The sequence below is a fragment of the Camelus ferus genome, chromosome 16 (genome assembly GCF_009834535.1).
Source record: "Camelus ferus isolate YT-003-E chromosome 16, BCGSAC_Cfer_1.0, whole genome shotgun sequence".
In the NCBI taxonomy this organism is placed as follows: domain Eukaryota; kingdom Metazoa; phylum Chordata; class Mammalia; order Artiodactyla; family Camelidae; genus Camelus; species Camelus ferus.
Genome location: NC_045711.1, coordinates 37,069,053 through 37,177,093, shown reverse-complemented (window position 1 = coordinate 37,177,093; position 108,041 = coordinate 37,069,053). Strand labels below are relative to the sequence as shown.

The window sequence follows — 108,041 nt, the reverse complement described above, 5'->3', positions numbered from 1 at the left end:
TCACTGCTCTGGGTGGAGGGGCGCGGCGGCCTCCCCCTCTACTTGGGGCGCCCTCCCCACTCAGTTCCTCCACATCCTTTTGGAGGAGCAGAGAGGAGACCGCTGCGTTTTCATCAGCTGCAGGCATCTCACGAAACTCCACGACCTTATGCAGCATAATGAGGAAATAGACAAAGGTTAACCAAACATGCCTGGAGTTAGACGGTAAGTAGCAGCACCAGGATTCAGACGAGGGTCTGGATCTGTGCATGACACCAACCTGCTTCCCGTTAGAATTGAGCAGACATCATTTCTTTCTGAGGGCCCTCCTTTCCAATTAGTCTTAATGAGTTTTTTTCCCCTGTGTACCACGATTCCCACAGAAGCAGTCACAGCCTCACATCTGTAGCCCCCAGCGGCCTGGTGTGGTGCCTTGACCTCAGGAGGCCTCACTGAGTACTGGTTGGACTCAAATTGAATAACTTCCCCATTTCCTAGGGCCTTCACATATATTATCTCATTTGATCGTCACCATCACCCCTGCAAGTACAGAGGCAGCAGGAGATGGGCAAGGCGGCTGGTAACCAGGGCCAGGAGGGCAAGTTTCGCACCACAGGCTCCACTGCATGAGGCAGAATCCGCTTGGGCTGGGGGCAGCTCGCAAGGGGAGGTTACTCTTGACAAGGATGTTCTGCAGTCGGCCATCCGCTCAGCAAACATTTGTGGCTTCGTGGTGCAAAATGTGCTCTCCAGTGACCCATTAAATGCACAAAGACTCTGCCGATGAAGTTAAGCACGTGTGGCTCCTGCCCTCAATCACGGGAGGTCGGGCTGAGGGGAGGAAGCCTGGCTGGTCCGGGGAGCTGGCAGGGGCTGAGGGGGGCAGCGAGCTGACAGCCAAGCTCCCAGCTGACCTCCGTGGGCAGCGATGAGGCTCTGAGATTGGATTGTTCTCACATAGAGTCATCCGTGAGAGGCGGCAATCAATGGTTCCCCCATCCACTGTGGGTCCGCCTGCTCCAAGGCCCCCTTCCGTTTCAGCCTGCTTCTTCCACCTTGGGGCCCTGGGCAGAGCCCCTCTCTCCACTTCTGGGACTTTAGAAGTTCTCTCTTCCAGGTTCTTTGCACCAACACCAGGCCCCATAGCTCATGTCTGGACTCCACCCTGGGGCCCAAATTCCTGCCCAGTTCAGAGAATCAGGCTCAGTGCCAGGAGCTGCAGACACAGAACAAGACATGGTCCCATCACACAGAGACTCAGGATGGAGTCCTTGTCACCTGAGTGTAAACCCAGACCTCCGTCAGTGTTGGAATCTGTCAAGAGGAGAGGACTGGGCTTTTTCCACTGGGTCCTCCCCACCACCAGCCATCGGCTTGGCTCCCATAGGGGATTTCATGCGGAACCTCCTTGGCAGCTGCTAATTTAGGTGTACTGCCTCCCAGATATCTCCCTGCTCATCTGCCTCCAAGTTCCCCAGAATGTCCCTTTGGCTCTCGGCTAGGTTTGGTTAGGATCCTGGCTGTCTTCCCCTCCTCTATGGTTCTTTTGTGAAGAGGGACCCAGGAGGGCTTGCAATGAAGTTTGTAGCGGGAGGAAGGGGCGAGAGTCACCCTCAGCGGCCTGGAGACCATGGTTGTGTTTTCCAACTCACCCCTGGAGTCCCCTCGGCTCGCCCGCAGCCCTGCCTCTCCTGGCTCATCCTGTCCGTTTGGAGGGTCACTGGATTGGAAATAACAGGCTGCCCGCTAGCCCTCTCTCCCCACCAGGGACACATCTGGTCCTCGCCTCTCCCCCTCCCAAAGGGACGCAGTCAGGCAGGGAGATGGAAGGGAGTGGGGAGCAGAGCATATCAGGGAATGCAATCAAAGAGCTGGTGTCAGGGTTAGAGGCTGGGAGGTGGGGGGCAGGCTAGAGGGAGACTGGCTGGGTGGGGAGAAATGGGGGGAGCAAGTGCCCAACCTTATTAACCCCAACACAGCAGACTAGCCCCTGGGTCTGTGAAGTCACCTTCACATGAGCTGATGCCGCCAATGGCTGAGGGGCCAGGGAAGAGAAGGGGAAGGAGTCTGGGGGTTCAGCCGGGAACCATTCTGTAGCCACAGAAGTTGGGCTTTTCTAACCAGCAGAGCCTGGCTGAGGATGGGAGAAGGAACTGTCCTGGCTTGGGGCAGCCGTCTTCCAACAGAAAGGAGAGACAAACCCTGCCCTCAGGGTGCTCCCAGCTGACAGTGAACCATGGGTTCTCATATCAGGTGGCTCCCATCCAAGGGGAGAGAGCGGCTCCTGTCTGTGGGTGCCTGAGTTTGAAGGAGGAGACAGACACTATCTTTAGGGGGCTCCCAGTCTGATGAGAAGACATAGGTCTAGCATCAGGAAGTCCCTATCTGTCGGGGATGGGGTGTCGTGTCCCTGGGAAGCCTCAGGCTGAAGTGCAGTAGGGACCCACACCCAGGACAGATGTTGACACACTAAGAGCTTCCCAAGCCAGTGGAGCTGTGGGCCTCAAGTGTAGAGCTGGGGAAGGGCAAGGATGGAGGGACAGAGCCCACTGGGGGAGTCGGGGAGGTGAGAAAGCAGGGTGGGGAACAACCTCTACTGAGACTCCTCCAGGACATTGGGACATAACTCTCACATGTCCCCTGAAAGACCCAAAGCCACAAACAAGTAGTAGTCTGGGGGCAAATGGCACTGACTCCCAGCCTCTCTTCACTGGCTGCTTCCCCACAACACACACACATTCTGTCCACACCGCCAGATTACTGTCTTTTGTGGAGTCCTGCCTACACTGTCACTGCCCAACCCCAATGGAATCAATGGGACATGGCAGCTCCCCTGGAAGACCCAACTCCCACCCCCCACCAGGCCCACCCCAACACAGATATGCCAACATAGAAACAGGTAAAGCACCCAGTAGGTGTTATTAAATGAAAGCTATGACTTGTGGAGCACCTGCTGAGACCAGGGTTCATGATTTTTTTCCTCATAACTACCTTATAAGTGAGTATGTAGAGTCCCATTTTACAGATGTGGAAATAGAGACTCAGAGAAGGTTCCTGAGTTGGCCAAGATCAGACAGCTATTGAGTGGCCATGGCCTTGCTCCAGCCCCTAAAGGGCACTGCCACAGCAGTCAGAGGCACACCTCTGGGTGGCGCACATTTGGGTTTTCGAAAACCTGCCTACAGCTGTGAGACCAGCTTTCTTCCTGCCTCCAAAGGGCTCCAAATGGCCAAGACGCTGCTCGGACCTGGGCAGCTGAGCACTGCCATCTAGTGGTTACTGGGGCTCCATTCCCTTCCTCAGGGATGGGTCACGGGATAGATGGACTCAGCCGTTAGCAAGGGGTTGGCCAGAGACCCATGTTCTCTCCATCCCACTCACACGGCTGACCGCCATGCTGTGCCAGGCACTGGGAGAGGGGCAGGGGCACAACCAAAGCCAGTGGGCAGAAGTCGAGGGACAAAAGGGTGTCCAGACATCCTCTCCCCACAGCCCACAGCATTCTGCTATCTGGTCCAGAAGTCAGTCTAGGGACTGGCCTGAGGCTGGAAATGATGAAGCCCTCTGACTGGGGAAGCAGGAGAGGAGGCGCCACAGAGAAGGGGCCCTGAGCCAGGCCAGCAGGGTAGGGTAGAGGTGGAGGCTGGGAGCTGTGCCCGCCTGGGGCAGATACGTATCATAATGTGATCTAGAGCAGAGAAAGAGGGACATACTTGGCCAAGAATAGGGCTTGGTTACAATAATGCATGTAGTGGAAAATCATGCAGCTGCTAAAATGATGATGTAGATAAATATTTATTGATATGGAAAGATGTTCTCAACATATTGTTGAGTGAAAAAAGCAAATTACAAAATAATTTGTACCGCATGAGGCCACTTAAAAAAATTGATTTCTATGTACAGAAAAAATCTGGTCATGTTTATATCTCCAGGTGGCAGAATTATGGCTAATTAATTATCTTGTTTTGTTAATCTGTGTTTTCTGATAGATTCTCTATGTGGACATCTTCAGATAGTAAAGGGCTGAGTGTGGGGATGGTCTGAAGATCAGATGGGGGTTGAAGAGGAAGTGAGAGGGCCTGGGCTTGTGACAGGGGCTCAGCGAGGTGGCTGAAGGGGTGAAGAGGGGACCTCATCTGCCGCTGCTGGAACAAGCCTGTGTCTCACAGACAAAGGTACAGTGACTGAACATCCCTGACAAGCCCTTCCTGCTCTATTACATCTTTTCCCTCCAGGACCGCTTTGCGCTCATTTCAACTAGATTTCACTTGTACAAAGAGAGAAGGCCAAACACTGTGACTTGCCTGGCAAGCTGGAAGGACAGCCACTCCTAGCCACGGAGAGAGGTTGGAACAAGGGTTTGTCCCCCAGTTTTGTTCTTTCTTTAACCCCACCCCCACGTGGTCCTTCCCTAGCTCCCCAACCCGCAACAGGATCAAGACACTGGACATTCCTCCTCAAGATTCCCCCCTCCCCATGATACTGCTCAGGTCCAGGGTCAGAATTAGGGACTCTCATCTCTCTCTCTGCCTGAGACTCATGGGGAAATCTTGGCAAGCAGCCCATAACACACCCAAATGAAGAGCATCTCTCAGGGTGTTGGAGGAGGGGGCATTGCCTGGAGAGGAACTCAGGGGATGAGTTGGCTCTGAGGGCTGGGGAGGGGGGCAAGTAGCCAGGCCTTGTCTGCAGAGCTGGAGACCTGGCAGTGCTGGGCTACCCCCCACAGCCTTCCCCTGGTGCCCACGGAATGACTCACCTTGGCACAGAGACAACGGTCAGAGGTGGGCACAGAGCCTGCTTCCCACTGCACCCCAACCCCCTTCAGATGCTTTCCGAGAAGCTCTTTGAGCAAGGGGCTTGGGCTGCACCCCGCCTAACAGGCTGGCATCTTGGGATAAAAACAGCACAGCCCCCTGGGGGCTGCCCTCACAGTGCGACGCCCTCACCGGTGGTGGAGAACAAGGCTCCATTCAGCAAGTGCCCGGGAAAAGGGCTCAGCGGCCCAGGCATGGGCAGTGGGCAGGGGTGGGGGCAGGGAGAGGAAGGCTGCCACTTCCCAGAAGTCCAGGGACACAGACGGGTGAGGGGCCCAGGCAGGATGCTGACCCTGCAGGACCAGATAGAAAGGGTGAGTGGATCTGAAATCTCAAGGAGCAACAGGGCTCAGGCCCCAGGCTCCCAGTTTGGACCCACTGGCTCCTAGGTTCCCAAACTTACCCCTCCCCAGAGACCTTTCCCAGCTTCTCAGCCTGGTATGTGGGAACTCGAAGGAAATAAATCTCCAGCATGAGAGTGAGGTGAGGGGTGGCCAGGGAAACAGGGTGTTACAGGAACAAAGATGGAAGTCAGGACAGCCAGCTCATTCGTAACTGCTTTGTGGAGCTGTCAAGGCCTGGGATCTGGGTGGGGGTGCAGGGAGGCTGAGCAAGGAAGGGGTGAGCACAGTGGGGCTGAGGCCAGGGATTAAGAGTGGCCCAAGGAGAGGACCAGGGAGGGCAGCACCGGCCCCCTCTTTCCTATCAAGGGCCCCATGTTCCTTCCATCATCCCCTCCACTGCTAGATAGAGGCCTTAATTGACCCTTCAGACAAAGGGCTGGTTCTAATTACAACCCACAGCCCCACAACTCCAGGGAACAGAGAGAAAGCAGGAATGCTGGATGCCTGTATTCAGAGGGGAGGTCTCTGGGAATCTGTTGGGAATGAGGCTGGAAGGAAACTGTAACATAGGCTGTTCCTTGAGGGTTCAGAACAGACTTGTTCTTCGCCAAATTCCCAGCATCTAGCAGGCTCTCAAAGGAGAATGCTGAGTGAGGAAGGCCTGGGTCATGGGATCTAAGAGTTAGAAGGCAGGTCAGAGGTCATCTGGTCCAGCCCTTCCTTGACCCACCTTCCTAGAGAAAGGGTCTCCTTGCCCAGTGGTCAGAGCCCCAGACTTAGCATCTGCCCCAGGCACTGCCTACTAGTACCCATGTCTGTAGCCAGGCCGGGGCTGGCGTGCCCAGGAGGCCCTGCCTCTGGGCACAGTGACCTCGATGGGGTGAGAGGAGCTCTCCCCATGGCTGGGCCACAGCCCAGCCCCACCTCCTCAGACTATGCCAGGGGGCGTTGCCGGGGGCATCCTGGGCCATGCCAGGCCGGCCCACTCCTCCATAAAGCCTGCACATCCCAGGAGCGGGCAGAGCCAGGCCACAATGGAGAGGAGACGGGTCACCTCATCTGCTCGCCGCTCCTATGTCTCCTCCTCAGAGATGGTGGTGGGGGGCCGCCGCCTGGGTCCTGGCACCCGCCTGTCCCTGGCTCGAATGCCACCTCCACTGCCGGCCAGGGTGGACTTCTCCCTGGGCGGGGCACTCAACGCCGGCTTCAAGGAGACCCGGGCCAGTGAGCGAGCAGAAATGATGGAGCTCAATGACCGCTTTGCCAGCTACATTGAGAAGGTGCGCTTCCTGGAACAGCAGAACAAGGCGCTGGCTGCCGAGCTGAACCAGCTGCGGGCCAAGGAGCCCACCAAGCTGGCCGACGTCTACCAGGCAGAGCTGCGTGAGCTGCGGCTGCGGCTGGATCAACTCACTGCCAACAGCGCCCGGCTCGAGGTGGAGAGGGACAATCTGGCACAGGACCTGGGCACCCTGAGGCAGAAGTGAGGAGGGGGTTGTGGAGGGGCCTTCGTGAAAAGGGAGGACTGAGCCCCCAAGAGGGATCACCTGCAGGCCTGCAGGGTCTCGAGCAGGGGCTTGGCCTCCTTGCCCATGGGATTCCCCATCTCTGGGAGGGGAGGGCTGTCTTTGCTTCCAAAGATGGTGGGGGGCCTGGGAGGAGGCCCCAGAGTCTCAGGAATCTAACTCTCAAAGACCTTCTGCCTGGGAGCCAGGTACTCTCACCTGGGGAAAGCTGTGCAGGAGAGTCAGGGACCCCAGCAGGCAGGGTCTCTGGTTTCTCATTCACCGTGGGGCCTTGTGACTGTGGGCGGGGTGCGCACCTATTCTGAGCCCGGGTGTGTACCGAGAAGGAATTGGAAGGGAAGATTGTGCACTAGGAGGACTGGGCTCAGAGGGGAAAGGAAGTACGGGATAGAGCAGGAAGGCCGCGTCCTGGCTTCAGAACACAGGTGACTCTGCCTGTTGCCAGCTTATGACCCCGGTTAAGGCACTTACACTTGCTCAGCTGTGAAGTAGAGATCTTCATAAAACTCTTTTCCATAGGTCAGAGGAAACCCCAGGGCACAGTCTCTGCTGAGTTGGCAGGGCATGTGTGGGTGCCCTCAAGTGTGGGAGGATGTGTGTGTGCGTATGTGTGCGTGCAGCAGTGAGTATACGTTGGTGGAAGCGCCTGTGTGAGCAGAAGCAGGTGCACCAACCCTGATAAGGCACCTTAGGTAATGAGTTAAAGCAAAAGCCCTTGCCTGCTCACCCTCCTGGCCAAGGCTCTGTCTAGGATCCTTTGGCCCTTCACTCCTCCTGCCACTCCACTGGTTCTGGGTTGTCGGGCGGGGGGTCCCTCTGGCAGCCTCCTCTAGGGTAGGTGTCCAAAAGTCCTCAGAAGAACCTGGACCCAGGAATGTGTCCCCTTACCCCAGGCTCCAGGATGAAACCAACCTGAGGCTGGAGGCCGAGAACAACCTGGCTGCCTATCGACAGGTCAGGGCGGTGGGGAGGGGCTGGGGAGTGGGGAAGGGGTTGATGGCAGCCCACCCAAACACAGCTCTGAAGTCCAGCCCTCCAGAGCAATGTGCTGCTCCCCTCTGCCACAAAAGGAGGGATTAGATAAGACTAGGGAGTGGGGTCAGAGTGGCCCTCTGCCCCCTCTCTACTCCAGGAGGCAGATGAAGCCACCCTATCCCGTCTGGATCTGGAGAGGAAGACTGAGTCTCTGGAGGAGGAAATCCGGTTCTTGAGGAAGATCCATGAGGAGGTAAGGCTGGGGCAGATGGAAGAAAGGCCAACACAGAAATTGGAATTGAGGGAAAGAGACAGAGAGACTGAGACTGAGAGATATTCAGAGATGGAGAGATATTCAGAGCCAGAGAGAAAGAAACAGATTGAAGAGAAAGAAAGAAAACGAGAGAGAGTGTCAGGGAGAGACTAGGGAAGACAGATAGAGACAGGTAAGAAAGCATCCTCAGCCCCTGGTAAAATGCACACAAGACGCACACTCGACTTACTGAGAATTACAACAGACCTTATTGCCCCATATTTCTCTTCACTACAGCCCATGAGATAGGAACCCTTCCTGCGTTATCGCCTTTTCACAGAGGAGGACACTGAAGCCCAGAGAGGTTAAAGAACTTGCTAAGGTCACATAGTTAGTCTCTGACTCCAACCCCTCTGCCATCTGTCTCCATTTAAATGAGAGCCATTCATTACAAAAAGACCCCACTGAGCTGTGACTTCAGATTTATGGATTCAGAATCTATGACCTCATGGAAACTGGGAACCCGCAGGCACACCCACAACACAGGGACTGTCCCTGTCCCATGAGAACAAAGATACAATTTCAGTGCTCCTGCCTTCTGGACCTGGGGGGAGGACACCATGAAGCCCCCAAACTACCCTCTGCCTCCTCTAGCCTGGGCCATGCCACTTCCTCCAACTAGGAATGCCCCATTTCCCTTAGTCAATGTCTGTGTCTGAGGGGCAGGCAGAAGAGGGCATGATGCTATGGGGAAACCCCAGTTGCAGCCTGGTCCCTGAGCCTTGGAATCCCTTCTCTCACCCTGGCCAGGAGGTGCGGGAGCTCCAGGAGCAGCTGGCTCAGCAGCAGGTCCATGTGGAGATGGATGTGGCCAAGCCCGATCTCACAGCAGCCCTGAGAGAGATCCGCACGCAGTACGAGGCAGTGGCTTCCAGCAACATGCATGAGGCAGAGGAGTGGTACCGGTCCAAGGTAGCTCTAACTATGGGCCACCATGCCTGCTCCAGGCAGCTCTCCTGGCTCCATACAAAAGAACTGGCGGAGGGGAGTGGAGAAAGCTGGGCGAGGATCCCCTCTGAGTGACTGACCTTCACCAGAAAACTGAAATGACTTGCCCAGGGTCACACAGGCACTATTACTTCCAATAAGTACTTATTAGTAGGAATATTATTGCTACTATTACTGTTAGCCAACACTGTTGTGTATTAGGCCCTGTGCTTTGCATAGATTATCTTACTATGACGTAGGTATTGTTCTTTGATAGATGATTGAAATGAAGTCCAGAAAGGTTAACTAATTTGCCCAGAGTCACACTGCTCCTAAGCAGTAGAGCTGAATTTCCAATCCTAGCTATCTCATTTGGGAGCCTACATTCTTGATGCCTCTGCCATCTATGTCCTAGGTCATTGAGTATCTACTGCATGCCAGGCACTTCCTAGGATACAGAGACATGTCTGACCAGGGAGAAGTGATGCCACCCAAATATGATGTCTACGGAGAACACTGTAGGGCAGAGTTTATATGTGGTGTGGGGGCAGGGAGAATATCATAGAAGGGAGGGCACTGGGCCAGGCAGGACTGGCAGACTGTGAACATAAAGAGAAGAGGCAAGGGGCATTCAGAGTGCAGGACAGAGCCTGAATAGAGGCCAAAAAGCACAGAGAGTTGGCGGCCCAGAGATCCTGGCCCAGAGCATGGAGCTGAGGAGTGTAAATGGCAGAAGCTAATGATGGTTCTGAGTAGGTCAAGGCGTGATGGAGCTGTTAAGGCTTGACTGCAAGCTGGGGGATGGAGGGCTATTGGAACCCAGGCCTCTGCTCACCAGAAGCCCCTGTGTATGGTGGGGGAGGACAGGGTTCAGTCCTGTAGATGAAGCTGCCAGGGCTGGAGATTCTGGATTCTGTGGCAAACACTGTTCATTCATTCCCTGCCCAGGCACTGTGCTAGGTGCTGGAGACATAGCAGTGGCTTCTGTGTCCCCTATCCGTGGGCCATAGTCGCTGGGAATAATCCTACCCGGGGCCAATGGTCTGGGGTGAGCTGGACAACCCCGGAGTCCCCCCCCCCCCGATTTCCCGTGCCTTCCCATGGGCTCACACAGCTCCGGCGATACGCAGTCCCAGCCCGCCCCTCAGCATAAGGCCCTCTCCCTATCCAGTTTGCGGACCTGACTGACGCCGCTGCCCGCAACGCGGAGCTGCTCCGCCAGGCCAAGCACGAAGCCAACGACTATCGGCGCCAGCTGCAGGCCTTGACCTGCGACCTGGAATCCTTGCGCGGCACGGTGAGTGCGGGCACGGGGACGGGGTTGGAGAGCTGAGGCTGCCGAACCGGAGGAGGAGACCTGCAACCAACCGTAGATGCTGGAGAAAAGCCAGGGGCTGGGACCAGGGCGGGGCGCGGGGCTCTGAAAAGTCACTCAGACGCGACGGGGGCAGGGCAGGAGTGGGGCCTCCAGACTGGCCGGCTCCACCCACAGAACGAGTCCCTGGAGAGGCAGATGCGTGAGCAGGAGGAGCGTCACGTGCGAGAGGCGGTGAATTACCAGGAGGCGCTGGCCCGGCTGGAGGAGGAGGGGCAGAGTCTCAAGGACGAGATGGCCCGCCACCTGCAGGAGTACCAGGACCTGCTGAATGTCAAACTGGCCCTGGACATCGAGATCGCCACCTACAGGAAGTTGCTGGAGGGCGAGGAGAACCGGTGAGGCCTCTCCCTAGAGTCGCCTTGCTCCCTTCAGGGACTGTCTTACTCAGCCCTGCGTCCAGCCCCCTCCTATCCAAGTGGCCAGTGCAGCACTTGCCTAACACACAATTGGTATTCAGTAAATGTCTGAGGAATGAATGAGTGGATTCAGTTCAACTGATATGGATTAGGTCCCAGGGTGAGGACTTGGGTCACCTCCCAAATTAAGAGGCTCACCAACAAAGATCAGACTTTTTTTCCCCTGTCGAGTCTATTCTGCCTCCTAGGAACTCTCTTTGCCACTCCTGCCTCTCCACCCCCACCTCTACTCCCTCCCCCACATCCTAGGAGCATACACTTCCCTTTGATTAGAGATGTTCCCCTCACAGATAGCTCCAGAGATTGTGCTGGCTGCTGGGGAAGCTAAGACATGGGGTTGGCCTTTCCTGCCAAGGAAAAGGGTTTGAGGCTATCATGATGACCCTAGACCAGGACTTGGCCTGGGGATGTCCTCGGGCAGCCTGGTCACCTCTCTCCCTCTGCTGTCTTTCAGCATCACCATTCCTGTGCAGACCTTCTCCAACCTGCAGATCCGAGGTCAGTAGAGCAGGGCCTGTGGGCAGAGTGTTGGATTCCTGCCCTTTCCCCCGAGCCTGTCGGTTGTGGCTCTGGCCTGGGGCCGAGGACTAGGGCAAAGGGGTCTGGGGCTCTCCTTGGGGGCCTTCATGATTTACCACAGAACTTCTAGGCAGAACACACCACCCCAGGGCATGCAGGTGAGGCCTGCGGCCACTCCTGTCCTGCTCTGCCCTGTGTCCCACCCCCCACCCCCGCTCCCTGTTCCACTGTAAATCTGGGTGAGGGTCTTAACCTCTGTCCTGTCCGCAGATCCCTGAGCAAGCTCTACCCATCCGAGTGTTTGATGTTTGTGTTTTCTTAACTGCTTGTCACTACAGGGGGCAAAAGCACCAAAGAAGGGGAAGGTCACAAGGTCACAAGACATCTCAAAAGCCTCACAATACAAGTTATACCAATACAGGCTCACCAGATTGTAAACGGAGCCCCGCCGGCTCTCGGTTAGCTGCCTGCCTCTTAGACATTGTGCTTTTCTCAGCTTGACAGGGGGCGAGCCTCACCAAGCCCATTTTCCCCATCCTCTTGGGCTCCCCCCTCCTAGGTTTCTCTAAAGGGCCAAGCCTGTGTCATTTCCCCAGCAACCTCAGCGCCCAGCCCTGGACCTGGCACAGGGTAAATGTAGCTTAAGGTAGCAGAGCTGGCTGGTGTTCAAGGTGGTAAGTCCTCGGGTGCTCAGATGGGATGCTCTGGGGCCTCTGAGCAAACACCAGCCTCTGCCTCCGCTCTTCCCCACCACTGGGAGGGTTCCTAGGGTCTCACTGTGCCCTATGATTCTTCTTTCCCTGAGACTCCCTTGTTCAGCTCAGTGCTGATTCAGCCCAGAGGATTATTTCCTCTTGGAGTGAATAAAATTTTATGTTCCCTGCTCTTAATTTTATATATTAGTGAGTGTGACATGTTATATTTTTCTCTCTGAGGAGGGGAAAATCTAAATTACTTCTTACTCATATGTGGCCCTCACATGATTCTTAGCTAAGGAGAAAAATTCTGGGCTAGAAATTTAGGAACACTAGCTATGCATGTGTCAGGGCTTAGTTCAGCATCAGAAGGCAGACCAGGTAGAGGCAACACTGCCAACTGCCAGACAGTAAAGGGTCACTAGGGCCCAGAGAAGTGGCAGAGAGAAGTAGGAATGGGGAGGGGACCCACATGTACTGAGCACTAATATGTGCCAGTCGCTTAGCACACACTATCACAGTGAACTGACTCCTCACTCTCACCTCGGGAGGTAGATACCAGCATCTCCATTTTGCAGATGGGGAAACTGAGGCTGGAAGAAGTAAATCAACTTGCCCACAGTCGTGTGGCTGAGTTGGGACTCAAGCTCTGACCTGCCTGACTTCAGAGCCCACGTGTTCGTTCCTTGGCATGGCACTGGGTTGTCAGGAAGCCAGGCAAGGGCTTGCAGAGGGACTAAAAGGCAGCCAGGCCAGCAAAGTGAGCAGAGCACTGGACGGAGCGGCCAGGACTTGCCTAGCATGGTGGAGATTTAGGAGGTCACCAGCCCCTTTGGAAAAACTAGGCCCTCTCTGCTGTGTTGGATAGGCTTTTGGACTCGTGATTGGGGGTTTTATGGGGAAACCGGGGGTGGGAGAGGATGTCTAGTGCCCTGAGAGCTCACGGAGGCCTCCTCTCTTCACACCTGCAGAAACCAGCCTGGACACCAAGTCCGTGTCAGAAGGCCACCTCAAGAGGAACATCGTGGTGAAGACCGTGGAGATGCGGGATGGAGAGGTGAGGAGGGCAGACCTCAGATTCTGGTCCCTTCAGGCTCAGGAAGAAAGCCTGGACTGGCACATGGAAGGGCCCCAATAACTCACAAGAGCTCCCTGGGGAGGCTCTGGAAGACAGAAAGAACCCAAATGTAATTTACTACCCCAGCCCCTCCACTGGCAGTTTTAAGGGGAGCCTGGGTGCCTAGGTCACTGGATGGGGTCCTGATTCTGGCTTTTTCCCTTTCTCACCCCCAACACCAGGCCTGGGGGAGAGAGAAAGAAAATTATAGTTAGCAGCTTTCACTCCCAACTTTCAACTTCAGCTTAGTGAAAGGAACTTGCCAGAAGATTGGGAAGAGGGGACTAGGCATGGCCCCCTCCCCATCCCACCAGCAACAGTACTAGCTAATCTTATGTCATCAGCTCACCACGTGCCACGCACAGTGCTAGGTGCTTACCAGTGTTACTTCATCTTCCTCTCTGACTGCTGCATGGGCGTCTTCTGGCTACTACCCTAGAAAAGATGACCCAGGAAGGCTGGGGACTTGTCCAAGGTCACATAGCCTAGCAGTGGTAGACTTGGAATCTGTGTGAGCTCCTAACTGTGGCAGCTTCTCTGTCCCCTGCAGGTCATTAAGGAGTCCAAGCAGGAGCACAAGGACGTGATGTGAGGCAGGACCCACCCAGTCACAGTATGAGGAGCCTGCAGCAGGAGTCGGGGTAGTTGCCCCTCCTCTACTAGCTGTGTTCCCCAGACTTGAGTTCCCACCCCCGCAGCTGCTCCTCTTCCCTCTCTATCTCTATACCAGCTTGTTGCCCTAGGCTCCATCAGCATTAAGTCTGCCAGACAGCACCCACCCCGTACCCAGCAAGTCCAACTAACAGGGCACTCACCCCGAAGGGGCGGCTGGGAGGGGCATGGCCAGCAGCTTGGGTTAGAATTGGGAGGGAAGAGAGAAGTTGGGGAGGGCAGGGAGACCTAATAAATCACCCTCCATCTCCCGAATCCCTGTTGTCATGGCAACTGTTGCCAGAGCCTGAGGTGTCTGGGGGTATCTGGGAACTGGGCCTTTGAGTTTCCTCGGGCTGCTGGAGGAAAACCAGGACTCTGAGACAGGAAGGGGAAGTCCTCACAGGCACGGAGGCCCTGGCCAGAGGCTTATTCTTCTAGACTAACCCTGACCAGCCTGCGGGTGGGTGGGGCTACCCTGCCACCTGGAGTAGTCACCAGACAGAATTCCTGGCCTGCCCAAATCGAAGAGGAGCCTCCTGAGTGATGGTTCAAGTGTCTCAGCCCCACTGAGCAGCCACGTGGGCAGGCTGTGGGCCCATGGGAGCTTGGTTCTCAGCACTTGGGCGAACTATAGTGTAAGTGGTAAGGGAAGGGGTGCTGGGGAGGAGTAGAGGGGGTCCTGGCCCCTAGGTGTGGGTACAGAGAGGTCAAGCCCAGGAGGACTCCCCCCATACAGGCTGGAGGTGGGGCAGGTAGAGATGGTGGAGAAGGTAGTTGGGATGATGCTAGACATCAGAGTTGGGGGGCTGTGCGTGAGCAGTTACATTTGGCCTCTGGATCGTGGGAATCAAGAAAGTGTCTCATCCTCTTAAAGATGCTGAAACAGGAAAGGAAGAGGCTGCTGTCCAAGGGGGCAAGGCCCACTTTGTCCCAGTTCTAAAGGCCCCTTCCTTGCTGTGTAATCTCTGTCCACCCAGGCCTGTCAGCCCCTGCAGCTGCCGCCTCCCGACCCCAGCAAACACTGCTGGCTGAGCCTCTGCTGCGCGCCTGACCCTCTCCTTTCCACAGTGCCTGCTGCTCTTCCCTAAGCCAAGGCCCCTGTGGGCCCCTCTTACTCAAATACCAAACGCACTCCCATGTTTTAGGTAGCATCCTATTTTATAATTGGATGAGAGACACATGCAGAGTGAAGACAATGGTTTGTGTTCCTGAAGCCTGGAGGCAGGACAGCTTGGGGCAGGGCACTTGTTCTGCTGTCCACCAAAAGACTGGTGGGTGCGAGATCATCGGTGCCCACAAGTGGGGCTCAGAAGGCCCCCTACAGGGTCCCCCTCTCCCCTCTGGGGCTAGAGGGAGGGAGAAGTAGGAGTCCCTCACTCTTTCCAAGACTGGGTGTCCTTCCCCCACTCCCTCCTGCCACCCACTCTGCTAATCTTCAGGGCACTGCTGCTGCCTGTAGTCACTGACATAAATAAAGACAATTGCTGTGGCCTTCCCCAGAGTGGACTCTGATCTGTTTGGTAGAGGATGGGGCTGCGGGAAGGGGGCAGAAAGCAGCCTTGGACAAGACATGACTTGCTTCTTATCACTGATCATCTTGGAACCCCAGGCTCCTTCAGCAGCAGCCACATGACAAATCCCACCTCCAACTCTGCTCGGCCCTGCAGCCCTGGTGCCCCTCCCCCTGCCTTTGGTTCCTGCCTCTCTTCTCACCCCCAGCCCCCAGGCTGGGTGCAGTGTCTTAGGAAAACCCTCAATTCAATCTCCACTTTCCTCACCCATTCCCCCTGTTCTAGTTTCTGCCTTTATTCCCCAACCTACTGTTTCTACCTGCCAGTCCCAGGACAAGGCTGGGGAGGAAGGCAAAGAGGATATATACTAGGTACCCTGACTCTCTTCTTCCTCTCTCTGCTACCCCCAATTCAACCATTGTTCACTTGGCAATCTTTGAGGACAAGAAAATAAAGGACCTCAAACACTGTTCAACACCAAATAGGCCATTTGATAAACATTAAGTTCACTTCTCCCTTCTCTGAGTGTAAAATCAGAAGACATGTACATCCTAGCTACTTCCATCCCGGCCTCAGTCCCCCATCTCCCACCTGCCTCAGGCTTCCCCATTTCTCATATCCTGTCCCAGACTCACTCATGAAAAAGGGAAGCAGGTTATAGCTGACAACCTTGTCCACATGCCCTTGCCACATGTCCCAGCCGAAGATGATCACCCAGAGGCATCTGGTATCTTTTAACAAACACATTTAAGCACAACTGGGCAAGAGAGAGCCTAGAGGGAGAAGTTGGGACAACAGCGCAATAAGTAACAGCAGCAACGACAGAGGTGAATGGTGACAAAGATGAACGTGATGAGCAAGTAACCTATCAGGGTGAGCACCACGGCGGCGCGAGTCTCGGGGTCAGAAAGTGAGACGGGGTAGCGGCCTCGAGATGTCACGCCCAGTCGGAACCCAGCAATGCGCACCCCTTGCCGCCAGCAGTAGTAGATGCCCCGGTCTCCCAGCTGGGTGAAGCGGATGTGGAGATGGTTGCCGTGGTCAATGAACACCCTCATGGACCGGTTGACGCCCTTCAGGTACTGCGTGCGGTAGAGGTACTGGTGGTCCTTGTCCCAGGCCACGGCATGCTCTGGCCGGGCCCCCGGACAGGAGATGATGAGTCCATGGCCCAGCCTCTGCTGGTGGAACTGAATGGGCACCTGGGGCACCCAGGGCCGGCTGCCCACTTTGGACACATAGTTGATAATGGCCATCACGCCCTCCTGGATCTTCTTCTTATTCTCGCAGGGGACCACGCAGCTCTGAACGAGCAGCTCAGGGGTATGGTCACTGGCCTTGGCCCGAAGCTTTCTCGGCACAGCCTGCGAACCACAGGACACCACGTCACTTCGTGTCTTGCGGTAGCGTGGGGAGAGGTCTGGGCTCTGCAGGTAGCACAGGCCAATGCGCCACTGCTCCCCACGCACCCCACAGCGGTCGCAGGGAGTCCACTCCCAGAAGGTGGTGAAGACATGGAGGCTCCCGTGGTACTCATCGGCAAAGGGCTCCTGGCCTTGGTCCTTGAAGGTGGCCACCATTCCCTCACTGCTCTGGATGTCCACGTCGAAGGCATAAAAGTAGTCCCCCTTGCGGGTGCCGCAGAAATACAAGCCTGAGTCCTCGGGCTGGGCCCGGAAGACCAGCAGGCTGAACATGCGGATGCTGAAGCGGACCAGCATGTCGCTGCCCACGCGCACCTGGGCTGCTTCTGTCAGCACCCGCCCATCGAAGTCTGTCAGCACTTTGGTGTGGCTGCTTCCGAGGTGCTTCTGATAGTACCAGACGACAGCAGACACCTCCTCGGGCTTGCAGTGGCAGGGAAGCTCAAAGCTCATGTCGGCCAGGTAGGCTGCATTGTCAAACATCAGGAAAGCTGGGCAGGGGGTCCTCTGAAAAATATTCTCCTTCTCCACGATTTCAAAGGCCTGGAGACTCCCCCACACCCACAGGAGCACGGTGGTGTGGGCCAGGTTCATGGCCGTGCAAGGGAAGGGTCTGAGGGAGTGGGGCTAAATCAAGGCACTAAAGGCCTATGGGGCTTCTAGAAATCACTACTGGGAGGAGGCATCTATATGAAGGAAGGATTAAGCAGCCAAGAAAAGAAGCCGCAATTTGCAGAGGAAGCTGCCACAGACAAGGCAATTTATTCCCACTTGATGTACAAGATGCCCTTCTAATGTTCCAGACATGATCTTGAGGGAAAACCATTCTAGAACCTGGCCCTCTCTTCCCTTTCTAGAACACTGACTCACCCAAGAATGGGTCAGGGGAATCTGGAATGAGAAGGGTTCAGGTGGTGGGACAGGGAAATCTCTGTCTCTCTGCTCCAGGCTCTGTCCTTCCTGCCTGGTGGAAAGGCCTTCCCTTTGGTTAACTCAGCAGTTGAAGGAAACACTCCCACCTGCACACCGGGCCATCTTAAGAAGTCTGGGAGACTGACCAGACCTGAGCTGATGGCTTGGGGCTTTCAGGCCCAACCTGCACTGGAACTCGGCCCCTGGGGAAAAACACTGCACATGGAATGAAGTAGCATTTGATTGCTTGCCAATTAAATGTTCATTCATTGGGTTTAGGTTATAAATACTCTTGTTAAGAGCTGAGGAGATCAGAGTTTGTTGACTATGGAAGGTTAACGATTTTATTTTTCCTTTTTTTTGACTGAAGTCTGTAACTGGTGTCGCCAGCATTTGGTTAGGTGCACACCCATCTCTCAGAGCCATGGGCTAGAGGATTGGCCGACTCTGAGGGCGGGAAGCAAAACTCTTTCAACTTCTTGGGCCCTTGACCATCCTGTGGACCTACATAGTTCAGAATACAGAGCCCCACAAGAAGTTGGAGGAGAGGGGGAGATTCAGTGCCTGCTTTTGCTGTGAAAATTCCAAGTCTCGAAGGGAATCAGGTGTGGGCTTCTCATTACTGCCCTGCAGAGCCCCCAGGACAACCACCAAAAAAATGCCACCAATGACCACTAGGGGGCTCTGCAGGTAACTAGTCCCCTCAGTCCACCTGGTACAACCTAAGCAGCTCTTGGAGGAGACTCTCCACCTCCTGGAGCCCACCAGGCTGCTCCTCCAGATCCCGCTCCTCTGAGCTGGGGGCGCCCATGGCCTGCAGTTTCTGAAACAAGGCTCTGCAGCTCTCTCTCTCTGCATGGCTCATCAGGCTCAGGTTCAGGTTGAAGCGTCCGGTGCTGGCCAGGCTGCGCAGGACCCCCAGCACCACCCACCGGTCAGCTGGTCTCACGTGATTGGCCAGTGCCACCAGCATCTCCCCAAGAAGTCCAAACCCCACATCCACCTGGAAGAGAAGGCGCAGCTTTGGACCCCCGAGCTGCAGCAGGGCCTGGTAGCGCTCTGGCCCACTCCGCAGGTATCGCCGCCAGTCACGGTAGAACTCAGCCGAGGTCTCAGGCTGGGGGAACGTTTTCTCCTGGATCACAAAGGGAGGAAAGGGGAGTCCAGAGCGCTTCCAGCTGCTCTGTGACAGTGACAGTGAGGGGAGCCTGTGGGTTTTCATCTAAGCTCTGGTACCACTCTCTGAGCCTTGGGAAGGCTGTGGTCCCTGTGGGCCTCATTTTCAGACAAGGCAACTGGGGATGGGATGGGGAGGGAGGGTCCCAAGGAACGCAGGCTATGATTTGAGATTCTCAGTTGTACCAGGATTTTCCTGCCAATGAATGTGGACAGAGAATTGTTCTGCGAGAGTTAAGTCAGAGTTTGCTCTGATAGGGCTTGAAGGATGATTTGAAACCTCAGGGGGAGAGACAGGAACTCAATATGAGTATTAAGGATCTGACATGCTGGATCTCCCTCCTAACACTGCCAGAGGATCATGTACTCTATACTATAGAACCTGGAGGCAGAGCAACCCAAATCTGATCTGGGAATGCAAGCCAGAGGACTGACTGCAAGGGGTCTGCCTAGCCCACCTTTCTGACTTGTACTGCCCAGTTTCAGCCCCACCACCTGCTGGTTGCTCTTCTTTCTGAGACTGGAGGCAGAAACCTGCCTCTGTTGGCCTAACATGAGAAATAAGGAAAATGTAAGGAGACAGGATTGGAGGTTCATGGCAGAGAATCCTGCTGGGCCCCACCTACCCGGGAAATTTCAGTGGTTTCGTCCTGGGAGGGCCTTCCCTGAGTAGTGTGACAGTTCCAGGGCACAGTCCTCTTTCCTCCTATCTTGTCCTTCCGCTCCAGTGGCTTCAGATGTGATGCAAGGACAATACCCCTGTGGGCAAAGGACAGAGATTAGGGGATGAACCTAATGCTGTCTGTAGGTATGAGATGGCTGGACTTTCATGACACAGGCTGAATCTGTTGGCAGGCCAATATGACAATAATAATAAAAACAGCAGCAACAATGGCTGACAGCTTTTGAACACTTCCCACATGCCAGATGTGCTCAGAATCTTATATGTGATAACTCATTTAATCACAATGGTTACTCTCTTTTACAGATGAGGAATAGAGGCTCAGAGAGGTTAAATAACTTGTACAAGATCACACAGGTAGCAGAGGGTAGGGCCAAGACAGAGCCCAGGATTGTCTGACTCCAAAGCACATGCTCTTATCCACTATAGTCCACCATAACAGGAGAGCCTGAGAAAAATGGCATTAAGCCAACCTGAACTCCTCATAGGAAGCCACCCTCTGTTCCACTGCCCGTAACTTGGCGGCATTCTCCCGTTTGTACTTCTCATCAGCAGTGATTGCAGCCTGCAGCTCTTTTTCCAAAGCCTTGAAGTCAATGATGTCATTCCTTTCCATGGCCTGTGCCTGGGAAGGAGAAAGGAATGAATGTCAGCAGAGGGTCAGTATCAGGGACAGGGTAGGGGGTGCATCTGGGTTCTTTGCCAGCCCTCAGAATGATCCCAAAGCACTCTAGGTATCTTGTCACTTATTTTGGGGGGCTGTTAAAAAATCTAGTTCTCTATTTTACAGAGGGGAGCTGAGTTGCACAATGAGGGCTTAAGACTTGTTGTCACTGAAAATAGAATAGTCTCAACTTTCAATCTGGATCCCTATCTTAATTTTGTTCTCTGCCTGTAAAATTATATTTTTAATTGAAGTATAATTGACATATAATGTTATATTAGTTTCAGGTGTACAACATAGTGATTTGACAGTTATATACATTATGAAATGATCACCATGATGTCTGGTTATCATCTGCCACCATTTATAGTTATTACAATATTATTGACTATATTCCCTATCCTGTATATTACAATCCCATGGCTTATTTATTTTATAACTGGAAGTTTGTGCCTCTTAATTGTCTGACTCTATTTTGCCCATCCCACTACTCCCTTCCCCTCTGGCAACCACCAGTTCTCTGTATTTATGAATGTTTCTGGTTTGCTTGTTCATTTGTTGATTTTTAGATTCCACATATAAGTGAAATCGTATGGTACGATTCATAATACCATAATACCTGTCTGACTCATAATACCTTGTAATATCCCATAATATCTAAACATAATACCCTCTAGGTCCATCCATGTTGTTGCAAATGGCAATTTTTCATTCTTTTTTATTCTGCCTCTAAAAATGTTTTAATACTGGTGCTTTGGCTGAGGAAGCATTTGGATTTCAGAATTCAGTCCCTTCATGCTTCCACATGGGCTCACTCTTTCGTGAGTTGTGGTAGAGGCCCTCACGCAGAAGCAGAACTATTGTAACCTACTCTTTATATATAAAGATATTGGTGTTCTTTTAAAAAAAAAATTCTTAATGGAGGCATTGGGGATTGAACCCAGGACCTTGTGCATGCCAAGCATGCACTCTACCACTGAACTATACTCCACCCTCTCCATTGTAACCTACTCTTTTAGAACCCAGGGATAAAATTTCACCCATTGTTAAATGTCTTTAACCAGGAACCAGATGCAATGATTGAGCAGGAAATCAAGTAGATGTGGCAGAGAAAGGGGCTCAATGATCCCCGTTGCCAAATCCCTCTGTTCAGCTCAGGGCTGGAGCACAGGTCCTTAGGTACTTGGGCAACGTCTTTAGTTTTTTTGTTTGTTTGTTTGTTTTTTAATGTTTTATTTTATTTTGGTTGGGGGAGGTAATTAGGTCTATTCATTTATTTTTAGAGGAGGTACTGGGGATTGAACCCAGGCCCCTGTGCATGCTAAGCATAGTCTCTGCCACTTGAGCTACACCCTCCCCCCCACGTCTTTAGTTTTGCCATGGTACTTCTGCAGCTTCCGCATATCTGAGGCTGATTGACACGTTCTGTAGGGAGATCACCTATAAGGGTTCTAGTCTTGGCTCAGACATTTACTTGCTGTGAGACCCCTTTGACCTCAGATTCCTAGTGTATTGAGCTAGATTATGTGGCGAAGTCATCATCAACAGCCCTAGGGCAGGGAAGCAGGTAGTCTACAACCAACCCAGGAGCCCTCCCCTTCCCAGCTGAACAAGAAGAAAGAGAATGGGCTGGCCAGGAACTGAACTCAGGTATCCCGGCTCCTGTCCAGTTCTGAGTCCTCCCCAGTCATTAAATAAATAGAACACCTAACCCTGCCGCCCCCTGACCTTCACCCCAGCAGCCGCGGACTTGGTTTCCTTCCTTTCTTTAGAGCTGCCCAGATATTGCCAGAGCAGGATCGCTCAGCGTAGACCATGCCCTGCCGCTGTGTGGTTGCCCAGCAACTGCTCCAACAGCCTGCCCACGTGACCGGCCCTAAGGCCCCCGTCAGGGTGGCCCCTAGGCGCCTGATCAGATTCACGCCTCCTCAAGCCTCACTTTCTTTGGAGTAGCCCACCCCTTGGCTGGGAGACCCACAACTCTGCCTTGTAAGTTTATGTGTCCGCGGCCGGCATTCCTCCGAGCTGGTCCTCAGGCAGAGGGCTGTCCTCCGGGGCAGAAACGCGACCGCGACGTCTCCGGGGTCCTTCCGGACGACAGTCGCAGACGGTGCAGCGGCGTGGGGCGGAAGCACCGTCTCCCGTGGCGAATTCGGAGTTTTTGGCTGAGCAGGCGGGAGGTGAGCCGATGCGGGATAACCGCGTGGGAACGTTGCTTCGGTGGGATGGGAAATTGAGTAATGTCAAATTTAGAAGAGATGTTAATGCTATCTGCCCCTTTCACTTTACAGATGGGTAAATTTTGGCGTGGAACGGGAAAGGGAATGAACTTCCCCCCCGCCCCGACCCACACACACAGATTCTGGGGTTCCCTCCATACTGTCCATTCATAAAACCCCTTCCCTGGGCAGGAGTCGTTGTCTCACTGTCCATTCTGCTCTCTCACTTCTTTTTGCATCTTTGCCGCCTTCACGCCTTCTCAACAAAGCTCCCTTCGTCCTTTGTATTCCTTTGAGAGCCTGCGTTTTAGTAGGAAGCTGCAGTGAAGTTTGGTAGTGAAATTCACTAGTTTTATGCAACCGTGGAGAAATTAACTAGCTTCTCTGTGCCTTGTTGGAGGCGTTCATTTATTCATTCAATAAATACTTACTGAGGTTCTGTTTTGCGCCAGGCACCGTTCTAAGTGAAAAAAGCAAAGCCCTTGCTTGAACTGTAGTTGGAGTGATAATAATTAAACAGTGAAAGTGGGGGTTGGGGAGTGTAGGTATAGGGGGGCTTTCTGAGAGTGACAAGGAAAAGATTCTCAGAGATGGTTACATTTTAGTAGACTTCAGTGAAATGGAGGCGCAGGGTATACATGTCCAAAGGAAGAGCATTTCAGAAGAGAATAGTAAGTGCAAAGGCCCTGAAGCAGAAATGAGGTGGGATGTTTCACGAATAGCCTTCTATAAAACTATATGCAGTCATTTCATGGATGTCTTGGGGGAATGAAATGAGCACAGATGTGATAGCTCTTTGAAAGTAAAAAGCATCTCCACTTGTATGAAAGTTTGCATAATTTACGTTTACTTATTAGTGCTCTTATTCTCTATTTTACCCACAATCAGCATTCATGGGGGGGCATTGAGGGAGGTGGAGGGATTAGCCTAGTGCAATGCAAGAAATATCAGTATCCCAAAATTAAACATTCTGTTCTGTTAACATTTGTTTAGTTCCCACCTATGTCTTGGCCCTTGACAGGTGGGCACAAAGAACACAGGGTTCCTGTATTCAAGAAAGGCCAAAATATAATGCCAGCTAACATTTATTGAGCTTGAAACTGTGATAAATTCTTTACACAGATTATATTGTTTAATTCTCATAACCCTTTGTGCAGTGGGAATTAATCATTTTATTTTCCAATTGAAACAGGCTTGGAGAGGTGAGTAACTTACCTGAAGTGACATAGTTATTAAGTGACAAAGTTTGAAGTCAAACCTAGGTCTTCCAATTTCAGAGCCCTGACCATGAACCCACACTCTGGTCTGTTTTTTATTACTTACAAGCTGTAGAGTTGTTGGTGAGGGTAATTAGTATAGTTAACTACCATTCAGAATAGGATTAAATGCTGATAAAGACACAGAAGGCTGTAGCAGCATTGGAGAGTGAGAAATTGAGGCTCTAGGAATGCTTGAAGACAGTGGCATTTGAACTGTTACTTGGAATAGAATTTAAATAGTTGAAGTGGAGGTAGCCCACAAAATACTTATTAACTACAAAGAGAAAACAAGTAACTTTACAATGGAAAGGCCTGGTAGACACTACCATAACCGAGTAATTAAATCAACATCAGCACCGATGGGACCAATTAAAATCATGTGCCATCTAATAGGAGATGGACTGTGAAGAACACAACATCGCTTCTGTGATAGTCTTGCCAAAAATGTATAACCTAAATCTAATCATGAGGAAACATCGGGCAAACCCAAATTACGGGTCAGTCTACACATTCACTAGGCTTTTATCTTCAAAAGTGTTGAGTCATAAAAATCAAGGAAAGACCAAGGAACTGTTTGAGACTGAAAGACACTGAAAGAGTTGCAGTACTCATCTCTGCTATTAGTGTGAAAGCAGCTCAGACAATATAAAAGGATAAGCATGGCTGTGTTCCAATAAAACTTTTTATAGACACCAAAATTTGAATTTCATGTAACTAATTTTCATGTATCATGAAATATTATTCTTTTAATTTTTTTCCAACAATTTAAACATATGAAAAACATCTTGCCTTCAAGCTGTATGAAAACAGTTGGCAGGTCAGATCTGAGCACAGGCCAGTGTGCCAACTCCTGCTCTGAACTATTAGACATTGTGTCAGCAACTTATTCTCAGATAAATTAGGAAAAAAATTTATTTGTACTATTTTTGCAAATTTCTGGTATTATTATAAAGTTAAAATGCTTTTAGTGTTAAAAAAGAGAAATAGGAGAAGAGTATTTGAACAGACAATGAGGAGAAAAGAGAGGAGAGGAAAGTACAGGGATTTGGGGGAACGGGCTGGTTGATGTAACTGGAAAGGAGATTGTGTGAAGGGATATGGTCTAGGATGGGCCACGTCATGGAGGCCTTGATTACATTGCCAGCATCTAATTTCTCTTCTTGAATTTTAGCATCATGGATACTGACTTGTATGATGAGTTTGGGAATTATATTGGACCAGAGCTTGATTCTGATGAAGATGATGATGAATTGGGCAGAGAGACCAAAGATCTTGATGAGGTAAAACAAATTTATTACTTAGTTCATCTCACTCTTTTTTGAAAAAGCAATATAGTACTGAATCCTTTGTGCTCCCATAATACCCTGTGTGTATCTCTAACATTGCCCTTTTTATAATATGACTTACTCGGGTCTCATACTGCGCCTAAAAAAGCTTGGCTGCTGAAGTTCCAAAGGAGAATGTAAGGTAGTTTCATTGGTTGGGTGGTTTTATAATCTGAGCTCTAGTTCACCTGGTAGTAGTTCTTCTTCCATTTGCCTGAGGTGCCTTTTGACAATCATGAATAATTCCAACTTAAAAAAAAAAAAGGTAGTCAACTTTTTCAGGTGCCACTGCCCTTGAAATTCCCTCGTAAGCTCAGGTTTTAAAAGATGCATAAAAGCAATAGGAAGGGGAGGCGCAGATTCCTATGACTCCTCTTCAGGAGAGCTGTGGAGGATGAAGTCCAGAATGGCTTGAGGCTTACAAAAGACACCAAAAGTGGCTTTTGTAAGATGAAAATGTTTAAAACAAGATGTAGATAGAACAAGAAGTAGATAGGCCCCGTGCTCATCAATGGAGGCTTGATATTAATGGGACAGCAGGAAATTGGGACAAAAGTCCTAGCTGCCATTTGTCTTCTCCATCAGGAAGAATGTCCTTCAAACCAGAAAAAAATAGAATAAACACTGGGAAAAGAAAATTGAAGCCATATAGGTGAGGCAAAAAGGGAGTATCTTGTAGCTTTAGATGTGTTCAGGTCTCCAGGTCCAGATGAGTTATATCCTGGATAGGGTGGTGGGGGTGACCTTACAGAGGTAAGCTGAGAACCACTGTGGTCATTTTTAAGAAAATGACAAGTGGCCATGGTGCTAGAAAGTGAATCAGGCAACTTGTCCACCTTTTCAAAGATAGAGCAAAAAAGCACTGTGTTCAGAAACCACAGACTAGTGAGTGTGATGTGCATCCATGGGAAAAATCATGGAAGGAATTTTAGAATAGATGACTGTTGAACACTTAGGAAGCTATTATGAGTTTTATAAAAATAAATTTCTCTTGATTTGATTACTAGATTGAGATATAGGTCTTAGATATGCTGTGGGCATTATGTGTCTTGATTTGGGCAAGGCATTTGAAGACTTTTTTAATAAAACCTTTTTATAAAATATTTTAAAGGGATTATTTTTCATTATACAAGTAATTCATGAATACATTTTCATTCAAACCAAATAGAAAGTCTTCATTGTTCCTCATTTCATTTCACTCCCCTTCCCAAAGTTACCAATATAATTCATGATGTTCTTGTGGAAAGAAAATGGGCTGAGACAACACAATTAGGAGAGATCCCAGCAATTGAACCATGGGGCACAAAGGGTATTGGTTACTGGATCACTGCCAGAGCTCTTGGGACATGCCCCAGGCATCTGTGCTTGGTCCCACCCTTTTCAACCTTTTTTTATCAATGACTTCGGTGAAGATAGAGAAGAGAGGTTTATAAAATGTACACATGACATAAACTTATAAATTGGGTAAGGGAATCTAAATTCAAAGTGATCCCAATAAACTTGAATTCCAGGCTAAATAAAGTCCGAGAATTCATCCATTACGTATTTATAGAGCACTTACTGTTTGTGAGGAATCATGATGCAGAGAGAGCCAAGGCACTATCCGTGCCCTCCGGGAACCTGCTGCTTGCCAGAGGAGATCAAGTGCAAAAGTGTTTATAACATGAAACAGGGAAGGACAGGCACCATTTAAGTGATACTAACTTACATCCCTAGTAATAATATATAGGGAGAGAGCATCCCTGGATGGAATGACCAAGAAAGATACCTGAGGAACTGACAATCAGAGTGGACCTGAAGAATGGGTAGGCATCCGTAGAGGCAGAAAATAGACTGATTATTAATTGACCAGGTTGGGGCAGAAATTGGGATAATGGCTAAAGAGAACAGGGTTTTTTTTGGGGGGGAGTGATAAAAATGATCTAAAATTGATTGTAGTGATGGTTGCACAACTCAGTATACTGAAAACCACTGAATTGTGCATTTAAAATGCATGAATTGTATGAAATGTGACTTATATCTCACTAAAGCTGTTAACAACAACAAAAACAAAAGAAAACAAAAGGAATGGTTAAGCAATGTGTGAATGTTTTCATCTCAGTTCAGAGGGTTGTTAATCATACGCTAGTCCAAGCTCCTCAGTAGTAGTGCTCATGCAAGGCTCTGCCCTTGTTTAATTAACGCACTAATTATTATTTATTTCATCCTCACACCTTTTACCATAGTAATTCTAATGTGTGTATGCTTTTTTGTTTGTATGAGTTGTGAAATATGTAGAGTTGTATTGTGTGTGTATTTTTAATTTAAGCAAATGGTATCGTGTTAATCTGCATCATTCTGTTTCTTATTTTTGCCACTCAAACTCATGGTGAGTGATGCATTTTAGGTTCCATCTCTGTTGCTGTGTGTACATCTAGTTTGTGGTATCTGGTTTGCTGCTCAGTTCTCCCTGGTGTGCATCACCCAGGTTACCTACCACCAACCTCCCCTCACCCCAAGTGATACTGCAGTGAATATTCTCAGATATATCCCTTTATGCACCCTGTGACGTTTCTCTGGGTTATATTCCAAAAGCAGAGTTGCTGATCATAGGCTCGTGTATATACTTAATGTGTTTATACTGTCAGATTACTCTTCAGCATGACTGCACTATTCCTGCTCACGCTCCTTCCAGCAGGATGAGAGTTCCTATAACCTCCTAGTCCTCAGAGGACGCATAGATTTTTTAAAACTTTTTTATTGAGGTATGTAACAGTAAGGAGATGCATAGAATTTTAATAATGGAGACAGGAAAGATGGAAGGACATTCTAGAAAGGAATGGAGTGAGCAGGGGCCCAAAAGTTGTGTGTTAAGAGAAAATGTTTTCTCCTCCTGTTTGCTGGAGTGCAGTCCCTGGAGGACAGCTGTGGGTGTGAAGTGGAGGTGAAGGGGCCAGACTATAGAAATCCTAGAGTGGATAGCTGGGAGTAAGGGATGGCATGATCAAAGCAAGATGCTGGGACCCTTCCTTCAGTGAAGGGAGGGTAGGGAGGCTTGGAGACCAGCCAGAAGTTCATCACAGTGGAAGGATGTAGAGTTGGGCCATTGTTTGAGTGAAGGGAGCTGAGATGCAGACGAACACTGGTTATTAACAGACAAAAGGAATGATAAAAGGATGCTTGCTTAGTCTTATTTTAGACTTGTCGTGTTTGAGCTACTGTCAGGACACTCAGGTAGAGATAATTACAGGTGGAAATTATTACATAAAACCCTACAATTGGACTCAAAATGCATTCAGCAGTATAGAGCCGGAGGAAGCTGGCTTGATAGCTGTCTTGGAGCCATCAGCAGTAGGAGATGAATGGCTGCCAAAAGAGCTAATATAATCTTAGGCCACATTAATGGAAGTAGAGTGTAAAGATGGTGGGAGGTAGCCAGTCAGCTCACTACTGGAGAGTTTGTGTTCTTCTTAAGAAAGAAGTTGACATGCTGGAATTTGGGTGAAGGAAAAAGCAAGCCTCCACCACCACACCTCCCCACGTCCCTGAGTCTGTACCACATACCTTCCCTCCTGTTCTTATGGGTGATTTGTTCATGTTTTCTGCTAGAAACTAGATCCCATCTCTTCTCATTTACTCAAGATGTTCACCCCAGCAGTTCTCTCTGTGTCCCATGTTGTCATTTTCCCCTCTACTAGATCATCCCCATCAGCATACAGACTGCTGTTTTTTCATCATAAAATCCTCTCTTGACCCCATGTCCCCCTTCAGTTACCTCCCATTTCCCCACTTCCCAGTGCAGCACATCTCAAAAGAGTTGTTACTTACTGCCTCCAGATCCTCTCCTCCCGTTTTCCCTCAATCCGCTTCTGTCCTTTTGCCTCTCCCATTCCACAGAGACTGCTCTTGTCAAGGTCCTCAGTGACCTCTGTCCCAGACCCAGTCTTTATCTTTCTTGACCTGTCTGTAGCACCTGACCCAGCTGATCACTCCCTCCTTAAAATACTCTCTTCCCTTGGGTTTCCTTCTCTTCTCTGACCGGTCCTTTTCAGTCTTTCCTGCCAGTTCCTCCACATCACCCTGACCTCTAACTGTCAACACGCCCCAAGGCTCCATTCCTAATACCTGTTCTCTATCTATAGGCACTCCCTTGGTCTCATCCAGTATATCAGATGCCATCTATTCACTGAAATTTGTATCTCCAACCTGGACCTTTTTTTTAAACCTCAGATTTATATGTCCAACTTCCTACATGGTATCTCAAACTTAACATACCTAAGGCTAAGCACAGAGCTTCCCATCCCCTGTCCTCTTCTCCTGCCTCCAACCTGCTCTTACAGTCTTCATTGTCTCAGTAACAACAATGCCGTTCCTCAGGTGCTGAGGTCAAAAACCTTGCCTCTTTTTTTTTCAACCCTACTTTGAATTCATCAGAATACGTTTTTGACTCTACTTTCAAAATCTATGTGGAATCCAGCCTCTCCTTACCACCTTCACATCTACTTCTCTGGTGCAAGTCACTATCACTGCCATCTCTTCCCTGAATCACTGCAGTAACCTCCTAACTAATCTCCCTCCTTCTGGTATGTTCTTGGTGTGGGAACCACAGTGTATTTTAAAACAAAAACCTGATCATATTACTCCTCTGCTCAGAACTGCTGAAACAGGGCTTCTTAACCTCACTACCATTGACATTTGAGGCCAGATAATTCTTTGTTGTGGGGGCTGTCCTATGCCTTGTAGGATGTTTAGCAGCATCTCTGGCTTCTACCCATCAGGTCCTGCACACGCATACCCTGTTTTGACAACCAAGAATGTCTTCAGACATTGCCAAATTTCCCTGGGAGGCAAAGTTGCCCCTATTAAGAACCATTGCCATAGAATGAAGTTAAATTACTTAGAATGATCCAGAAGATCCTACATGATCACCCTGTATGTGACCTCAGCTTGTACTCTTCTCCCTGTTATTTACTGAACTCTCACCATACTGGCTTCCTTGCTAATCCTCAAAGTTGCCAGCCTGTCCTTGGCTCAGGGCCTTTGCACATTCGCCCACTCAGCCAACTGGAATGCTCCCCCCACCACGTGTAGAGCTTACTCTCCCATCACATTTTTGCTCAGATGGGATCACCTCTCTTTTTTCATTGCTATTGTACCAAGACCTAGAACAGTGCCTAGCACATATTAAGTGCTTAATATTTTTTGAGCAAGTGAATAAACCAGGATGTTTTAGAACAATAGCTGCTTTTAATTATTTGAAAGATGTTTTAGCAGTAGAGGGCATAGCTTTGTTCAATATTGCTTATGACCGTGGATTAATATATAAAGAGGTAAGTTTGAAGTCATTTACAAAGACTCACTTTCCATCAGGGAAATGGGCTGTCTTGTGAGTGCTGTGTTACTGAAAGTATTCATTAGGGCAGACATATGTTGAAAGAATTCATTCATTTGACGGGGTCTGCTGTATGCCAGGCACCGTGCTGTGCACTGAGGACACCAAGATAAATAGCTCTTAAAGAGCTCACATCAGGGGGAGGATATAACTCAAGGTAGAGCACATGCTCAGCATGCATGAGGTCCTGGGTTCCATTCCCAGTACCTCTGGTAAACAAACTAAACAAACAAACCCAACAGACACCTCACATCTAACAGGATTCTCAGTGTATGAGGAGTTTTAGGGCAGTGTCCAGAAGCATGCCTGGCAGGGTAGGTGTCTGCTGAATGAATGACTGTTAGGCCATATGACCTCTCGTCCAACTCCAGAATGTGTTATGCTCTCATGTGCTACTCCTGCGAGTGTGCTGATGAGGCATTTCCAAGGGTGGAAATACACATCAAAGCCTTTGGGGTGCATATACATCCTCTGGCCCCACAGTTTTACTTCTGGGATTTATCCTAAAGAAATAATGAGAGATACTTACAGAGATGGGTGTACAAAAAGTACCCATTGCAGTGATGTTTATAGTGCTAGAAATTAGAAACACCTCTGTGTTAGAGAATAGGGAATTGTTAAACAAGTTGTGGTACGTGGTAGACCATAGTCATCCCAAAATATAAGGTATAAATATATGTGCTGTCAATTTTATTCTTTGCTTGTCTGTGTTCTTATTACCTGTGTGTTAGAAAAATGCAGGTTACAGTTATTTAACCGTTTTATTGAAGTATAAGTCACATACCATGCAATTCACTCATTTAACATGTACATTTTACTGGCTTTTAGTATATTCACAGTTCTGCAACCATCATCACAGTCAGTTGTAGAATATTTTTGTCATCCCAGAAAGCAACCCCTTACCCCTTAGCCATTGCCTCTCATCCCTTCCAGCCTTAGGCAACCACTAGTCTACTTTCTGTCTCTAAAAATTTGCCTATTCTGGACATTTCATATAAACAGAATTGTACAATGGGTGGTCTTTTGTGTCTGGTTTCTTTTACCTAGCATAAAGCTTTTTAGGTTCATCCATGCTGCAGCATGAAAACGTATTTCATTTCTTTTTATTACAAAATAATATTCCAGTGTATGGATGTACCACATTTTATCTATTCATTCATTAGTTGATTGACATTTGGGTTGTTTCTACCTTTTGACTACTGTGAGTAATGCTACTAGCGAACATTTGTTTAAGTTGTGTGAACATAAGCTGTTGTTTGTCTTGGGTATATACCTAAGAGCAGAATTTCTGGGTCGTATGGTAACTTTGTGTTTGACATTTTGAGGAACTACCAAACTATTTTCCAAAGCAGCTGCACCGTTTTACATTCCCACCGGCAGGGTATGACAGTTCCAGTTTCTCCACATCCTTGCCAGCACCTGTTATTTATCTGTCACAGAGGTATTTTTCAAAAACAATATTGTCACTAAGTGAAAATTTTAAAGGTATGGACTTGTTCCCAGTTTCTCCCTCTGGTTTCTGCCCTTGGAGGAAATTTTTTTTTTCCTTAAAAGTGTGTGTTGTGATAAACCATTTGTTTTCTTCAATCTCCATCAACTTATGACCCATATTTAGGAAAGGGCCAGTTTGAATCAGGAGAGCCATCCATAGCCAGGGCTACACTATTCTCTTTGTGAAAGATCACACAAGAGTAGAAGCTGCCCCACTGACTTTTTAGCGTGGAACTCAAGGAGCTGTCAAGTCATTGCTTTTAACTTGTGTACTGTAGTCAGTCATTGAGCAGGAAAAGTGCACCCCTCTTACAGCCTCCTTCCCTCTCTTGCTTTTAGATGGATGATGATGACGACGATGATGACGTAGGAGATCATGACGAAGACCACCCTGGGATGGAGGTGGTGCTGCATGAGGACAAAAAGTACTACCCCACAGCCGAGGAGGTGTATGGGCCTGAAGTGGAGACCATTGTTCAGGAGGAGGACACCCAGCCTCTCACAGGTGAGTCTGGAGGCCTCAGGTTGTGAGAGGTGAAATTGAAACCAGAAAACTTTATTTCATAGCCATGACTAGTCTTGAAAGTTCAGTGAATGAACTGATGAGTTTTTTGCTCAGGTACTAATTTTGGATTGAGATTCAATAAACCCTGTTTTATATTCAGTAAAACTCGTAGCTTGTTACCAAGCAAATAACAGTTATTTCTTTATCTGATACCCATTTAGGTGCTTAAAGACTCTTTAAGTTCTCCCTCTGGTCTGTGTTTTCCCATCTGAATAACACTAGCTCCTTTAACCAATCCTCACAGTGCTTGTTTTCCAGTCCTTTAATAATTTTCATTGGTCTTCTGGAAAGTAGTTGCATTTTATAAATACAAGGAGAGGTTTTTGTAATGACGCTGACCTCATCCTGTATCCAGTCTTCTCCCTTCCTTCCACAAAAGGATGTCCAAACTCCCCAGTCCACAATTCAAGACCCTTCACTGTCTTGTGCCAAAGAGCATTTCCAAAATTTTCTCAACATGAGTGGTCCTTGAGAAGAACAGAAATTGATGTCATGTATCATACATTCTGAAAGCTCAGTCTAATGGAATAGGGCTCTGTGTTTTTATGTTCTGTGCCCACCTGCACATCACTACTATTTTTTTTTTTTTTTTCTCTTAGAACCCATCATTAAGCCAGTGAAAACCAAGAAATTCACTCTGATGGAGCAGACATTACCTGTTACGGTGTATGAAATGGAGTAAGTTATATGGTCTTGCAGCCTATCTGCACAAATAGTGTGGGTTTATTTTTTCATGGAGGTAAGAGGTGGTTTGTGGTTGCAATAGCCGGTGAATTATTATGAAAGCAAAATCTCTCCCTACATTTGCCTAAAGTTTCCTTCAATTTATATGTGGCTGCTGGGATATTTAGGCTCAAGCTTAACTTTCTTCTTGGCTCACATCCAGATCTCAGCTGGTTTTTCTTCTTCCAAGCCTTTAATTTGGTGTTGGAAGCCAGCCTTTGAGACAGAACTGGGTATTGTGTTGGGGCTACCAGAACCTGTTTTGACTCAGTAAGATTGCTAAGTGTTTGGGGACCATAACATCTTTTTATTTTGAAAAGGAGGCACAAGTAGGTAGATATGTGTAGATTAATTTAGACTCTTCATACTGAAAACTGTTTTTGAAAATATTTTCATTGATGAAATGCACTTATAAGACCCTCAGATATTGAGGTGCTTGTGACCCATTTTTAGATAATGAAACTTCTTTTTTGTTTAAACATATTGACATCTTATATGTCTGAAAAAGTGAGGTCCCTTCTGAAATGGTCAGCTCACCTGCCATCCTTCATACATTTTTAAAAATGCCCTTTCAGTTGTCTTCAGAACTTGCTTCATATTCCTTTCTGTTCTCAATGGTGATTTTTAAAAATCTCCAATTTTTGAAAACTGGGGTTGATTTTTTTGAAGAGCCAAAAGTTATCTGAAGGCTATTTGCCATAAGTAATGCAGCTGATAAGCAAGAAAGGTGGTGTTGGTTTTGATAGAGGTGGAACTTCTGCTCTACATCATTAATGAGATGGGGTTTTCTTGAAAGCCTTTGTAACTAGCTCTGTTGGCAGTTTCAAAAGAGAAGCTCCCAAAGTGATTTGAAATGCCCTTTGGCATCAGTGGAATAAATGTGTAACGTCTAGCCTGAATGTTTTGAATGGAACAGTACTCGTGTATGTGTGCTCTGGTACTGGGCTTTTTTTATCTTCTTGTTTGCTTTTTTAAATTTCATTATTTTCCTGTTATAATCTCCGTGACATTTCACATTGTGCCACCTCATGGATAAATGTGTCACATTCCCAAAGCCAGAACTGGGTAGATGTAGAAATTCACGTCTGCCTCTGAGCATTCTGCAGCTGGTCTGAAAGTTGTTCCTGGCCGAAAATACCTAAAACACCTATGTACCACTCCCTCATTTGAAAATTTTGCCAAAGTCCCTTTTCTCTTTTCCTCTCCTTTCAGTTTCTTGGCAGATCTGATGGATAACTCAGAGCTCATCAGGAATGTGACCCTTTGTGGCCACCTCCACCATGGCAAGGTGAGAGAACTTTTGGCTGCTTGGAACAGGGTTACTCTTGGTTCCTGCCCATTTTTTCAGCCCTCAGGGTCACAGGATAGGATCTTAGGCCATAAGACTGGACCTCCTGACTCCAGGGCCAGCGGGGTGCGGGGAGCCTCTGTGCCTATTGTGAAACCGGGCTGTGAAATTCTATAGCTTTTCCCGAGCAGTGGATGGAAAGCTAACCACTTGCATGCCTGAGCCTTGTGTCTACATCTGGACAGAAGACGGCAGTTGAGCCTTACTTTGATTTTATAAGTTTTCATTTCCTGGGGGATGCTTGTCCAAGAAAGATTTCATCTTTCATTTGAAAGTAATCCTGTGGCTTCATTGTTCATTCTTTGCTGTCCCATAATCCTCCCTGCTTTCCTCTTCCTTTCCTTATCCCTAAATTATGTGGTGTATTGGGAACTGGGGGAAGGGTAGAATAGATTGTCCTCCATCACTGGCAGAATTTAACCTTATCTTCCCTTTCAGACATGTTTTGTAGATTGTTTAATAGAGCAGACTCACCCGGAAATCCGAAAGCGCTATGACCAAGATGTAAGTAGAAATTCTTTTGAGGTTTTAGGATGAACCATTTGAAATATACAGGGATGTCTCTCTCCTTCCCTCTCCTTCTTTCCACCTTCCCACTCTCATTATAAATAATGATGTCTACAACGTGTTACTTCATTGTTGTAATTTCTATTAATATTAATATTAATAATAATAATAATAAAAAATAATTTCAACTTTCTTAGGAACATAGAGAATGTTAACCTGCAGTATTTTGGGATGCTCTGTTCTTCACTTGGGATCCCTCCTCTGTTCTGATATATCCTGACTTTTATAGCCTATTCTTTCCTGTCACAGTATTAATAGCTACTCTATAAATATGATACAATTGGACCTTGTTGTTTTCATGATAAATTTAAATGCCTGTGAATGAGGCCAAGTGTGGCTACAAGTCTCAGTGCAATAAATGTTCAGTCTCCACCAGATTGACTTGTTTTGACATGCAGGGGGTTCCATGAAGGCTGGGTGTGTCTCCCTTTACTGCTGTTAAGAATTTGGTGCATTAGTTATAATTTAGCTCTTCAGCTATACCTGGCCTCTAGTGACTTCCCCCACTCCCCTAAACACATCCAGGAGCATCTGGTCTCATTGTCTGGCATTTCTGTAGGGACACTCTGTTGTCTTCCATCTATTCTCCTCTTGAGGCAGAAACCCTCAAGTTGGGGAGTAGTGAGGGAAAGTGATTGATGGTTTTTGTGTGGGAGAGGAGTCTGAATTCAGGTGGTAACAACAGTTCTTTTTTTTTTTTTTCCCAGCTGTGCTACACTGACATCCTCTTCACAGAGCAAGAGGTAAGTGTGCCTTTGGAAATCCAGCTGTCCACACCAGGCCCTGCAGTAGTAGTTTTGTAGGGAATGTAAGGGAGCCTTTATGATAAAATTCTGGTCCATATCTCACCCTCCTCTCTCATTCCCACCCCTCACTTCTATATCTCCCTGCTTCTCCCAGTCATCCCATGACCTATAACTTGAAAGAGAAATGGGTATGCAAACTGTAGGGTAAAAGAGGGGAACCTCCTATTCTTGACTGGATTTAATTTAGCTTGATAGGATAAATAGTAAGAAGTGATATATACGTTTATGCTGTAATTTATGCAGAAGCTCAAATGACATCATCCTTAAAATCTATAGGATGACTTCATCCGTATGTTGATCTTTCTGGGAGAAGCTTCTCTTTGGGAATGGGTTCATGTGTCTTTCTGCTTCTTTTTCTGTATAAAGAAGTGAGCATACATCTCTGTCTTTCCCATTCCAACTGGTTGGTTTTTCTTTCCATCTGGATCTTTATCCTTCCCCTCTCACCCTTCTTCCTTCCCCCTCGCTTTTATTTCTGTCTCTCTTAAAAGACCACATAGACTATGAGTATATAAGTATGATTAGCCAAAGGAACTTTGAACAGTGCTGGCATATGTTAAAAAGTCAACAAATGTAAGCTATTGGTTTTTTTTTTTTTTCCATTTATTCATTCACTTCTTTTTTAACGGAGGTACTGGAGATTAAACCCAGGACTTGTGTATGCTAAGCATGCGCTCTGTCACTGAGCTATACCCACTTCCCTGCTATTTGTTTGTTTATTTTTTTGATGGGAAATTTTTAATACTTATTTCCTGTTACAGCTATTATAATACTTGAAAAAACCCTAAGATGCCCCAGATTTCTTTTTTTTTACTTTTATGATGCTTAATTGTTTTTATTTACAGTGTATGAGAAAGATAAGATTTTAGGACCCTGGGTTCTCTATTAAGGTTTAATACTGCTTTGCTTGGTCATTTATCTCTTATTTTTACTTTTTTGTATTTGAACCAACTCACCCCTCACCAATGCTGATTAACACCAAGATAGTTTGTATTCAAGGTCATTCTTCAAGGTTAGTGGCCTATATAAAAATCATACCCCCTACATGGGGAGACATCAGGGTAATTTACTAGCAACTGGAAAGCCCAAGAGCAGAGTGAACCCCTCTTGCAAAGAAAGAAGCCTTGATCATTCTCTCTCTCTGTGTGACTTCCAGAGAGGCGTTGGCATCAAAAGTACTCCTGTGACGGTGGTTTTGCCAGATACCAAAGGAAAATCTTACCTCTTCAATATCATGGACACTCCAGGTAGGACATTCCTTTACCTTTTACCATCAGAACCTTGTCTTATTTGTTTCCTGTGCTCCCGCTCTTTCCAGAACATCCAGAACATCCAGAACAGAACAAAGCCTTATGTCTTTGTTTTTACCTTCCCTTCACCTTCATTGAGATAATTTTCATTTTTAACTGTCTCTTTTGCTTCTAACTAGTTAATTAGTAATCACTGTGCTCCAGGCCTTCTATTTCATTCCTTTCTTGACTCTGCTCTAGAATATTTAAATTTCGGGAAATTCATTCATTTCAACTTGTGTCAGGTCTCATTCTAGACACTGGGGTAACAGAGGTGAGTCAGATACGGTCCTGGCCTCAGGCGCTCTCGGTCTTTTGAAGGAGACTGTAGGGGTGCACACCCATAGCTGGAAAGGACCAGCTCAGGGCAGAGTTATAAATAGGAAAATGTGAGTTTTGACAGATAGGCCTTCTTTTCCCCATCAGGTGCCAGATGCCTTCATATCTCTCAGCCCCTGACCCCCCACCTGCACCCCCCAGCAGCACCTTGCCAGGAACTGGCTCCCATGCTCCAGGCCTTCCTATGCCCTTTTTCCTGCCTCCAAATTGTCTTCTGTCCCACAGAACTCTGCTCACTGCTGATTAGACTAAGCTAATGTGTGCGTGTGAATACTTTATGCCCTCCTTGGTAAAACGCTTCCTTCTTTTTATGTTTGGGAGCCTCCTGTATAAAAGCATAGTCCAAGGATGTGACTCTAATGTGGAATTTTATACACTTTAGGGAGCTGTGGAGAGAAGAGAAAGGGAATATTTGTGGGTTCACATGCTTTGTGGTGTCCTTCAGACCACATACAACTTAATTTTGCCTCATCCTAACACCTCACAAGTGATGGCTTACTTGGTATTTGCTTTTCAGGACACGTGAATTTTTCTGATGAGGTCACAGCTGGCTTGCGCATCTCAGATGGAGTGGTCCTTTTCATCGATGCTGCTGAGGGCGTGAGTCTGCCTCTATTCTCTTCTCCGTATTACGTTTGCCCCACACAACTCCCAGAGCTCTGAATGCGCTGTGAGGTAGAGATCATGAGAGTCTGTGTGATTAAGGCTCACATTTGCTCTAAAATTAGGGCAGCAAATGAAGGTCAAAATTAGTTCTCAGTGAGTCCCCACTCCCTGCCCAGTGATGCTCAAAATGGTAGAACCCATTGTCATTGGGGAAACACAAAAATGGCAAATGTAAATAAGAGGGAGGGAGGAAAATTTAGTCAAATAAATAGATTTTAAATGTTAATAAATTTGTCTAACCTTGAGAGAGATTGGAGTTAAAAGCCTCAGGGTATCTTTTATATTTCTAAATAGAAAGATTGGGTAATTTGGCTAACCTCGTTCATGTTGTTGGTGAGATAGCCAGCAGAGGGAGCTAGAGTTTCCTTTTTAAAAATTGACTTCATTTTGGAATGATTTCAAAGTTATTGAAAAGTTACAGTAGTACAAAGAGCTCACCCTCGGTTGCTTTGTAATTCTCTCTCTGTACATGTACATATACACTCACACGTGTGTGTTTTCCCCATAAACCATTTGAAAAGAAAATATTTCAGAACGTATATCCTAAGAGAAAAGACATTCACTTATAGCCACAGTACACTCAGCAGAATCGTGGAATTAAACACTGCTACAATGTTTGGTACAGATCTTTTTCTCCAGACCTTAGTCTCACTAATTGTCTCAATAATGTCCTTTATAGAATTTTTTTCCTTAACCCGGGATGATGCCTAGCTTTAATTTTCATGTCTCTTCAGTCTTTTTTAACTGGAACTGTTCTTTTACCTTTTTTGATCTTTTATGACATCGGTGTTTTTGAAGAATATAAGCCATGTATTTGGGGGGGTAATTAGGGGTTTTTAAATTTATTTTTAATGGAGGTACTGGGGATTGAACCTGGGACTTTGTGCATGCCAGGCATGCACTCTACCACTGAGCTACAAGCCCGCCATAAGCCATGTATTTTAAAGACTATCTTTAATTTAGGGTTTGTCTGATGTTTCCTCATGATTAGGTTCAGGTTATTTTGGGCAGGAATATTGCAAAAGTATAATTATGTTCTTATTAATCCATCCCATCAGGAGGTCCTTGATGTCACCTGTCCCATTATTGGTGATGATCACTTGGTGGGTCTGACAGGCTTCTCTAGTGTCAAGTTACTTTTTTCCCCTTTGTAGTAAATAATTTGTAGGGAGACACCTTGAGCCTCTACATACATGCTATTCCATACCAAACTACCAGTTTTATCATCCATTGATCATTGTTAGCTTATTTATATAATAGTTGCAAATGGTGATTTTTTAACTCTTATTATTCCTTCTGTATTTACTGGTTGGACTTCTGTTGTAAGGAAGAGCTCCTTTTGCTTATTTATTACCAGTATCATTACAGGGATATTTATTTTACTCAGTGGGTTATAATCCAGTACTGTCTTTATATCTCTTGATACTCTAGTTATTCCAAATTTGGTCAGTGAGAACTCCTTCAGGCTGGTCCCTGTATCCTTTTGGCATGCCCCATCTTTTTTTGAGTAGTTCTTTCTTCTAAGCACAGAAAGATGTTCTAGACTCGTCATGTACTTTTCTTGTGCCAACCCTGGAATCAACCATTTCTCCAAGGAGCTATGGCTCCTTATAGTGAGGACTTATACTTAGAAACAAGTGTCACTGTACGTTCATTGCTACTGGGGTACGTTGCTTCTAGGACTTATCACTGAGCACAGATAACATACACCCATGTATATCTGTAATTATTTCTATGTGTATACACCAAAAATCATTAACACAGTAAAAAAAAAAAAGGAAAAACCATTAGTTTATCCTAATACCTACAATTCCATGTCAGCACCATTATTTCTTCCTAAGCCTTCCTCTGTTCCTTCTCTAGCGCTGGCTCCCAACATCATCAAGGTGTTTATTCATTTCTCAGTCCTACAAGGTGACCTCTTAAAGTTCCTGAAACTGCCGTTGGGAAGAGACCCTCTACTTCCACCCAATAGTCTGTTTCACCAGGTCCTCTTTTCCTCATACTTCATACTTTAAAATAGTACCTTCTTTGGCTCTGCTTCAGACTTTTCTGCCCTCTTTGCTCCTGTCACCACCTTCTGAGTCTTGTGTCCCTCAGGTGATGCTGAACACAGAGCGGCTGATCAAGCATGCCGTGCAAGAGAGGCTGGCAGTCACCGTGTGCATCAACAAGATTGACCGACTGATCCTGGAGCTGAAGCTGCCTCCCACTGATGCTTATTACAAGCTGCGTCACATTGTAGATGAGGTCAACGGATTAATAAGGTAGAGGGACCCTGGGAGTAGATTTCCTGTCCTCAGGCACTCTGGTTTTTATAAATCTTAACCTGGAGCACCTCTGGGGGCAACCCTGATTTCTTGGCATATGTTCATGAGCTTGTTGGATGCGGCTTGAGGCGTATTCCGTGGCTCTGCAGGGATTGACTTCCCAGCCTTGGCCTCATCAGCTCTGTTCCTCAGTCAGATGTGCAGCTCCCCGCACATCTTCAAATTAGCATTGTGGTCAACACCTTAAGCTCTAGAGTCAGTCACATCTTCACCCATACCAGCCTTGTAAAGTTGGGCAAATTACTTAAGCTTGTAGAGCCTCAGTTTCTGCTTCTATGAAAAGGGAATAGTAATAATATTTGCCTAATGAGATAATGATAAACTTCTCTTAAAGAGGGGCATGGAGGTGGGAGAGGGCTAAATCTTGATCTGTCAAAATAAGAAGTCAAGAAGTCACATCTCAACCACTAAACAAGAAATAGCAACATAAACGTATTTAGAAATATGGAGGTAAATGTTCTAGAAGCAGCTTTAAAAGAGTTGAAAGCAGTTGCCTCGGGGAACGTAACTTGGGAGTGAGGCAGGGAGCTGCTCTTTATAAGCCAATACTTGTATTTCTAACTTCAGCAATTCCATAAAATAGGGTGTCAGGAAGGCTAGGGTTATGGATTTGATCCCTGTGTACAGCGGCTTTCTTATAAATACTGGTGAACTTGGGCGGCTGTGGCTTCTGCATGGCTTTTAAGACTGAACATTTTAACATGAATTTGTAAAATAAAGCCGAACAAGTAGGGCAGTGAGAGTGGGGGAGCAAAGTTACCTTTTTTTTTTTTGCTTTCATTCATTCATTTACTCACATTTGTGTTTATGTCTGTCTGTATTTGTGAAGTTGAGATTTCTCAAAAAGGTACTCCTATCTTATCACATTAGATTCATTTCCTGTGTTGCAAGGTCTTTGTCTCTGTCCTCCAAGTTTCCCCTTGTCTGTCTAGTGCAGTTAACTTCTCCAAGATTGTGCAGAATGTTTCCAGCTCTGGGAAATCATCTTGTTGCTGGGAGTTAGGGAACAGCTCCATCGTGTCACTTTTTGGACCAGGCTGTTGGCAAAGCTGAGTGTATTATGCAAGCCCCTTCTGAGGGTGAGGGCTAGAGAGAGGCTGTGATACTGAGTCCCTGTCTTCACCCTTGGTGTGGTGGCAGTGTTATTGCCCAGCCGGGCTCCGCACTCACAACTGTCTCTGTTTCAGCATGTATTCCACTGACGAGAACCTGATCCTTTCCCCACTCCTGGGCAACGTCTGCTTCTCCAGCTCCCAGTACAGCATCTGCTTCACGCTGGGCTCCTTTGCCAAGATCTATGCTGACACCTTTGGTAAGCTCTGGCTGGCAGTCGGTCTCGCTAGCTTCCCCAGAGTCACATGTGCCTCTCCTGCTGAATGGTTTAGAAATTGTCTTCATGCCAGAGTCTCCTGCCTGAGGCAGCATTTTTATCAACTGTTATTGTCACATCTGGGACTCTGGCCCTTAGGCTCTTTCCTCAGGCCAAGTGGTTTAAACAATAGAAGGATAAAGGTGACTGGGAAGAAATGGGTAAAGAGGGAGCTCATATTAGGAATAAGAATCTCTCTTGGAGTAAGACAGATTTTGTCAAAAATGAAGTATCCATGCCCACAAAGCCATTCAGGCCTCTTCTTCAAAGATGGAATCTCCCTTCCCAGCAGTGCTTCTGGCTGTCCTTCCAGCCGTATCTGGGCATGTAGAAATTTTGTAGGCCCACCTGAACACTTACATTATATTCGCAGTCCACTGGGACGCCCAGCAGAACAACTTTACAGACCTCTGAAACCTCAGCACCAGAGCCCTGGGACCAACTTCCCAACTCTAAAGAGGTTCCCCCGCTCTCCACCTCTGTGCCTCCCCAATTCCCTCAAATTCCAGTAGGAGCCTTGTCCTGGATGTCGCGTGTGTCATGTGTGTCAGATACTGCGCTTCCTCACCGGGGTCATTATAGCTCCTGTTTTTGGAGCTGAGGAGACAGGCTTGGTGAGAGGTCTTGCAGTTGGTAGGCACTGGAGCTCCAGTATTTCTGTTCGTGCCAGTCCACGGTCCTGCCTCACTCTCATTGTGGAAATGTTCGCTCTGGTGAAAAACTGGACCAATTAAAATTTGGTCTTTTTTTTTTTTAATGTGTATATTTACTGCATCCTTATTTAGGAAAGTGGAAAATACAGTAAAAGCTAGTCCAGAAAACAAAATTTGCCCATAACCTGATTACCATACCCACTGTAAATATTTTGGTATCGTTTTCTTTCTCTGTTTAGTGTTTTACATAAATGAGATCATATTATACATATGTATATACATATATTATGTAATAGCATAAGATAAATAATCACTTAGCATTAGATCACAAGAATTTGCCTATTTTATTAAAATTTATTTATAAAAACGAATTTATGTAACTGCCCATTGGTCTACCATATAGATATAGTATAACTTAACTACTTTCTCATCATTAGACGTGTATTTTGATTGTTTGCAGAAGGCTCTTTTGTTTATAAATGGATAGATGGACAGTAATGAAAGTCACATGAACAGGGTTCCAGGTTATGTTTCTGAGTATTCTTTATATCAGCATATGAAGCAAAACCCAAGATTGTTTCTGTAATTATAATGGATTGATGATTCAGTTTCCCACTGAAAATGGCCCTGAGCCTCAGGAGAAAATATTATTCATCTTTTGAACCCACTGTAAGTTTATGAAGAAGCTGTGGGCCCAACATCATTCTGACAAGCCATGTGTCGACTTCCTCAAAGTCAGCCGTAGAAGGAATATCAGAGATCATTGAGTCCTTCCCCATTGTTTTACACATGGGAAAGCTATGCTTAGGGACAGAAGTTATTGATGAGTTTTAGACTAGAATCCACGTTGGTCCTTTTTCATCACATCATCCTGCCAAAATTGAGTCCATATCCTCTTACTAGGAATGCAAGGCATGATGAATAATCTCTGACTCTAGGAATTTGGTCCAGTAGGTAGGCAGAATCCCTCAGTGATGAGTGGCGGTGTCAGGTGGTGTGGGCTGAGTGCCAGGGGGCTGCTGAAGGCAGGTAGAGCTGGGGGAATGCAGAGGGGGATTTAGCTTCACAAACCTAGGGAAGGCTGCATAAAGAAGATGGGGCTCGGACAGTGGAGAGTAGGGAGCGAGGAGTTCCAAACTCACTGGGCTGGGAGAGGAGGCACGGAGGCGGGTGGTGTTGGCCCGTGGCCTCTTCAGTAACAGTGGACTCTTTGACCAGGGAGAAGAGTTCAAGTAAACGTACTGGCAGGCTGGATTGGGAACACATGGAGAATGGTTTGGAATGTGAGGTTAAGGAATTTAGACTTTATCCTGTAGTCAGTTAGACTTACTTAGACATTTTAGCCAATGTTCAGATACAAGATTTTGAATATTGGCTTAATGTTACCTGTGAGACTGAAAAGGGGGAGGTGAGTTGGGGAGGTGGTCACTCGTTCTTTGAATAAGTATGTATTAACCTTCTGTCATGCGCTAGGTCTAGTTCCTGGGAGTGCTCAAGCAGCCCAGCCCAGTGATTATAATACAACATATGCTAGGTGCAGTAATAGAGGTGTGTGACAGACACGGTGGTCACAGAGGAGGCAGTGCTTCAGTAACTAATTATGTGGGAAAGAAGGGAAGAATTTGGTAATTAAAGTAGGGAAGAAAGATTTTGAGCTTGGTTGATGTGTCAGTGGTAGCCACACTGAAAGAGATAGAAAATTCTGAGGGCCTGTGGCTGAAGGGAAAAGGTGATGAATTTCCTATGTGCCTGCGCGAGTGAGAGATAGGCATAAAAGCGTCTGGGTAGAAGTGTCCACGTGATAGTTGGTGATGTCAGGGATCTGGCTGAATGTTACAGGAGCTCTTGACTCAGAAGATCTTGAATTTTAAAAGCCACAATTGCTTGGTTTAGTCTGATGAGAATTAGCAGTGGTAGTCAAGCTAAAAATATTGATTGGTGAGAGATGACGCAAAGGTTGGCTTTGGTGTTTTCTCTCCAGAAGGCTGGTTGTCTGTCTTTTAGGGGTTTAGGGCTAGTCAGAGCCTCAGCGTGGTGCTGCAGCTGGGAGGTTGCCCACACTGGCAGCAGAGTAGAACTTCTGTGGATCAGGAAAGAGTGAGGGATCTATTAAGCTCCACTGCCAGAAGGGACAGGGTTTAAGTGCAGACAGAGGACAGCATATAGGCAGATGAGCTTGCTCCATCAAAGGAAAGAATGTAAACTGTATCTTTGTCCATAGCTCAGTCGTATGCTTGCTGGATGGAGATGGAGTTGCTAGGTGCTCATTTTGGCTCTAGCTCCTTGTCAGCTTTCTGCCAGTCCTGTCCTTTGTGCCTCAGAATCCTTGTCTGCCTTCCTGGGTAGAGGGAAATGTCTGGACTTTGGAAAGGAAAGTGCTGGAATTCCTCAGAAACCACTTGTGGCACCCTGAAACAGAATTTTGAACACTTGGTCGATAGATTATAATTGCATGGCTTTTCTTATAGGTGATATTAACTACCAGGAATTTGCTAAAAGACTCTGGGGTGACATCTACTTCAACCCCAAGACGTAAGTAGAGTGTGGGAAGTGACCCCCTAAAGGAGTGATCCATTTTCCCAGTAAGTGAGGACAAAGTTCCTGAGATTAAAACCTGATTTTTTATTAGACGTGAACTACCATCTCTCGTCTTCTCAGTGAGCTGGCTTCATGAGCTCTAACTGGGCGAGAGGCTGTATCCCTTGAGGTCCCCACAGCTCAGCTGATACATGCATGAGAGTCATAACCTCTGCCCTCTCAGGAATCTCTCTTTGAAAATTTTATGATCATTCCTTTCCCTCGGCTTTACTCAGATTCGAAACTTAAGAAATACACCCTTGGGGTTAGTGTTACTGCCTTCTCCCTCCTGAATCACCAAGAACTCTTTATCTCTTTAGGCGAAAGTTCACAAAAAAGGCCCCAACCAGCAGCTCCCAGAGGAGCTTTGTGGAGTTTATCTTGGAGCCCCTTTATAAGATCCTGGCTCAGGTGAGTGTGTCAGGCCACCTGGCTCAGGTCTGCCCTTCAAGCACAGGGCGGAAAAGCTAACGAACTCAGATTGCCCCCTATGCCTGAACCTGCTCAGTTTTGTATTACTGAGTATGAGGAAGGTTGGTCACCAGTCTTCTGGATCTAGAACACTACAGTCGTCTACGTGCTGTTGAGATCAGAGTGAAGGGGAAAGATAGGAAAAGAAAGGCACAGGGAAAAGAAAGGCACAGCCTGGAGAAATTTTCTACAAAGATGTTGAGTATTCAAAAGAATGTGATACTTGAGAAATAATAGTTTCGGTTATGGGGATTTAACTTACAGATATAATTGTTTCACATGAAAATTCTCCAGTTTTTATTTTTATATATGTAAGTACATTTAAGACATATATATGTTTGTCATAGTATTGTTTATAACAGCAAGAAAAGGGGAAAAAACTGGAAATAGGTTAAATGTTCATCAGTAAGAATCTGATTAAATGAATTACGGTGCATCCCATAAAATGAAGTATTTTGCTGCCATTAAAAGAATGGCTGTATGAGCTTGATTTTAATCAAGCTATTAAACTATTCTGGGTATGTATGTATGTAATATTTGTCAGATTGAAAAAAAACGCATCAGACAGTGGTAAAGATGTAGTTAAACATGTGGGATGTTCCAAAGAAAAGAATATAAAGTTGCATTTGTGTGAATTTGTGCTACCTAAAAGGCAGAGCTAAAAGGGTAATGATATGGTCCCGGAATTTTCATGCAGATTTTTCTCCCAAGACAGTTATACTGTGTTATGTGTTTATGCAGGTGTTTAATAACCACTATGCACAGTGAACATATATACATGCACAAAATGTGTGTGGCCGTGCCAACTGCCAAAATAGTAAAACATACCAAAAGACAAAGTAACATGATTAAAATTTATTGCCACTGGAAAATACTTCTTATCTTGTGTCAGACCAGAATGGATTAATAAAAGAAATTTATAGAATCTGTCTCAGTAGAGACCTTGAGTCTGCTGGGGATGATTTAGCTTGGCCCTGTCCTGACAGCAAATGGACTGCTTGGTGGCATTTTTGGTTCCTTCCAGTGCAATGATCCTCTAAATCTAAGAGATCTCTAAATAGAGAAGGAAGGGTAAGAGATTTCCTGAATGGGATGAGATGCTGCTTTTCAGACACGAGGAGGCAGCACTGAACAGCAGTCCATCTGAGAGGGCCAGGTTTATTGATTGGCGTGGGCACTTAACCAAGCCTGCTACTTGCAAGGTTGGTTTGAAGCATAGGCACCAAAGATTTCCCTGAAACCAAATTGATATCCTTGTCAAGAGCTCACGCTGTAGAAAAGAACCTGGTGCAGGGACCCTTCAAATTGCCCTTTGGCCCTTCCTTGTCCTCTGCCACCACACTGGGCTGTCACTAGAGCTGACATGGTATCTGGCACTGTCACAGGTTGTGGGTGATGTAGACACCAGCCTCCCAAGGACCCTGGACGAGCTAGGCATCCACCTGACCAAGGAGGAACTGAAGCTGAACATCCGCCCCCTGCTCAGGCTGGTCTGCAAAAAGTTCTTTGGCGAGTTTACAGGTAATAAAGAGCTCGTGGCCCATACTTTTCCTTACCCTACAGTGGTGTTTAGAGAGCTGAGGCTCTTATAAATAAACGACAAATTAGTTATATAGGACATCTGGGTTTTCTCCTTGCTGCTTTAGTTAGTGGATGGTACTGAGAACTCTGTCTTGGGGGGAAAAAAGCAATTAAATTTCCCCACCAGGAGGAATGTGCAAGTAAAGGGAATGGGGAAGCCAATTCTGAGGTTCTGGTATTTTTGCCAGAGGGCTCTCAGGAAAGGGGACTCATGGGTATTGTGAAATAGTGGGGAAAACACCAGGCTGGGACTTGAAAGGTGAATTATAGACTCAAATTCCTCTTTCCCTGAGCTCCTCTTTCTTGCATTTTCGTTATGCACAAGGCAGGTACATAGTAGGACGAGCCCCTACTGGTTGAGAAAAGACCTGAGTCTTGATCCTGCTGTAGCCCTGGCCCTTCCCTGGGGTGATCCTAGGCCAGCCACTCAGTCCTTCTGTGACTAATTTCTTATCTTTAAAATAAGGGAGGTGAAAAAGATGAAGGCTAAGGCCCTCTCAGCAGTGTCTTGATTCTGAGTCTGGTAGGAATTAGGTATCTGAATCCCCGAAGTGTATAATTTTAGTAATTCATTCTAGGCCAGTCATCAGTCTGACATAGGAGATCCAACTGAAAGCAGACAGGCTAGGCACCCCAAGGTGCTAATGAAGGTTCCCTCTTGTATGGCTTAGTGGCTGTTAGAAAAACAGGATACTTATTAAACAGAAACAAAGGGGAAGAGTCAATTCGAGGACTGTTCTAAGTAGATCTAGAAAGAAGAGAAGAGGTACTTACTTAGTTTTGTGTAAGTGCTCAGTAAGTGCTTATATTCAATAAAAGGTTACAGACTGATATAGATACTTTAAGGTTTTTGTCAGCTGAGTTCCAAGGAACCATTGAGACCTGCTTCTTGATTTTCTGTGGCCTCAGTGTGACTCCAAGTCTTTTAGAAGCATACACCCAGGAAGCAGGGTATCACTTCCCCCTAGAATCATAGGGCCATAGCTTTTAGAGTTGAAAATTTGTCCCCTCACTGTTAGCTTTCTAAGCATCATGAGTGGATCAGAATGCCCTGCCCAATTCCCCTGTGAGAGTGTATGTGATGGCTGTCTCTTCTCCCTCCACAGGCTTTGTGGACATGTGTGTGCAGCACATCCCCTCTCCAAAGGTGGGCGCCAAGCCCAAGATTGAGCACACCTACACCGGTGGTGTGGACTCCGACCTCGGCGAGGCCATGAGCGACTGTGACCCTGATGTAAGAGAATGTGTTCCCCTAGTTCTCTGATTTTTTTCCCCTCTTGTGTGGGGATACTGTTTATTAGTGCCTTCTATCCCATCTATGCATGGCTCTCCCCAGGAGTATAGTCAGACCTGAATTCAAAGGCTGATGTTTCCACTACTGGTGGTGTGATCTTGGGAACACTATTCAGGCTTTCCGAGTCTAAGGGTCTTGGTCTATAAAGTGATGATAATAATTTGTATGTGTTCGTTATGGGAAGTAAGTAAGATTAAAAAAGTGTCATGGTTGTGTTTAGCTTGGTGCCTAACAGATTAGTAAAGATTCAACAAACGGTAGCTAATCTTGGCAATCCTGGCTTTTAAAAATTCTTTCCCAGTCATTCCTTAGACAGTCTAGTTTCTTGGCATAAACATGGAGCCAATTGAGAATTGTAAGTTATTTCTTTGGAAGAGATTTGGGGCAAGTTAGTCTTGTAATCTTGCAAGTTAACAGTGCCAGTCTGCCATCCTAAACCTGCTTCTCTTCCCCAGTGCCCTCACTCCCCCAAACCCCCCAGGAAGGAAGAGGTTTTTTTTTGCTATGCCTGCGACATCTGTTAACTAAGTAGGGAGTAGGCCTTGGTTCGCATTTTCCCAGAAGATCACTATGTCTTCGGGGTCTGGACTGCCTCTTCTTGCAGCTCATGTCCTTACTGACAGGGGAGGTGGAGACAGTGGTGCTTCCCCGAGAACATGTGTGGTTAAGGCTGCACTCTGTCCCCACCTCCAGGGTCCCCTGATGTGCCACACGACCAAGATGTACAGCACAGATGATGGAGTTCAGTTTCATGCCTTTGGCAGAGTGCTAAGTGGCACCATCCATGCTGGGCAGCCTGTGAAGGTGCTGGGGGAGAACTACACCCTGGAGGATGAGGAAGACTCCCAGATATGCACCGTGGGCCGCCTTTGGATCTCTGTGGCCAGGTACTGCCAAGCAGAGCCTCTCAGGGTACACCTGGACCTCCACACTGGAACTGCCCCAAAGAGCTGGAAGGGTGGTCCTCCTTGGAAACACTGTAGCTGCCTGTCTCCCTACAGTGTGGGTAGGGTGACCCTCCCTCAGCAGATCTATTGACTTCTAATCCTTACTGTTTAAGGTTGTAGGGTCAAAGGGCAGTTCTTGTTGGGATAATGCCAAGAGCCCTGCCTTTGTGTTTTGGATGGCTTGTGTGAATTTTTGTAGCAGGATTTCTGTGTTTACTCATCTTAATTCTCTCTTCCTCTTCTGTGTTCCCTTTTTTTGGAGGGTGGGATAATTAGGTTTATTTTTGTACTGATTTATTAATGGAGGGACTGGGAATTGAACCCATGACCTCATACATGCTAGGCACGTGCTCTACCATTAAGCTATATCCTTCCCCCGCCACCGCTTCTGTGTTTCTTAAGTCATAACCTTTTTGTTTCTTCCCAAAAGAGATTGTTTCCAAACCTGTTCTTTGACCAGGATAGAAGACTTTTCTGGATCCCTTGTAGCATCTTGGTCTGCAGAATCAAACTTAGCTTGGGCCTCTGGGCTGCTTGTCAGTTCATGAGTTGGGCATCTTAGCTCGAAAGCAGAACTGAAGCAGCCCTGTTTCTGGGATGGCTGCTCCATCTTACTGATGGCCCCTTTTCGTGCCTCCAGATTCACCCTGTTCCCTAGAAGGCAGAAGAAAATTAAAGAGCTGGGAGAGTTACAGTGTCTTCTGTGGTGCTTTTGGCATCTCCTTACATTCTACCCCTTGGGCAGTGACTTGCTTACCACCAACATCCAAGTGGAATTAGATTTGCCTGTTTTGTCTTCATATAATACCTTGCATTTTTTATATGGCACACATCAGTTTGTAACCACACATATGTGTAGCTGTATGATTGATTGTTTATTGCATCTCTCCCCTGCTAGAGTGTATCTGTTTTGCTCACCCTGCTCCAGGCTCATTTCCCAGCACAGAGCAAGTGCTCAGTAAATTTTTATGGAATAAATACTTTGCCCAGTTCCATTGCTGCTTCTTGGATTTTGCTCCAGGTACCACATTGAGGTGAACCGTGTTCCTGCTGGCAACTGGGTTCTGATCGAAGGTGTTGACCAACCAATTGTGAAGACAGCGACTATAACTGAACCCCGAGGCAATGAGGAGGTAGAGTTTCTGAAGAGGCAACTGGATTGGTTTCAGCTAGAGGGTCACAGGGAACCACAGCACACGAGAGCAACAAGCAGGAGAACTCGCAGGGGGTGAACCCGGAGTCACTGTTGCTTCCTGGTTCCAGGCCTCAGCATAGGCTCAGCCTTCTAGATCTGACCCTGTTGGATTCACCCTGTTCTTGGCTCAGATGCTAGGAACTAGGAGGAACTCCTTTCCCTCCTCTCTTTATTCTACTAAAATACACGGGAATAAATGGCCTCTCAGGTTGTCTCCAGGCAGCTCCTTGGCTCCAGGTTGAGGGGGTGGTCTCCTCCCCAACAGGTCCTAGCTTCTCTCTGACCCCTACACCTTCTGTGCCTGCTCAGTCCAGGTGTCCTCACTCCTCTGCATTTTGGGTCTCAGGCTCAGATTTTCCGGCCCTTGAAGTTCAACACCACATCTGTTATCAAGATTGCCGTGGAGCCAGTCAACCCCTCAGAGCTGCCCAAGATGCTGGACGGCCTGCGCAAGGTCAACAAGAGCTACCCATCCCTCACCACCAAGGTATGCCTGAGGCTGCAGCAACTGCCGAGACCCTCGTGCCCCAGCAGAGGGGTCCATGCTGCCTGCAGCTTCTTGTCCATCAGGCAGCTCTGATCTGCTGATTCTGGCAGCCTACATAGAAGCTAATCCATGTCTATTACTGTCACTTGAAGGCAGGATGAGACCCCTGTGTGTGTGTGCACGCGCGCGCGCGCCCCTATACATCTTCCACAAGTGTCTTTAGGCAGGAGGGAGATGTTTCATGGAAAGTACACTTTGGATTGATTTTCCAGGAAACGTAGAGGAAAAAGTGAATCACTCTGAGCTTGCCAGCATACCTCTCTGAGGATTTGGCTGGGGCTAAAGAGTCAGCTTATGTCTACAGAGAGAACAGGATTTTCTCTAAGTGGCTAAGATGAGAATTAACTCTGTGACCTCACGCCCACTAGTACTGTGCTGAGTGGTCCAGGTATCTTGAGGACTGACTCGTACTTCACTGCTCCCCAGTGATTCTTCCTGAAGAGCCTGGAACCAACGTTGAGCAGTGGCTCTTCTGATAGTGGGTTCACGCACCTCCCTTTGGGTTCTAGCCTTGATTCTGTTTCTGTCTTCTGTTAGTGGCACAAGATAGTCCAAGCTGTGACCACTAGGATTGTTGTGTTTCAGGTGGAAGAATCTGGCGAGCACGTGATTTTGGGTACTGGGGAACTCTACCTGGACTGTGTGATGCACGACTTGCGGAAGATGTACTCAGAGATAGACATCAAGGTAGAGCAGCTGCTCCTTTCTTTGGCACCTCCTTGACCAGGAGCTTGGCTCTTGACACTAGACGGATTGTACAAGTAACCAAACCCTTGATTCCTCAGCGAGGCCCAAGGGGAGAGGGGTGCATTGGGGAGAAGATCTGTGTGGGAAGAGCATGATCTGTTGCTCCCTCTGTGGGGAAGTATTTGAGATCTGATATGCCCTCTTTGGTGGGGGTTATTCTCATTGTCGTGCGTTCAAAGTCAAGGCTCCCAAGCCGGAGTTTTCTTAGTCTTTTATTAAGAAAGTAGTTGCATTTAACCCATCTGTGGTGATTGGGGCTCAGAGTGAATGGTTTCTAGGAGAGAGTGGGGACTGGCTCTTCTGGATTCATTGGTAGGTCGTGATTTAGCTTCTTAATTAAACTGCCCGTTGCACAGCCTCAGTCTCCGAGTTGATACACACGTTTTCTCCAAGGCCCTATGGTGGTGAGAATGAGTGCCCTCCAGTCCCTCTCTGAGACTCTTCTGGTGTGTCCAGGACTGGTGCTGTAGAAGACAGTGCACTTCCCAGTAGCAGGCCACATAGGGGCTTCTGGACATCATGGTTGAGAATGGAACAGGGGCTCACCAGTCAGTCTCTAGAGACAGCGGGCAGATCTACCATGGTTCAGTGGATGGTGGTGGGACGGCTGTACAGGTGTTGAAAGATAACCTTGAGGGACTATGATATAGGCTCTAATTTGATCCTCCACTTGCTCTTGGCTCAGGAACGTAAATTGTGCACTACGCTAGGTCCTCCAGGCTTCCTAGTGACGGTCTGGACTTTGGCCTGAGCCTGTTACCGTCCTTGTCACTAATGCTGACTGAGCCGATTAAGACAGGAGTTCTCACAGGGGTGGTGTCAGGGGAACCTTGGGATTCCCTTTGGCAGAAGGCTGTCCTTCCAGCTGTTAGACCTTGCCTGACAGTTTATTTTGTTTCTCAGGTGGCTGATCCCGTTGTCACATTCTGTGAGACAGTGGTAGAAACATCCTCCCTCAAGTGCTTTGCTGAAACGCCCAATAAGAAGTAAGCAGTGGGGGGTTATAGTGACCCTGGGACTCACAGGGGCACTTTCCCCTCCCCCCAACTCTATCCCAGTCACAAGAGCTGTGGAAATAGAGACCTCTGAGTCTTGGGATGTGGGTGCTTAGGATACTTGAGCTTTGCCCCAGCCCTTTCATCCCTTAAGCCTTTGGACACGATGCTATGGAATTCTTTGTCTTAGTTACTCCCAGGGTGAGTTTTGTAATTGCCCGTTCTCCTCTCTGTATAACATGACCATCTTAAAATTTTCCCTAGCGGCAACTCTCCTGTTCACTGTGTTTAATACATTAACACTGGTTTAAAGCTTCTTAAAAAATTGCTTTTTTACCAAACCTTACTTTTTTAAGGAGTAGTAGATTCAATTGAAACAAGGCAGAAGATGAGATCTTTTTCCTCTTCTCTGCCCCTGTGGCTTTTACTGATGTCCCTGCCTTAGCTCTTCCCTTTTTCACCCTTTCCTTAGGAATGTTTCGCTTGCTAGTCCTCCTGACTCTCCTCATTACCCATGTCCTTTCTAACTAGGAACAAGATCACCATGATTGCTGAGCCTCTCGAGAAGGGCCTCGCCGAGGACATAGAGAACGAGGTGGTCCAAATCACATGGAACAGGTGAGAACATGGCTCTGATTCCAGGATTAAAGGCTGACGTTGCTCCACAGCTTACCTGCTGGGTCTCTCTAATCCTCTGGGAGGAAATTGTGTCTCCCTCTCTTGTCCTGGGCGCAGTGTGGGTGTCCGAGGTGACTGTCGTATGGAAAGGCAGAATTCATGGAGCCAGTAATCACAGAACTGTCTGACACTGCCATTTTCTCGTCCTTCCCCCAGGAAGAAACTGGGAGAGTTCTTTCAGACCAAGTATGACTGGGATCTGCTGGCTGCCCGTTCCATCTGGGCTTTTGGCCCTGATGCCACTGGCCCCAACATCCTGGTGGATGATACCCTGCCCTCTGAGGTACAGCAGAACTGATGGGAGCCATGTGGTGGTCTCTTAGCTCTTGAGTGGAAGAAATTACAAAGTGCTCTTCTTCTCCTGAAAGTATTTTGTATCTTCTGGTAAAGAAGAGTATCTTCTTACTGGTCTACCTACCTTCTTCTCCTTATAAACTCTTTGGCTATAGCCAGGGTCACTGCTAAGGGGCCCTCATGTTTTGTGCAGGTGGACAAGGCTCTTCTCGGCTCAGTGAAGGACAGCATCGTTCAAGGTTTCCAGTGGGGAACCAGGGAGGGGCCCCTTTGTGATGAGCGTAAGTCCACAGTGCCTCTGTCTTCTCGCCCCAGTCCTCTGGTGTCCTTGCATCTGGGGGTATGAAGTGGGGTGGGCTCATCTTTGGGACCTGCCAGCAGAAGCAGCTTGGGGCACACAGGGCCAACCCATGTCCTGGGCCAGCTTCCTCTCTCGTCCTTCCCTGTCCTCATGCTGCTGCTTGTTACATCCTAGAAATGGAAATCATTTCTAGATTGACATTTGCTCCTCATTCCTAGAGTGTGTTTGAGGAAGGATGTCAAGAGGAGAATGGGATTGGAGTGGTTTATAGACCAGGATTGGACTTAGTAGGGACAAATGTGCAATTTCTAGGACTTACTCTACATCCAAAAGTAATTAAATATCTGCAAGGGAAACATACGCACTTCTAGGGATACTTTATGAAGTCTGAGCATGACCTGAAGCCAACACTGAGAATGTACGCTTACCTTCTGATCTCCACCTACGCTATTAGGATGCACGTCTGCAGGGTGATTCTGTACCACTTTTCATGGCCATAGGACAGCTACAGTGCTGCAGGAGGCTCCTTGCTGCTCTGCCCGTGCGCCCTTGACTAGCATATCCACTCCTCAGTCAATTCCCCCTTCTCCTTTTCAGTGATTCGAAATGTCAAGTTTAAGATCCTGGATGCTGTGGTTGCCCAGGAGCCCCTGCACCGGGGTGGGGGCCAAATCATCCCCACAGCCAGGAGAGTTGTCTATTCTGCCTTCCTCATGGTAAGTGAGTGGGGCTGTCCTGCCATTGGCATTAAGTGGGGCCTTGAGATGACTGTCCCCCAGCCTTCCCTTTTTCCAAGTGCTCGGTCCTCAGCCTTCCCCAAGCTAAGGAACCCTTCTTGTTCTGTTGCAGGCCACGCCTCGTCTGATGGAGCCCTACTACTTTGTAGAGGTCCAGGCCCCTGCAGATTGTGTCTCTGCTGTCTACACTGTCCTGGCCAGGCGCAGGTGAGCAGCCCCGGTGTGTTAGGGAGAGTGCGGCGAGCAGGAGCGGAGCAAGAAGTAACTTACTGCTGTGGGGAAAGCGGCGTTGGCCTCCCCCAGCCACTCCGTTCCTGAAACCTAGTGAGCCAGTTTGTAGAAGGAAGTGGGAAAAGAATGAGGCAATCCCCAGAATTAATGCAAATTAAAACTTGAGATTCCTTCTTGGGCCCCCTCCTCAGAGAGCTCCTGGGGCAAGTACAGCAGTGTGTCAAGGGTGGGAATGTCTAAAGGACCCTGTCCTTTAGAATCAATGTCCCACTGTTACCCAGAGGTCGCTGCCCCTTTGACTTCCACAGAGAATTAGGCTGAGAGCCCCAGGCCTTCTCTGCCCTCTGGAGCGTGCTTGTGGTTATTCTTTCTTTGATGATAAACATTTGGGAATGCATTGCTTCTTTGCTTTTGGCCTCTGTAGGACTACAGCCTTTTTGTTTTTCTGTCTCAGGGGACATGTGACTCAGGATGCACCCATTCCAGGCTCCCCTCTCTACACCATCAAAGCTTTCATCCCAGCCATTGACTCTTTTGGCTTTGAGACTGATCTGCGGACTCACACCCAGGGTCAGGCATTTTCCTTGTCTGTCTTCCATCATTGGCAGGTAAGAAAATGGTGCAGGCTGGCTAGCGTGGCCTTCCACCCCTACAGGGCCAGTCTGCTCTGACCGGCTCCCCTTCTAAGTCCCAAGTGGGATTAGAAGAGTCCTGCTTCTAGGCCTGAATGCTCTGGGAGGTCGGCCTGGACCATCCAAAACCACTTTGCCTTTCAGATTGTACCTGGTGATCCTCTGGACAAGAGCATTGTCATCCGCCCCTTGGAGCCACAGCCAGCTCCTCACCTGGCCCGGGAATTCATGATTAAAACCCGACGTAGGAAGGTAAATGTCCCTCAGGCCCATGGCCATCCCTCTACCCCCAGGGGTCTCGGCAGGAATTGGGTCTCTCTTCATTCCTTGCTTTTGGTCCCTTCTCCCAAAGACTGAGAGAAGTTCACAACATAGAAGATGCGATCTGGACAGGCTTCAGGCAACCAAACCTGGGCTCAGTCTGACTGGGAAGGGAGTGCCTTCTCCTGCCCTGTGACGATACACAAAAGGCAGGGCTCCTGAAATAGCTCAGCTGACACTCAGCCCCGCACCAGCCCCCAACTCAAGTACAGATCAGTCTGCCTCCACAAGGGGCTCATGCTTGCATTTGCCCCCGCTCTCTGCAGGGCCTGAGTGAAGATGTGAGCATCAGCAAGTTCTTCGATGATCCTATGTTACTGGAGCTTGCCAAGCAGGATGTTGTGCTCAATTACCCCATGTGAGTGCCAGGGTCCTGGCAGCTCCTGCTCCCTGCAGTGGGCTGCGTCCTGGACTTGAAGCTGGGACCTGGTATGACTTGGACTCCATGTTGTCAGAGAGTATCTGGGCGCTGCTGTGGCCATCCTGAACAACCCAAGAACCTCCAAGCCTCCAGCCCAGAGTCCTTCCCCAGGACGAGCATTTGGCCTCCAGCTTCCTCCTGTGGCCTCTGCCTGGCTCCATTCCCAGAGAACAGAGAGATGCTTGGGCTCAGGAAAGGAGAAGGGTATGGAAGTGCTGAACCCCAAGGGGCCCTGTCCTCAGAATTTACATGGAATTTTTTTTTTACAAGTTTGACCTTACACATGGTTTATAAGTGAACAGAACATTCTGACTTCTGCCTCGCTCTGTTCCTTTCATCCCTGGTCCTCAGCCCCCTTTCCTCTAGCACAGTCTAGTCCTGGCACTTGGGTTTTGGATATATGTGGTCTCCCAAGAGGCCTCACTGTCTCTGCTCCCAGCTGCAGCCCTCTTCCTGCCTGGGTCCCCAGGGAAGCGGCCTATGGGGGGAGGAACGCCTGCCTCTTAAATTCAGTGTTCCCATGAGCATTGTGGCCTCTTTACTGCCCATCCCTCACACTCCAGGCATCTTGTTCTCTCTACCATGCTGCTTCTGGGTGGGACCTGAGGGGATTTGGGAGTTGTTGGGTCTCTGGGATCAGAGGTCTACTACACCCCCTCCTCTGCCCCTGAAGATTCTCCTTGCCCTGGAATTGGGGGCCAGAACTCTTTGATTTCCAGCCCTTTGCTCTAAGTCCTCCCACCAACCACTATCAGCTTCTTACTGTGCTCTCCCCCATGTAAAGAAGAGACTGTCAACTTGCCTCAAAACTACTTTATTAGGCTCATACCAGGGATCGGTTAAAGAGGTTCTGACTGCCCCAGGCCGTGTAGGAATCCTACTTCTCCCCGGCATCCTGCGCTGTTCTTTTGATACAGTCTCTGTACATTGTGTACACAGCCCCTGTGTGAAGGAAAAGGAAAAATGTCCCATGACACGGAACCCTCCACCCATCCTCTGGCTCTCCCAGGTGTCCCAGAGAGGAGGAACAGCTGCGGAGTCCCAAAGTCCCGGGGGTCCGATGCTGGTCGTTCCCTTGAGTGTCCAGCTTCCCTGCTCATCTTTCCATCCTGCGTCTCAACATCTGCTACAAACACCTGGCTACACAGCCTGAGGAAACAACCCATTTGCCAGTTCACAAAGCACTTTAACGTATATTGTCTGTCTGAGGAAGCTCACAGCAGTCTGCGAGGTAGGCAGGCAGGGGTGGGTATCGTCATGTTGCACATGGGGAAGCTGAGTCTCAGAGGAAGGGATTTGTCCTCTGTCACACAGCTAGTAAGTAACTGCCTTTTGCTCCAGAGAGGAAGAGAAAATCGGCATACATTCTGCTGTGTGGTTCTTACCTCTAGAAAAACTCACAAAACAAACTATACACCATCCCCTGGGACACAGGAGATTAAACAGGGAACCCTGGAAATGTCTCTATGTGGGGGCTTTACCAAAGGGCAGATGTGGCGCCTAGTATAGGGAATAGGGACCGAACTCATGGTCCTTTAACTGACTCACAGCCAGATTCTGCCTAATCAGTTTCGCCTTCATTTTCCCATGACCCTGCCAGCTACTCACCCAGCATGATTGCACCCACAGCACAGGCCTGTGCCGCCACTCGGGTGTGAATCAGGTGTATGGACATCTTGGTGGAACCACGAGCCTTCAGCCGGTAAATCCTATATGCTGCCACCATCAGGCAGCCTCCTAAGCCTGTGTGGGCAGAGAACGTGACCCTTGGTCCTTAGTCACCAAGCACAACATTCCTGGTGAGACACCTCACTAGACGGGCTAAACATCTGGATAAACAGTTGCCTTCTTGCTGCTGCTTTGGGGTGGGGGGCGGGGGCGGTGCAGGGGCAGTGGGGTGGGTGAGGGCTATCATCAGAATATTGAATTGTTTCTTCTTAATAGCATTTACAAAGTGGCTGCCTACCTCCAGTGACTCCCGTCCTCCACGTACAATAGCCCGTCGTCATGACACTCCCACTCCCCTTAGCTCTGCTCCGGCCCTTCAACCATTGCTGGCTCCCACGTCTGTTCTCCCCTCCCAGACTGCTCCTGCTCATCCTGACACTAGTGTTGGTATCACATACACTTGAATGCTGCCACCTCCATCCATTCAGACTCCCTCATTTCATTGTCAGGATGTGTCCCTTTGTCCCTTGGCACCTTTGCTGTTGGTTCACTCCTAGCTGTTGATTATTCACCAGGTAGGACCACTTGAGTTCTGTGCTTTATTCTTTGAAAGGACTAGGAGATATGTTCTCTCTGAGAGATGGCCCTCTTCTCAGCCCCCATTCCTTCCTTTCCCACTCACCTATAGGCACCAGCGGAGATTCCCTGGTCTTCCTCAGGAATTTCTCAGACACGCTGTCCTCGCCTTCAGGTGGTGCCCACCAGCCTTTGTTTGCAGACATGATTCTGCCCCCAGATGTTAGCAGCTGGGGCTCCTAGGCTTCAGCCCAGTCCTAGAAGGAGGCATTCCACAATAAGAACTCCAGTTCTCCTCAGCCTGGGGTGGGAAGGAGGAAATTGCCTGCTAAGACCCTCTCTTACCATGCCCAACACAGCTGCTACTTGAAAAGATGCCCCAGGTATCCTGTCTCGGATGGCTGGACCACTAGTGCCATTTCCCTATCTCTTCTTCCTAACATCTGCTACTTCCCCCAGCTCATTCTGACTTCACTGTCTTCTCTGCTTCCCCTCTTCCATCTGTGTCCCTATCGGTGTGATCCTTGGGCCAAGAAAAGCAGCTGGAAAACTCCAGAGGAGGGTGGGACGAACAAGCCTTGAGCCTTGGGTCCCCCACTGGCCTTGAGTCTGTGATGGTTGTTCCTGAGGGAGCTGCAGAGCAGGATCTGACCCCGGGCAGTCAGAGCCATCCCAGACAGTATCACAGCACTGGTTACCAAGTCACTAGAGCCAGAGATTAGACGTCGATATGTGTATAATTTAACATACATTATGGACATTAATACCAACGCAACAAATTCTGGTCCCTGAGCTGCTCCCCCATCTCCAGGTCCATCTCTTGCTAGATTCTTTACAGTTGCCAACCCCTGCCTCATCCCTGGGCTGGGCACCCCTGTTACTCTACTTGCTAACCCCTGTAAATATCTGCTGATCACAAACTAGATGGGGTCCCAGAGTTCTAGTCCTTAGACCAGGGGTTCTGCCTGCCAGGTGCCTTCTAACCACAAATTCCCTGCTTGAGGCCACTTCTCTTCCTAGTTGCCCTTCCTTTCTCCTGAAGGAGCAAGGACTGTTGGCCCCACGGGTCCTCAGCATGCCAGTGCTTACCCTAGGAGGTGGCTAGAAAGCGGAGTGCGCGCAGCCGGGCCAGGGCTCAGTGTCTGCTGTTTTGAACCAGCCAAGAGCTGATGATGGAGCTGCCACTATGGGGTCAGGGAAGCAGTGACGGGCTTTATGGAGACTTTGAAGTCAGAAATGGAGAGGGGAGGAGATAGGACAGGGCATCAGTCTTAACCCCCCATCTGCTGAGTTCCAAGCTGGAACTCCAAGCCCTGGAAAGTAACGAAAGACCAGATGGAGGGGAGCCCTTACCTCGATTCAGTCTTTTAATTCCTGTGAACATAAATGGCTGGATCAGAGACAGACTCAATGTGGAGAATTGAGATGGGGATACAGAGGCAATAGTGGGTCGAGAGTCGTTTCTCCCCCATGCGATACTGCCTCAAATACTCTTAAGAACAATGTAGGATATAAATAAAATGCCTTAATTGTGAGAGGCAGGCTTTCTGGTCTTGGTCTTGATCCCCCCAAGGAGGTTTGTCCAGGAGTTTGAAACAAGTGGGACTTCCTTATATCTCCGGAGCTCTTCATACTGCCTGCGGGGTGATGATGCTCATTCTGGTTACAGAGATGACAGTGATCAGCATTAGCACATTTTCTAGTTTAGGTATTTGCAATTCAGACCTGTCAGCTGTTCTACGCAGTAAGTAGCAGCTTGTTCATAGACCAGGAACTGAGCTTCTGAGAGACTCTGAATTATCCCCTGGTGCACAGCTAGTAAATGGCAGTGTCCTAATCTGAACTTAGGTCCTGCTGGCTCCAAAGTTTATACTTCTAGCCTGCTTCCCAGGGGGCTGGCCAAGCTGAAACCCTCTCCAGGTTGATACTGGAATTTAGGAATGCTCATCAATCGTGGCACCCTTGATTAGGAGAAGGAAAAGAATGTGCCTTCTTGCTAAGAAATGAAGAAAGATCAGGATGCACTATGGCGAGCCCCACTCCATCCCAGGCCTTTGTTCCTTCCCTAGATAACTCTCAGCCCATGTGTCTACCCTAAAGGGGCTTTTTGCACTGGAAATTTGTCCAGCAGCTGTTGTCTCTCTTTTCTCTCCCCAGCACTCTGTGCTCTAGGGAGAGACCCAGGGTCACAGCAGCTCCCCAGGGCCTCTGCATATCCCCAGCGTCCATGGGAACTCTCCTCCCAGTCATTCACACACTCTCCTATGCTGCCTCTCCTGGTCCGACAGATGGTCTAGGCCAAGAGTCAAGGGAGGGAAATGCCTGGATGAGACAGGGCAAGAGTCAGGATCAACTCCAGGCCCTTTGGAGAACAGGGGCCAAGCTAAGGAGAGTGAAGTTCAACTTCTCCCCGTTGAGATTATATAGATGCTCCCACAGCATCTCAGCCCAGAACTGAGAAAATAATAGTCGCTGTGATTTACTGAGCACCTGTGGGGCTAGAAATGTGCTGATTGCTTTAAGTAGATTATTTTATTTAATCTTCACAACTCTATGAGGTAGGTACTATTATTCCTATTTCACAGATGAGAAACAGGCTTGAATTAAATGTCTTGCTCAAGGCCACAGTAAGTGAAGAGGAAAAAGGACCAAACTTCTAACCATTCCTAAAATGAAATCTCATGACTCTGGACTAATGGGAGAATGATTGTGAAGTGGAGGGAAAGTCTTGACATAGGAGAAAATAGATTGCTTTCTATTTCAAAAACCTCTGAGAACACACAGTAACTAAAACTTCAAGGAACAGGTTCTGTGGAGTCCTGCTTTAGTAAACAGATAAGATAAAATTATAACATTTTTGTTAATATGCCAAGTCTTTAATAATTACTTTGATTTAAGCCATTCTATGTTACTAATGTGCTTAGTAAACCTCTTTCTTCCAGATCGGTTCAGACTAATAGAAATTCTCATTTAGAGGGGTCTAATTGAATGATACAGGCAGATTTAATGGATCCGGAATGCAGGCCCAAGTCAGACGTGGGTCAACTGCTTGACCGACCACTCTCTAAATAATTGTTCTTATGCCACTCAACCTCTTGAGTCTGTGTCATCATCTGTAAAATGGAGGTAGCATCTACCCATAGGATGGTTGTAAGATGACTGTTAGAATTCCTCTGCATGCTCTGCCTGCCAAGAGAGCCCTCTTCCTCCAGAATAAGCAAGTGACAGAGAAGGGGTAATAGGCTAGGGGAGAAGTGGAAAGTCCCTGACAATGGATGGAAGGTTCCCATATTCTGGGTGGTCCAGAATTCAGCACAGTCTTTCTTCTCCCTCACCAACCTGCCTCCTTCTTGTTGGAGGGGATTTTCTGCCCTAACTGGAAGCTTCAAGCTCTAGATTCACTCCTCACTATGTAGGGGGAAGGGGTTGGCTGGGGGAGGGAGACTTGGACTTAAGACTGTACCAGATCTAAGGCACAGCTGTGCTATATATAGCCCAAGGGAGCTGAGTGACAAGACAGGGGAAGCGAGGGATGTGCAGCTCTTGCCTTGAGCTAGGGAGTGCTGTGAGTGAGGGGATGATGATTAATGAAGTGGACAAGGAACAGAGGATGCTCTGAGCTGGGATTGGAATAGGAAGAACCCAGGCTGAAAGGCTGGGGTAGTCACAGGGGAGAAAACAGTCCATATATTAGTGTCTGGGGGATGGGAGGGGCAAAGAGGGGATAGGCAGGGGCAGTGGAAGTTTCCAGATAACGTAGCTAGGCTAAGGCAGCCTCTAGAAGGTGCCTGGGGTGGGGAGGGTTGGACATCCCCTCTCCTTCTAAAAACAGGCACTGGGTTCCAAGGACCTTGCAGCATTTATCCAAGGACAGCCACAAGAGCCACAGGCCTGGGCCAGGAAAGTGCATTCAGTACCCACTAATCATTCTCGAGAGACTATTCACATATTTTAAAAGATTCTACGAGGGTGTGGATAATGGTGACTGGAAGGCTGAATCAGACTGTAGTGATGATGACATAGAATCATGTCTTGTGAAGGAATAATTCTGCGCAGAAGGCACCAGTACGACCCCTGTACTAAAAATTGGATGCTCAGACTTGAAATGTTTTGCTAAAGTTCTTGTGTTGGGTGCTTTTGAATGCCCAAATTACCCAAAGCACATTATGAGATGGGACTGATGCCTTGAGAGCCTACAAGATTTAGGCATTTTACATATTTAATCCTCATGACAGCCCCAACTGGTAGATATCATTGTCCCCATTTTACAGATAAGGAAACCAAGGCTGAGAGAGGTTAAGTAACAGTCATATCACACAGCAGGTAAATGGCTGAGCTATCCAACCAATAATGATAACCACTATGGACCACTTTATAATGAAAAATTAACATATAACAATTAATGTACATTTCATCACATTCTCACACTATCTTAGAAATACAAGAAAATGAATGCAAACAGCTAGGTAGAGCAGACTTCTGAACCAAGGGCTTCCGAACTTTCCAGGACTGCACACCCACCCCACTGCCTCTCACCAAGGCACGGTTGGTCCTAAGCCAGCACACTGCGTTCTGGACATGTCCAAAATTCCTTGCTTGTGGATGGTATCAGAGAAATGCTAATCATTTTTCATGTCTTTCTCCCCACCCCCAACTCCTGCACATACATACTTCACCTTCACTTACCCTTCATCTGCAAGTAAATTGACCTTAATTTAAAATCCAGCATTAATACACAAGAAACTGCTAGCCAGGCCCTGGGAAACACTGCTGGGGAGTCATCTTACTGTTCCCACTGTACTGCTTGTATTACCTATTCAAAAATTTTTTGACCAAAAAAAATCTGCTTCCTTGTGGCAAGGAGGAGCAGTATAATGTGTCTCACAGGTTAACTGAAACGGAGATTATGGGGCGGGGGGGCTATGCTATTAACACCCTCTTCCCAATGGCACAAGTAATTGAGAGCTTCTTACCCGGCCAGTCTCGGGCAGGCAGGGCTTCCTGTTGCCAACAGGGAGCTTTCCCAAATCCTACCTCTCTGGGCCTCTGATCCCATCCCCCAGAACAGAAGAATCTGCTCTGAGTTTACCAGTCAAGTGGGGACCCTGGAAAATGTGTAATGGAAATAGTGACACACTGCAGCCTTCAACTTGACCCTACAGTTCCCAAACCACAGAGCCCCAGGGTGACTCTCAAGTTCTCAGACTGGGTTTTGATCCTTTCCTGCCTGGGCCCCATGTGAATAAAAAGTGACGTGGTTCTCACAGCACCCTGTTCTACCACTCCCTGCCAGAGGCTGGAAACCAGACCCGTTTCCCTGTTTGAAACTTTGGGGCTTTTTTTCTTTCCCTGTGGTAGCCTTTTTTTTCATTAGCAATGGAGAGCCTTCCTTCACTCATTCACTCTGCATATACTTGCTAAGCACCTACTATGTGCTGGGCTCTGCTCCAGGAGGTGGAACACAGTGGCCTTGCCTTCAGGGAGCTCAGGTTCTAGTCCTGGTTTGCTCTGCGGACCCTGGTAAATGCCTGGACATACCTGTGGCTTAGGTTTCTGGCCTGTTTCCCCACCTTTAACTGGATTAAAGGATGTCACTAGCTGGCAAGGTTAATGAGGAGGGAAAGAAGAGTCCTGATTAGGAGATAGAGCCTTTGGCTATATTTCTGTTTTAGTTTTTTGTTTTTGTTTTTTTAAACTATCTTCAGGAAAAGCAACTTGGCTTCCGTAGGTCTCATTTCCACCTTTAAAAGTTTGCTCTACCAGGAGAGACTCGGGCTGCAGGCTTGATAGTAAGGTAACAAATATAGTAAATGTGTTATTCCCAATCTCCACGAAGCATGGGCAATGCTTAAAGATGGGAAGCCTTCCCTGATAGGTTCATCCATGAACTTATAGGAAAATAATACCTAATGAACATTAGATTATATATATTATTTATATATATAATATGTAATACATATTTGTTTATATATTATATATATATAACCAAATGTTTTAAAAAATTTTTATTTGTCTTAACATGCCACAGAAAAGTACACTATCAAAAGAGAACAACTCAAATGTGGCAACTGAACACACCTGTGTATGGTGTATTCAGCATCCAGATCAAGAACAGAACATGACCAGCCCCCCAGGAGCCTCCTCTTGCTCCCTTCCAGTAACTATTCTTACACTAGGATAACCACTATCCTTACTTCAAAGAGCACAGATTAGTTTTGCCTGGTTTTGAACTTTATATAAAGGGAAAGTTTTGTGAGATTCATCTATCTTGTTGTGTGTAATTGTAGATTGTTCATTCTCATTGCTGTATAATGTACCGTTGTATGAATGTGACATTTTATGTATCCTTGCTATGGATGATGGACATTTTGGGTGGCTTCCAGTTTTGGGGTTATTACAAATCATGCTGTTATGAAAACTCTAGTATAAGTATTTTGTTCATGTTTCTGTGAAATCTCCATGGAACTGCAGATTATAGTGTATTCATAGGTTCACCTTTAGTAGATATTGCCAGTTTTCCAAAGTGATTTATACCAGTTTACACTTGAACTAGCAATATATGAGATTTTAATATTGTAATCAGTATGTACAACGATGTTGTTCCTGTGTTATCTTAGTTAACATGTTCTTTATTCATATTTTCGCATATTTACAGTGTCTTCACATTTGTTTTAAATACATTTGTAGAGAGGTAATGTGATCATGGAGAGGGGACGGGGCTGGGGCACAGGTGGAAGATAACCGAAATACAGACACCAAGCAGGTCATGAAAATGATTCAAGCAGCTGAGTGGAGACAGTGCCTGCCCTGGACAGACAGATGTTACTCAGAAGAAGCTGCCATGTGAAAACAGAAGCGCAAAGTGGCAAAAATTGTGACTTTTTAGAGAGACACCAAAAAGATTTTTAAAATTTGGCAACTAATTCATAATTTTGGAAAACACCGTATTAGCCAAACAAAACATTTGTCAGTGAGTCAGATGCCCAGCCCTCAAGTTTCCAACCTCTTGACATTGTAAGGGCCTGGCTTCCTGTGTGTGGGGATTTGACCTGTAGCAATTCACCTCACTAGTTAAGAGTTTATTTCCTCTGTGGTCAAAAAGGTAAAATAAAACCTATCCTTCTATGTAGTGAAGATCAATAAGATAATTCAGGAGCACTTTACAAAGCATCCTCCCAGATCCTTGGTATGCCTTCTGTTGTTATGCATGGACTTCCTCTACTTAAAACACTTGAGGAGTTTTCTTATTCCTATGAGGTAGTTCAAGCTGGAAATTCCTATGCATACAAGTCTTTAGAAAGTCCTTTGAAAATGGGATCCTGCTGGGATGCAAGGGGTTAAGAGGAAATGGCCTATTAGGGTCTTGCTAATCCGACTGGTCCAGGACCTCAAAAGTATCTTGAAGTACATAAAAGCTAGGACGCCTAAAAACTAGGATGGTTAATCCGACGGGGGGCAGGCAGTAGGATCCTCGAGTAATTGTAGAGCAGAACCTAGAACGGGGAATCAGCATCCCGTGTTACACAGGGCTCATGCCTTGGCACAGAAGACAACTCCGGGTCTCGTAGGACCAACCCAGGATGCCCAGGTAAGGCGTGTCCTCACGGCGCCGTTAGTAACCTGCTCGAAGTGAGGCACTGCTCGCTGGGAACTCTTGTCCCGAGAATCAAGTTGATGGAACGAAGTGTCGGAGAGGCGAAGTCTCCGCCCACCCGAGGTGCAGACTCCACGCGGGTGGGTCGCTCCCACACGTACCTAGCGTCTGCCGCGTCCGGGACCATCCTGGAGAGCGCAGACCTGACCGGGAAAGTTGGACGCTCGCGCGGCCGCTCGGGCGCTCCGGGACGCCGGCTCCCACCCGAGCGCCACGTGCCGCGCGCCCTCGGCTCCCAGGCCGCCGTGGGACGCCCCCGCCCCCACCGCGGCGCGCAGTGCGCAGGCGCCTCCCCGTGGCTCCAGGCGGCGGGAGCGGGAGCGGGAGGCGGCGGCGGGAGCGGCTTCGGCCTCGGCTGGAGACTGAGGCGAAGGCGCGGCGGCGGCGAAAGAGTAAGAGGTGGAGAGACGACGGTGGCGGCGAAGGCGATGGCGACGCGGGGCACATGAGGCGGCGGCCGGCAGGACGGGCCGAGGCCCGGCGGAGGAGGCGGCTCCGGGGGACCCCGCCGGCCGGTGAGGGACGGCCGCTGGGCGGGCTGAGGAGCAGCGGGCCAGGGGCGGGGCCCGCGGGGGGCGGGAGAACTTGTGGGGGACCAGAAAGGGGCAGGGGGAGTCGAGGGGGCGGGGGAGAGTGCGGCAGGGGCTGGTGGGGGAGAGGGAGGGGACGCCACCGAGGACTTCCCGCCGAGCCCGGAGGGCGTCGCGACCCGCGGCCAGCCGCTGCTCCCGGCGCGCCCTCCCTCTTTGTCCCCAGGCGCGCGGTTCCCAAATTGGGAGGGAAAACGGCTCCGGGGTGGGCCCGGGCCGCGGCGGCCGCGCCGGGTGGGCGGGGACCCCGGAGGACCTGGGCGCGCACTTCGGCGGTGCTCGCAACTCCTCGGGCGGTTAGGGGCGCAGGGCCGCGCCGGGGCGCTTCGCGGGCTGGTCTTTGTTTTCCGGATGCTCGGCCCCTGACATCTCTCCCGGCGGCGTGTGGTTCGTCCGGCTCTTTCCACTAACATCGCTGTCGGGACTCCTGGCTTGGTGAATGTTTGGGAGATTTAGTTCGTGGGCTGGAAGCGTGGGGGCGGGGGAAATGGGGTAGTTACCTCCCGATTAACATGTTTTCTTTACTTTAAATGATTCTTTTCCACTTCGTGAAACTTTGGACGATTAGTGTGTTGTTTGTTGTTGTTTTTCCTTCCGTCTCCGGATTCAAAATAGGGAGTAGGCGCTAACACTGTGATTGTGGCCAGTTGTGTGTTGGCGGCTGCGTTTGGAGCTTTGAGTTGAAAAGATTTACGTGATTGTGGTTTAGAATTGGGTGTGTTTTTGTTGTTGTTGTTTGTTTTTGTTTTTGTCTGAGGCTGTTTCTCATTTTGGGATGACTTTTTCTTTGGGAAATGGGCGCGTTTGGTTTTACCATTTGAAGGAATTTTTGTTCATTGAAAACCTGCAATGGTACAGATTTCATTGTGCTCGCGCTTTATTTTGTTAGTATCAAGACTACTTTGTGATATCTAGTAAATAAGTTTAGAGTAAGTTCTGGGTAAGCTTTATCTTGTGTGCCTGGTTAGTCTAAAATTATAGGTTCGTGTTGTGTATACGTTCCAGTGAGTATATATGTGAAAGCACTGAAAAACCAAACTGTATAAATGAAAGGGATTTTAATTCCCTGAAAAACGGATTATGAAGTATCTCGAGTACATTAATATCTGTAGAAAAAGAGTTTAATAATGTAATTTAGGAATCAAATCCATTACCCCTTAAGGAGGGCTTACGTATTCAGAACAGAATGCAGAAAAATAAACGTAAATCCAGAGCTTCTGACTAGAAATATTGTGAATTGTGATTACGCTTGCTGGTTTTTTTTTTTTTTCTGTCGTTGTTATTGTTTTGGTTTTTGGATTTTAGCAGTTTTGTGTATTGCAGTTGCTTTGGATTTCTTAAGTACTATGTAATGGCAGAATTAAAGAAACATGAACTAACTTATGGGTAAAAGGTAAAAAGCTCTGGTAGGCAAATTTTTTTCTTAGTTTTCATCAGATCTTTGTGAGCAGAGTGTTGTAGGCAAAGGACATTTTGAAGAAAACACATAGAAGTTATATGAAAGTTCTCCTTTTATTATTTGTCCTGATTTGTAATGGTTTGATACTATTTATTAATAGTCTTAAACTGTTGAGCACTTTATCAAAGCATTTCAAACATCCCTTTCAAGAGTCAAAGCTCTTAGCTTTTTAGGTTGTGTGAGTTTTGAATTGGGTTTTCTATTTGTGCTAGTAGCCACAGTTCTCTTAAAAAGGAGCAAAGGACTCGGTAAGTTTCTATTCAGTTCATTAAGGGAGACTTGAGTTTCCACCTTTTAATTGAAAGGATTTACATATCTTCAGCATAACAATGTTACTTATAAATGCTGCTGTCCCTTAATAATTTTCATCCTTGTTTCATATGTGTATAGATTAACCAGTGAAAGGATTCATGGTCATCTCAGATTAGTTGCACCCTCCCTCATCCCCAGCTCCAGGCTTACCATTAATTGGGATCCTAGAATACAAAATATATAATTAAAATCCAGAGCATTATTCTCTTAATAAATAGTTTGTTCCATGACTAATTCACTGCAAAGTGATGATTTCCAAAAAAAACTGGTTTTTTTTTAAAGTTCATATTTCAAAATGAATGAGGTGTGCTGTTTTTTATTTTGTTTTTAATATGAATCTGGATAGTTAAGTGCAGCTGGCAGTATAATTACTTATTTTTGAACTCGTGCTTTTCTTGTGGCACATAAACATGTGGCTCCTGTCTAAAATATCTAGTAAGAATTTAGACAAGGAAAGGATGGGATTACTGTTTAGGGTCTTTTTGGTTTTTGGGGTTGTTTGTTTTTTGTTTTTTGCTTTTGTAGACCATTTCTTTGCGAATACATGTAAAAAGATAGATTTTAGCTGATATCATTAACCTGAAAATTAGACATAGAAAACAATTCTGAACTGTTATTATCAGTTCAGTGTCAACAATTATTTTTCAAGCATACTACTGCAATCAGTGAGTTTAATTTATGTGGAAGTAAGGACCTGATCTCTGTTAAGTCTGAGCATTGCTGTTTTTTGCAGCTCTCAAGAATGAATGAGCGGACAGTCAATACTGGCTGGCATACAATAGTACGTTCTTGAGTTTTGCAAACACTGCAGTGGCAGGCAGCACTTGGGTTTATCATTGAGAACTGTGGAACATGTTGCCCAAAAGGTTTTTTTTTCCCCCCCTAAGGCAAGGGTGAAATCTTTATTTCTGTGGAATGAGTAGGACTCAGTTAAAGTCTATTCTATAAGGCTATATTGCTATAGCACCAGCACAATTTGGACAAATGGTTCTGGTGCCCATTCATTCAGTGGACTTTTTTTTTTTTTTTTTTTCAGTCAGGTACTTATATTAAGCACTTAACTAGATGCTGAAGATTCAAAGATGAATATTATGTGGGTTTTGCTCTCAAAATACTTGTAGTTCAACATGCTGAAAAGGTTTAGCAATCAGGAAATTTTGTAAAATCTTTGAAACAAAAGGATTTCAGGGTAAGTTTTTTTTTTCTCTATAGAAATGGACTAAACTCCACACATCCCTATTATCATCTAACCTCTAAACTATATTCAAGTCTCATAGTTATAAAAATTTTTGTCTGCATCTTTGAAGGATTTATTAGTTTTGATGGAATTTATTGTTACTTAACTGAGTTACAGCATTCCTTTTGGGAATGTTCAAAGTAAAGTGGATCTGGACTCTTGTCTATTTTTAGGGAATTCCCTTGGACTCATTCTTGGACCTCAGATTACTAATTGCCTATCTAGAGTAGATGTTTATTTGGATTCAAAAATTTCCTTCCTGAAATAGTCTCTTCTCTTGGGTTCTGATTTTTCCTCCTTGCTCTCTGGCTATTCCTTCAGATCTCCAACATCAACCAGATCTTTTTTTTTTTTTTTTTTTTTTTTGCAGAGTTTTTTAATGCAGATTAAAAGTTAATACACTAAATTCTTTTTTTTTTTTTTTTTGATGGGGGAGGTAATTAGGTTTACTTATTTATCTGTTGTTAGAGGAGGTACTGGGGATTGAACCCAGGACCTCATGCATGCTAAGCATGCACTCTACCACTTGAGCTATACCCTCCCCCTAATACACTAAATTCTTTAGCTTTTTCTTATACAGACTCCTCACCAGTGCCTCAGTTCTCCAGTAAGTTCAAGCTGTTCTTATTTTATACACCCACTGGAACCCAGGAACCAGACCTTTAATTGATGGTCTTTCTCAAGTCTTGGTTCTTAGTCTTCCTCCCCTCTTACTCTAATCGTATCTATTCTGTGGCTTCAGTTACCATATATATTTTTTGAATACTCCCAATTTTTTATCTGTAGTTCAGACCCCTTTTCTGATCCAAGCTGTCTACTCAGTCAAACTTAAATACTCAGAGATACTTTGAATTGAATTGCCCAGACTGAGCTCTTGATCTTGGCTCCAAACCTAGACCTTTTTCACTGTACCCTGTTTCATTAAGTGGCTCTATCAACAACTTACTGAGGCCAGATTCTTGCAGTTTCTCTTCACCTCTAGACTCCCCATCCTAGTCTAGGCTGCCTTTTTCCTAAGACAGTTATATGGTCAATTCTAAATTGTCTTTCCTTGTTCACTTTTTTTTTTCAATTAAAAATTTTTTTTTCTTTCAGTGAGGAGGTAATTTAGGTTTATTTATTTATTTCTAGAGGAGGTACTGGGGATTGAACCCAGGACCTCGTGCATGCCAAGCATGTGCTCTACCACTTGAGCTATACCCTCCCCACCTCCTCATTCACTCTTGATTAAAAAAAAAAAAAGTAAGAAATAAAATATTACCAGTACAGTTGAAGTCTTCTGTGTTTCCCTACCTGATTGTATCCCCCACCCTGACCCCAACCTCCTTTATAGGCCTCTTTACCAAAGGCGATCACCAACTTGAATTTATTATTCCCTTGCATTTCTTCATACTTTTACGTATGTGTATACCCCCTAAGTAGTATACACTCATGTACTCTTCTCACAGTGGCTAGAATTGTCTTTATAAAACAAATTTGATCAAGTCACTTATCTGAAAACTTGTTTCTCCTTTAAAGCTTTCAGTCTTTATTTAACAAGGTATGAAAAAGAAAAAGAAACAAGCGAGCAAAAACAACAAAAAACCAGGGTATGATCTGTCCTTGCGTACTTCTCCAGCATCATTTCTTTTGACTTACTTTCTTGTTACGTATGATCTAGTCCTACTGATCCCCCCGCCCCCCATTCCCTGAAGGTTCAAAGCTCCCGCAGTGGCCTTTATACATGTTGTTGCTTATCCCTCTGCCTGGAGTGCAGCTCTTCATTCTTCAGAACATGCTTAAATATCACTTCTGTAGAAAAACCTTCTCTGATTCTCCTAGATTAGATTAGGGACCCCTATAATATACTCCTGTAGCACCCTGTAGTTCTCTTTTGTAGGACAGATCACAATTTTAATTAATTTAATTACTTAGTAATACCTGTTTCACCATTAGACTATACTTTCTATTCCATAAAATCAGAAGTAATGTCTGTCTTGGAGCCTAGTATCCTAGCACTAGCTCATGGTTCATTTATGTATTCAACAATCATTTGAACATTTACTAATTTCTTTTTTATTTGTAGTTTCTGATTGTAATGATGTAACTTCTGACAAAGCTTTTGTCTAACTCAAAGCCTTATTGTATGTTTTTTGCATTTTTGGTCTTATATGCCAGTACAGTGCTAGGTCCTTAGTTAATAATGATGTAAACTTACTAATAGCTATGGCCTGGTCAATTTTTTTAATAGACCAAAAATACAATGATCACCTATAGTGTAGTATATATGGTGGGGACTTTTACCTCCCAGGAAGATAATCACAGCTAGGCTTAGGCAGACTATTTGATGGAATAAAGAAATTGAAGATTAGGTTTTTTTCTTTGACATACTGTACCTAGTTAAAATTTTAATTTCTTTCCATTTACTGGGCCAAGAGTCAGTATAATTAATGTCCCAAGAAACTTCGACATATTATCCAGTTATACGTTAAGGCTGACATTGACAGTTTTGTACTTGAGTATTTCACTTCATTGATTTAAACATTTTTTAAAAATAGGTAATGAATTACATAGTACAAAATTGAAAAGTATGAAAGGATATACAGTGAAAAGTAAGTCTCCCTTTTTTCTCTTCTCACTTAGTCACTTCCTTTATTTTCTGCTGAAGCAATTACTGTTTGCTTTTGAGTTCTTCTAGAGATACATTCAGTATTCCCCCAAACACATACATAAATGGTAGCATACTCTATGTATTGTTCTATAGCCTGCATTTTTCACTAATACATCTTTGTTTCATATCACTATAGATAGAGCTGATTTTTTTTTTGACCACTAGATGTGCTGTAATTTGTTTACACATGCTCTAACTGATAGGCTTTTAAATTGTTTCCAGCCTGTTATCAACAGTGCTGCTGTAAATATTCTTGTACATTATTTTGTCTAAACATTTTGTTAGTAAATGTTGAGAATTGGAATTGCTGGGTCAAAAGGTATGTGAATTTTCAATCTTGATGAATATTTCCATGCTGTGTCTTAATATAAACTTACGAGTTTACCCCACTGCTTCCAGTAAAACACAAAGAAAGCCTCTTTCCATATACCCTTCCTTGTCAGTGATCTGTTAGCAATTTTTAAATTTTTTCCAATTGGATAAATGAAAAGTAGTATATTGATATAGTTTTAATTTGTAAATCTTTAATTATAAGTGATATTGAATATCTTTTCATGTTGTATATTAAAAGCCATTTCTATTTCTATTTTTGAGAATTGTCTTCATATCCATTGCACTCTTCTATTGAGTGTTTTTTTAATTAATGATCTGTTGGAATTCTTTGTGTTAGAGAAATTAACCTTAATTAATTAGTTAGCAAATAATGTTAGGCATTTAGTGTATCTTTTAAATGGTTTACAGTATTTTTTTGCTTTCAGAAATCATATTTTATATAATTGAGTTTGTCATTAATTTCATTTGACCTCTAGGTTTTGTGTCGTTTTAGGAAATTTTTTCAGATAGCTAACCATGGTAGTTCAGTATCATTTATTGAATATTCCATCTTTTTTCCATTGGTTTGAAATGTCACCTAGATGTATTTAGATCTTCTGGACTTTCTATTCTATTCGATTACGTTGATCTGTTAATCATTTTGCCAACTCCCTCTTTAAAATTTTTGTAACTTATATATCTAGAGAAGCTTGTATGCCTCCTTCAAAAATTTCCTTGTCATTCTTACTGTTTATTTTTTCACATTAAATTTAGAATTCATTTGTCTGGTTCCAAAGAAATCCTATTGGCACTTTTAGAAATCAGGATTGCATTAAATTTAAATTAATTTAGTATTCCTTGGTAGTATTTTCCTTGGTAGCAGTTCTTCATTTAAGTCCTGTTGTTCATTTCTTGTGAGTCTTATTCCTAAATAATTTCATCTGTTTGTTGCTATTTTAAGTGGAATCTTTTATATTAAATCACTATCAACTTTGTCAGTGACTTTCTGTAGGGTCTTAAAATTAAACACTAAATCCACATAATATAGCAAAAAGATCGTTAATTCTTGAGTTACATTCTAGGCTTTACAACTAATTACTTGTGTGATCTTAAGCAAGCCATCATGATCTTTAGTATTCTCTTCAGTAAAATAAGAGTATTAATCTCATACTATGATAACAAACAATGGGCCACTGCAGAATGGTTGGAAGATGACCCTAGAATTCATGCAAGTATTATCTGTGAACTGTAAAAGTAATGTCTTACAAATAAGTATGACCTTCTCAAATGTATATGTGGGTTATGTTATGATAAATTACAGATATATTTTAAACTTTATCAGTTTATGTGTTTTCTTCAAAGACAGATAATAAATGTATAACCAGTATTATATAGGACTCCAGGAAATCTTTTGCAATTACATAAAGGTCCTCAGACTCTAAAAGTTGGAGACTGCTAGCCTAGCCAATCTCTTAATATTTCTTTTACCACTAATAGTGTGTGAACCTATGAAACTGCGAGTGTGTTTGTGGAAGATTTCGATGATAAAGGTGCTTAATTTTTTCCCCTAAGATAGTGATTTTTTAGCTTATAATATCAGAAATGTTAATTATTGGGATCTGTTTTTAAAAGACTTGATTGACTAGCCTATCTAGATTTGTATAGAAAATGATTTAGTGAGAGAGAGAGGCCATATAGTACTTTCTGAAAGGGAAATTTTTTTTTCCTGTTTAACTCAAATAGCTTGCTTTGACCTCACATTCCAGTTCAGTAGTAGATGTTCATATCATTCAGAATGAAAGCTTTATATTCATTATAGTTTGACTAGTTCAAGCAGATATGCACTTCTTGGATTCACTTGGAAAAAAGGCCTTTTTTTTTTGAGTTTGGAAAAATTATTAGGGACTGGAGGAGTGTCTCAGTTCTTATTGAATTGTGTATCTGAAGCCATTGTCTCCTATCATACTTGAACTCTGAAGAGAAAAGAGGATGGGAAAATGTTTATGATTTGAGATATATCCTGGGAGGGAAATTATATGCACATAGCTTGACTAGATTTATTTTGGGTACCAGTTAATTATGATTACTAGTTCAATGACAAATTTAAAGCAACCGTAGCATTTTGAACTCCAAGTAGAATGCTCTTAGTAGTTAGAAGCTTTATGTTCTACTGCTTTTTATTTTGCCTCAGAAAACTTTTTTTTTTTTTGCCTTTCGGTTTGAAATTAAATACATATCAGCGTAGTTTCTTTAGATAGGAAAATGGAGATATCAGTGCTCAGAATGGTGCTTTTAGATTCCAGATTAAGATTAGCTAATCTTCAAAGCCTTAAAGTAACAGGTTATTTTGGTTTAAAAAACTCCATTTTGAGCAGTATATTAACATTTAGTATCTTCTCTCAGGAGATATGTCTTTTGGGTTTGTACAGAATCTCCTGGGTATATTCTTACCCCAACAGAAGAATCCTTGATATGAAGTAGAATGATTAGGACAGGAAGTATGAATTTTGTAACATTTTCACATGTCAGGTAAACATTTAATAGAACTCATAATGGAGACTGGAAAGTTTGGGTGGCTGTTTTAATAATCATTTTCTCAAATAAAGATAACTCTTTCCAAATACTCAGTATCAGACACTCAATAACAAGCAGGTAGCAATGCCAGCAACTATGCATTTCAAGTGAATATTGAGTATGTTTATTTTCTGTGTTGCTTCTGGACCATTTTCTAGTGAGTCTCTAAAGGAATGAGAAGAGCAGCGTTATGATACTAACTGCTGTATAAGATATCATGTCAGAGTACTACTATCTTTTTATATATACTTACAAATTAAGAATTACTCTCTAGTCTCACCATCCTGTATTTTACTCTTGGGTGGAATTTTATATTAGTTCTGTCTTGGACCGTCTTACATCAGGGGAGTGTAGTAACTACCAGAGTTTCTATGAGATAGTTAGCTTTTCTGTGATATATTGATTACTTAATTAGATCTTTATGAATGTAAAATTATGCATGTATGCAAATATTATGAAATTTGTACCCCGACCTACTTTTGAAATTTCTCCTGAGGCTTTCTTTTTGCTTAGAAAAGCTTTGCCAACCTAATTATTACATGTTTATTATACTGAAAAGCAAATAGAATAGAAATCGTCCATAGGACACTGTTACTGTTGGTGTTATTTCCACTTAGGCATATTATGTTATTAGGATTTTTTGTTTGTTTTTTGTCTCTTTACTACATATGAGCATTTTCCCATATAATGAAGTATTCTTTTAAAACAGATCACAAATTGTCAGGCTTTATTCAGCCAATAAAATGTATGGCTCAGTATTATTTAAATGTATTTTTCTATTAGTTGCCAACATGGCAAAAAAAAAGGAGACAGAAGTGTAAAATTGATACAGCCCCCTTTGGAAAAGTCCTAATGTACTACAACTGACATGTGTACCGTACAACTAGCAATTCTGGGTCTAGGTATTCAACAGAAATGTACATATATTCACCAGAAGACACAATTGGTATGTTCATAGTAGCATTATTCATAATAACTCCAGACTAGAAACTGCTCAAATGTCATCAGCAGTAAAATGGATAAATTGTGATACAGTCACAGAATGGCAATATAATAAAGCAAAGAGAATGAATAGACTAGAGCTAAATACAAGATTGGTGACTCTTGAAAGATACTGAGCGAAAGATTTCAGACACAAAAAGTGTATTCTTTATGATCTGATCCAAGAGAGACCATTCTGTGATTCCATTTATATAAAGTTCAAGGACAGTTTAAACCAGCGAGTCTTAATATGGTATGATATTGATTCCCAGGGGGCTTTTGGCAATGTCTGGAGATATCTTTGGTTATCACAACTGGAAGAGGCCAGGGATGCTGTAAAACATCCTGCAGTGCACAAGACAGTCTCCCAGAACAAAGAATTATCCAAGATCTCAATAGTGCCAAAGCTGGCCTTGGGCTAAACTAATCTCTGCTGTTAGAAGATGGTTTCCCTTGGGTAGGAAAGGACATCATTGTGGCTCTGGGTGGTAATGCATTGTTCTTGATTTCAGTGCTGGCTACATGGGTATGTGAAAATTCATTGAGTTGGGTACTTATATTTGTGTACCTTTCTAAAAATATTTTATCGTTTAGTAAGAAAAAAATTACCAAAAAAATTAGACTTGACATAAAAATCCAGGTTGAAGACTTATTTTGAAAGATATGATAGTCTGATAACTCCAAGAGCTGTAGCTAGTAAGCAGTAGCTCCCATTTATTTGGTGCCTGTGTTGTCCATTTTCCTGTTTCAGTTAACTTGTATCACTGATTGGTGTGTAGATATTTAGAAAATGTCTTAAACAGCTTTATTGATGTAAAATTCACACACCATACAGTTCACCTATTTTAAATGTACAATTTAATGTTTTTTAGTGAATTCACAGGGTTGTGTAGCCATCACCACAGTTTAACTTTAGGACATTTTTCATTCTCCCCCAAAAGAAAGCCCATGCCTATTACCAGTCACTCCCTTTTCCTTCCTGTCCTTCTCAGGCCTAGTCAAATGCTCATCTATTTTTTGTCTCTGTGTAATTGTAGACATTTTACATTTTGTGATGTATGTTACGAAACAAGATATTTCATCATAGAGGTTATATCACAAATTATGTAAAATTCTTCTGTTATTGGGCATTTATTTAGGATAAATTACTAGATATGGTATTACTGATCAAAGAACATAAACATTTTAAAGATTCTGGTAAATATTACCATAATGCCTTCTAGAAAGGTTATACCAGACAATCCTCACCAACAGTGTATGATAATGTTCTTTGCAAATTTTGTATTGTCTCTAGTCATAATAGGAATCTTGTATGTTTATTTTCATTTTGTCTTAGAAATGTTCATTTTGCTAGACTGATTGATTGTTCAGTTGGTTTGACTTGAGCTTTAAGTGTTTTGGACAAGTGTGCCAATACTGTCCTTTTTCACATGAAGACAGTACCACTTACGATGCATTGTGAATGAATGCATTATCCCAGGTTCCCCATACTTCTCCAGCTGGTTCCTAAAGGTTCTTGCATTCAAACAAAATGGGTTTTTGCCAGCACAAATTGACACTTCAACCCACAATGGTGTATTTTGTTTCCTTGTTAGTTGATAGAGCCAAGACTTCAAATCCCTTTCTCTCCTTTATTTTATAATTTGATTTACAACAAATTTTATTTTGTGCTTCTTAAATATTGTCCATAGCCAAGAGCTCTTTTGGAAAAAAACAAGTTGTTTTCATGTTTGTAATACATAGATTACTGTTTGTAATACATAGATTAAAGCTGCCATAATGCTTTGGCTTAGAAATTGTCACTAGCTAGTTATTAAACATCTATTATCACTCATGCAGAATTAACTTCCACTTAAAACGTTCCAGTTAAACAAAACTTCATTGTGAACCCCTTAATTGATTCCTTGTCTCTCTGCACATAAAGCAGTCTCATTCAGGAGTGTGAGTCACTAGCACAATTCTTAGTGGATTGCTCAGCTCATAATCTGGGATGCCCAGATAGTTAATACTTTAGAATGGTGGTGAGTCATTGTTGAAATTTTTTAGTTTAGTCCAACCACAAACTTCCTGGGATGACTGGGAAATGCCTTTTTGAAAATTTGACATTATTGTTCAATTTCACTATTGTTACTTTGCTTCTTTCCTGTCCCTAGAGTTCTGAATTCCATGTAATTTGTTGGTTGTTTTATGACTAGTACTCTGCCTGAGTTGATTTTCAACAACTGTTAATAGAAGGGTCCTTAGAAATAATCTAATCTGATATTCTCCACTTATTTCACAAGTGAAAAAGGAGAGGTATTTATTCCTGAAGTGCCTGTTAGAATCTCTTGGCTCCTATTTCAGTGCTTGCTGTATCTCAGTTTCGCAAAATTCAAGGTTAGAAGCACTTTTCTAGAACATTAGTTTTAGTTCATCCTGGATTTTCATTTAAAAAGCAATTAAGATTTTAAAATGTAGTCTACCTATTATAGGGTTTGGGAGCTTTTAAATTTTTTTTTTAATTAGGAGATTAAAACTTGGCTCCAACCCATTTGAACTTGATTGTTGCATTTGCAAAACATTTAGAATAGCACTACTTTAAATATTTTAATTTCCTGAGTATTATAGTTTAGTGAGCATTAAAGAATTGACATGAGACAAGTTATACACTTTTTTAGCTATTGGTCTGAAATCCTTGGGAGTTTTTTTTAACATGAATCTATGAGAGACTTTTCCAAAGATAGATATGAAATGGTATTTTTGGACTGACTGTTTTTGTGGCCAACATTATTGTAAAGAAATTGTAATGGAAAAAATGAATCAGATAAACTGGAAAGTAAAGCATTTCCCTGTAGAGTCACTATGTTATAAAATATATTTAAATTTTAACAGATGATTCCAGTTATCTTCCTTTAGTCTTCTGTTGCACAGTATATATAACTGTACTGTATTAAATACCTGTATTAAATACCTCTTGAGTACAACTAGGTTTTTTTTAAGTGTTTGTAAATTTCCTAACTACTGAACTGCTAAATTGCAAGCTTCTTAATGGTAAGTAAATACTAATTGCATAAATGAATTTTAACATTTTAACCATTTTGTAAGTGCATATGTCTGTGGCATTAAGTACATTTGCATTGTTATGCAACCATTATTTGTTCTTTCGTGACTGACTTTTCACTTAGCATAATGTTCAGAGTTCATCCACATTGTAGCATGCTTCAGAATTTCCTTCCTTTTAAGGCTGAACACACTGTGAGTATATACAAATTTGTTTATTTATCTGTCAGTGGACACTTGGGTTGCTTCCCCTATTTGATTATTGTGGGTGAATAATGCTGCTGTGAACATGGATGTACAAATACCTGTTTGCAGCCCTGCTTTCATTTCTTTAGGTGTATATCTGGAAGTAGAATTGTTGGATTATGTGGTAATTCTATATTTTAATATTTTGAGGAAATTATTTTCTCCAGCAGCTGCACCATTTTACATTCCCAGCGGCAATACACAAGGATTCCAATTTCTCCGTAACTTTCAGCACTTGTTTTTTTTTTCCTTTCTTTCTTCTTTTTTATTAATAGTAGCCATTCTTAAGGGTGTGAGATAACTCATTGTGCATTATTTGTCTTGTTGTTTATATTTCCCTAATGATTAATGGCAGTCTAAAACTTCTTAAGTTTAAACACAGATTAGCCCAAGCCTTGTTTCTTGAAAAATATATTAAAATCATTGATGAGGGAGTGAGGAAACCAGTATTATCATACTTTTGGTAGTGGAAATATAAATAGGTACCAGCTTTTTGGAGGAGTAATTTGGTAATACATATTAAAACCTTTAGAATTTTTGGAGAGATAATGCATAAAGAAGTTGACCTTTTCTTATTAACACACATACAGTTTTTTCACGATTCATACCTGTTAACCCAGCAATTCTTTTAGAAATTTATCCTAAATCTGTAATTGGGGATGTGTACAAAATTACTAAGTATTATAATAAATCATTGTAAACAACTTAAATTTCTAACCATTGAAGTTTTGTTAAATTCTGATCCAGTAGGCCTGGGTGGGAGTTGGTTAAGTAGGACCTAGGAATTGGCATTTTCAGCATGCACTCTGGATAATTCTGATGAAGGTGGTCTGTGGACCACATTTGAGGAGCGTTTACTCATCATTACTTACATGCTTTAATTTCAGGTTCCATGGTGTGCTAAGGCCCTCTGCAAACTGGTCTTTGACTTCCCTGTTCAGCCTTCTCTACAACTACTTCCCAAACATCCTCCATCATGTTCCAGTCTAAGAGCCTTCTTGTGCAACTTTTCACTTACACCATTTTCTCCACCTGCCTTGCCTCTACTTCCCACCCCAGCTCTGCCTGGTGAAACCATACCCATTCTTCAGAGACCCACTTGTCTTCTGCAGTAAGCTTATACTTTTTTTTTCTGACTTTATTGAGGGATAATTGACAGCTTATACTTTTTAATTTATAGGAATTAGTCTCTTTCCCATCTGAATATTTTGCACATTTTGTACTTTTATATCATTCATTGTATTCTGTCCTAAAATATGATTGTATTAGTGAACATATTTTATATTTTCTACTTCCTACAAATTCATTCAGATCTTTTGTTTAATACAGCACACTTTCATTGAGGTTTTTTTGTGTCTGGGGACTCAGAATTTTAAAAAAACATGGATTTTCCCCTGAAGGAACTCATATTCCAGCCAAAGAAACCAATACCACTAAACTTGATTTAATAGAGTAAGACCTAATATAGGTGGAGTGAAAAATTATTATGGGCTTTCTGAAGAGGAGATTAAGTGAGGAGGTCGAGAAAACTTGGAGTGACTTTTGAGCTAGATCCTAAAGGATAAAAAATTTTCCAAGTAGGGAACTGTAGAAAGACCATTTAAAGTAGAGGAAGATCAATGAGCAGAGATTTAAATTTATTAAACCACTCAGGTAATCTAAATGCCAAGGATACAAGAACAAAGTCCATTTTATTGGGATGACAGATAATGAACAAATTAATAAATGTAAAGTGTTTTAGGTGGTGTTGAGTGCTCTGAAGGAAAAAGGCTAGGTAAGGCTGCAGAGGGTGATAGAGGATATATTGTAGGTAAATGGTCAGGGAAGTCCACCGCAGCAGGTGACATCTGAAGAGAAGCATAAAATGAAGTGAAGGTGTAAAATCATGAGGTTATCCATGGGAAGTGGGTTTAATGGAGGGCAACAACAAATGCATATGGGAAAATGGATAGGGTAAATTGATGTAAAATGTAAAAGATGATATTTTGAAATTTAAAGTAAAACAAATTAAGATGAACACTTTTTATATAAAGCATTTAATTTCTGAAAAATAAGTATTTAAGTTTTTTTTAACTTTTAAACGGTTTGCAAAAGGATTTTGTTTGAATCTTAGACTTTATTCTGTAGGGTATGGAATGCTTATAGAGGTGTTTTCTTTGGAATATATTCATATGGTTCAAAAAATAAGACAATATAAAAAGATGTATAATCAAAATCTTGATCCTGTCCCATCCTCCTTAGTGTCCTCCCCCACTTTTATTAGTTTTTTTAAACATATCTTTGCATTTCGTTATAGAAATATAAGCAAAAACAGACTGTTATTTTTCCTCCTTATATAAAAGGCATATACTACACTTGCGTACCTTGCTATTTTCACTAATTAAATGTCTTGAATATCTTTCTATACAAGGAGAGCATTCCTCATTATTTTTTATAACCTCATGGTTACTCTGTTGTGCAGATAGACCATAGGACATTTAGCCATTCCCTTGAATGGTTAGAGTTATATAGAAACAGCTTTATAGTTTGATCATTCCCTAAAGTGAGATTACTGGGTCAAAGGATAGATGCATTTGTAATTTTGTTAGATATTGCCAAATTGCCATCAGAAGTTGTACCACTCCCATTAGAAATATATGGGATTGTCTGTTTTTCCATAGCCTCTCAACTTTTGGATTTTTCCCATGTGATAGGAGAATTCTATCTCAGAGTAGTTTTTTATTGAGATATCATTTACAGACCTTACAATTCATCCTTTTAAACTGTATGATTCAGTGGTTTTAGTATATTCACAAGGTTCTGTAACTTCCACTGCTAATTCCAAACATTTCCATTATCCCCAGAAGATACCCTATACCCATAATAGTCACATCCTATTCCCATAACCCCAGAAAACCACTAATCTGTCTGTTGATTGCCTATTCTGGACATTTCATACACATGGAATCATACAATGGGTAGCTTTTGTGTGTCTGACTTCTTTCACTTAGCATTATGTTTACAAGGTTCATCCATGTTGTGCTTTTTTTTTTTTTTAGGGAAATTTGTGTTTATCTCTCTGTGGAATGTCTGTTTGTGTTCCTTGTCTATTTTCTATTGGATTGTAGGTTGTGTTTTTTCAATAGATTTTTAAAAAACTCTTTCTATTAGAAAGATTAGTTCTTTGCTCATAAAATAGTTACCTTTTCCCCCAGTTCATTGTTTCTCACTATTGCTTAGGTGATTCCTTTTTATAAAACCATGGAGACATTTTATTTTTTGTACTCAAATTCATCTGTTTTTTTCCCTTCCCATATCTAGTGTTATAATGGGTATCAACTGTATTTTATCTTGATACTTTTAGACATCTTTGCGCCGCTGGTTTGAGGAGCCACCTCCATTGTGGCTTTTCAGCAAAGGAGTAACACAGATCATTTTAGAGAGAGAATTCTAGTGAAGATGTAGGAAGCAGACTGAAGAAGAGAGAAAGTAGAGTGATACTGGTGTAAACTCTTTCATGGTCTTTTTTTTTTAAGTTTTTGTTTTTCTTCTAGGGTTTTTTAATGAATAAATTTTATTTTCACAAAATTAGGATAATTCTGTTTTGTATCCTACGTTTTTCAGTTAATACATCAGGAACATTTTCCTAAATGTTTAAATGTATTTTTATTTATTTATTTTTAACATTTTTTAAATTGAGTTGTAGTCATTTTACAATGTGTCAAATTCCAGTGTAGAGCACAATTTTTCAGTTATACATGAACATACATATATTCGTCACATTTTTTTTCGCTGTGAGCTACCATAAGATCTTGTATTTATTTCCTTATGCTATACAGTATAATCTTGTTTATCTGTTCTACATATACCTGTCAGTATCTACAAATTTTGAAGTCCCAGTCTATCCCTTCCCACCCCACCTTCTGTTTAAATTTATTTTTGAGCAGATATTTATTGATAACCTACCACCATTTGCCAGGCCATGGGGTTTTAGATGCTAGGGATTAAAGAACAAAATTCTGCCCTTAGGGAGCTTATATTCTATAAATATTAAAATTGTAGAATAATTATATATGTTATGTGAGGGTTAAGTGCTATAAAGAAAATTAAATTAAAGGGGCTAGAGAATGACAGATGTTATTTTAGAGAAAAGTGGTCTAAGGAAAGTCACTAAGGAGTTGACTTTTGAGCAAAGACTTGAATGAAGTAACAGTGTCCAGCCAATATCAATGGAGAAAAATGTTCAAAGCAGTGAAAATAGCAAGTGCAGAAATTTTGAGGTAAAAGTATGGTATAATTGGTATGATCAGAGGAACAGTGAGAATGTAGTAATTCCTAAATCACAATGAGCAAGAGAGTGGGAGATGAGATACGATAAGAGGTGCTATAGACTGAGGTAAAGATTTTGGGTTTGATCCTGAGACAGTTTTGAACAGAAGAGGGACATTAGCTATCTTAATTTCCGAAAGCTTTATCCTGGTTACTTTTGGGAAAGAGGTTTGAGAGGGGTAAGAGCATAAGCTAGGGGACCAGTGAGAATGTTTGCTTTTACAGTGACCTTGGCTAGAGATGAAGGTGGCTTGGATCAGAGCGATAGCAGTGGAGGTGGGAAGAAGTGGTTGGACTGTGGATATATTTTAAAAATAGAACTGACGGGATTTGTTGATATTTCGGCTATGGAATAAGAAGAAGGAGTGAGGTTGCCTCGAAGGTTTTGGCCTAAAAAACTGCATGAATGGTGAAGTCATTTACTGAGTTTGGGAAAACTGAAAATAGAGTAAGAATAGCTCTTTGGAGGATGGGAGGATTAGTTTAGAGTATGTTAAATTTCAGGTGACTATTAAGATACCCAAGAGAAGATACAGAGTAGCAGTAGAATTTCAAGTCTGAAGTTCAAGGGAGATGGAGTAAATGGGACATCATTTACAGCTTGAATTCGGGTGGAGGAACCAGTAAAGAGCACTGAAAAGGATAGACTTATTATAATAATAATAAGATAGGATTAAAATAAGAATATGTGTTTAGAAATTTGGGAAAAGGGAAGTGAGACAGAAATTGAAAAATGAAACCAGGAGAGTATGGTATCAAGGAGGCCAAGTAAAAAAAAGAAGTATTTCAAGGAGGGAAGAGGTGATTGGTTGTATCAAACATGGCCTAAAAGGTTGAATAAGAGAATTGAGGTGGAGGGTGTGTATAGTTCAGTGGTCGAGTGCATGCCTAGCACTCATTAGATCCTGGGTTCAATCCCCAGTACTTCCATTAAATAAACAAACAAAGAAACCTAACTCCCCAAATAAATAAATAAATAAATGAGAATTGACCATTGATTTTGGCAGTGTTGAAGTTATCAGTGGCAAAGGTAGTTTTGGTGGATTAGTGGTAAAGACTTCTTAGTATGTGTATGTTTCCACTGTGTGGATGTTACCATAGTTTGTTAACCACTCATCAATTATTAGTCATTTAGGTAGTTTTCAATTCTTTAAATTCAGATACCCAGATTCAGATGCACATGTTGTACTTGAGTATTATGAAGTAATAATTCATGACTTATTGGTTATTAGAGTTAAGAGAGTATAAAAGACTTTAAGCAGTCTGTGTTTGAGTAACATTAAGCCACTTTTTCTTGTATAATAAATATAACCTTATAACAGTATATTTCCATTTCCTCTCCCTCAGCCTTACTGTTTTTTCTGTAAAAGAAGTATGTATAAAAAACATGCTGTAAATCTCATAATAAATTGTTGCTGAATTTGCTTTAAACAGCCAACTCTCTTTTAAAAAATTAAGATATCAGATGTCTTTTATGTTTATGTATTCTTCATTCCTTTGTGTAGATTAAAATTTTCACTTGATGTCATTTTCCTTTTGTCTGAAGGACTTCTGAAAAAGTCTTTTTCATCTTATTTATTAAACAACTTTATTGAGCTATAATTGACATAACAATAAATTATACATTTTTAAAGTATACAGTTTGGTGAGTTTTGACATGTTTTCATCTGTACAACCATCACTGCAGTCAAGAAAATGAACATATCTATCTTATCCAAAACTTTCTTCATATCCTTTTTGTAGTTCCTTTTCATCCTTTCCTGTACCTCACCCCCAACTCATCCATAGGCAACCACTGATCTGCTTTCTGTCATTATAGATTAGTTAGCATGTTCTAGAATTTAGTAAAAATGGAATCATACAGTGTGTACTCTTTTTTTTTTTCCTGACTTCTTTCATTTGGCCTAATTGAGATCATGTTATAACATATCAATAGTTTATTGCATAGTATTATTCGATTGTATGAGTATAACACAGTTTATTTATTCATCAACCTGATGGTGGATATTTGTGTTCTTTACAGGTTTTGGCTATGTGAGACCCTGTCACAACATTACCAGGGCATGAAACATGTACAAATCAAATGACTTTTGAAAATTAGATACAGAAGTACTTTCTTCTCTATGAAGTTTCAAAACCAGAAGAAAAATAAACAAATAAATAAATTACAAATAACATTGTTATGACCATTTATGTGCAAGTCATTTTATTAGACGTCTGGCTTTTACTTCTTGAGTAAATGCCTAGGAGAAGCATGGCTGGATCATATAGTTGGATCATATAATTGGTATATATTTAACTTCTAAGAAACTGCCAAACTATTTTCCAAAGTGATTATACTATTTTACATTCTTACTAGTATTGTATGAGAGTACCAGTTTCTCCACATCCTCACCAACTCTAGGTTTGGTCATTCTTGTTAATTTTAGCCATGATAAATAGGGTGCTTATGGTATTTTTGTTTGTTTGCTTTCTGTTTGTTCTCTCTGCTTGTTTGTTTTCTTTTTTTCTGTTTCCTTGTAGGTTTCCTTGAACATTTTTTAGAATTCCATTTTGATTTGCCTGCAGTGTTTTTGAGCATATCTCTTTGTATAGCTTTTTTAGTGGTTGTTTTAGGTATTACGTTCTATGTACATAACATATTTCCATCACTGGTGTCACGTTTTATGGATTCCAGTGAAGTACAGACACCTTACCTCCCTTTATGTCCCTTTACCCTCCCTCCCGCATTTATACCAGGGTTCACTGTCTCGTGAGGCTGCTTATTCCTTTTTTGGACAGCCTGATGTGATGGGAATCTAGGACTATATATATATAATCATCTCTCTCTCTCTCTCAATAATAACAAATATGAAGCAGGTCCCATAGGAATGCATTTATTCATTTGTTTGTCAAACGTTTATTTAGCACGTAAAATGACCAGTCATTGGGCTAAATGCTAGGGAGACAGATGAAAGATGTATCTAACGTCTAGGGGCTCTCAGTACAGTTAGGTGACAAGACAAAAGGTTGCAGCAACACTGGTTAGTGATGGTAATAATGGTGCTTGCCTTGAAGGCAGGCACAGCTCTGAGCACTTCTATGTATACTATCTGTGTGTCTGCCCTTTAACAAGTATTATCATCTCGACTTGTTATCCCCTGGACTGAATTTACCAACTTCTCTAATCTCTATTCTCAATGCCCAAAGAAGTAATCCTTCTTAATGAAATAATTTTTGTTGAAGATACGTTTTTCTAGTTTTATTCTTCCCTTCTAACTGCCAAGAAACCTTGGAGTTCTTTTGGGGATTTCTTGTTTGGGGGGGGGGGTTTAACTTTCAATTCATTCTACGTATAAGATCTTAAACTCTGAAATTTCTTCCTTTGATCTTTGTGAGTTTATTTTATTATTTAGTTTAATTCTGATCCCACAGATTGGGATAAGGTGCCCTCTTCTGTGTTCACATGGGACCTGAACATAGCTCCATCTGTAATGTAATTCTTTACATACTAGTGGTTAAAAGCCCAGACACTGGAGCAAGACTAGCTGACTTCAGATTGTAGCTTCACCTCTTAATAACTGGTTGATCTTAGTCAGATTTTATAAACTTCCTGGACCTCATTTCTTCATCTTTAAAATGAACCTAGTGATAAAATCTACCTCCAGAGATGATCCAAATAATAACTTTAAATTTAATCTTCAAAGATCCTGTGAGTTTTATTTTATAGAAAAATGTAGTAAACTTTGCCTTGATCCTTTTAGGATATAGCTGATAGAAAATTCTTCAAATATAAAAGAATTTGGGAGGGAATTACATAATTTATTACCATGTTGATACCAAGTAATTTAAAAAATTCTATTTTCTAGTATAAGGCAAGGTAGATTTGTAAGTTTAATTATTTGGAAACTAGACTAAAAATAGCACATTTGATTTTCTGTCCAGTAAATGTTATATAAGCAAACATGATTTTCTTCAGTATGTGTTAGGGGGATGCGTGGTTTGAGAGGGAATCTTTCTGAATTATGGGCTACCATGAATTTTGTAGTATTTTTAATTTAAAAAGCCATCCTAGAAAGAATAACTTTTCCACCTTTTAATTTATTCAAGAAATTGACTGATATGACTATATAAAATTTGAAGGAAAACAAAGTGAGGTGTTTATATTAAATGTCAAATGGTTAATGTCTGTACTGTATTAAGAATACATTCTGCAGATAAATGGGCAAAAGGGATAGAAATGATCCACAAAGGGGAGGAGCATAGGGGAATAATCCTGCTGTATTAAAAACATGCTAATTGACATAATTTTGAAATACCATTTTGCATCTAGTAAAGTAGCATAACAGACAGCGCTGATGAGGTTGAGATAAAATTGTACTCATTCATTGCCAGGCATTGTAAATTCTAGGACTTTTTAAAGAAAATCAGATGACAATACACAGCAAGAATCATCAGATTCACATTTCTTGTGTCTACTTCCTAGAACTGTTCTATAGGTATTAAGTGTCAAAATACCTATAAACCAGTTGGGGCTTTCCTAGTTAGCAAAAAACATTTAGGTGTTTGGCATCCCACCTCTTAACCACCACTCATCACATACTCCTATGTCCATTTTCCATTCGTAGGTGGAATATGGAAATTTTTTTTCTTTCATGAGAGCCATTCACAGGTTAATCACAAGCTCTCACTCCCAACTTTATAACCAAGTCTGTTTGCTGAAACAGGGAAGTCTGAGAAGAATATGTCCTGCGTCTTAGGCTCCTGGTAGCAGAGCAAAAAAATGGTTCCAGACAAAGGGAATTTTAGTGGAGCAAGAACACAGTGAGACTACACTTGGCAGTGACACATTTCTGCTTAGAAATGTCAATTCCAGAACCCACCATTCTACTCATTCAGTTTTTTTTTTTCCCCTCTGTCACCCTCCCTCTTCCCTTCTTCACGTACCCTTCCCCTATTGGAGTAGTGTACTCTGATTATTTAAGCCATTCTCTTAATGCTTACAAGGAGAGGAGGGGGATTTGGAAAGAGAAGAGTATCAAAGAAAAACCTACTGACAGCTCAGTAGATCAAAACAGTGGTGAGGCTGCCATTCGGTTTAGGAAGCCCATGGTTATTTTAGAAAGAAAATTGCCCATCACCCATTTTATGAGATGATAAAGTTACATTACTATACACGTCATTTATATACTCAAAGTGTGGGTATAGGGTGCTGTGGCATTTTTGAATGCCCATGGAAAACCAAGGCTCTAAGTGTTCAGCATTGTCTAGGCCTACAGCTTAACTATTATGCAGTGTGTACTTCTGGATGGGTTTAAATGGCTGCTTTATAATTGAACATAAGCTTTAAAGGGCTTATCACCAATTCTTCCTCCCCTCTCAGAAAGTTAGATTATTGTATAAGATGCTGAACTGTTGAGAAATTCTTTCATAGTAATAATTGAGATATCCATTTGTCTTTGGTGTGGTTGGAGGTAGAGAGGATGAATTTTCTAACTAACAATTGCAGTTTCATGATTTTGGCTTATTGGAATGTATAGAACTTCAGGCTTCAGGAGAAATGCTTTAGATGTGGCGTTTGGGGAAAATCTGAGTCTGGACTTATGCATGTGAATCATGGAGTTCTGTGTTGGAAGCCTGGCTTACGTAACCATTTAAAGATTGCATGTTATTAACTTTTTTGTTGTTGTTGTTGTTACTAACTTCTTGTGCTGTGATTTTATACCTTATGTGTTCAGTGAGAGAAGTGGTGAGCTCCCAGTTGGACATCAGGGCTGGAAATGGGAGTTGAAGTCCTATGGAGAGATCTTTGTGTGGTTGGATTCTGTATGCAAATCTTGAAATTTGCATGTTATGTAGATGCCTCCACTTTTTTTTCTTCTTCATTGACCTTTTGGAAATTGTTCTGGGTTATTTTCATGCATCTTAATCCCCCAGATTTTTCTTTTAAGCTCCTCTGGATACATAACACTCAGGGATTGTTTTAAACTTATTTATTACATTAAATGATAGTAAATGAAGATAATTCTTGGCCATAGCTATTCCAGAGTTGGCAGGACTTGATAATGAGCAATAATTTGTCCTATATATTTTTTTAAAATCACAATACAGATGCAGGTGTTTTCTTTCTGTGAGCAGCTGAGTCTGCAAATCACCTCCTGTGGTTATGGGTGTCCCAGTGACTGGGAGCCAGCTGTTGGGTGTTTTAATGAAACAGCTTGCTCTTAGTTGGCTGCTCAAATCCCAATGAGAGGTATTGGCTGCTCCAGGGAATAGAACAGGAATAGAACATACAGGGTGAGGATTTTTGCAAGGCTTTTTGTAATCCGGTTTAAATTTGTTGAGATTTTCTGCTTTGGCTTTTTCCTATAGGTGCCAGAGTTCATCTGCTTCAGATTTTCATGAATGACTCATCTTCCTGTCATGTTTTCTTAGACTACAATGACTTCAGAATCTTCGAGTCACAGTTAGGTAGTTTCTCCTACCACGTATGTTGGGAGGAGAGAACAGTGGTAGTCAAACTCAAGCCTGTTTCCATCTCATACTGCTTGATTCCCATGGCACGTAGAAAACCGATTCTCCCCGGAAATGGCATTCTAGTGATTGGTTGTTTTCTGTGGGAGGAAACTTATGACACTCTCTTTTCTTTTTCCCTTCCAGAGGGAATCTGGAAAAGTCGTAAGCAAAACATCATTTCTCTAAGAAAGTTTTGGATAACAGAAATTCTGGATAACAGGTAAAATTTATTTAAACTTCTTTGGTGATGCTGATAATCACCTGTAATCTGCAGAAGTAAACCAGGAGAGGGAAGACAGAAGTAGAAAAGCTAGGTGTGCTTTGTGTCAGGAGTTGCATTAGGGATTTTACATGCATTATCTCATTTAGTTTTTACCGGGATTCTAGACATAGAGCTAAGAATCTCAGAATAAAACTATCCTTCAAAATACTGTTTTAAGTGGATTTGTCTGTTGATTGGATTTTTAATATTCTCACAATTCATTCTGCAAACATTTTTTTTAACATCTACCATAAACAAAATAATATAAATACAGAATGCTAGAATCTGCTATGCTATGCAGCCTAGCTAAGGAATGTCTTTCCTAGTTTCTTTCTGTCTTTTGTTTTAGTTCTTGATCATTGCCAGTTATTTGCAGCTGTACCATCTCCTTAATTCTTTTTTAATACTTTGTCACGAGGCCCAAAATTTTATGTTTCCTTATAAGGTACCTCTTCACAATGGAGTCCAGCCCAAGTGTCCCCATTATATTCTCAGTGTGGTAGTCTTATTGTGACTGTACCGATAGCTATGCCTCTGTGCTATATTTATCTCACAAAATTATGAAGGTCATATGAAATAATACTATATATAAAGAATCTAATATACTTTGCCTGAGAAATACATCTCAAATGATAGTTACAATTTTACCTTTTAAACTAGGGAAGACATGAAAACAAACCAGACTTCCTAGAACCTCGTAGGTCTAAACAAGTGCTCATAGACCGAGGTGAATTGTCCTACCTGAGGGTAGTGTAGAGAGTGAGGTGCTGTTAATTCTAACAATCATTCTATTTATTTAGAGGAGGTACTGGGGATTGAACCCAGGACCTTGTGCATGCTAAGCACATGCTCTACCACTTGAGCTATATCCTCCCCCCTAACAATCATTCTAGTATGATTCTTGAAGTTAGGTTTCTAGTATCTCAAGAAGTAGTTCCTGGAGATAGCAATAAAAATTATGTTGTTAAGATTTTAATATTTGCTGATTTTGCTTTGGTATTTTTCATTATTATCAGGGCAAACCAATTTAGTCACCATGAGTTGGAGCTTCCTCACTCGCCTGCTAGAGGAGATCCACAACCATTCCACATTTGTGGGGAAGATCTGGCTCACTGTCTTGATCGTCTTCCGGATTGTTCTTACGGCGGTAGGAGGAGAGTCTATCTACTACGACGAACAAAGCAAATTTGTGTGCAACACAGAGCAGCCAGGCTGCGAGAACGTCTGCTATGATGCCTTTGCACCTCTCTCCCATGTGCGCTTCTGGGTGTTCCAGATCATCCTGGTGGCAACCCCCTCAGTGATGTACCTGGGCTATGCCATTCATAAGATTGCCAAAATGGAGCATGGCGAAGCAGACAAGAAGGCGGCTCGGAGCAAACCCTATGCAATGCGTTGGAAACAGCACCGGGCTCTGGAAGAAACAGAAGAGGACCATGAAGAGGATCCCATGATGTATCCAGAAATGGAATTAGAAAGTGAAAAAGAAAATAAAGAGCAGAACCAATCTAAACCTAAGCATGATGGCCGACGGCGGATTCGGGAGGACGGGCTCATGAAAATCTATGTGCTGCAGTTGCTGGCGAGGACCGTGTTTGAGGTGGGTTTTCTGATAGGGCAGTATTTTCTGTATGGCTTCCAAGTCCATCCATTTTATGTGTGCAGCAGACTTCCTTGCCCTCATAAGATAGACTGCTTTATTTCTAGACCCACTGAAAAGACCATCTTTCTTCTGATAATGTATGGTGTTACAGGCCTTTGTCTATTGCTTAACATTTGGGAGATGCTTCATTTAGGATTTGGGACAATTCGAGACTCACTAAACAATAAAAGGAGGGATCTGGAAGATCCGGGTGCTTATAATTATCCTTTCACTTGGAATACACCATCTGCTCCCCCTGGCTATAACGTTGCCGTCAAACCAGATCAAATCCAGTACACTGAACTGTCCAATGCTAAGATCGCCTACAAGCAAAACAAGGCCAACATCGCCCAAGAACAACAATATGGCAGCCACGAGGAGAACCTCCCAGCTGACCTGGAGACTCTGCAGAGGGAGATCAGAATGGCTCAGGAACGCCTGGATCTGGCGATCCAGGCCTACAATCACCAAAACAACCCCCATGGTCCCCGGGAAAAAAAAGCCAAAGTGGGGTCCAAAGCTGGGTCCAACAAAAGCAGTGCTAGTAGCAAATCAGGGGATGGGAAGACCTCCGTCTGGATTTAATCTTGGCTGGGCTTAAAACTTGCGCTTTTCATAGTTTATGGTAAGCAACGGCTCTCTGAATAATGACTTCCATTGAGTAAACATTTGGCTCTGGTTATCTTCAGGGATGCTGTTGGCTCATGATCCAAGCTCAGGGGACTCTGAAGGTGGGGCTGGGACAAGGGGGAGAGAAGGGGAAACACAGTGTTCCTAGACACATGTTCCAGCAATAATACAGTTGCAGAACTTTACATTTGTGTCTTCCAGATCTGGAAAAGAACAGATATATTTAAATCATTCTTGTTGAACAGTTTTTTGTATGTACAGTATTATGGTACATTTTTTTTAGAATGAAAACTTTTTTTGTATTTGTACATTGGACAACGTAGTTATACTTTTATATTAAAGGGAAAAAAATCCTTATGGTAATGCTTATTAGGCTAGTGTTATTACTTTGTTCAGCAAATTCTACCCTGGGTTTAAAGTTTTGATAGATGCTACACACCTGATAAAAGTGCCTCTTGTGTTACAGGGAAGCTTTCAGATAATGTAAGGAGCTGGAGAAGGAATCAGTTTTGTCTTGGAAAGGAATTCCACAGTAGAAGGAAGTTGAGTTCTCTCTTTGACTTGAGAAATCGTTGAATCTCATTCATGTGCCCAGAATTGTATTTAGTCTTTGGAAACCTATTTGTATTTTCAAAGGAGATAAATGACTCACTGCAGGATTCCTTTATATATCAAGCCTTGCCAGTATATGCATTGATGGTGTGTTTATAATGTCAGTTGTTACAAAAGGCTGATGCACACAGGTGTCCCCATCCAGTAGCAGTGTGGAGACCCTGGCTAGAACTGTTACTAAGATTCCTATATCACAAAGCAAAGCCACACCTGGAAAATAAGTCCTGATAAAATGTTCAGTTGTGAACCCATTTGATTTGCCTTAAATCTCTTGCCAAAACCCTGCCTCTTTCTGGCTTTTTAAGAAACCAGTGATGGATATTTTCTTTATATGTTAATAGTAGAAATGCAGAAATTCCTTCCAGGCAAAGATTAATCAGAGATACTTATATTGCATTTGGAAGAAGGCCTAAATCCAAATTCCCTATTTTTTATAATTTATGGTGGAACTTTTATAATTTACATACTTCTGCTAATGTAGGTTTCTGCCTGGAAGACCAGTCAGACCTGGGATTCTATCTATAAATAGACCTATAGAGAATTTCAGTATTTATTCCCCATAGACGTATCTGTCAGTGACAGGCATGGGTGTTCATGGAACACTCGTAATTTTCAGTAGTATTTTATTTTCAACCTTATTTTATGTTGGAGAGTTTTGCTCCTTCCATCATATTCAAATCATTTGTCTTATAGATTATGAGCTTCTGAGTAAGAGCTTGGTAAAGATTTAAAGGAAGGGGTGTTTGCTTCACCAGAGAGCATTTCATTTTGAGTATCTCACACTTTTCTAACAGAAAGTTATTATTGCAAGCCACCTCCAACTTCGAAATTCCAAGAGTATTATTTCTTTGTCTTAATTTTTAAATGTCAATTCTTCATTATTTAGGAGGATCCTAGAACTACATCTTTTGTGCAGTTCTTTTTTTTCCTTTGTTCTCAATTGCATTTCTTCCCCTCTCCCTCAAAAAAAGAAATTCAGTTGACAATTTAAGCTTATCTTCTGGCTATGCATTTACTGTATTTTGCTTTTTTGAATCTGTAAATCTTAGCCTTAGAGAAGCTCCTTAGGATCTCTAAACATCTTAAGCAAAAGGTAAACTTGGGTGAGACTGTAGGGAAATTTCAGAAAATGATATATACTTGTATGTATCCTGGCTAACTGATAGATATGCAGTTTCTTTCAAGCCAAATGTTTAATAAGAAAATTGAAATAATTATTCTAAAACAGGCAAGATTTTATACTTAAGCCTAGCTAAGATAAAGAACTACCAATTGCTTCTTGTGTCAGCAGAACTTCACGCATATTTCTTAATTGAGGACAGAAAAGAATACACGTTCATGTCCATCTATTCAGAGCCTAAAGGAGACCAGAGTGGCTTTGCCAGGGGAAAGGTTGGGGGTTTGAGACTGATGGAGAGGGAGGGAGTCAAGCAGAAATACCAGGCAGATCTCCGGCGCCAGAAGCATCCACTTAGCTTCTACAAACAGTGCCCCTGATGTTTCATCTTGGCTTGTTCTGATGAGAGTGTTATCTTCTGTGTCTGGATAATTCTTTAGCTTCCTAAAGTACAGAAAGATATTCTAAGTCACTTTACATGGGTTAAAATCTATTTTTACTCTCTCACTAAAGTTTTAATTGTGACATAGGTTTCCCAACTCTCGCTGTTTTCTTAATACATTTCTTTCAGCCTTTGAACATACGAGTTTGCCAAAGCCATTCTCCCTAATGACATGTTATGGACCTACATTGAGAAAATGGCCCTATCAGTGTCTAGCTTAACCCATCGATTGAGTCTACACTGAATCGATAAAAATACTGTTTGAGTTACTGTTCTGGAACTTGTGGGTATTTGTATAGAACACCTGTCAGCATGTCTTTTTCCTCTCAAAATCATATTCCTTTGAATTGCTGTGTAAGACATGCTCTATCATGACATTTGCTTCTCTAAATAGAAGTTGCGTGCTTAGTCCTTCACATACTCCAATCAGGATATAATCAACAACATGTTTATATTCCTTAACATACTACTAGATTTATTCAGATGTGGTATGTCCTTTGATCATCTTTGTTACAGTCTGTTATTTAGAAGAGGTTTGTAAAACAGACAGGCTTTTTTTCTTAGTTCAAATTTGATGGAAAAATTCTATAGCATTTTCTCCTAAAGAAATTTTAATGTTCATTTTGTGGCTTCCTCTTTGCTTTATGGCTTAGTTTTGTCTGTTTCTATATTTGTTCATTTAAAACCACAAGTGTATTATTTCATTAGAAGTCAGTTTCCTGGGGATTTTCCTTGACTGATGTCTATAGAATTACTTTTGATAAAAATGAACTTTGACATCTGAAATGGTTCTCTTAAGGTTATGACTCCCACATATCTGTCTTTTAGAAGGATACCTATGTCTTTAAAGAGAAAAAAGTCATCATTAACTGTCATTTCTTCATGGTATGAAATTAAGCAGTTCACTTTACTTTTCCAAGTTTCAGGAGCCAGTGGTCTTTCAGAAGTGTTATGAAGTAGTTGGGGAAAGCCTCTGGTAAAAGGTATTAAAAGACCAACTGTTGTTATTGGTCATTTTTCTTAGCTTGGAACTTCAAAAAAAAAAAAAGTTGCAAGAACTATGTGATTATATAGTGAGATGTCCTTCGGTGCACAGGAATCAGTGATTGTTTAAAACACTGAACTTATTCTAAGCAGTTTATACCAAGAATGGACTTAAATGTTATTCCTATTAGTCATACCTATGCTTTACCCATTAAGCTTATAAATGTCCATGCTTTATGCTTTCTGTCTCATTTAAGAGACAGTACACTTCTAAAAATAACACCTATAGTTTATGATCAGTTTTTGGCCAGCCAGTTTTTGGTAAAAGGCAAGTATGTTATACTTGAACCTACTTAAAGAAATGCCTTTTTATAAAGGAAAGGTCTTTCCCGACTGTGAAGAAAAGTACCTGAAGTCAGAGATAACACAGTGCTGGTCAGTTTGATTGGAAGGTTTCAGATATTAGATTAATTTTATCTTTATAAAATCATGTAATTTTACACCTTACCACTTGAAAATAAAGCCCCTGCACCTATACAGGGCAGAGTTTGGAATAAAATTTCAACTCACCTATATATCATAAATATGTAATAATTCACAGTCACCATTAAATATTAGAATCATTAGGTTGAATTGCATACTTGTCACTAATTCTGGCCACCAGTATCATGGAGAGTTTAAAAGATTTTATTTGTTGTTGTCTCTAAAACAGTTATGATGTTTTGTTGCTTTTAATAATGATGTTAAGTGAGTTTGGTTCATGCACATTCCACATTAATAATCATACTTTTTCAAAAAAATAATCATTCTTTTTTGAGACACAATCCATGTGTTCCAAAATACAGGAGTCCAAACAAAAGAAAGTCTTACTCCTGTGCAAAATCTCTACAAAAAATCAAAGAAGAGTTCTGCATTTCAGGGTTGGCTTATTGACCAGCAAAGATATTTGGCTCTATGCTTCCAAGATTGGAAATGTTATTCTTTATTGTACTCACAATTGTGTTTTCTTTAACAAATCTTTTACAGAAGTCTCTACCTCAGGCACTCAGTGTTACATATGGTTAGCATCTTGATACTGAAAAACTTACTAGGACTTCCAACTTTTTAAGATATTTTAAATGTAAAGTTCAACTGTTAACCAGCAATTTAATGTCATGTGATGTGCAGTTTGGATATTGTATGAACAGCTAAGGAATTACCCATTCTAGTGCCAAAGATCACTGGTTGCTAATTTTGTTCTGTACAGTTGATGTAAAACTTCATGGTGGGGACAAACTCTGCTCAGGGCCTTGTCTCTAGGAAGATTTTGTCAGTTCCAAATGTTTGTGTCAGTTCTAAATACAGTTTAGAAGATTCATTTGTGGTCTGTGCATCTTTTTCTAAGCTTGAAAACTCAGCTGCCAGGAAATATCATATTGAGAAATTTACCCCATTCTTTGTATAAAATAGTGCCCAAGAAAGAGCTTAATGGTTTACCCAGAAAACTTGATATAAAAATCTCTTCCCTTACCTTCACCTGTAAGTTGATCTCAGTGGGAATACATGAGCAGGAAATTTTCCAAGTGAAAGTTTGGACTCAAAAGATGCCCTTTTTCATTGCTGGTTTAGAACTCCTCTGGGATTGCTGTGGCTAAATGGATTGTTGTGTTTGTGGCATCACAACCTGGGAAGAGTAGGTGGCCTTGTGTGGGAGGAAGGGGGAGGCTGTGGTCTGAGTATAGAAACTGGGAACATACTCCATCTCAGTCTCCCTTTGTTTCTTAAGGCCTTTTCTCCAAGAGGAGTGCCTTCTGAGAGGGATGCTTCTCACAGATGTAGACCTGTCTTGGTATGACTAAGCCACTGTCTGAGAAGAGAATGGTGTGGGAGCGGGCTGGGGAGAGGGGAGCATTTACTGAGACAATGCCTTCTGTTCCCCCAGACTCAGAATAGCTGACTGACAGAATGGGTCATGCAACGAGCCCAACCTTAGCAGCGCAGATTGTAAACTGGTCAGCCAACCATATTTGGTAATAAACTTGTAAGCTGTTTGAAAGATGTTGGAGCCATTAAGTCACATTGTTAGCTTGAAAAGTGGATTCTTCGGCAAATTTGCCATGAGAACGGAGATTAGTAGTACCTGGAAAAGGTGTTGCATCAAAGTTAAAATATTTTCTTTGCTACATAAAGTTTACAATAGTGTTTCTAAGGTTTTAAGGGCTTGTATCAATCTTAATACTTTTAGGGTTTGCCTCTTTAGTTATCTCAGATTGGAAGCATGTTACACAGGGGCATAAAGAATTTGGAGGTTGAGGCAGAGCTGAGAACAGAATCCAGGTCAGGTCTGCGCATTGATTGCATGGTGGCTCAACCCAGCATCTTTTGCTCTTTTCCTGGAGAAATGCCGAACTAGCTGTTAGTGGGGCTCTCTCGTGGGGGTGGGGTTGGATCCTGCTGGGTAGACCTTTCTATGCTTACAGCGTTCTTTCCAAATGTGACCATTGGACCACCTGTGAGGACAAGTAACAGGGAGGCTAATTAAGATGTTGGTTCCTTGGACCTATTTCAGGCCCCCATAATCAGAAGTAATAAGTTCTCTAGGTGATTTTTTTTTGTTAAATCTTTTATTCAGGTATAATTTACATGTAAAATTTTCCCTTTTTAGTGTATATTTACAAATGAATACAATTGAGTAAGTACCACTGGAATATACAGAAAATTTCTGTGACCCCAAAATTCTCTCTAGATAATTCTTATGTACATTAAGGTTTGAGAACCACTTATCTTAGGGAAAAAATAAAAACAAAGTGTGGGCCAGAATAAAAGGGGGAGAGGGATTGTTGTGAATGATCTCCTCTGTTCAAGGAAATTTAACCTGACATAGCACGAGTGTCATTTGCCAGCTCAGAATGGTGGCTGCTTGGAGTGGAGGACTGCTTGGAGTAGATGATTCAGACTCGTCTACAATCAGCTGCATAAAAAGTCCGTCAGTGATTTGGGGGAGGGGCTGGGGCTGCGGGGAAGAGTGCTGTCCCTTACTAGATGTTTAAGCATACATTTTCAGAACATCTTCCGATATGCATTCAGACTTATGGTGTATGACTGACCAGACCCAGAACCATCCCACCGTGCACGTGAATGAGTTGGTGTCATTACTTAGGGTGTCATTACCCTACATTTAATTACATTTTTGAGGAAATTAGAAATAGTGACTCAGGATTGGAAAACACAAGGAAAAGATGATGACATAGTAACAAGGATCCTTTGGTTTTGTTTTCTTGTCCTCTCAATCCTGAGGAAATGGCGCGACATTTCCTTGCCCGTCCTTGACATGCTGTGCCCACTTTATACTAGATTCAGGGATTGTGAGAGAAAACCTAAGGAGGCCCACTGCTAGTGCCTTCGGAAAAGCTGACCGGATTCCCTCTTTACCCTCAGCCGAACCTCTCACAAGTATCCTCTGCTCTGCGGGGCCATCACACAGAATATGGGCTGGCTGACAGCCTTGAACTCCAGGCAAGGCAGAACCAAGCAACTGTTCATAACCGATTTCAGTGCATAGCCAGTGACCTGAATGGGACCTGACCATGGGGGAAAATGATACAGAACTAGATAGCTTTTTTCCATTTTATTTTTAGTTTGTGTAGTCAGTCCCGTGAAAGTGAAATTCTATCTTTGCTCTGGAAACATTGAAAAGCACTGACAGGGAGCTCCTTTGGCCTGGCCCATTTTTCTGAAAGCATGTTGCAGCTGTGGCTTCTGCCCAGCAGGCAAAGACTGATATTAGATCCTTCACCCAGGTGCTGTTGAGAGCAGTGACAGACCTCAGCTTTTGACTGCAGAGTGGTCTGCACAAGGATTTGGGCTCCTTAAAGGGACGATTAATGCCCAAAGCCCTGGAAACAGGGTAAGTGCAAATTGTCAATGGGTTGTTTACTTCACATTCAGATAGGGAGACGATCATGGACAAAGGAGCTGCCATGCAATTGAACCAGTCGTGATTGTAGATCAGCTTATGATTACGGTGTTTAGTTCCAGTGGTCTGTTTTGGGGGTGCTTCTTGACCTAGAAGAGACAGTATGGGCTGGGGACTGCTTTTCTTATATTTTATTGACCTTAGTGAGCAGCCACCCAAGGCAGCTCTTTGAGTAGTCTGCTATGATCCCAGAAAATAGCTAGAAGGAAGCACACAGTATTCAGCATAGATACAAACTAAGAGCATGTAGTTGTGGGGAGGGGGTTTCTTGTGCGGTAAGGAGGAACATGAAGCGCCGTAGCACAGCTGGGTACTGCCAGAGAAGCTTGTGACTAGGTCAGTGTCGGTTGACCTGAAATAGATGTCCTGGGCAGGAGCCCATCACCCTTGATTTAGGGTTGCCAGCTAAAACACAGCATATGCCTGGTTAAATTTGAATTTCAAATCAACAGTGAGTAATTTTTTACATATTGCATGGGGCGTGCTGATATTTAAAAAATTATTTGTTGTTTATCTGAAATTCAAATTTAACTGAGTGTCCTGTATTTTTACTAGCCAAAACTGGCAACCCTACCTTAATTAAACTCAGACGTGCTTTCTGAGGCCTGGTAACAGAGGATGGAAAAGACTTTAGTCAAGCGTTAGCAAAACTGAACATGAACTATATGCTGAGTCTGAGCCACTTCACACAGAAATGTAGTAAGAAACTACCAGTGAGGAATGTTTTTTGGGCTTCCCTGTTGAAAGCAGTTCTCTTTTGATGCACACCATTTTTGGGGTCTATAGTTTTATCAGTAGCAATTTAATAGCCATGTCAACCCAAATTTAGACCAGCAGCCAACCTTCTTTTTAGAAAGAATATTAACCTATCAATCCAATTTCTGGGTATATACCCAAAAGACTTGAAAGCAGAATCAAGGAGATATTTACACACCCATGTTTATTGCAGCACTTTTCACAATAGCCAAGCAGTGAAAGCAGTTCAAGTGTTTGTCAACTGGTAAATGGATAAAGAAAATATGATATATACATATACGGACTAGTTCAGCCTTAAAAAGGAAGAAAATCCTGTCACATGGATGAGCCTTGGGGACATTATGCTAAATGAAATAAGCCTGTCACAAAAGGACAAACACTGTATGATTCCACTTATATGAGCTATTTAAAGGACTCAAAATCATGGAAACAGAAAGAATAGTGATTGCCAGGGGCTGGGGAATGTTGATACAGTTTCAGTTTTGCAAGATAAAAAAGCTCCAGAGATGTGTTACACAACAGTATGAATGTCGTTAACACTGAATTGTGCTGAACTGTCCACTTCAAAAATCACTGAGGGTAAGTTTTACATGATGTGTTTTGTGATTACCACAATTAAAAACACAAAAAAGAATAAACTTACTAAAACAAAATAATAAAATATTGACCAATAGTAAAGGATATAAAAAAGTAAAATCCCCCTTCATATTCCTTCTTATTCCCATTGCTCAGAGGTAATCACTGTTTAAAATTTCTTACCAGAAATGTTTGTGCACATACAAGCATATACACATGATTGTTCTCTGCTTAGCAAACCATTTATTCAACAGAATTACAATTGCTGTCTTTAGTAATAGCAGGCTGTAGGACCCCAAATTGTTGGCACCAAAATTAAAGAACTTAATGGTCTGAAAAAGGAACACTTAAAAATTTAACAGGAACATCTGCTGGTGTACATGAATTAATTTTCCATGAAAATAATAATTTCTGTATTATAATACAGACTTTTTGAAATATAAGAGCTCTAAAGATTTTTCAACTTCTTAAAATTAACTTTATGGGGCATAATTAACAGATAATAAATATATCCTTTTTCAATGATTTTTGTCTTTTTGAAATAGAAATATCATTGCCTGCTTGTTTTTGGTTATTCTGTTTTAATGACTTTTTCTGGTTATAAAAGTATTACATGCTTCTTTTAAAATATGGAAAATTAAGAAAAAAGAGAAAACAAAAGACATCAATAATTGCCCATTTCCTAAAAAGCCATTATTAGCATTGTCTCTAAAAGCACACAGGCACTTAATTCATCTTGAAACACAGAAAAGTAGGAAATAAAAATAGTCATAACTTCCACACTCAGATAATCCTTACTGATATTTAAAAAGTAACATACATGGAAATGTCTTAAAAATTAAAAGTACTGAATACATTTAACTGTATTAAAAGGATGAAAAGGAAATATCCCTTTCCCAATAGGTTTCCTCCCCAAGTATAACTGTTCATCTGTTTTTGTGAATTCTACCATGGGCTTCTCCTGCGCATGTATCAGCCTACGTACGTATAATGTATCATCCTATAAACACTTCTACGTCTTGTTTTTTCACTTACTTCATTTTGGAGTGCTTTTCACAGCAGCACTTGTAGACCTCCTTCGCTGTTCTGATGACCACCCTACTTGATGGCACAACCATGGATGCCTTCAGTTTCATACTTCTGGATACTTGCATCCCTCCACACGGCCCTGTGTTCTCAAGAGAACAAGAGAGATCGCTTCCCAGAAGTGGATTTGCAGCACTTACCGAAAGGGAAGGGCACGCAGGTACTTAACAGTAGATTTTCAGTTGTCTCCAAGTGTAATTTCTAGTGTCTTCATGTAATTCATTCTTTGAGCAAGGATTGACATGGTTTTTGGCCCCTTCCTAAAAACTAAAAGTTATATTAAATTTGGCTCGCATAACTTTCTCAGATTTGATATCTACAGATTTAGGCCAAGTCATGGTAGGATGAAGGCCAATAAATACACATTCCTGTTGTGGTCTGATCAGAGCACAGTTGCTGCTTCTGTAGAAGTGAGATTTCCTTATCAAGGATGGTAATGGGCCCACCACTCTGCTCTACTGGTCATGATGTGCTGGAGTATTCTCTTTATTTCTGGGCAACATGCTTTGCGAGGTTCATGGGTAGGTTGGAGCATGTCCAGAGGGAAATGACAAGACAGGGCAAAGTCTGGGTTCATGGCCCGTGAGGAGCACTTAAGGGATTGGAAAGGATGTTTAGCCTGAGGAAAAGAAAACTTGAATTGGGGAATTAGCAATAGTCTTTGCAGTTAAAGCACTGTCCTAGGAAGAGGACACTAGTGGGGTGAAATTGGAGGGAGGTAGAATTTGCTTACAATTTAAGTTATTTTTTCTTTAATTGAAGTGTAGTTAGTTTACAGTGTGTCAGTTTCTGGTATACAGCATAATGTTTCAGTCATACATATACATATATATATATATATATATATATATATATATATATATATATATATATATATATATTTGTTTTCATATTCTTTTTCATTATAGGTTACTTACAAGATCTGTAAGACTGAATACAGTTCCCTGTGCTATACAGAAAAAACTTGTTGTTTATCTATTTTATATATACTACTTAATATTTGCAGATCTCAAACTCCCAATTTATCTCTTCCCACCCCCTTTTCCCCAGTAACATAAGATTGTTTACTATGTCTGTTTGTTTCTGTTTTGTAGATAAGCTCATTAGTGTCCTGTTTTTTTCTTTTTAGATTCCACACATGAGTGATATCATATGGTATTTGTCTTTCTCTTTCTGGCTTATTTCACTTAGAATGATGATCCCCGGGTCCATCCATGTTGCTGCAAATGGCATTATTTTATTCTTTTTTATGGCTGAGTAGTATTCCATTTTATAAATATATCATAGTTTCTTTATCCAGTCATCTATCAAGGACATTTAGGTTGTTTCTATGTCTTGGCTATTTTATATAGTGCTGCTATGAACATTGGGGTGCATGTATCTTTTTGATTAGAGCTCCCTCTGTATATGTGCCCAGGCAATTTAATTTTTCTGGTAAAGAATCTGTAGGTTCTTGAGGTGGCGTGTTTCCCCTCATTGTAGGAATTCACGCAAAGGCTAAATTGGGGGTTTTGTAGAAGGAATCAAGGAGGCAGTTGGACAGAAACTTTCTTAGGTCCCTCTCATCTCCAGATTCTGCAATTCTGTCTGAATAAACAGGGTTTTAGTCTCCATCCCCTTTTAAGCAACACTGATTATTAGAATATTTTTTCTTTCTGTCTTTTGTTCTTTCCCCCTTAAGCTCCTGGAGATGCTGGGCAAGTATTTTAGTAAGTAAACAGTATAAATTTTTGACATTTATGAATTACTCAGAAAAGAGGAGAGCCCATAAAAGTCCTTTGAAGCAAGCGGTTGGCTCTTATATTGGAGCCAGCAGGCCTGTTCTGCCTCACAGCTCTGCCATCTCCGCTCTGGACCACAGGAACGGCACAGGGTGTCATGTGTTAGTGCCCCCACCAACAAGGCTGTTAGGTGTGCCCTGCATAAAAACTCTGTGGAAGATGCAAAAAGATGAAAAACGAGGACCCCCCGCCCCATGATGCCTTTACAGAGATGCAGGAAATAGGACATTTACATCAAGGTTAACAATGTTAGATAAGTGTTACCAGCAGCAGAGTGAGTTCAAGGGGGCGATTGAGCCCAAGAGTAAGTCCAAGCCTCTGAGGCTGGGTTTCCTTATCAAGGTCTAGTAGTAGCCCTGCCACATTTGATGCATGTGAGCATCAGCTGAGATGCTGGCCAGTGCCTGGCCCACAGTAAACACACGAGGGGCTGTGAGTTCTAAGGCTTCATACATGGGGGCGCCTGGTGGGAAGAATGATGTTTCCACCAATAAATCTAGAAAGGCTAAGAGGGTTGAGGATGGGTTTCGGGATATAATCCAAATACTTTCTTTACAGCAACAAGTCAGTTATTTCTGTTGTGCATTGGGAAAGAAATTTATGAAATGAGGTGTGACTCAGATAAAACTGTTTTTGCTTCCACATCCCAAAGGTCACTCCAAATCCAGGTTAAATTCCAGTTAAACAAAACTGTTGTGAGACAGTCTGAATTTCCAGGTCCAAATTTATGTTTGTCTTTTCTCCTCTTAGCCCAACACACAGCCATCCAATCCAGCCTGATTTAGTCTTTGGGATGGTGCTGCTTTTTCTCATTTGACAAACATTTGTTAGGCGCCATGAATGTTGCAAGCACCACATTACATGCTGGGAATGTGACCCTGAGAAAGGCAGGCTCTGCTCCCCCGCATTCGTGGGGCTGACGCTGTCTGAGGGGGTGTGCACAGGCTATCGGGATGGAGTGCACTGAGAGCTCTACTCTAGAAAGTACAACTAGGAAGTGCTCTAAGAGCATGTAGGGGGAGACACCCAAACCAGGCTGGCTTTCTGGAGAAAGCCACATACATTGAAACCTAAAGGATAAATAAGAGCCGGATAAATGAAGGTCAAGTCATAAGTGGGGAGAAGATCCCAGGATGAGAATCTTCAAGGAACTGAAGGAGATCCCCAGAGTTGGAGCTTGGTGGGAAATGTGGACCTGTAAAGCTGGAGAGGCAGGTAGGGGATAGGCAGCTGAGCCAGAACTCTGGGTTGAGGAGTGACTGGAGAGGTCACAGCCAGGAATGGAGCTGGCCGTTGCCAGGATCCGGATGATGGAGGAGATGGATTTGGAGTCGGCAGCCTCCAGTGTTTGTCCAAGGACTGGATGAGTGGTGAGGAAATGCTATGGTGGGAGCAGCCAGTTCTATCAAGAAGTGTGGCAATGAGGATGTGGGCTGGTGGCCAGAGGGTGTTTTGGTAGTGGTTGTTTTGTTTTTGTTTGTTTTTGGGGGGGGATTAGGTTTGTTTGTTTGTTTGTTTTAATGGAGGTACTGGGGATTGAACCCAGGACCTTGAGCATGCTAAGCAAGCACTCTACCACTGAGCTAAAGCCTCCCCGCTGTTTTTAAGGATGGAAAGCTCTTATTTTTTTTTTAACATTTCACTTTATTTATTTATTATTTTTAACACCTTTATTGTGGTATAATTCCTGTACAGTAAACTACCCATATTTTGGATATGCAATTTGATGAATTCTGATAGATATATACACCTGGAAAGGTCTTGAGTTTAGGAAGAAGTAGAGGATATCAGAGGAAAGGATTGGTAAATGGCAGAATGATATCCTGAGAAGGTAGGAGGGGTTGGAGTTCAAAGTAAGGAGGAATTGACCCTTGGAGAAAGGACCCAAGAGCACTAGTAAGAATGCAAATGGGGCTCTGGCAGGGCCTTAAGGGTGGGCTTTCAGACTGAGTGTGAAGTAGGAGGGGAGAGGTTACCTGTGTGAGAAGGGATGGGATGGGCTGAGTTTTGTAGGGAGCAAAGAAGGTGGGATTAGATGGTGGGGAGACAGAAGAGCACCCACCGGTAAGTGGAGGTGTCCCTGCACTGTTGCTGTGAGCGCCCAGCTGAGGTTGGGGACTTCGATTTTGTAATGATGTCAACCTGGGCAAGCCTGGGAGTCTCTTTCTCCCTAAGAGCAGCCTTGCCTCCCACCACCCCACACTTGGCTTAAATCCTTAACCCAGGAGTGACCTTCAGATTAGAGAAGTGACCGGTGTCTCACAACAAAACAGAATTTTCTGGGACAAACTTCATATAGTCTGTTCTCAGTGGATATATCCCCTGTGGTGGCCTCTGGAATGATGATGGTACCTTATTTTCAGAGGCTGCTAAGATCAGGCTCGACCTGGAGGAAGTTACAGGGGTCAGGCTGAAGAAACGCAGACAGTGAGTTTATTTTTAAACCCAAGTGGGCACTACAGCTGCCAGGGAGGAGCAGACGGCTCTTGGGGAGAATAGAGATTGGCAGCTGGTCAGACACTTGTTGGGAAGCCTGTAGGCTGCCAAGTGGGCAGGGGTTCAGGTGGCTGAAGGCCAGGACTGTGCCTGAGGGTCGGGGTGAAGGTGAGGGGAGCAGGAGTTAACACTTCGGAGCCCAAGAAGGCAGTGGGGGCTTGAGGCCTTAGCCCAGTGGCCGGGCTGCCCTGGGGCCATGACTATACCAAGCACTCCCTCCGTCCCTTCCCCGGGGGACAGGTCAGGTTTTGTCCAGGTCTGTGGTCAGACAGACTATTTGAATAGCTTTGTGCAAGAATGAAGGGCAGTCAAGCATCAGGGGTGTTCTGTTTTGTCAGCATTCTGGGGGACCAAGTACACCTTGTCCCCTTACAGCTGACCTGGAATACAGCATTGGGACTGAGTGGAAGGCTCTCACCAGTCCTCTGCATGGAGGATATTATCCATGACTTCACAGCCTCATTAACTTCAGAAAGTTGTTGTGGGGTGGGGGAGCTGTTTCTCCCAAAGGTTTAGGGGACAAGGAGCCCTCCTGAGGACTCCCGCCCTGAGGGCCACCAGTGCACCTTTCAGTAGCTGTCACCAGGGATGGCGTCCAGGTTGTAATATCTTAAAATATAGTGATAACTTGAGTCACAGCACCGACCCCTCTGCCCCTGCAATGAATGCTGGAGCCCAGGCTGGAGCACGGAGGGTTCCTGGGCTTGGTGGGAGCTCCTGGGGACCTATGTGAGCGTGAGATGCAGGTCTCACTCCCTTAAATGTATCTGTGACATCTCAAGAAATGATAATGAATCTCTATCTTCAAAGACCAAATGAAGCTCAAGCCATTACTGACAGCCCTTGAAGTCCTTTCGGCAAGAAGAGGCATCCTTAGTCAGCAGGCCCCAGGGCTTGGGCTGCCTCTCTCCCACTGACCTTCTGAAATGGTTGATAGAAGTCTGACTCTACCTACAGCAAATTCCACGGGGCCAGAGCCGCTCTGAAGGCAGGACACATCTAGATCTCTCGATCTATGTAAGTTCAACTTCCCTAATCCTGCCAAAGTCATCTTAGCTCTCCTCTTGACTTCTGGAAAGATACACACAAGGTCCCTCTGACCTTTTATGAGGTCTTGTCTGCGCAGTTGGTCCAGGTCTTTCCTGCTGTAGTTTGTTTTCTCTCTTCTGTCCTTGCCTGATTTCCAAGTTGCCTGGGTTTAGATATTGCCTCTTGGTAGTGTTAGTTATTGTCTAGACCTATGCTGTCCACTCTGGTAGCCATGGGCCACATGTGGCTATTGA

At 43.9% G+C, this 108,041-nt stretch overlaps 6 protein-coding genes across 20 annotated transcripts; 3 read left to right on the top strand and 3 right to left on the bottom strand.

Moving 5' to 3' along the window:
- Positions 1-6,155: 6,155 nt before the first annotated feature.
- Positions 6,156-15,161, top strand: GFAP (glial fibrillary acidic protein). 3 transcript variants are annotated; one of them, XM_014554747.2, is made up of 10 exons: positions 6,156-6,623; positions 7,560-7,620; positions 7,799-7,894; positions 8,705-8,866; positions 10,053-10,178; positions 10,374-10,594; positions 11,130-11,173; positions 11,533-11,652; positions 12,861-12,946; positions 13,557-15,154. In XM_014554747.2, exons 1-10 carry the CDS (start codon positions 6,175-6,177, stop codon positions 13,596-13,598), a joined length of 1,407 nt encoding a protein of 468 aa, XP_014410233.2. In that variant the 5' UTR covers positions 6,156-6,174; the 3' UTR covers positions 13,599-15,154. The 3 variants fall into 3 exon arrangements, with proteins under 3 accessions (XP_014410233.2, XP_032313271.1, XP_032313270.1); XM_032457379.1 differs by lacking the exon at positions 11,533-11,652 and having other exon boundaries at positions 6,157-6,623; positions 13,557-15,161; XM_032457380.1 differs by lacking the exons at positions 11,130-11,173; positions 11,533-11,652.
- A 130-nt stretch (positions 15,162-15,291) lies between these two features.
- On the bottom strand, positions 15,292-17,388 carry FAM187A (family with sequence similarity 187 member A). The gene has a single exon (XM_006173116.3). It carries the CDS (start codon positions 17,187-17,189, stop codon positions 15,945-15,947), a length of 1,245 nt encoding a protein of 414 aa, XP_006173178.2. The 5' UTR covers positions 17,190-17,388; the 3' UTR covers positions 15,292-15,944.
- CCDC103 (coiled-coil domain containing 103) lies at positions 17,263-21,890 on the bottom strand. Its single transcript, XM_006173102.3, has 4 exons — positions 21,758-21,890; positions 19,839-19,990; positions 19,310-19,442; positions 17,263-18,642 (listed from the first exon to the last, which is right to left on the bottom strand). The coding sequence occupies exons 2-4, from the start codon at positions 19,979-19,981 to the stop codon at positions 18,211-18,213; spliced, it is 708 nt and encodes a 235-aa protein (XP_006173164.1). The 5' UTR covers positions 19,982-19,990; positions 21,758-21,890; the 3' UTR covers positions 17,263-18,210.
- A 241-nt stretch (positions 21,891-22,131) lies between these two features.
- On the top strand, positions 22,132-56,632 carry EFTUD2 (elongation factor Tu GTP binding domain containing 2). Its single transcript, XM_032457378.1, has 28 exons — positions 22,132-22,209; positions 24,679-24,787; positions 32,034-32,199; positions 32,859-32,937; positions 34,195-34,270; positions 34,769-34,834; positions 35,605-35,640; positions 36,860-36,950; positions 37,849-37,931; positions 40,098-40,264; positions 41,515-41,639; positions 44,818-44,881; positions 45,247-45,337; positions 46,783-46,918; positions 48,085-48,212; positions 48,966-49,159; positions 50,241-50,352; positions 50,761-50,901; positions 51,547-51,648; positions 52,612-52,694; positions 53,235-53,321; positions 53,538-53,664; positions 53,869-53,956; positions 54,574-54,692; positions 54,826-54,920; positions 55,399-55,552; positions 55,721-55,828; positions 56,164-56,632. Exons 2-28 carry the CDS (start codon positions 24,683-24,685, stop codon positions 56,257-56,259), a joined length of 2,919 nt encoding a protein of 972 aa, XP_032313269.1. The 5' UTR covers positions 22,132-22,209; positions 24,679-24,682; the 3' UTR covers positions 56,260-56,632.
- HIGD1B (HIG1 hypoxia inducible domain family member 1B) lies at positions 42,675-67,241 on the bottom strand. 7 transcript variants are annotated; one of them, XR_004311721.1, is made up of 4 exons: positions 66,318-67,241; positions 58,669-58,819; positions 49,665-49,873; positions 42,675-44,758 (listed from the first exon to the last, which is right to left on the bottom strand). XR_004311721.1 is itself a non-coding variant. In XM_032457389.1 (4 exons), exons 2-4 carry the CDS (start codon positions 58,766-58,768, stop codon positions 47,700-47,702), a joined length of 336 nt encoding a protein of 111 aa, XP_032313280.1. In that variant the 5' UTR covers positions 58,769-58,819; positions 58,908-59,078; the 3' UTR covers positions 47,166-47,699. The 7 variants fall into 7 exon arrangements, 4 of the variants coding, with proteins under 4 accessions (XP_032313280.1, XP_006173163.1, XP_014410211.1 ...); XR_004311722.1 differs by lacking the exon at positions 42,675-44,758 and adding an exon at positions 47,166-47,942; XR_004311723.1 differs by lacking the exon at positions 42,675-44,758 and adding an exon at positions 47,166-47,726.
- Positions 66,529-97,465, top strand: GJC1 (gap junction protein gamma 1). 7 transcript variants are annotated; one of them, XM_032457384.1, is made up of 4 exons: positions 66,596-66,731; positions 80,504-80,727; positions 90,564-90,639; positions 91,698-97,465. In XM_032457384.1, exon 4 carries the CDS (start codon positions 91,718-91,720, stop codon positions 92,906-92,908), a length of 1,191 nt encoding a protein of 396 aa, XP_032313275.1. In that variant the 5' UTR covers positions 66,596-66,731; positions 80,504-80,727; positions 90,564-90,639; positions 91,698-91,717; the 3' UTR covers positions 92,909-97,465. The 7 variants fall into 7 exon arrangements, with proteins under 7 accessions (XP_032313272.1, XP_032313275.1, XP_032313278.1 ...); XM_032457387.1 differs by lacking the exon at positions 80,504-80,727 and having other exon boundaries at positions 66,600-66,731; positions 91,698-92,948; positions 95,254-97,465; XM_006173097.3 differs by lacking the exon at positions 66,596-66,731 and adding an exon at positions 66,892-67,241.
- Positions 97,466-108,041: the final 10,576 nt, after the last annotated feature.

What these genes read in the sequence shown, in the direction of transcription:
- GFAP (XM_014554747.2), top strand. Translation starts at nt 6,175, where the DNA reads ATGGAGAGGAGACGGGTCACCTCATCTGCTCGCCGCTCCTATGTCTCC. An exon ending in ACCTGGCTGCCTATCGACAG is followed by an intron (nt 7,621 to 7,798) that starts GTCAGGGCGGTG and finishes TCTCTACTCCAG; the next exon opens with GAGGCAGATGAAGCCACCCT. An exon ending in AGGAGTGGTACCGGTCCAAG is followed by an intron (nt 8,867 to 10,052) that starts GTAGCTCTAACT and finishes CTCCCTATCCAG; the next exon opens with TTTGCGGACCTGACTGACGC.
- FAM187A (XM_006173116.3), bottom strand. Translation starts at nt 17,189, where the DNA reads ATGAACCTGGCCCACACCACCGTGCTCCTGTGGGTGTGGGGGAGTCTC.
- CCDC103 (XM_006173102.3), bottom strand. Translation starts at nt 19,981, where the DNA reads ATGGAAAGGAATGACATCATTGACTTCAAGGCTTTGGAAAAAGAGCTG. An exon ending in GCTTCCTATGAGGAGTTCAG is followed by an intron (nt 19,443 to 19,838) that starts GTTGGCTTAATG and finishes CTTTGCCCACAG; the next exon opens with GGGTATTGTCCTTGCATCAC. An exon ending in AAACCACTGAAATTTCCCGG is followed by an intron (nt 18,643 to 19,309) that starts GTAGGTGGGGCC and finishes TTTGTGATCCAG; the next exon opens with GAGAAAACGTTCCCCCAGCC.
- EFTUD2 (XM_032457378.1), top strand. Translation starts at nt 24,683, where the DNA reads ATGGATACTGACTTGTATGATGAGTTTGGGAATTATATTGGACCAGAG. An exon ending in GTTCTTTGGCGAGTTTACAG is followed by an intron (nt 46,919 to 48,084) that starts GTAATAAAGAGC and finishes CTCCCTCCACAG; the next exon opens with GCTTTGTGGACATGTGTGTG. An exon ending in ACTGTCCTGGCCAGGCGCAG is followed by an intron (nt 54,921 to 55,398) that starts GTGAGCAGCCCC and finishes TTTCTGTCTCAG; the next exon opens with GGGACATGTGACTCAGGATG.
- HIGD1B (XM_032457388.1), bottom strand. Translation starts at nt 67,219, where the DNA reads ATGTTAGTGGAAAGAGCCGGACGAACCACACGCCGCCGGGAGAGATGT. An exon ending in CCGGACGCGGCAGACGCTAG is followed by an intron (nt 60,222 to 66,317) that starts GTACGTGTGGGA and finishes CTCTGTAACCAG; the next exon opens with AATGAGCATCATCACCCCGC.
- GJC1 (XM_032457381.1), top strand. Translation starts at nt 91,718, where the DNA reads ATGAGTTGGAGCTTCCTCACTCGCCTGCTAGAGGAGATCCACAACCAT.